Source organism: Chanos chanos, chromosome 8 (assembly GCF_902362185.1).
Source record: "Chanos chanos chromosome 8, fChaCha1.1, whole genome shotgun sequence".
Classification (NCBI taxonomy): Eukaryota; Metazoa; Chordata; class Actinopteri; order Gonorynchiformes; family Chanidae; genus Chanos; species Chanos chanos.
The window spans coordinates 18,377,694-18,521,872 of record NC_044502.1 but is presented as its reverse complement, the minus strand read 5'-3'; the positions used below and the strand labels follow the sequence as shown (position 1 = coordinate 18,521,872).

Genomic DNA, 144,179 nt, shown 5'->3' with positions numbered 1-144,179 from the left:
CCATGTCCATAAGAGCATAAAAAAACCCAAACAGCTGAGTGGAGAAGAGTGAGGTATGCTTAGTGACACAAGTACCAAATTGATCTGAAATTATGGAAAACCGTTTTCTTCTTTTTTTAATGTTGTTGATAACCTTCTCAGGTTAAGCCCTGTGCATCTCTTCAGACTTTTTTCATTTTTCTCTACCTCTGTAGTGTTCTTTGCTCTCTGTGATCAGTGAAACAGTGATTTCGGACTCCACACAGATGGTTCAGTGCATGAGTACTTGACCATGCAGTGTATTGTGGTGTATAGCAGGCCTTCCCTGGACAGAGCTGTGTGGGAGGGAAGGGGTTTGAAATGAAGAACTGTAACTTTCTTCGTTTTGAGAGAGAGAGAAGCAGAACCCGTCCCTAAAGTCAAGTGCATACAAGCCTGTTATGGAACTGTGTGTGGAGAGATAAGGTCTGTGTGTGTTTGTGTGTGTGTGTGTGTGTGTGTGTCTGCGTGAGAGGGAGAGAAACAGAGAGAAAGAGACAGAGAGAGAGCAAGGGAGGGAGAGAAAGAGAGAGAGAGAGAGGCAGCAGTTGACTGTTGTGATTAGTCAGCTTACGTTCTATATGTGTGCAGCACTAGGCATGTGTTTGTATCTTTCCAGTCTTGCACTTGAGTTGCCTTTGAGCTGTGTTCCTGTTTTTGGAGCACACCTTCACCCAAAGGCCCCAGAGCACAGCATTCCTCTGTCTCTCCCTCTCTCTCTGCACCGGCATGCACCAGCATGCTTTCCCCTGGAATTTTACCTCTTATTGTCAAACACAGTGCCACTGCATCACTTACACTACCAACCATTATACAGCAATCCAGACCGCTTCCCAAAACACACACACACGCACACACACACATGCACACGCACGCACACACACACGCACACACACACAGAGCACACGTAGATACACTTTCAGAAGCAGTGAAGAGGGTTGCACAACAGTCTAATATTTCCAGTGTTTATTTGGAAAATCCTCACGGGTGTTCCGGCGCCTGCTCCTCCCTGTATTTTGTCACATTTTATTCCTGCTGTTTCTTTTTTTTTTTGTTTTTGTTTTGTTTTTTTAAATCAGATAGTTTAACCTACAGAGCAGTCTATGTCCCTGTAACCACACACTGGAGGCCAAAAGAAATGACAGCTCCTACACAGCAAGTTTGTTTCTCAAGGCATCTGGTTCTTTTTCTTTTTTATTCAAAGGCATCATTTCATTCCAGGCTCTGTGTAGAGCACAGCCGGCATCTGCCGTCGCCTCTGATTGGCTGTCAGAGGCCGTATTAAATGTGTAGCTAGTGTTTATCTCATTGTAAATGTAATGTGTGTTTCAGAGCTGTGGGTAAAACCTGTCTCCTGATCAGCTACACCACAAATGCCTTCCCTGGAGAGTACATCCCCACCGTGTAAGTGTGGCATTCCACTTCAACTCCCATCACACTCTCAGCCAACACACCAGCCCTTTACCTTCACTTATCAAACCAACACAATATCCTGCTCAGACTCTCCTCCTCCTGATCAATATATACTGCCTCTCATCATACAGCTCGTTTGGTCATCCCTTTTGTCAGGACTGGGTTTGAGAATATGTGTGTGTGTGTGTGTGTGTGTGTGTGTTTCAGGTTTGATAATTACTCAGCCAACGTGATGGTGGACAGTAAACCAGTGAATCTGGGACTGTGGGATACAGCTGGGCAGGAAGACTACGACAGGCTCCGACCCCTGTCATACCCACAGACGGTAAACGATTCTCTCTCTCTCTCTCTCTCTCTCTCTCACGCACACACACACACACGTACACACACACGTACACGTGTACACAGGCACAGGCACAGGCATGCACACACTCACTTTGCTCAAACTCATTTTCGTAAACCCTTTACACCCAATGCAGTCCTTACCCAACACACTTTTCCCACAGTAACCAGGATAATGTACATTACCACGTAAACTATCCATAAAAAAACTGTAATGCGTATAATGTACAGTTAGAACACCCTGTTTTTGTTTGTTTCTGTGTTTGGCTTTAGGATGTTTTCCTCATCTGTTTCTCCCTCGTGAGTCCAGCATCGTTTGAGAACGTCAGAGCCAAGGTAAGTCTTACACACACACACACAGACACACACGTTTACATTGAGTATTAAGCTAAAGTTGCTGTCTGTGACTCCTAACAGAGTAGAGGAGATTAGTGCAGTGAATCCTTTGGACACTAGATGCCAGTAAGAGCAAAGCCTACTCCGTGTCAATCTCTTCTGCCTTACTTAAGTATGTATTCAGCGATTTCTGCTAATTAATACAGCCCAGGAACGCGATCATTTGGCCACTTTTTCATATTTAAATGCATAATTTTAAAACATTTTTCTGCGATATATGAAAAAAATTGGATACGTTTCTTTGTAATTTATTTCTTTGTAGTATTTCGTTATCGTTTTTTGCTCGGCGCATCCACAGTTTCAAACCTGTTTGAACCTGTTTATATTTCTGGCTCATACAAACTCTCTTTGATTGTTTACGACAAATATACTGTAACCTGGCTGTTTTGATAAAAGTCAAACTTAATCGGCCAGCTGTTACCCGTTAGCCACTTTACGTTTGTTGTATTTTATTTGAAATTTATGCTCTGTTGTTATCGTATCAGAATCAACTTTCTCAGCGGCTTGTTATTACCGACTGAGGCGCGAGGGGTAAAATCCTGGCGGGCGCTGATCACGCATCTGACTACTGCATGGCAGGTGATAATTGTTTACACCGAGAACAATGATAGACAATTAGAGCTATCATCACAATATGTAAAAAGAAACACAAGATGTTTAAGAGGGTGCATGATATGGTTTGCGAGAGAGCAGATATAGGCTTAAGCATGAATACAAATTTCACGCAAATGCATTCAGCTCCCGCCTCAGTTCCGTTCAGTGTGGAATCTAGAACAAGGGTCAAGTCTGCTCTAAACTGGCATCGAAAAGCACCGCGCTTTCGCTTTACTCTTTAACATAGGTGCTGATGTCTCATGTCCTCGTGTGTGTCTGTGCGACTTGACTGGGCAAACAGTAGTGTCGTATAGCCTACGTCCACTATTAACCTGTAAATGATCTGTTTCTTCTAATGAACTTGTTTCTACTGTCGGTTGTGTCACCCGTTTACCTACGTCACGGAAGCGAATACCAACATTCTCCGTGGACGAGAATCTAAACATATCCCGGAAAATTGTATTAAGAGAAAGCCGTAGATTCCTAGGCGAAGATCTTCACTCAGAAAAGTTAACAAAGGTTTGTTCTGGACGCCTGCAGAAGTACGTCTGTCGCCACCTTAGGCCGATGAGACAAATGAGATTGTTACAACACGTCGTAATGAAAAACTGGAAGTTTATCTCTCAATCAGTAGCATTTCAGTGAAATTTTAAAAAAAGAAAGAAAGAAAAAGCTTGCAGTATAGCCTTGATGCTTAATTCACGGGAATGATTTTCTTGAAGTATTGTTACAATTAAATTTACAATTTTTAGGTTTGGCCTGTTCAAGTATTATCTGCTGCTAGTTTTGTTGTGTTCACCTCATAATTAGAGGTGTGTTATTTATGTGTTTATTTATTTTGTAAACCTTGGAATGGGGCTTGTTCATTTTTCAGCCTGAGACTACAGTGTTAGCCAATGTCAGGACTCCAGATTTCTACCATCTGACAGTAATAAACCTCCCTTTAAACTAACAAACTATGTTGATGAATAACATGGCCACCCACTGTTTGTTTTGAGTGTATATTTGATCGTATATATCATGTTTTGGAGGCACTAATGGCATGGGTTAGTCTGGAGCCCTGTAGCATTCTCTGAGACAAAGACACCAAGACAACAGTGGTTTGGGTTAAACAGATACATATGTAGGAGATGAGGCCATAACAACAATTGTAAGAAACATGAATTACATCAATACTCTTTTAGCCAGCACAGTAGCAGAGAGTACATGGCTGATAGCATGCAGTCTGCCATTAGAGACATTAAAATAAAATGAGAGATTAAAATGCTTCAGTTTCCTTCAGCGGTGGCCTCACTCATATCCTCACGACCTTGGCTACATTCTTTCTGTTTAGCATTTCCATCTGATCATAGATTAGTGATTAAAAAACAAGACAAAACCAAACAGTGCATTCAGTTGCACGTCCTCCGCTAAATTCCGAGTCATCTCATTTGTCTTAGCTGACCAACATGATTTGTTTCAGCTGAGTTTCACCCCAAAACACCAAAAGCCAGAGGAGCTTTGATTTAGCGTGAGGCTAAATTATGCGTATTCACTACAGTTTCACTAGAGCAGCAAAATAAATAACTGACTAACAAAATAAGTTGACGATAATTAATTTAGATCAGTTTCCCTCTTCCTCAGGCCTCCCTGTAGCCCCTATTAGCAGTGGAAAGACATATTAAAAGGGTTAAAATGGTAGTAAGCAAACACAAGGACAAATCCTTATAAAATCTCTGAGGATTGTGACTGCTAGCTGGCCTCTGCAGTAGCCTGTGAGGAGAGAATGAGAGATGACGCGAGACAGCTAACGCTCCATTCTCCACCTCCTCAGAATAGTGGAGGTGTCCTTGAGCTGTCTCCTGCGCTAACTATTCACAGGAAAAACAGAAAACATAAACGTGAGAAGAAAGGGATATTGTCCCATTCAAACCTGTAATGCTTCAGCGCAAACCCTTTGCCAGGTCATGTGCAGACATAGCAAGTATATTAGGGAATAAACTTCACATGCCAAAAGCATGCCAAAAAGCTCTCAGTTTCACTCCTTTAAAAAAAACAAACAAAAAAAAAAAACATTTAACTTTCAGCTATATATATATATACACATACACACACACACACACACACACACACACACACACACACACACACACACATATATAATATATATATATATATATATATATATATATATATATATATATACACACACTTATAATTTACTATGAGTGATTATCCTTCTGTGGCAGTGACCTTTCGGTGGTAGAGATATTTTTGGAATCCTCAGAGAGGCAGTACCAGTGAGTAAAATCGTGATGGAGACCCGGGGAGAAGGCTCGCGTCCTGGTCGTTAGAGGAACCGGCAGGCGGCTGTTACTGTGTGCCGCTGGGCTAGCAGGCTCTTTCTGTGTTGTGTAATGAGGAAGAAACCTTCTGCTGCAGCAGCGCTGGTTTAAGGCTCCCCATAAACAAGTGCAACAGTGACAAAACGTGTATGTGTTGCCAGCTCTTTTTTTTTTTTTTTTTTCTAGTTTATAGTCTTACTGACAGCATGCACACTGATGCAGGGTTTCTGTAGAAGGGATGGTTTGATTATAAATTCTTATTCAGAGTTACAAAAATGTGAAAAGAAGGAAATGCAACTGACAACAAACAGGGTATCTGGCAAAAAAAGACAAATATTAGCTTCACCCATTCATAGCAGAGAGGTCATCTCACATGCATGGTAGCATAGCTACCGCTATCTGTAAATTGCTAAGACTAGCTAACTTCCACCCTGTATTTGATCAAGTCTACAAATGTATTCATGTGAAAAAAAAACAGAAGCTGCCAAGCACATTCTTTCACTTGATATTGGTATTTTCATCTGTTCTTTAGTTGCATGGCACTACCACTCTTTAAGGCTGCAAACTTTTCCTGTAGTGCTCAATGACTGAGATGGGTCTAACTGATACTCCGCCCCCACATCTAGACAGAATACACAGCAGCCAATACAGTTACAGTAAATAAGAAAGTCAACTGGGGAAAAAAACACAGAGCGACATTAGTATAATGAGTAGACTTGCGAACTGTGATATTAATTCATTACCTAAGAATCGATCACAATGTGAGAACTTTTATCCTGACATTCTGTGAGTGCTGGTGATACAGAGAAGTACATACGCAGGAAAAAAATTGGATTAAGTCAGTGGGCAGAAGATGAGTCACTGGATGTGTAAGGAACTAAAAGACAAAACCATACTGATAAAAAAAGCAGTAGTCAAAGGATGAAAGGTTTTCTGATGTACTTTTTTTCACCCTTGAAAGAAATAAGACAGTTGAAATTTATCTCTGTGAAACTGAGAAACTTATTCCTGCTTTTGGAACCTTATCAAGGGTCCAACACGTTTTCACTTGGCCAAGAGAGACAGAAAACAAAGAAAATTGCTCTTGATATGTGCGATTGCCAGGAGACTTCAGACTTAATCCATTCCAATTTATAACGTTTAAAATCTTGACGCCTTCACAAACAAGTCAGCAAACAAGGCCTTTGATTTTTGATTAAGTTTTAACAATGCAAGTCTCTTCTTCGCAGGGCCTTGATGTTCTCTTCTTTCACTTTACCAATCAAAACCTTTCAATAGCTCTTTTCCCTGTTCTCTTCTTCTTCCCTTTCTTCTCTTTTTTTTTCTTTCAAACTATAAGCAGTTGTCATGGTAATATCACTGGCCATATGCAAATGTAGTCTTGATAAATTGTGAAAGGTTGAGCAGAGAAATTAAAATCTATTTGAGGCTGTGGATGGGAAAGCACACAGAGGGTATGGGGGAGGAAAACCTTTTGTGGGCAGTCATATGCAATGCAGAAAGCACACACACACACACACACACACACCACCATGTCATTAACCACTCACTGAAAGAAAAGAGGAGTTAAGTTAGTAAGTGCAGGTTGTTTCCACTCATTAGCACCAGAGACTTCAAATAGAAATGCTTTGCTTTGATTGCAGCTTAAAAAGAGAGACAGAGAGAGTAATAGATAGATAGATAGATAGATAGATAGATTCATTGAGAGAGAGAGAAAGAGAGAGAGAGAGAGAGAGAGTGTGTCACACAACTTCAGCATTCAAGCAAAAGTTGAGATAACGAGAGGGCCAGATATTTTGGGCGTGAAGTGTCTCCTCTCCTTCCGGTTCATATGAGAAGAGAGAGTGTCGACTTGAGGGTGAAGTCAGCAGATGTCGCCATCCAAGCTGACTTCCACATTTCACAAGTTTCCTCTTCATGTCACTCAAACAGTACAGACACAGGCGAGAGGCATTCATGTCTCATACAGCTGGACGAAGTCATGCCTCCTGAAGTTTTTAACTGTTGCTGAAATGAGATGCGTGATTGATTTTAGCTTGGCTGTGGCTCTGGAGTCATCAAGCATGAGTGACTCATCCACAAATTAGCTCTTAACACCTCTGCACCCACACGGGAACACTGACTGTCTGTAATCAGATATCAGACGGGGACACTGTCTGTAATCACATCTCACACAGGGACACTGACTGTCTGTAATCACATCTCACATGGCAGAGCGGTGACTGTCTGTAATCACATCTGAAACAGGGACGCTGCTGGTCTGTAATCTCATTTCACACAGGGACGCTGTCTGTCTGTAATCCCATCTCATACAGCAGAGCGGTGACTGTCTGTAATCACATCTGAAACAGGGACGCTGCTAGTCTGTAATCTCATTTCACACAGGGACGCTGTCTGTCCGTAATCCCATCTCATACATCAGAGCGGTGACTGTCTGTAATCTCATTTCACACAGGGACGCTGTCTGTCTGTAATCTCATTTCACACAGGGACGCTGTCTGTCTGTAATCTCATTTCACACAGGGACGCTGTCTGTCTGTAATCTCATTTCACACAGGGACGCTGTCTGTCTGTAATCCCATCTCATACAGCAGAGCGGTGACAGGCACAGCCAACTCAAAGAGAAAGGAGTGACTGAACTGCTTGGGTGTATTTTACTGGATCCTCTTGTCCTGGCATATAACTAAAGCTGCTGAGATGTCATTTATAACAATATCATATCATTAAAGAATAAAAAATAGTCAGCAAAGGGTGACAGTGGACGGGGGTGAGTAATTAGTGATTATAACATTCTTCTATCGCCTTAAAATTCAAAATGAAAAAAAACAAAAAAAACAAACACCCAAAGACAAAAGAATAGCTATAATCCACACTTGGCAAAAACAAGTATACTCTACTGCTGTTTGATGCCAGCAATGTCTTTATGTGACTTCATACCTCAGTTTTGTAAGTCTCCAAACTGCTCTTAGGTCAGATGGCATTGACCTTTCATATCCAGGTCATGACTTCATAATGGTTTTTTTCGATAGTGATGATTCTTCATTGATTTGTAATTGGTTACCATGGACACCTGTACTCAGTGTAGTGATAACAGGCTTTAGCCTGTTCCTACTATGATTTGATTCCAGGCCTTTTGTCACCAAACAACGGTGCCCGTTCTCCTTTTAAATGGCTCAAGGTTAGTCATGGCAAAGCTAAAACAGTTTGGACCTGCTTTGTGTCCCAAAATAATGGTGTTCTTGCTGAACAAAACACATTCACTTTCTGCACAGAGGCCTTGAGCAACAGATACAGGCCTGTGGTCATGAGAAAAACAGCCTCAGCTCGAAGCACAGTCTCGAACTATCTTTTCTCAGAAAAAAAAAAAAAAAGAATTACTCAGAATTACCATACCTGTTTCAATTTGCCTGCATTGGCTCACTGCCCTGTGCACAGATCAAATAATTCAACCCTTTCTGCACAGAACAGTGAGGAAACTATCGATTTAAAATGCAGCCTAGGCGCTGTTTCGAAGACAGCTTGTCATTCACGTGAAACTGAGAGACACACACTCAGGAAGGAAAAAAAAAAGAGAAAAACTTCAGACGAAGATGAACTAAAGAGGAAACAGGAACTAGAGCTGGCTTTTTTTTTTTTTCATTTGACCTACTTTTACACTCTCCGCCCTGTTCCCTGATTGGTAGACTCAAATTTAGGCTGTAATTAACAGAGATATTTACCACCTTGAGGGACGTCCAGGGTTGTGCTTGGTACATCTGTAGTTTTCAGCAGCTCAAACTCAGTGGAGTGGAGCAGGACAAAGCACAGCATATTACAGTGTCAACACATCCTGGTCAGAGTCACATTAGAATGGCTCACTGGCCCAGAAATACAACCATCTCCAGTCACCTGATACACTGGTCATACAATACATCTACACCCTGTAGGCAGCGGCAAAGACCAGAAAGTTTCCCCAGACTCCACTGCAGAACAGAACCATGCCATTACAGGGTAAACAAGCATACACGTTTAAACATGCGTGTTTCACTCACAAGTTTACATATGTCCAAGAGACCATCACATTTGAACACATTTCATATCAAACCCCTCACATAAACCCCTCGTAAAACAACTACAGATTTTGATGTCAGTGTTTAGGAGTGATTTGAATTGTCATCTGTGTGTGTGCGTGTGTGTGTGTCTGGGTATATTTCTATACAAAAATGTAACATACAAACACACACAGGTCACACAATCCACCCTCTCACTTCTGTGAATTTGCCCTGATCGGCTCTTCTGCTCCCCCTAGTGGTACCCAGAGGTGCGACACCATTGCCCTTCCACACCAATCATCCTGGTTGGCACCAAGCTGGATCTGAGGGACGAGAAAGAGACCATTGAGAAGCTGAAGGAGAAAAAACTGGCTCCTATCACCTACCCACAAGGCTTAGCTCTGGCTAAGGAAATAGGTTGGGCTTTGCTTTATTTACTTTTTTTTTCAGTCTATGTTGTAGTCATATGTCATGCCCCTCATGTTTTATGCACAGAACAGAACTGCAAATGCCTATAAAATGTCAGTCAATCTAGCTGTCTATTTATAACTGAAATATAAAAGACTTTTGCGAAACATGCAAATTGCTTTGCACTCTATTACCGTATTTGGTAAAAAAGCCGTCCCTATTCTTTAAAGCACCCTCTGGGGATGGTTATTAATTATAATCCTTGAATATATAATAGAATTCATCCAGCATTCAAACAAGAGCATTACACAACAGTTTTTAAATATAGCATGTGTGGTCATCTCTGCGTTGCGGAGAAGCATTTGGGAGAACACATGGGCTAGCCCTCCTACGCTGCCACAGAACCGACAGAAGCAGTACAGGCAGAGAGCTGTCAGGAGAGAGGAGCATGATGTGAGAGAGACACACAGCAGTAGATCTGAGAATGATTTCGTCTCTTTAGAATGCAGAGCCTGAGACTTTCCCCTTGGTCCTGGTGGATAAAGGGAAAGTATCATTTGGAAACATACTGATCATCAGTTATTGATGGCATTGATTACCGCTGTTTGTGTGTGTGTGTGTGTGTGTGTGTGTGTACATGTGTTATACAGATGCTGTAAAATACCTGGAGTGCTCTGCTTTGACTCAGAGGGGTCTGAAGACGGTGTTTGATGAGGCCATTCGTGCTGTGCTCTGTCCTCAACCCACCAAAGTCAAAAAGAAGGGATGTCTGCTGCTTTAAGAGCCCTTCCCCTGCCGGTGAGAGAGAGAGAGAGAAAGAAAGAAAGAGAGAGAGAGAGAGAGAGAGAGAGAGAGAGAGAGAGAGAGAGAGAGAGAGAGAGAGAGAGAGACCCCGACTTCTGACTTTAAAAGGTCCTATATTATTGAGCAGTAACAAAAAATGTGTAGCAAAAAAAAAACCAAAACAAAAGCCCACTGCTGCCAGCTTACTGAAAGAGTTTGAAATAGGATGTCTATGCCATTAAGACAAGCTGAGGAGGGAAAAAGAAAGCAAGAAAGAAAGAGAAGATGAATCACAGCTATGTAAAAACTTAACATTTCTTTGAATCTCGGGAAAAATCTTCAGACCTTTTCTTTGTCAGTTGTTTTAAGATGATAGTAATTTCCCACTACTTTTCTCAGCAGAACAAACTTGAATATAATGTTCAGATTTTGCCTCCTTCCAAAAGGCCAAAGTTTTATTTTCTTTCTTCAGAGAGAGAGGGGGAGAGAAAAATGATACATGCTTTTTCTTTGTCTTTGGTTTCTCCAGGACTTTCAGTGCACAACAGGTCCAACTGCAGCCCAAAGATTGTCTGTCTCTCCCCATCCTGATGGAGGGAAACCAATTTCTGCTGGAACCCCATGTGTCTATATTCCTTTAAACCTTAAAAGATTATATCTGATAAAACAGTGCCACAAGTATGAACCATGGCCGCGGCAACATATTTAATGGAAATGAATAGTTTATTATGAGAGTGATATGTTTTGATGATTATTATGTTTTTATCAGTACAGTGGAGTGTGTCGTATCAAAGCTGTGCCACATTCCTGTTGCATATTCTCTTATCATTTATTTTTCATGAAAGAGTATAAAAGATGTGGGCTATGTTTTTTTTCACAAGAACTTATATATATATATATATCTTGATTTTTGATGTTGTTGTTGTTGTTGTTGTTGTTACAATGACAGGGTGGGGATTTTAAGCCTTGTCAGTGATTTCTTTGGGAACTATACTGCACGACTGATCAGCAGACCAGAGCCTTTACACACATGTCATCACTGACTTTCTTCATTTCACAAATAAACTCTAAAACTATTTTTCCACGCACATTCTTTCCACTTCTGGATATTAGACAGTGAAGACAATTTCCGTGCACGCACACACGCGCACAAATACACACACACCTTAAAGAGCAATGATATTGATTACGCTAATTTTTGGCATAGGTATTTTAGCATGTGGATGCATTGCTTATTGATTTGCATTGAGATACATCATTCTAAGCACCATATGTAAGCCATGAAAGTCCCTACTGTGTCTCTTAGGTTTTGGGTGTTTTTCAGGCCATCACTCAAATCATGAATACCATTACACACTTTTGATTATGCTCTCTGTTCTGCACTCATCTGTTCTGTGTATGTGAAGAGTGTGAAATACTCACAGTGGAGATCTCTCTCTGAAGTAACAAAATCGACAGCTTTCTTTCTTCACTTGTCCATCCTGTTTTTCTTTCTAATTGTCTTTAACCTGGTTAATTGTGGTATGAGAAATTCTGACCTACTGCAATGTCAACACACACACACACACACACTCACACACACAGACGTGCACGTGCACACACACACACACACAGAGGGTATGAGTGTAAAACTGTGATGACGCCATGAAGCAGATACTTCAGTAGCGTTCTCTGCCAGCCGACTTCAAAGCCCTGCCATTTACTGAGAGCTGCCAATGACAACAGGATCACTTGATCTCCTCCACACAGGCCTTCCACAGACTCCAGTCCAACACTGCTATAGCACACTCAAACACTACACAGTGACAACACTGCTATAGCACACTCAAACACTACACAACGACAACACTGCTACAGCACGCTCAAACACTACACAACGACAACACTGCTATAGCACGCTCAAACACTACACAACGACAACACTGCTATAGCACGCTCAAACACTACACAACGACAACACTGCTATAGCACACTCAAACACTACACAGTGACAACACTGCTATAGCACGCTCAAACACTACACAACGACAACACTGCTATAGCACACTCAAACACTACACAGTGACAACACTGCTATAGTACACTCAAACATTACACAGTGACAACACTGCTATAGCACGCTCAAACACTACACAGTGACAACACTGCTATAGCACGCTCAAACACTACACAACGACAACACTGCTATAGCACGCTCAAACACTACACAGTGACAACACTGCTATAGCACACTCAAACATTACACAGTGACAACACTGCTATAGCACGCTCAACACTCCACAACGACAACACTGCTATAGCACGCTCAAACACTACACAACGACAACACTGCTATAGCACGCTCAAACACTACACAACGACAACACTGCTATAGCACGCTCAAACACTACACAACGACAACACTGCTATAGCACACTCAAACACTACGCAGTGACAACACTGCTATAGCACACTCAAACACTACACAACGACAACACTGCTATAGCACACTCAAACACTACACAGTGACAACACTGCTATAGCACGCTCAAACACTACACAGTGACAACACTGCTATAGCACGCTCAACACTCCACAACGACAACACTGCTATAGCACACTCAAACACTACACAGTGACAACACTGCTATAGTACACTCAAACACTACACAGTGACAACACTGCTATAGTACACTCAAACACTACACAGTGACAACACTGCTATAGCACACTCAAACACTACACAACGACAACACTGCTATAGCACGCTCAAACACTACACAGTGACAACACTGCTATAGTACACTCAAACATTACACAGTGACAACACTGCTATAGCACACTCAAACACTACACAACGACAACACTGCTATAGCACACTCAAACACTACAAAGTGGATTTGTTTGGTTTGTTTAAAGGTTGTAGAGGATATCCTCACAAACTGCAGTGATAAGAGTACCTGATCCATTAGGCAGATTCATCTCTCACAGTTACATTCCCTCTAACACCAGTCAGAGACTGGAATGAAAAAAGTGACATTGAGCTAAAAACGGAAACATTTGCAATGCATTAAAATGCAGTAATAAATGATAAGTGATACAAGTCATAGAGGCAGACAAAGGTCAGAGTTCATTTGCTGTGAAGTGGCATCACACTAAACCAGAGCTCAGAAGGACGAAACTCAATCAGTTCCCACCTCGCAATGTCACTCAGTGGGATGCAACTCATGTGTGCAGGTGTGCGTTGGTACAAGTGCTTGTGGGTGTGTGTGTGTGCGTCTGTGGGTGTTTGTGTGTGTGTAAAAATGATTTGCAGATTGAGGTGAGTGGAGGTTTCACACGGAAGCGTGCTGTGTTTCAGGACCTTGTCAGTCACGCTAGATGAAAGAGAGAAACACAGCCGTCCAAGAGAAGATTCTATCAGAATATCAATGAGGAGAAACCAAACATTTTGAACAGAACACAAACAAATGCCTCATCAAGACAGAATCTGTGTATGCAAGGAGAAAGAAAGAGAGATGAAGAGCTGTATGAATTTACATCTGCACATTCCTTTCCCACAAACGTCAGAGTCTTCTCCTTTCATGAGAGGTGTGTTAGTGTATTAATGGTGTGTGGGAGTGATCATGACTCTAATGAGGATTTACAGATGTGCTCAGCACATTAGCACTGAAGGGTTTTTTGAGTGATATAGTGACTGTGACATGAACAGAAAATCACAGTCTCCTTAGTGTCATACCAGACTGATCGTGTCCTGACGGCCAGGTACACCTCTGCAGTGAAGAGGGCTTTCCACAAGGGTGCAGGGCTATCTATTTGGCAAGCCTGGTCCCTGATCCCAGTTCAGGGCTGTGTTCACTAACCCTGGACCAGGTCTGTCTTCACTAGCCCTGGATCAAGGCTGTGTTCACTGACCCTGGGTCAGCACTGTGTTCACTGACTCTGGGTCAGCGAAGAGTTCACGGACTCTGATTCCTTTCCACCTGTTGTGCGGGCTGAAAAGGAAGTAAGAATCAGGATGACCATGGAGGTGTCAGACAGTCCCTGATTGACTACTCTACACCCTCCTCAAAGGACTTCCAGGGTCCTGTCTGCATTTGGACAGACACAACAGTGGCTAGATCACAGCGACATCACTTTTCTGTGCGCCTACCTGTGCGTGCCACTCTCACAAGGAGAGAGAACTGTGCTTCTTGGTTTTCAAGCCCTGAAACCAACCCATTCTCCTTCGCACCCGTTCCACAATATTCCAGTCTTAATGTGTTTATACTGACAGAAGGAGATCTGGCCAGTGAACAGGCTCTCATAAGTTCAAGGGGCTGACCTCAGAGTAAACAGGCCTGTCTTTGTCCCATGGCCCAAATTAATGTGTGTAATAAATGCCAAAGCCGGGTGTTGGGCAGGTAGGGGAATTTTAACAAAGCCTAGTAACCTCTGTCTAGGTGATATGAGCTATATCACTCCATGCCTCACTCTATGGCCAGAAATATATTTCTCTTTACTGTATCTTTTATGTCTTTATAGTTTTTTTTTACTGTTACTTTTATTCTCTCTCTCTCTCTCTCGCTCGCTCTCTGTCTCTCTCTCTCTGCCCTCTCTGTCCCTGATCGCATAGAAAATGAGCCGATTAAAACACGGAAATCAGTTTGCCTTCCCGTCCCCAGCTTATCATAACGGCGCCCACACACACAGTGAGTCAGGCAGGAATAACTGATCTAGTGGAGGAATTGGCCTATCGAGAAAATTTTTCAGCCCATTGGCAGGTACCAGTCTGCGAGGTGAGGCCAACCAAAATAAGCAAAAACAATGACATTCAAATCAGAGACAGCTTAGCAAAATATGCCCCCCTTAAATTTTCATCTTTATATCTCCTGAAAAACAAGGCTTTTTCAAAACTCGTTTTTTGTTACCGATTAGCACTGGTTCCATCTACGTCAAAAATGACATCCCCCTGATAATTGCCCAAACTTGGATTGCTAACGGGTTTCGATTACATGTCGCCTAGATGGAAATAGGAATAGGAGGCACTGCATGAAGAACAGTGTTGTGTACACGACGCTCCGTCCAGACAAGCGCGCATGCCGCGCTGCCGCCAAGTTAAATTACTCCCCGTGATAGCGGAACATGCGCTGGCGTGATCTTTGCTCCCTCTGCCCATCACAGCTCACAGGGTCCCGTCCTTTGTTAGCTTAGAGTAAACGAACCAACCTGCGCACCAGCGCTCCCCCTCTGTGAGGTCTAATAGCGGGATTCGCTATACTTAAGCGAAGGACAAGTGCCTGCTCACAGTTTTAGAAAACGACAGCGTGCGCGCAACCGAACAGCGGCAATTAACAGAGCGGTACACATGGAGGTTAGTGACCGTGTCAGAAGAGGGTTTAGTGAATTAAACTCTGTGCTAGAGTCAGTTACTTTCAGTTTGATTCTTTCATCTGTGTAGGGTAACAGGAGACTAAAAGAGGGTGCTATCCGCCATCAATTTAAAATCCTCTATATCTCTGGGAACAGAGTGATGAGGGAGAAGAAAGAGAAAGCTGCTTGGAGTCTGATGAGTTTTTCCCCCCTCGCTCTTCTCTTACTTGCTCTGGAGTTATGAACTCTTATCTCAGCCAAAGCAAATCTCTGACATCTAAAGGACACATATTATAAAAGAGAGAGGGAGAGAGAGAGAGAGAGAGAGAGTATTTGTGTGCACATTTACATATGTGACTGCAGCATTCTACGACAATCACTCACAGGCTGCCTCTGCTCAAAACCACATCAAATTAAATTAGCGAAGCCTCTGTTTGTTCGTTTGTATGATTGGTTGGTTGGTTGTAACCAGAGGCAATGGTTCTTCACTTCAACCCCCTGAGATACTCTGACTGATCTCAGTGCAAACTGTATGACTGTCATTTGCACTGCAGCCCGGGCACGACGACGATCAGTGGACACATGGCACTTCACAGCACACTCTGCTCTGGGCTCCTCTCTACTGCGATTGCTGAGGGAGGAGAGGAGGTGGAAGCAGGAGAGACTGTTGTGCGTTTGAAGTGGTGCGCGACTCTTGAGGAGGGTATGAAGGCTCGAGCACCTGCCTCTCAGCGGTACATAGTCATTAGAGAATGAAAGACCGAGTACCCTTATGGTATTCCATTAAAACCAACACGACAAAAGGACAAATGAAGAAAAACAAACTACCCTCCTGTATTTCATCTGTTTGAGTGCACGGGCTGGATTGGGGGGGGGGGGGGGGGGGGGGGGGGGCACCTGTTTACATACAATAAAGAAGCTTTCATTTAAGTCTTTGGTTGTTTGGTTGTTTGTTTGTTTCCTTGCTTGCTTGTTCATACTTCACTCTTATGATGCTTGAATACAGTGTCTCTTTCATCTTATAGTTCAGTTGTACGGATTACTAATCCGTACAACTGAACTAGAGAGAACCTGTCCGATGTTAAAAGGGAAAATCTGAATTTGACAAAATAGCGGGTTATCCTTCAGACAAAGCGAACGGATTATAACAGTTATACAGTTACCCCAGTATATTCACTCTTAAAGTTGTGAAAGGAAGACCAGCAGTAGTGTGGACTAGACATTTTCAGTAGACTAACGATGGATGTTTCTAATGGCCCTTTCCACACGCGCGTGTTGGACAGACTTCAGAGCGCGGACTCCAGGGCAAGTGTCCAGCTCGAGCATAACGATGACGAACTGCAGGGCATGGCGCTGAGGACGCTAACAAGCCGTTAGCTTAACAGACTGGCTTCCAGACCACTGGATACGCCAATCAATTTCTGACAACGCTAAATGAAATATGACATCTGCCTTGCCCAAGAAGGCGAGATCCATATATATATATTTTAAGAGTCGGGATTATTTCCAGACAGAGGAAGGCACAAGGCAAAACAAAATTATGTCAGTGTGAAATGGTGACTGATGGTGAGAATGCTGACGGTGCTGATAGTGACGGTGCTAATGATTGTGGGACAAACAATAACTATGTGCGTCCTACCTCTCGGTTGAAGAGGAGAACAGCATTTCTGGCTGCTGACATTTACAAGCCCGCGCTGCTCCTAATGATGGAGGCACAGAAATACCGCTCCTCACAGTCGACCTTTAACACACTGTGGGAGTGGATCCAAAGCCCTGATCAGTCAGGCAACACACCTCAACTGCACTGCTGTCCGAAATATCGGCAAGGAGGGGAAAATGTTTTCATATGTGTGTGTGTGTGTGTGTGTGTGTGTGTGTATTCTAGTGTTCTGTATTCTATATATGTAGACAGATAGATAGACAGACAGACAGACAGATAGATAAATAGATAGATAGACAGACAGACAGACAGACAGACAGATAGATAGATAGATAGATAGATAGATAGATAGACAGACAGACAGACAGACAGACAGACAGATAGATAGATAGATATATAGATAGAGAGAGAGAGAGCGGGGGGGGGGGGTGGAGACACACACACACACACAAAGGTATGTGAATACCTGATTTATGCTGGTATTGTCTGCAGTTGTCTGTGTGGATGGCCATAATGACTTTAGTCTGGATGGCATTAGGAGGATTTGGCGCCTACGAGATCTCAGGGAGCCTACCGATCCCGCAGAGATGGCAAACAAACAAAAGATAGATCTCAGAATCCAGTAATGAGCTATTGATTTTGTGACATGGGATTAACCAAGAACATCTGTGAGGCGTACTTCTCTGAGAGAGAAGAGTGAGAAAGAGAGAGGTCTTAAGGAACACATATAAAGTCCTGAGGTATATTCATTCAAAAGGTTTAAACAGATGTGGACGTGGTTAGTGGCCGGCCATAGAAGCACTGGGATAATGCCCCAGTGTCATCTTCTAACCATCATGCAATGGAATACACAACGTCAAGACCTGACAGATCTCTAGAAACCTTCAAACCAGACAGTACACATCTATGAGACTCTAAAGGAAATTTTAAACCATGAGGTATCTGGTTGAGTTTGACACACACACACACGCACGCAGAGGGAGAGAGAGAGGGAGAGAGTGAGAGAGAGAGAGAGACTTGTCACTGCTTGTGTAATAACAGAGTGTATGTTAATCATGTACATGGTATTGTGATGCATGAAGGGCAATGGTGATTTTTTTGTTTGGCACTGATCACAAATTGTGCCAGTATGAAGACGGCTCTGGGGTTGTCTGTCCTGAAAAACCGTCCCCCTGTTTTTAAGTCTCAGATCTTTGCGTGACAAAATCCCTAGTTCACCTCTTCGATCAGTTAGTAACAGCACTCACTGGCCGTTAGACCTTTTCGTTCAAATGACCGATTCTTAATTCTTCTACTGGTTTTATCACCCTATTAATCTGTCATGATTTGTGTGTTCTGAACCTAAATGTGAACCCGGATCACAGGCAGATGGTTATTTAAGCCTTTATAATATTGTTCTGAACCTGAGGTCGACCCAACCCAAAAAAAAATGAATTATCAGCCATCTGATTTCTAGGGACTTTGAAATAAACATTTTTCCCATTATCTGAGGTGACAAGCATATGCTGTCATACAACTCTGAGGTCTCTGGTCTCACTACGAGGAGAAAAACTAGTCCTTGTTCTCTCTCTCTCTCTCTCTCTCTCTCTCTCATTCTTGGCTGTACTGCATGTCAAGGTTTCATTTGACAGTCTTTATGTTTAAATAAGAGTAAGACATGAGCATTTATTACGAACAGTTTACTGAGCTGAAAGCAACGTCTCCTTGAATCAACCACGCTGAGAGAAGTCAGACTGCACATTTTTGTCTCATTTTAGTGAAAGCTGTAATCCTCACAATAGATCTATTTTCAAACTAGCATACATGTGTGTGTGTGTGTGTGTGTGTGTGCGCGCGAGCCACCACAGTTTGATTAAAAGCATGTTTAAACAAAATAAAGTGTTTAAATAGGACAAGGACAAATAAAAGAAAGACACTGGTAGAGATAACAGTATTGAAAAGATGATATTGACATCACATTTTGACATTGATTTTGACATAACAGACGCACAGTCAACAGCCAGGTAACAGATGTTTATGTGTCGAGAACACATCACCAATTACATTTTCATATTCAGTTTGTCTGGTCATACTAAACAACAATGTGTTGTAATTCATGTACTGGCTATACTTGAGAAATGCTTTTATTAACATATGCTATAAAAATACATTACCGTGAATTTAATGTTCATTTTGGAAGTCATTGCATTCCACTCAGTCTGTGCTCTAAAAATGTCTTCACATGGTCTTTTCACCCAGACTACATCATAGTACGCCACAACTAACAGCAGAGCTGAGTCATCTTTGTGCTCCAATCTTGGAAATTCAAAAACTCCCTCTATCAGATTGTCTAAGGCCCAGGGAGTAACACTAAACATGAATTACACCAGTTCTTCACTCCCATCTTAGCTTGTAGCTTCGGTGCTTTGAATGACCGCTTTGAAATCTAAATATTAAAAAAGAGAGAGAGAGAGAGAGAGAGAGAGAGAGAGTGTCTGTGCACACAGGCTGAGACAAGGGTGGTTAGGGTTCTTGAATGCACGTTTCTTGAAACACTATTATATGAAACACTGTTATATGATGTATGACTTGAACAGTGAATCATTTTGTTCCAATTTTGGATGCGCACTGTTTGGATCTCCAGACTCTAAATCCATCTTCAGATTTCAAGAAAATATGTGATCTGAAACCAGTGATGATTCTCCTGGTCCGAGACCAGGGGTATCATTTGATTTTGCATCGGGCCCCTAGCAAGCCTAAACGAAAGAAAGCAGCGGGCAGTCAGTTTTCACACACACTTCCCGTTACTGGTTCCTTTGTGTGATACTGTGCTGACTGTTATGGATTCCCAACGTTAGAGACCAGTCTTTACCTGAGAAACAGGTGTGTGTACAGCTCAGCCAAACAAAGACCACAGTATTTGGTTGACATGAAAACCAACCAGACAGGGTTTGAGGAACTATGACTGAAAGATATGAATGAGATCTGATTCAGAGACTGAATACATGCTCTAATGGTGGATTATCACTGTGGTTAACACCAACACTCTACAAACAATAGATTGTCTCAAAATTGTACTTAACTTTACTTCTACCAGTTTTGACATTGTGTTCATTGGTGATTTCAATATTCATGAGGGCAGTTCTGCAGAGCCAATAAGTAAATGTGGGTGAAATTCTCAGCCTGGGCCAAATGGGACTGAGTCCCAACACCACACGATACCTGTTCTGAGACAAAACAATAGGAGTCTGACATTGCGTCAGATGCAGTGTAAGTTTATTGTATAGTTCAAAAGGCATACAACAAACTGAGTCAGGTCCCGGGGAGTGACTGACGCCTTCTCACAAAGCCCTGCTAAGTAGTGGAGTCAGATATATCATGAAACCTGGAACGTTTCACCCTTTCCATATATTATGGCTGACCACAGCACTCTGGCAGAGGCGCCATCCTTATCTCACATGCAGCCCCCTAAAGGGCCTCACAGGCCTCTTCTTTTTGAACAAAGAGAACTTGACATTTCTTACAATACAAAGGATTATATAGTTATAACTGTTAATATAAATGATTACATTGATTCACTCCTATAATAATGAATACATTATTGTTACATTTTTTTTATCATGGTTGCTACAATGGTTATCTTAAAGGAGAGTAATATTTCTCCAACATAAAGCTTTCTAATATTTTTTCCCTGTTGTTATCCATTTTGTTGATTCTGCATATTTTGGCCTAAATGTATCCTGGACACAACTCATACTCAAAACCACACACGTTGACCCTACTGTGTGCCTAGTTTGACTTGTAGGATTGCTGCTCTTAAATTAATAATGTAGTCCCATAACCTGCCAGACCACTGTCTTTTTTAACATTTGACATGCAAGTATAAACATCCTTACTTTCTAAATCCAAGTCCATATTCTGCCTCTGCTTCACATTCAGTGGGAGCTGAACCATTCGCTGACTCCCAGGCTCTTATGAGATATATTTCTAAAGATATATTTCACTTTTTCAAGCCATTAACTACAACAGTCTATTATTTTTCTGTTACTATTTCCTTATTTTAATTTTTTTTAAATTAATTAATTAAATGTATGATTATATCTATTTATTGTTTCTGTAGATTCAGACCAAATTGGATCAGAGGGAATTCATAACCCTATGTTTGACCTTGATTTGCCCTCTGTTATGGGCTTGTGGGCATTAACAGTTAGCTGAACACCTCTCTGCTTCTTTTGAGATCGCCATCAGATTAAATGAGCCTAAAAATGCAGCCGCCGTCGAACGAATGACTGATGACTTATTAGATTCATTTTTAAGGATAATCTTGAAACTGTTAAGGCTGTTAAAAAGAAAAAGAAAAAAGAAGATCTCTGTAAAAAGTGTAAACATGGTATTTGCAGACTCACCCACGCCATGAAACAGGAAAACTGAAGACAAAGTGGTGATCCACCAATCTGTATGTTTTCCAACCTGCATAGAAAGAAGGTCTATTAGGGTCTATATAAGCTCACTCTTAAAACTCTTTAACCTGGCAAGATCAACAGTTAACTACTACTTTCACAGTATATTGTATATGTGACCCAAAATTGACCCACGTTCAATTTAGTCATTGTATGACTTTCTTAAATGACAAAACAAACAGTCAGGCATACATTTCAGTTAGCACAACCACACATGACAAATTGTCCTGAAACTGAACCCCTGAAGGGCTCTGACTGTCCAGGCTTTATTGGGAATACTGTACTGTACTGTAAATTCACGCTTGTTTTCCCTGAAACACCCTTCAGTTTCATGACGTCTTCTATTCATTTCCAGCAAAGGAGCTTTTTCCAGACACTCACTGTCATAAACTCATCTCTAATCTCTGAGTCCATACTTCACTCCTTTATGACATCAGTGGAAGGGAAACACACAGGTCCATATCCATTTGACCATTTCTGTCAAAGCTTTGCCTGAGAAATCTGTTACTTAAGAGCAGCTTTCAGAGTTTTTCAGGTCTAATTTCTTCCAGTCTGGTTTATTATGTCATTAACATATATTAACCGATTCATATAAAAGTTAATTCATCTAGTGATTTTTGTCTTTTCTTTTTCTGCTCAGTAGAGTCATCTGCAGACATAGTTGTAAACTGTCATTGCTATGATTCACAGCTCCACGCATCTCCATGGCCTGGCAAGACCCCCCATGACTCTCCTCATGGCCATGAGAACTTAATAACTTTCTCTGACTCATACAGACATAACTGGAAAGATTTCCCTTGGTCCAAAACAGGCAAAATTCTCAAATCTGACCATTAAAATGAACTATCGAGTAGTCACACTCAAATAACTTGGAGTAATATTTGGTTCTTGTCTTACCCTTGATATTCATGTGAGAAACAACTCAGTGGAGCTTTCTTTCACTTACACAATAAACACAACCCAGAATTTTCTTTCTCAACAAAATGCTGAAAAACTGTTGGTATATCTTACCACACTGGCTCCTTTGATCCAACTGCGTTTGAAGGGGTTTCATTAGGTAGTATTTGTTTGAGCAAGTATGTCAGTGACTGCAGACAAATTCCATTGTCCAGGGGTACCACTGTGCTGTTAAAATATATATTTTATTTATCATAAACTGTCAAATATATTCATATGCTGCATATGTACTGGCCAAAGATTAAATATGCTAAATTCAATCTCTCCTTTGCATGAGACATTTTAATACCAGTATTAATTACCAGCGACAATGAGGACACATTATTTGATTTCATGAGAAATGTTGGTACGCTAGCAGTAGTCTCTTGGCAATTAGAATTTGTTTTCACCCGTGCCCCGCACACGCAATGTAAAGAAGCCATGCAAACATGTTCAGGGCCAGAAACAAACAATGCACAATAACAAACAGTGGAGAGATTAAAAGAGACCCCCATAAAACCAAATGGAACAACACAGCTCTGGGGAGAGCTAAACACCCCATTTAAACCTGCATGCGAACATGACTTACTCCCAGTGCGTGAAATGGGGTTTTGTAAATACTTTTAAAAAAATTGACTCTTGGGAATATGTATTCATTTAGAACCGTGAACAGTTGCAGCTTATAAAACAGATAATATGATTTCTAATAAATTATCCCTGGGAATGATGCACTGCCTACATTCCCCCCTTCACCCACTCTTGTTTTTACTCTCTTGGGTTTTCTTCTTCTGCTGTGTTTTCGGTTGGAGCTTTGCACGCAATCATTGTGCACATTACTGCAACCAGCTGGACTGGAGTGTGGAGCGGATACAGTGAAAATTTATACACCTGACCTGAATGAAATGCTATCATGTCATCATAGAAAGAGATGAAACAAAATACAAAACTTGTACAAAAATGTTACTGATCCAACTAATCCCGTGCTAGGGGGTGCTACTGAGTGTTGTTTGACACCTGTGATTAAACCCCAGTTAGGCCTTTGTAAATCAAGCTTGTTTAGTCTGTTTGATGTAGTTTCCATATGTGTTGTACTCTCTGTTCTTCATATGTTTTATATTTTAGGTACATCTCTCTGTTTCCAAATATTCACAATGATTACAAAGCCATCTCACATCTGTGTATCCCACTCAGATGTAGCCTAATGTGTGATGCAGTCTAGTGTGACCTGAGCAGAGATGTGTTAGTTTGACTTCCACATCTTTCCACATCCTACTTAAATGTCTCTCCAAACTTTGTGTCAATATTTCTTATTTACTTAGATGTATGGCCATGTCTATATCTTCATTTCCGACTCACTTAATAGGAACGTTGCATTTATGATAGTTATGAGAGTGCTTAGCCAGAGCATGTGCTGTTTAATTAATTAATAACCCCCCCCCCCCCCTGTTTTTCATGGGCTGGGCACATATTTATTTCTGATCGGGACCTCTAGAACAATACTTTGCTTACATTTTCACTTGTTTTGTCAAGTCAGATCTGCATATGAGTCTGAACATTTCACTGCCTATCCTGGTTCAGTGCACTCTGTTGGCTGCAGCACTGGTAGCAGAGCCTTCATTCTTCTAAAAAACCTTCATGCAGTGAAGGTCTGGAGTCCTGCGGCCCCGGTGTGTCCGGTCACAGGGTCATCCAACCACGATGGTGCACACATATAATATAGCATAACATTGATCTTTGATCTATCACTTTACCACCAGCTCTGCCTGGCATTGATTTATTGCTTGATGAGTTTACTGAGTGATTTTAAATGAACTCCAGACAAGGAGAAAGGCGCTTGGAAGAGTAACAGAGCCGCAGAGGGAGTACAGTCTAAATCCAATACTCTTGAACTCTGCACTTTCTCACTGCCAATCCATCCAAAACTATTAGGCTTTGGGCAGTGATGCTCCTAGTACTGCTCTGAGACCATCTCAGTGGAATGACTGTTGCTATGGCCACGCAGGTTAACCCAATAAGCCATTGTAACTTTTAAACCTGAGAAAATGCATTATCTTCATTGCTTGAGGAAAAAAGAGATGAAGCTGCTGACCCTTCAGCTGCGGGGCCATAATCCAAAACAGACCTCATCAAGGTGATGGAAATGAATTTAAATTATGTCATGCCCCCTCCCCCCAACCCCGCCACATCACATGCATTACATTCAACACCCTCTTACACTTCTCCATCATCTTACTGATACCAGGCTTTAGTATGCAGTCATGCCCCTACCAGGCTTGCCACACTTACACCCTTTCAATGGGAGGACACACATTTCCAGATCCAGTGTACTTTTGAGTAAAAAAAAAAAAGATGCCACTTGGATTCAAATTTCATGTATAGTCAGATTTATTTTTTTATTCTAAATTTGTACTTATATATAGCACTATACCATGGTAAATACACAGAGTTTAAAGTGTAATTAAATGAGACAGTCTGTTTGTTCCATGGTCACCAAATTTTTGTTTTTCCGACTGAAGGACAAATATAAGACAAGCTTCAATTCTACACACACACACAAATTTTATGTGTATGTATATATATATATATACACACACACACACACACACACACACACACACACATATATATATATATGTACATTTACAAACAGAAATATTCAACCCCTCACCTCAGAACACGTTATAGTGATGGAAATCAAGGTTAATCTAATGAAAATATATGACAAAAAGCTTCATTAAACAACTAAAAAAATTACTGATACATATTGGAGTTATTTTGAGATCATAAATTGACTTAAATGAAAAATCTCTTCAAAAAAATTGACTTGAAATGAAAAATGTAACTTCATTCATTCATTCATTCATTTTCTAAGCTGCTTATCCTAATTAGGGTCATGGGGGGTGCAGAAGCCTATTCCAGCACTCACTGGGCAAAAGGCGGGGAAGCACTCTGGACGGGTCGCCAGTCCATCGCAGGGGAGTTCGCCTGACCTGCATGTCTTACTGTGGAAGGAAACTGTATATATATATATATATATATATATGAGCATATGAGTTCCTTCAGTTTCAGGTGAGGATGTGCAATGGGATAAATGTCTGACAGGTGTTTGTAATTGTTCGGGTGTTTGGTGGTGTCTTTACCGTGCTCAGATAAAAGTATCATGAGTGTCTGGGCAGTTTGCCTTGCATTGTGTTAAGAGGCAGGAAACAAAATAAAAACTGGATAACTGTCCACGCTACAGGGAGGACGCAATTCTGACATCACAAAATTAAAGAAAATTCTCAACAGAACCGTTTCATGGTAATTGGGCATCACATAATCAACAATATGCAATGTCTTGGAAAAGGCATTTGTACTGCTCTCTAAAGCTCTTCTCTTAGAGAGCTCTCTTTCACCACCTCCCTGGGTGGTACCTCCACAGCTGTGTGTCTCTTGGATTAGAACACAGCTTATCATCACACAAGTCTCCAAATCTTCATCTCCAAACCTTTCCCAATCTGCCTTCCTAAAAATTCCATTTGGAAATATTCAGCCCTCCCCCCCCAGTGATCGTCCTCTTAACACACATCCCCTTCACTTACCTTTCATCTGTTAGGATTTACAGCATAAAACAATATGGATTGCTTCCATCACTGTGTTTCTCATATTGTCACTATAGCTGATTCCCGAGCCTCCTCTGTGTTAATAACTCAGTGTCCTGTCCTGTTTTCCACAGGCGTTGCAATGTTGTGCTTCCTGTTTTCCAAGCACTTCCTCCACCTACACATCCCTGTAGTCCCAAACTCAAATGGTCTCAACCAGCTGCATACTAATTAACATTCATTTCCAATCTCCCACATTTTACTTAAACTCCAGACCATGAAGTATCTGGTCTCTTGCATCTCACTATAGTATTAGAAATATCATTATCATGATCCTTCACACTGTATGGATATCTCTCTCACTGGGGAATTACTTTTTCCAAAATTAAAGTAAAATCCACAGTAATATGACAAATTACCTCTGCTGCTCTCACTATGATCTTAAATTGTTCAGTTCTCATACTGGTAATCTAGCAGTACAGTTTACCACATCAACTACAAAAACAGTGAATTTCATCTTGTTCACTATCAGTAACTCTCCCATTGAAGGACAAAATGCTTTACACATGACCTATAACCTAATCTCTCACCTTACCCTGAGGGCTTGGCCATGCACACTAAGATGCTCTCCTCAACTTGCCGCAGTGCCTCTTTGTAAGGGACACACAAGTCCTCTGAGACTGGTCAAACTTTTCCCCCTGTTTATTTTCATCTTCCCCTATGCCTCATAGTCACCTCACCTCTGTTATTTTTCACCCTTTCATTGTATCCATCACTTGGTCCATGGATATCTCCTGTGGAATTTTATACCCGGTCCATGGATATCTCCTGTGGAGTTTTATACCCGGTCCATGGATATCTCCTGTGGAATTCCAGTTATTTTTCCCTGCAACCTCCACTTGTCAACTTTTAAAACTTTTATACCATTCAGATATTAAAGATTAAGAGCTCTCTGCTGTTATCTGTCCTTACTTTAAATAATAAAAAAAAAATCTCTCAGTCATTTTGCTCACCTTGTGTGTTTTTCAGATTTGTTTTTGACGTAATGACATTGAAAGCATTAGCATTTGTTTCCTCACTGCCGTTCAAATACTCACTGCTGCGACCTCCGCTTTGTTTCTTTGCCTTTACGCCTCTCAACAACCTGTCACCTAGTTCAAACAGTTCTCTGTACCACATTCATGCCATACTTGCTCCAGTCAAAGACCACAGTGCTAAACACTGTGTTGTCCCATCCAGTGTTGCTGTAGTGGTGATGAGCCATCCAGAGGCAGCACAGTGTTTAAGCTTCACTCCAGCACAGGCCTGCCAACTGGGCCACCTGTTCGACCCTTTAGCTCACCTGTTGGTAACTGGGGCTCCGGTTTGACTTTTTAGCTCACCTCCTGATGCATCCGACCCACATCCATATTGTTGGCAGTATGAGCCCAAGGCAGGGCTGTATCTCTAACATGGCATTTTCCGTTTTGAAAGAATACAAGTCAATGCACCAATGAGCTCACGTTTGTTTTTCAACATTTTCTGCTTAGCAGTCATGTGACACCATGTTGGAAGAAATCTGCACGCCACAGCCTGTTACACCCACACACCAGGCACAACACATACCAGGACCCTTCAGCTGAGCCTAATAGCATAGTCACAGACCCTACACACTGGCCCGTGATCTGTGCTCTAACGATGCTGGACACCTGCCTGTCTGTGCCACCGTTAACATGCAAGCAAGCAGCATGACCTTCCTACTCTCATTCCGACCTTCCGGAACAGCCTGCTTATCTCTGTTAGGGAATAAGAAACAGACCCTGTGTTTAAGACCTCAAACTCACCAACACTGGCTTTCTACAGTTGCCCCCCCCACACACACACACACACACAGCAATATGTTTTAATATTATTTTTTTAAAAAGGTTGTCACTGGGTCCCCATTTGTCAGACATTTATAGCTTAACTTCATAAGGACATTTGGTCCATAATGCCACGAGGATCTAAACCACACACACATGCACGAGCACACACATACACCTTTGGTGCTTGTCTTGGCTTTGGTCGTTAAATTCGACTGTATTTTTTCCCTGCTGTTATCATCTCGTTTTGACTGTCATCACTTTCAATGTACTTAGTTTCACTCTTCCTAAAATTTGTTGACACCGTGTTGTCAAATTAAAATGATCTGTTAAACTTTTAAAACTATTAAACCCTGAATGAACTCGTGCACACGCTCGTGTAAACATACATACACACACACACACACGGGAGCAGAGTGATTTATATCAACACCTCCCACCTCTTCCCCTGGGGAGTCTGCTCGGAAAAGCCGTTACCTGGTTACAGGCGAGCGCTGGAGCGTCGAGTAATGTAATGTTAAGGACTCCCGTGTGATTGGCAGAGCAGAGTCAGATACGAGTGAGTTGGCTTTGCACTGAGAGCGAAGCCGCTCGCTTTCTGCTCTCTTTTGCAGGGAGTGCGGCACACTGATCGTTCGCTGGCCACTTCGCGTTTGTAAATCTTGAGAAAGAAAACGATTTTTTTATTTCACCCTGCATGTGCCACGGATAAAAAGTGAGAAGCGTGACCTTATGAGTTTTGGCATAAGGTAAGTTTATCACACAATTTCACACTCTTATGAACCAGGACGCATGGCAAATTTTCCGATGGTATGTTTGCAGCATTTTTATGGTAATTAACCTCTCCTCTTCAATCGCTCCAGAAAAGTCTACCACAATATGAAAATGCGAAACATTGTCTCCCCTCTAAAACACTTGTTATTAAAAATATCAGGTATCTAGCTTTCCAAAGGTAATATGCGAGGCGCGTTGCTACTATCCCCAAGGCGCACGAGGGCATGAAATAATTGCCTCATGCAAGCACAGTTGTTTCTCAGTGAAAGCGTGTTTTGCAGTTAGTAATTAATATTAACCGGGAAGTTCAACAGTGAATCTTACAAAGTGGCTCAGGTGCGACAGCTAAGCTAAATCCAATAGGTCAGATTGCGTCAAGATTTCCCTGAAGGTTGACTGCAATACAATGAGGGTGAATGCGATAGGTTACGACCGTTTACTGGCGAGATATTGTAAGCTGCGTAGCAACGCAAACTAAACGCACTTTGTAGAAATAGGCTTCTTGATAACCCAGGTGTCACGGAGTAAAAGGGGACTGATGTGACCGAGTTACTTTACGTTGTTATTGTAATGATGTTTCTATAAGTTTTTTTTCTATAATGATTTGTAAGGATAATTTCCGGTGTGATTATATGCTGTAGCTGAATATAAATATCACTGCGTCCAACTTGAAATTCGTCCGAGGCTGCCGTCACCTCTCAAATTATACGGAAAACTGCTGGAATTACCTCTGATAGAAAAAAATCGGGTCCTCAAACTCTAAGTGCGTTCCTAACTTGCCAGCGTGACATGAAATATCATCTGTTCTCTCTTTTCCACCTTTGTTTTTACTCATACGGACACATTCATCTGTTTGTTACTCCTTTGAATCCAAATGCCTTTCCAGTATCACTGGAACAGATATACCGGTGGACTTTGCCCACGCTCTGAATTAATGAGTGGCATTTGGTGCGCAGATTCTAATAATAGTGTCCATTGCTGTGTATCGCTGTGAATAAATGTATGATCTTAAGTTTATTTTCCGCGCACAGTGTAGCTACACTCCACGCTGTAGAAACAGCACTGTAATGCAAAAAGCAAATATTTAAGGACATGTACTGAGTGAGGAAAGCCTTTGACACATGTTCGGGAGTGATATTTGTGTCGGTGAAATGGACAGCGTTTGTGTTTCGTTTCGGCACTTCCAGGCTGCCCGTACTTCATCCCCTCGGTCGCACTTTTCAAGTCCACAGTTACCTTGAAAGGCGCGACTGTGTGACCTCTACCCGAGACAGTGTGTGAGGGTCGGAGAACGGCTTTTCATTGATGTGGTTTCCAAGTGGATGTGTCTTCACAGAACTGGTGTACAGTGAGGAGCTGGTTTGGAGTGATATCATCTGTGAAGAGAGGAGAGATTTGCGGATCTTTTTTTTTTTTTTTTTTAATAAAAGAAAACATCATTGCTGAGAGAGTCAGGGTGAATAGTTTAGACATCTTCTTACTTTCTGCTTAAACAGTGATTTATACAAACTGTAAGTGTGTAAACATACACACACACACACACACACACACACACACACAGTAGGGATCATTTGTCTACATCAGTGTGTGCATCTGTGCCCGACATGGTGGCATTCAGCCCTGTCACGAGTCAGCATGCAGAGATCACAGTCATGTCCCCCCTGTGACACCCAATTAGCAGCTCTTCTGTAGCCCTGATCATTCTTAGCTGACAGTCTGTCTTTCTCAGCTAAAACCCAAATGGCCACTCTAACCATTCTCCTGTTCCTAGCATTCAAGTCCCTGAAGACCCAGCATTTTCTCCTTCTTCTTTCCTGACCTTTGACTTCAACTCAGCCAAACAAATATATGACTATGTGTAAACTAATGAAGCTTTGTCAACAGAAATACCCCCCCCCCCCCCCACAAACACATATACGCCTGTTCTCATCTGAAAGACATTTCATCTTTGTCTGTGTGTGTGTGTGTGTGTCTTTCTTACAACGTATTAGAGAATATGTGGGTGTTTTTAACATCCTGCAGGTTCTTTTCTCACTGAGAATACCAGAGGAATGACATAAAACATCCCACACTTCTTCGCACCCTCTGCAGGGCATTGTAGGGCTTGGCATGTGGATGCTGTCGGACAGCATTGTTTCACTGTGTGTCCCTGCCATCACTAACCATCTCTCCATTGCTCAAGCTGTTCCACCCCCACACTCAACCAGCGCCAGGCACGTACACTCCAAGGCCATGCGCGTCAACACAAACCTCACACGCACTCTATACTGCGGCTCTGCAGAAAGGAGCGACTGGCATGTGCGTCTGTGAAATGTCTCTGCTCCTTTATTCAGTGATCCGAGGATCTGCTGTAATTGCAGAATTTTTCTTATTTATCTAATTTTGTCTAAAGTGACACAGGTCACTTCATACCAACAAATCTATTGTTGGACTGTGGACGCCGTTGGCTGTTTATAATGAGTGGGAAAGGGCAGGGATGTGGAAACATAAGGCCTCTTTAAAAAAAAAGAATTGATGAGATGTGATAACACCAAGGTCTCGTTAAGCTTGTGGCTTTTAAAGAGCGAGGCCACGGTCTTGCAGTTGCACACAAGGTCAGCCTCTCACGGGAGTGAGAGAGGGAAAGAGGGAAGAAGAGAAAAGAAAAGACAAAAAGAGGGCAGAGCATTTATCTGAGAATTCTCTTTCTGTTCTTACTTCAGCAGACAGACTTTGGAGTGAAGGGTAGATGGGGGGGGGGGGGTAAGCTCAGGTTTGAGGACTGATATTTTTGGAGAGGGGGTTTATTAGGACTTATCTATCCTTTTGGTTGTGGTTGTATACAAAGGATTACAAGGGTATTTGATTCAAGCTCTGGTAAACCTTTAAAACAATATTCTAGAGATAACAATCTGTTTCTCATGCCTTTTGAGTTATATGTACTGATATCTAGTTGTTTTGTTGAGTTGGAGACAGTTCTTTGATGGTATCTTGAGAGACTTGGATCGATTTTAGGGATATTTTAGCCAGTTCAGATGATCCTGGCTCTGATACGGAAAAGCGTGGAGCAGGTTTGATCTGCTGCAGTTCTCTGATGAGAGAATTTCAGTTATTTTCTACTACTGAGCCCTGAGATAATGTTGAATCATGTTGGCATGGCCAGAGAAAGATCAAAAGGCCGTAGAGCAGATAAATTGCCATGTAGAGTAGATAAAGAGCCCTGTGCATGGAGAGAGAGAGAGGGAGAGAGAGAGAGAGAGAGACGCATCCAATTTGCAAGCTTTTTGTTATACAGTGACGGACTGAATCCTGCAGGGCTGACATGCTCTCGTTTTCATCTAGATTTCATCCTCAACACAGCAACTTTGAGAGGCAGTGTTCCTCACATGGGTTGGGGGTTAGGAGTTTTAAAGGAAAGCATGAATAAATCATAAAATAACATTCATTTATAGACATGCTGGATCATCACTTGATAATTTATTCAAGACCTCCTAGAGAAATGTGAAGGAGGATAGGGTTGCTCCCAGATGGAAAGTCTCTCCTGCGTGTGTATTAATTTTGTGTGCAGAGAAATACTTTCTCTCACTCTCCCTCCCCCCCCCCCCCCCCCTCTCTCTCTCTCTCAAACACACACACACACACACGCACATACGCACATTGTCTACGCATTCGTTGTGTCACCTCCCACAGTCATCTACACAAAAGTGAGTGCAAACTTTCTCACGGACGTTGGCGGAGCAACAATGCAGCAAGTGTTTTTTATTTGACAACTTGAGTGCTTTTCAGTGAACCAACATACGACAATTATATGCCCTGTTCTTCTAGCACACATAGAAATACAGAGCAAAGACAAAGTGACATTGTACTGCTGAGACACAGTTATGGGTCTGAAACAGAGGGGACATACAAGTTTTCCAAAGTGGGCTATAGTCACACAAACAAAAATTACGCAAACTTTTCAGGCACACTCGAGTTGCTCAGCCGTCTCTCTGACCTTGATCCTTTTCAACTGAAACAAAATCTAATCTCAGCTCTGAAGAAACAGAGAGAAAGAGAGAGAGCAAGGTGGAGCAGAAGAAGTGCTGTTCAGGTTAATGGTACACGATTTGTTCTACGGTCAGTCAGTGACTGTAAACCTCAGATACAAACTGCTTTCAACGTGGCTCCCAGGGAGACGTTTGAACAAGTAAAACAGAGGTCTGTCTCTCTGTCTGAAATACTCTGAATGAGAGATTGGTAGGAATAGTAGAGAGTGAGGGTTATCTGAGCAAGGTAAGCAAACACAACAAATGCTCTTTGCTGAGACAAACCGAGAAACATGCCATGATTTCAAATGGAAAATGCTAACACTAGGGTGACCATATTTTGGTTTTCAAAAAAGAGGATGGGGGGCTGATGCATTCCCCTCCTAACTAACTCACGGGGAAATACAAACTCCATCTGTACTTAACCGCCGCAGTACCTAGCCGGCTAGTCTTTAATAAGATAAATAACTGCAAGCACAATAACAGTGGTGAGAAGACCTTATTTCTCTCCATTCAAGTTTTGGTTGCGTTACGGCTGTCTTAAGGCCTCTTGGCTGTTGCTGCAGTGTTAACGGTAATGAATGAGATGCAGTTTAACCAATTTTTATGGCATGATAGTGTACATGACCGTCCATTGGTGGCGTGCGAGAGGGCGGGACCTAAAGAAAAAGGTCAAAGCAATGCAAATGCACAGACAATGAATGGCGACTGTGGAAAGCAAAGGCCAAATTCCAGACATTTTTGGCGATTTAGAAATCCCAGCCGGATGCATTTTTTAGGTCCAAAAAAGAGGATATGTCCCGGAAAAAGAGGATGTGTGGTCATCCTAGCTAACGTGATACACATTTTTCAGTGAGAGAGGTGAGGAAAGGTTTTCACTTGTTTAAAAACAGAATAAAGTTGTGTCACAGAATTCAGAGAGCGAGACTTACATTTTCAAATGTCCGCCTCCGTAAAAACCTGCCAGATAGCAGTGTGTAAACAGTCACTAGCTCACTGAAAAATAAATAAATAAAATAAAGTCTGCAAGCAAGAGCGCAGAACAACACTTGAATGCCTTTGTGGCTGCATTGTCCAAGTTGACCTGATTGTCAGAAAGCTTGATTGGGCGTCAATCCAGTAGTCTATTATTGCTGGTGCTCAGCATTGATGTTTATCAGTGTGTGTGACTGCACACTCTCTAGATTGCACACTATTCTGTGTATTTGGATTACGTGCTGTAGATCCTCACAAGTCAAGGCTTTGTTTTAATCGACTCAGAGCTGTCTGAGAGATGATGTGCTTTTATCAGAGATCTCAGCTGGAGAGAAGAGATTTTTATTCTGCGGAATGTAGTCACTAACATTTGTAATTTTGTGTCAGAGTTTACATTTATCGTACATTTATGCTAACAACCTGAAGAGTGGGTTGTGATGTGATTTTGTATTTCGGAACAGTCATGCCACAGGAGGACAGACACGGCCAATTTGGACCTGAAAGCTTTCAGATTGGAAGAAATCATTGGCTGTTAAATGGAGATGGTTTCGTCTCCGCTCCCAGGAACAGCAGCATGCATCAGTGTGTGTGTCTGTGTCTGTGTGTGGGTCTGTGTGTGTGTGTGTATTTGCGTGTGTGAAAGAGAGATTCCATTTCAGAGGGAGCTGAGGCCAGTAGATGTCTCGTCATATACTCTACCTTGAGTCTGTCTTCTGTGGGAAGCCCTTTCAGAGTGGCAGCTTGTCCAAACACAGTTTGTGCAGCGAGTCATAAACACACTTTTGTTTTCTGAAAAGCTCAGGGAGTACTTGAACACCTGTGCAACTATACAGAACCATGAGTCACTCTGTGTGTGTGTGTGTGTGTGTGTGTATGATTGGATATAACATAGTATAGTTGATCTTAACAGATTTCCAACTCTTTGAATCCAACTGAAGAAAAAGAACATCTTATAAAGTAAAGTTAACTAAAAGGATAACTGAGGTTTAGATTGCTCTTCATTTGAGGAATGACACTTTTAAAATCACTGAAGCTGTTAATTCTAAATTCCTACAATTAAAACACTCTTTCAAAGCTTCCTCCTTGTTCCCTGCTAATGCTAAGGATCGACAGGTGTATACAGTCATTTGACTGACAGGCTAATGTGAGTTTTGAGGAGGGTAGGAGCAGGGAAGATAGTCATTTATAAAGAGGGTAATTACACCGTCCAGGTCCTGAGAATGGTATTTTAGTCATTCTTCAGTTCGACATGTGTATTTAAAGTAATACCCTGTACTTATCAGTGGCTCTTTTCGTCTGAATCTTTTTTTTGCAATAACATCGCTTTACAAGTATAAGATTTTCTTTCTCTCTTTCCATATTTCTGTCTGTCTTCCTCGCTCCTCGTCTGTTTGCGACTGCATTCTGAGTGGGCCTTTTAATGAGATGCTTTCATTGATTTTCTGGCATTTGAGGCAAATTTTCTTCAGTTTGTGCAATGATGCAGGGCACTGAGGAATGCTATGCTTAAAAAGCTCTGAGGTTACAGAGGTGTAAATGGTTGTGTCGTCTGAAGAGAGGCTGATTCATTTACATTTGTTTGTTTGTTTGTTTGTTTGGTGTAGTGTGGCTGAATCACAGAGCATGGGTCTTTCCCGGGAAATTATGTTCTCCTGTTGTGCTATGTTAGGGGGGAAAAACTCTGTAGTTCCAGATAAGATTAGTTTTCACCTTCACGTCTTCCAGTAACTCATTTATTTGGCACTGTGGTATTTGATAAAGATTTTTTTTAAAAATTGCCCTCTTTGGTGCTTCCACTAATTTGTTTGTTCACAGTGGAGAAAAGTAGGTGCCAGAAGATAAGTAGATTTGTATGAATTTTCCAGAATTTTCTCTGTTTGGCAGAGGTTTGTTAATGTCTGTAATGGTTATTGCCATCTTATTTAAAATTTTTATAGTTTAATCATTTACTGAGAGAATATTGCAGCTGGGACTGTCAGTGTGATTCATATAGTAAACCAGTGCTAGAATTTCTTCACTGAACACTAAACCAAGTTTATTTTGGTAACCCCTTCGTTCATGAAAAAGTTTGTTGTACGATGAAAAGGTTTATCATTTCTGGCACAGAGAAATGTGACATAATGGAGCATAGGGACAGAAAACCTGAACGTCTGTTATGGTGACAATGTTTTCCAGCGTCACTCCTGTGAAACTGATGAGTCATAGAAAGACAGAGAAACAGAGAGAGAGAGAGGAAGAGGAACAGACAGACAGAGAGATAGATAGATAGATAGATAGATAGATAGAGAGAGAGAGAGAGAGAGAGAGAGAGATAGAGAGAGAAACAGATAGAAAGAGAGATAGGGAGCAGATAGAGAGAAAAAGTCTTACCAGATGATCATATCCTCCATTCAGACTGCCTGAGGGAGGAATATGTCATCACAGACAGTGTATAATATAGGCCATGAGAGGAAGAGGTGAATGGAGGGCTACAGGCAAGTGAACGGAGAGATGGCAGTCACAAATGAGTGAATTATTTGGTTGATGTAGGGATCAGGTTTTGCCCAGGGGGTTTCTGACCTTGCAACTGCTCCAGATCAGAAGTTTTTCCCAGACATCTGTTATGAAGTCTGAGGCTCAGCTCACAAATAAACATGTTTAATCGTGCGACATGATCTACATGGGCTGAAATCAGCGTTCGGGATGTTTATCATGAGTAATTTCATTTTTCATATCATTTCAGAGAGGAGTGCTTTTAAACACACCAAAACAATGACTGTGGTCAAAACAGAGAAGCAGCTGCAGATTCAAAAACATCCTCTAGCAACACTGTGTTTATGAACTGTCTAAGGGGAAGGGAAAAAAAAAACATTCATAACTACCATTTATCTTGTGATAACATTTCATGTCTGTGGGCGAAACCATTTTTTTTTTACTTTCTTATTCTGTTAAAACAATGTTTTCTGGCTGCAGTAATATTTTACTTCACTGTATTTTGTTTGTTCTTCTTTCTCACAAGCAATATAGCCTCTAGGGGATCAAATTTCATTTCTCACCGATAATATTTCACAGGGCTGTTACCTTGTTACGCTTACAAACTCTTATTAATCAAAATCTTAAAACATGGTGCAAAATATAATCCCTAGAAATCTGAGAGTTTATGACTGTCCTCGTTTAAAGCCTTCTTACTGCTTTCCAAAGTTCACCAGAAGGTCATCAGAAGATGCTTCACTCCTGCTGAGATGACTTTGAAACATTCCTTATTCTGTTAGAATGTTCGAGAACAACTCCTTCAGAAAGCGCCTCTTTCAGGTGCCAGTGCTTTAACATCAAAACGAAATGGACAAGGCCTCAGACGTAAAAGTATATCTGTCCTCTTAGTAATCAGTCATAGAAAAAGAAAAAAAAAAAACAGGCTAGCAACAGAACTTTGGTCAGACTGGGTCTTTTTTTAGTTCACCCTTTTGCTTTTGAAGACACTGATCATTGTCCTGTTTTTGCTGTACCAGTCTCTCTGGGACCCACTTGCTGAATGGTGTAAATGGCTCCTGGGTGGCAGTAGAGATGAAAAGAAAGTTGATTAAAGTCAGTGGGTATTCAGGCACTTCAGGTCCTCCACTACTGAGATACCATTCAATCCCCCCTGGCCCCCATCTGCATATTCAATAGATTTGTTAAGACAGAGAGAGCGATAGAAGGAAGGACTGGCCATTAAACCAAGATTCACAGATTTACACAATACTCAGGAATTGACACAATACTCAGGAATTGTTTCATAGATTTCTTGTGTGAAACAGCTTATGGATCAGATGGTAGATGAACAGAACTCTGGGACAGGGCCACTAATAGTTTTATTTCCCCCCTAAATATGCAAGGAGGGGATGTTTTGGAAGGATCTGTGAAAGAAGAAGGTCTGCAAAAAAAAGAAAAAAAAGAAAAACCTTGTGATCTAGTTTTATTTTCAACTTGATGCATGTTTAATGAGCAGAGCTGTGGAGAACTGTAATTCTCCCTAAGGCATGAAATGTGAAACGCTTTAGTGAGTAGTGAATGTTAAAAGCCAAATAGCCTACATGTTAGAGCCATGATCAACAGTCCTGATGCTGCACGTTTGTGGTGCGTCTCTATGAAATAGTCAGTTGTCAAAGGTACTTGTCTATTAGTTTTGGTAATTGAATTGACATAGAGAAAACTCTTGGTGTTCCAGTTTGCAAGCTTGCTGTCTCTCTTCATAAATTCTTGAGATGCTGGTAGATCTACAAACAGCCCAGCAGTTCCCAGTGCTGGGATAGAAGAAAAACAGATTATATTAACATATTTACAATATTAATTTACCAGACAAATACAGCCGTTCGACATCAATATCACGGCACAGACTGTCAGAGAGAGAAATGATCTTTAAGACTTTGACATAAACATCATTCCCATTACTGGAGGTGACAGTCAGATACCGTCACGCATTTGTGAGCTGGGAATGAAGCCGGTGAATTTCGATCCTTAGGAGGTACACCCCCCACCCCCACCCCCCACATGTCCATTATGCAAGTTTTAAAAAATGAAACAAGCATGAAACAAACCACATACTGATCCCTGGTTGTGTCCCTTTCATGCCTTGAAATGTTCTCAGATATTGGATTTAGGGTCTAGTGCAGGGTTGTTCATGTAATAGCAATCCTATATCCAGTATACAACACAAAATACCCAATCCACCAGAAAACTAGCAGTAAGTAAGGAGTCATTTTAATGTGAGCAGACAGGAGACTGTAAAAAAGGGGTTACTGCATAGATGTACATATCACACTTTTAATGACAAAGATTTAAACGTGAAAATGACTTTCTAAAAATAATGCAAGAATTTCTTTTTCATAAACACTACAGGAAATAAAACTGCAGAAAGAATGTAAGGTGTGTGTGTGTGTGCGTGTGCGCGAGTGTTTAATCTTACGACTGTCACTAATGAAACGTCTGTGAGAAACTAGGTGGGAGAAGGCTTTTAGTAGGAAAAAGTGGCAAAAAAATTTTTTCTTCCTTTTCCATCTTTTAGATTTCATTCATGTTCTCACCCACTGCTGCTCTTTGTTTGAATTGTTTGGAAATATGATCTTTGCTGTTTTTATTATTTCTCATTTTCATTTTTAGCAGAGCAGTTGAATACCTGGGGACTATTTCTATAAGCTCTGCTCTGCTCACTGGAAGGTGAAAGGAGTGAAACAGAAGACGCATAAAACATTTAATGCGGCAGAAAAGTAACTTGAAGTCAGATGTATATTGAGGCTTCAGGCGGACTGTTTGTCATGATTTCCTGATATCACACTCTTACTCTGGGTTTGAGAAAATTGGAAGGAGCATCTGTGGAAAAGGTAAAAGAGGTGAAGTGTTAATGAGGAACTTTTATGTAATCACTGCCATAAGCCCAATGAAAGGTGTCCAATTTACCTCTCTGGGTGTTTGGAGTGCCTCTAAAAAGGGGTGTTAGGCACATCAAAAAAACTCAAAAAAAAAAAAAGCAAAATGTTAAACGTACCTGTGTGTGTGTGTGTGTGTGTGTGTGTGGGTGGGTGGGTGGGTGTATTGCACATGAAAACCATCAGGGTAGCTTAATCCAGCCACACATAATATTCATGGATTGCACTCAGCAAACTCGTTCATTTCTTGTGTCCTGATTGGCTGGCTGGCTGGGTGTTTGTGTTCATTATTCAAAACAGAAGCATCCCACCATTTACCAGTTAATGACAGCTGTGTGTACTGAGACCAGTAATCTAATGTCCTCACAAGCCATCATTGCTGCCTCTCACTCTGGGCATCTGGAGAATGGTGGCTCTCACTGTTTCCTTCCTACCCTGTAGCCTATGGCAACAGTTTGACATAGAGAGAGAGAGAGAGAGAGAGAGAGAGAGAGAGAATATGAATGAGAGAGAAGGGGGGAGAGAGTGAGTGAGTGGGTGAGTGAGTTAGTTGTGAACTCACACATAATGTTATCAAGGTGAATATGTGCAAATAAAATTCAATCTGAATTCAATCAGAATTATGTGTGTACAGACAAAATGCGGGGATGAGATCACATGGTGCCACTCTTTAGCACCTGTTCATGTGTGTGTTTGCACACTGTTCCATATCTCACAGTGCCTGGGCAGTACTAAAATGTCAGTAATTAGCTCTGGCTGTGTGATCCACTTGTGGGAACACGCACTGTTTAAACTGTCTGTGAGGTCAAAAGGTGCATACACAAACCAAACAGAGAAAACTCAGCACAGTCAATCTCAGCTCTCTTTTCACACTGGCTGCTCTCAGTCTCCCCTGATTGTTTTCCATCTGACTCACAGACACTTCCTTTCATCTTTTACCGCTATCACTTAATTGTGTTTTCTTTTTTTCACAATTTATTTTTAACCTCATTCTCCTCTCTTTCTCTCTTTCTTTCTTTCTTTCTTTCTTTCTTTCTTTCTTTCTTTCTTTCTTTTCTCACACACACACACACACACACACACACACTTCTTTCATTACAATTTGAGGTTTAGTTTGTTTGCTTATTTGTTTGTTTTCATCTCCTGCCATTGTTTGGCGTAATGATATTTCCCTGATCAACATCCTTCCACGTCCTCATCAAGCTTGATTGCTGAAAGTAGATCTTTCCTTTGAACTTAAGAAAAATGCTACCCAATCAGCATGTCAGTGCTGTTGGAAGAACACAATACAGCCATCCTCAGCCCTTCGTGAGTCACAGGTGCCTGCTCATTGAGTGATCCTTATACAAAAAAAAAGTTTTGAAGTGTTGCGCATATGACATATGCAGACAAAACCGCTGGATGAACTAAGAACAAGGCACCTTACCTCAGGGCTGTTTACCCACAGGCTGTGACATCTGCCCAGGTGGGTGGAGGGAGGGAAGCAGAAAAAGATACTGCTGTAAACAAAAATGAAAATTGCTTTTTGGGGCCGTTAACACCCCGCCGTTAACAAAATAGAAACTGAGGCCACTGGAGTCTTGGCTGGTGAGGGGGAGGAATATCGCTTTGAGAGGGTCGCTCTCGTTCTCCAGCCAGGAGAGCCTGTGAGAAAGTTCTCCTGTGTCTGCTGGCAGTGGGATTCTGGCCATGCTCACAGAGTCATCTTTGTCAGTAACTGCACCTGCTCTCTGACGTGCGCTCTGGTCTATTCCGGAGATGAGATCGATGACAAGAAAGGCTGGGACTCATTCCGCTACAGCGGCTCAACTTCCTCCATGGTTGAGGACGGTCATGTTGGCTTATCGTCTCTCTGCAGTGTTGGGCACAGGAGCAGGTTCCGCACATTCCTTCCTCACTCTGCTCAGGAGACATCCTGGTGCATTGTGTCTCCTGACTGATGACAGTCCTGACAGCCCAGCATGGTCCTCAGGAGAGATTATTGGGTTTAAACCTCAGGATTATTGGGTTTCGGCAGTGGTGACCACTGCCACACATGAGAGGTTGGCCACAACTTCAACTCTGCATTCACTGACCATAAACCAAGTATAATCGAGGTTTCACAGCACCCCTACACCCCCCTACACCCCCACCCCCTACATCTCCACCTGTTTGTCACAGCAACACTCTCTGGGGTGGTGACCTCCGGGAGGGAAAAAGGAGAAAGAGAGAGGAGGAAACCAGGAGGTGGGAGGAGATAGGGAGTGTCAGGGCAGTTGCTTGAGAAGATTCTGCAGTGGAAAGGTTGGCTACGCAGCGGGAGAGGATCTCTTTCCTCTCTTTCATCCTCCTGCAGTAGCCGCAGCAACTGCAGCAGCTCTCAGTGCTATGAAATGGAAAGCCCTCTGGCTGGTGGAGGAGCTGGAGAGCTCTGCTGCCCCAGAGCCCCGTCAGAAGGGCTGCAGCTGAAAACTGTGTCTACTGCAGACACCTACAGAAGGGAGTCACTGTGTGTATCCTCTTTGTGGATGGCATTCCAACAATTTCAATAAAGAAAAGTGATAGATAAATAAATAAATGAATAAAGAAAGAAAGAAATTAGAAAGACAAGCTAATTATGCACTTATGCCTTGGCGCTCTCTAATTGCCTCACCACGGCAAACAACACCTGGACAATGCGGCACAGTGTGAGATTCCCGGGGAAAAATGAAAGAAAGTCAAGCATATCTAAAAAAGCGTTCTCGCTCCAGCCCCCCATACACGCACAAACACAAACTATTCCCTTTCAATGTCCTGTGAGTGACTCCCTTTCAAAGGGAAAGGAAAGCAATGGATAATCAGCTGATGGTCATCTCTTGTGTATTTTAAACTACCCGTCTGAAATCATTAAGATGAAAAAGTAATTAGCTACTTAGCTAGAGATTTTAAAAAGCACAAGTTTAATATTAAAAAAAGCTAATGTGACACCATCCTCATGCTCCATCATTGTCTATGCCATCAAAATGATTGCAGACAGCCACAATAGACAGGAAAGGTTAGCTAAACGGAGTGCTTAATTTATCCTGCTTCTCTTGACAATATCCACAGTCAAACACCAACATTTGCGAAACAACAATGTTGGTTCTACTGTAACAAAATAGAGATTTATAAACTAAATCAGAGTTTGTTTGTAGTATTCTCGCCTCTGTGCCTTCTTTCTGGGCTAATCAGATGAATCAGATGGTGTCTGTTTTCATGTGGGTTGGTAGGTCAGTTTCTCTTACACTATAACCATCTGTAGTCAAAAAATGATGGCGACCTGATCCAAATTCTAATCAGTCTGTCCTCTGTACCACTAGCTTTCCTGATTCATCACTTGCATCTTGTTAATGATACCCTGACTGTATGAGGTGTTGTGTCTATACTATGTGTTGTCGTAGTACCTGTAGCTAGCTACAGTATACAGATACCTAGACTTCAGTACAAGTGGAAACTGAGAGATCAAACCAGCAGTAGAAGATGGCTGCACTCTAATGCCTGAAAGACCAACCTGTCAAACCACCCAACAATCTCCTTCAGCCTTGAAGGCTTAACGCAATGTCTTTATTCTTAAAAGCTGTGGAGTAAGTTGCCTCATACCACCACAAACTCCTTTTATACAATAAAAATCTTACTGTTTTAAATTGACCTTTTTTCACTTTCTTGTATTCAGTTCATCTTCTGGGTTGGATACAGGCTCACAGAATTGTCAGCATTAGCTGTGAATGACTTGTTTGTTACTCTCCCTGTATTCAGGACCATGGATCCCAGCTGAGACCCAGTGACCAAGGCCCTCATGGCATTCCCATCGGCGGAGCCCTCTGCTGCGGCAGATCTGTGGAGCAACGGCTCCTTCCCCGCATTCATCTTCAACGACACCTTCTTTAACGACACCTGCCTCTTCAACGTGACTAACTGCACCAACGGCACAGATGCCGAACCTCGGCATGGCACCAGCGTGGCTGGAGTCCTCATACCTCTTATCTACATCATCGTCTGCGTCATTGGCTTGGGCGGCAACACCCTTGTCATCCACATTGTGCTGCATTACTCCAAGACTGAGTCCGTCACCAACATCTACATCCTCAACCTGGCCATTGCCGATGAACTTTTCATGCTGGGCCTGCCGTTCTTGGCCGTGCAGAACGCCATGCACTCCTGGCCCTTTGGCTCCTTCATGTGTCGGATGGTGATGACCGTGGATGGGATCAACCAGTTCACCAGCATCTTCTGTCTGACTGTCATGAGCATCGACCGCTACCTGGCCGTGGTTCACCCCATCCGCTCCTCCAAGTGGAGAAGGCCACAAGTCGCCAAAGCGGTCAACGGGACTGTCTGGGCAGTCTCGTTCATGGTGGTCCTGCCCGTGGTGATCTTCGCTGACGTGCTAAAGGAAAGCAGGATCTGCAACATTATCTGGCCGCAGCCGACCAAAATCTGGAGGGCTGCATTCATCATCTATACATCGACCGTGGGCTTCTTCTTTCCCCTGCTGGTCATCTGCATGTGCTATCTCCTTATTGTGGTCAAGATCCGCAGTTCAGGCAAGAAGGTACACGCCACCTCCACCAAGCGGCGGAAGTCGGAGCGTAAGGTCACACGCATGGTGGTGATAGTGGTGGCAGTGTTTGTTTTCTGCTGGCTGCCTTTCTATGCCCTCAACATTATCAACCTGGTGGTCCCTCTGCCTGCCGAACCGCAAGGACTTTACTATTTCGTGGTGGTGCTGTCCTATGCCAATAGCTGTGCCAATCCCATCGTCTATGGTTTCTTGTCGGACAACTTCAAAAGGGGTTTCCGGAAAGCCCTGTGCCGTTCCTCGCGGAAGGTGGAGAACCACGAACAGGCGGAGCAGTTGCAGCAACAGCAAGAGGAGAGGAGGAGGGTGCTGATGCCCAGGGAGAGCCTGAGGAGGGCCGTGAGGGATGAGGAAGAGGAGGATGAAGAGGAAGAGAGGGAAGAGGTGACGGAAATGACGGAGATCTGCAGGATAGCTCAGAACGGTAACGGAAGTGGGCAGGTGGAAAGCGCTCACACTCTGTTCTCAGACAGACCCGTCACCTTGGGGCCAACAGAACCTGGTTCCCCAGACAGGAGAGGCCTGGGGGGGGATGCCCCGGGAAAAGGCTTTGGGCCTCAGGTACCTCTGCTGAATGGAGCTAAAAATGGAAGTGTGAAACCGCTCCCAGAGGAGCCAGTGGAGAAGAATGCCTCGCTGGAGATCAGCTACCTGTAAAATAAAAAGAACCGATGACGTCTGTGTTACTTGAAAAATAGTGAAGAGTATTACTTTATACCCTTTTGCGGATACCCCCAACAAGAGCCTTGTTCAAATGAGCTGTTGAGCTGAACTCCCATCAATATTTATCTAAGGCTCTTTCATGGACCTTATTGTACCATGGCTATTACAGGACATTTGTATCTAATTTGATCTAATCTGTATATCTGTATAGTTTAAACACAGAAACACATTATATATGTGTTTGTGTGACTTGTGATACAGGTATGTCATATAAATATATGACATGTCATATATATATGTATAATTTATGTTTATTTTATGTATTATATTATGTTTATTGTATTGATTATGATTGCCTCAGTCTTTTCATTCAGTCTGTAACTGCTATCTGAATTCATGTATACCAGCACACAGTACCAATGCAAAGGTTTGCACATATGTATGTGCCTTCTTCTATAAATTGCCAAGGTGCTTGGTTAAAAATCTCAAACTGAAATCCTATTAAAAAAAAAAAAAAGGTTTTCATAAATATATCTTTAAGATTCTCATAACCTAAACCTAAATGTTTATTACGTACATTTTGATATTTCACTGAAGTGTTCTTGAAAAACAAATCTAGATAGAAAAATTGGTGTAACAAAAGAACAAACAATTTGAACAGAAAGCAGTAAAGATTTTTAGTCCATGGCAAAAGACGCTAACCAGTCTCCAACCTTTTCACAGTGACAACAGCTGATGCTGGTCATAGCGAGTACTTGGACCAGTGCTTTACCACTGGTCCTTCTATTGGACTGGTCAAAAAGTCACAAGCGTTTGGGAAGGAATACAAAAGTCCCTTCCAGTGCCATTTTGGACAAACTGGTTCAAAACAAAACAAAACAAAACAAAACAGAAAAGTGCACTGGAGTTGTTGTCTTCACCTATTGCATCTGCATCAGAGAAGAGAAGCAGAGGTTAAGCAAGCTGGAGGAGTTTGTTTACATCTTGATGAAAACAGTGTCATTCATTTGCTTCCTCTGTTTCCACCATTGCTATGTTGTTGCTAACCAGAAGTCAATCAAACTCCCAAAAAAACCTCTATTCTCTTGACAAACAACAGTCACCAATTTGTTACAAGCTTTTTGTCCTGACAAGGATTAAGGGTTGCCCTGGAATAAATTGCATTTTGAATGAAGAATCTCCATTTCAAATGCAATTTTCTACACCGCTAGGCTTGATCCTTGTCTGAGAAACAAAAACTAATAAAGTTATACAGACACCATGTCCAGAGCTGCAACTGGTAATCTGGGCTTTGTACGGGACTGCTGAGCATCTATCCTCAGCATTGTATTGTATCCTACACACACACACACACACACACACACTTACACATTACACTAAATCTGACCTGATTAACTCAGCTCAAGAGCAACCCTGTTCGTTTGCTTTCTCTGATAGCACCAATGTGTTAAAGTGCCTCCCACTACGGTTATGAGCTGGTATTCTCTATTTTACTCCTCCTCAAACGCACACACACACACACACACACACACACACACACGCACACGCACAAACTCCTGTACAGTAAGCTACAGTACAGTACGGTGTAGTAAGGCCTCAGATGCTTTTCTAAGAATGCTGTAAATAAACGTGACTTTCACAAGCTGCCCCCCCAGGCCTCCACCCACACACTTACTCACTCACACCCAGGGCGCATACAAAGCAAGCAAACACAATTAGAGGCATATTAAAAAGAGAGAGATAAGTCTTTTTTGTGCTATCAGTTCACATTACTCGGCTCTTTAATAAGGATAGATAGGTTTTAAAAATAGACAAAAAAAATATATTGTAAAAACAGCTTCATGTGAAGTGTTGTGTAATTTGCTACCGTCCAGTAAAAAGCAACTTGTTTACTCTGATTTTTTTTTCCAATTATTACAGTTTTTGTGTTTTGTTGTTGTTGAGTGGATTCGTTTGTTATGGACTTTTTATACAATCAACCTGCTCGGGAAAAGCCGCCATCTCTGGTTGTGGGTGAGGACAGCTGTCAGATGACTATGTGATTGGACAGTCCTGCTGATCTTGACAAATCTCTGTGACTCACTGGTCTCCTGTTGCGCCCCCCCACCACCACCACGCCCCCCCCAACCCCTTTGTGGCCCACCCACATGTTTTAGGGTTGCACAAAGAGGCGAAAGATAACTGCAGGCTACTAGCAGCTACACACCATGATATTATTCACTCTTTGGCAGCAACTTGTATAGAGCTGTTGTGCAAACAAAAAGCATTTTGCTTTGGGGTAAAAATTCTGGCAGGGCCCACGCCATCCTCACTGACACACGGCATTTTTACACAGTGAGTATTTGTTTTAAGATGTAAGCTTCTGGGTTTCATTTTATCTCAGACAGGGAAGATTACGCTGGTTGGATGATTGATTGGCTTTAAAAAAAAAAAAAAAGTTGCTGAATCATCTATATTAGTTTAAAATAACTTTTGTGGTGACATGTAGCACTTTGCCGCTTGACTGTTGGATTCCAGTAGGCTACATATGGTACTTTTCTTTTTCTTTTTCATGTTGTGTTTGGTTCCCAGCTTCTGCTTTTGCCAGAATCTTCTGGGCTTTGCACTGTTCTCATAGAGGGACAGAGAGAGAGAGAGAGAGAGAGATAGCTGAAAGGGTTTCTCTCTCCTTCTTTTTACTTTCTGTTGGCCAGTGGCAATTCTTCTGCTAAAGTCCAACAAGCCTTCTCCTCTCTTGACATATTTGTGTCTGTGAATGTGCCTCAGCGGCTACCAAATCCCAGATTTATATCTTTCATAAAAAAGGAATAAATAAATAAACATTTTTTGTGGATGTGAGCAGACCTTTTGTCTCTTTATTGCTAACATATTTGTTCACTGAAGTCCATCCAAGGCCCAGTGAGATTAGTGACTGCTGGTCAAAGCTACTCAACATATTGTTTACAGATTACTGTTGGTGATAGGGGAATGAGTATCGAAAGACTAATAATTATGATGGATGAAGTAAGGAGGAAAGAAAAGGACTGAGACTAATGCTGTTTGTGAGATATTATGTTACTTAAAAGATATTTGATTTGTAAATCTATAAACAGCAGTGGAAGCAGTGGTAATTAAAGATTATCTGCTTTTTACATCGACTCTCTAAACACAGCAATCTGGAAAACACAGGGCCTCTTCAAAATAATTTGAACACACACACACACACACACACACACACACACACACACACACACACACACACACACAAACATAACCATTAGAGGAAGAACAGTTCTCAAGTTTCACATTATAGCCTCACTAAATATTGTATTGTTAAGCACTGATCTGAAATCAGAGATCATGATTGTAGTGATGACATGGTATTTCAGATCAGCCCAGTTGGACTATTGAATAATTCAGACATGCACATTCTCTCTCTCTCTCTCTCTCTCTCTCTCACACACACACACACACACACGCATACCATTTTGACTGTGGAAGTTGCTAAGGGGTCTTCTTGTGTTGTAGAACTCAATGCTGAGTCGCCATCTCTCAGAACATTTCATATCATTAGTCAAAAGACTCCACAAACTGCACATGAGGTAATTTTGTAATATTTGTACAAGTCCTTTAAGATAATGAGTTTACATAATGTTTTCTTGTAGAGTGAACTAATTGGATTTTGCAGGGTACATCTTCGTGTGTGTGTGTGTGTGTGTGTCTGTGTGGTGAAAATAAAATAAAAACATCACTAAAGCTAATTTATTTTACCGCAGATAGCTGACACTCATTGACATCAAGCTGAAATGAAGGTCACAGAAAAGGTAATTCATTTTTAGGATAAAAGAAACGAACAAGTGACTATTATAAACTAGAGAACATGAGCACACAATGCCAAAAGCAAACAGTGGGGCTTGTATTTGAGCATTGTTCCACACCGTTAATACGTCAAACCAGCACTGATACTGGGGCGCCGGAGAGTGGCTTTAAGTGTTTTTCATTTGCTAAGTTCTATTTGTTTATGCTGGCACTATGTTTGAAAAAGCCCATTTGACACAGTTCATTTCTGATATGAGCTTTTTATTACTTCTGTATATTTCCATCATCTCTCAGGGTTCACTGAGAGATTGGCTGAGCTGGACAAGGCGTGGCCAGGAAGCAAGAGAGAAAAGGCCAATGTTTGTTCTCAAAAGTAACCATTCAATGCTCTCTACATCCTTCCAAAAAAAAAAAAAAAAATCAAACTCTTTAAAAACACTCCCATCCGCTCCAGCTTTAAGCCTGTAGTCTTGTACTGATGATCATTACCGTCGGAGCAGAGACAGAGGGACTGCAGATGAAAGACTGAGGAAAGAGGGAGGAGATGAAAGAAGGAACAGAGACGTCACCCTGTGGTGTCAAAGCTGCGTGCATGAGTGAACACGCCTTTGTCCGTGATCTGAAGACGACACAAGACAACACAGGAGGAGGGGGGGAAACGACACGGACCAGGATCACAGATATCTACAGCTTCTTCTTTAAATTCTCTAAAGTGTAACTTGGTTAAATGTGTTTGAATGGCTGTCATTGCTTTAGTAGTAAAATCTATTTCCGTAATCAAAGTTTTTGATTCGAAGTATTTGAATGTTGTGTTATTTATGAAAGGAATGCATTCTATAACCATAAACTCAATTTACTTTGTGTACAAGTACCACTGAGGCAAAACATATTTGTGTGTGTACGCACATGTATGTGCATGTGTGTGTAGGTGGGAAGGTGCTTAGGTAGGTGTGTGTATGTGTATGTGTGTGTGTGTGTGTGTATACATTTTACAAACAAAAGTTTGAGGAGATCACATGTTAACTCTAATCTCAGATCAGATTTCCCAAACTAAGTCACAACAATCTCTTATTACAAATCTCCAAGCTGAACCGATCTACTAGGTGTATAATGAGAATTTTATCTTTAAACGAAATTTGTCCTTATTAAAATTCCTCTTTAAATATTCAAAGGATTTCAAACCACAAGATAAATTTTTACATGCAGAGCAAGCTTGCATATGATTCAATAACCACCTGTATCTTTATATGCCATCTGCAGAAATAGAATTGCTATGCCAACCACAGCCAAAAGCTATCTCCAACAGCGCCTTGCCACAAATAGCCGAGAAAGATGCCGCGCGACCTTTGAATGACCTGGAAATGAATGACAGTCAAAGATGTAAATCAGCAGCTGGTGTTTCATCTCTCCTAATTGCCTGCCTTTGTCTGCTTGGAGTGGAGCTTCACCAGGAGAGCCAAATGAAATGTCACTGACCTTAATTTGCCTGCTCTCCACATTTACAGCCCGCACACACACTCGAGGTGTCAGAGCAGGTGATGTCGGGAGAGTGATACCATTTCCTCAAGTACAGATACGAGACCAAGAGGTCACTTACACAAAAAAGGCACAGCTTTTCCTTTTTTTTCTTCTGAAACAGAGCAGAGTTATGTAAAAAATAAATAAATAAACAAATAAATAAATAAATACACCCAGTTCGGCGCTGTTTAAGAGTAAAAGGGGGAAAAAAAAAACCACTCTTGCAAATGAATGGGGAGCCAGGGGTAGTATTTTTGCGGCGTCTGAGGTCTCAGATCTGAAGATGAAAGTGAGCGCTCCTACATTCAGCCAGCTGCCCTCCTGCAGTTAGCTCCCACTCACTTCTCTCACGGCAAGCGTCAGCTTTCTCTGCTCTGCTCTCCAAACCGCCATGCTCACCCCTCCAAACTGACACTAATGTGCCACTCACTGGCATGCAGAGTCGCCTCACTGCCAGACGAGGAAATGCACCTGGCACCAGTACAGATGCACAGAAACAACACTTGCCTGAAGGATGGGGAGGGGAGAGAATAAAAGAATGGATGATGACATAAATGAAGTTTTCACTATGAGCTCTGAGGTGAGTAATTATGGGGTAAATATGATGTTTGGCAAGTGTGATTTTTTTTCCCTGTGTGTGAAAGACAAGAAAAATTGCGAGCAAAATCCACTTCCTTTGAGAAGTCAAAAAATATGTATAAACAAACCTGAACTACAGCAGGGAGAGCATTGTGCTTTTAAACATAATACACACTTTCACTCACATACAGCCACACACCCACTAAAAAGCAGTCACTTTGTTTGATGTACTGACCATATAATTTTGTGAAAGCAACACATCATCTTCATATTACTTCCGTGTGAAGATAAACAAGTGGCTAATTAGAATTATGTTCATACACGAACAAAGCAGCACAAAAGCATTGGACAAACACAATCTTATGTACAAGGATGGTGACAACAAACTGGACTGCACTACACAGACACTCACACACTCAAACACACACTCTACTCTCTCACATTCACTTACTCACACACACACACACACACACACACACACACACACTCTCTCTCTCTCTCTCTCTCTCCTTCCAGGCAGACGTCTTCATCTGCGATGTTTGTCTCAGAGGGAATGAGTCATGTTGCTAAGAGACGGAAAGCCTGGTGGAGGGAAAGAGTGAAAGGAGAGGAAAGTTTTGTGTGATGTTATTAGATGGAAAAAAGGCAGGTAAGTGGGCGGATGGAGCGACAATAAAGCAGAGAATGAAACAGAAGCAAAAAGATGGAAGGATCGAGGAGCAAAGGAATACAAAGATTAAACATTAGAGCTGGTATGAGGTGCAAATGGTTTCTTTGTCCTTTCTCTAAAAACTGGTGATCTTTTTGGCTAATTAAAATTCAGGGTTTTTTTTTTTTTACATTTTACGTGTAACTATTGTCTCGGAGAGAGGGAGAGAGTGAGAGAGAGAGAGAGAGAGAGAGAGAGAGAGAGAAATGGGACATGAAAGCACTATGTAAAAAGTTCTTTCCTCCTCAGCATTTCTATAGTGAACAAAAGCAGCACTTCAAACAGTGCCGCCTAATTAGCCTTGTTCATCATTATTAGCATTTAATTCATTTTAGACAAAAGATTCCACTCCATGTTTGTGCATTTTCAGCCTTAACAATGTCAGCACAGAATTGAAAAAAATGTGCAGATCTGACTTTAAACATGCACCCAAGCACCCGCACACACGCACACACACACACACACACACACACACACTCATTAATCACAAACCGACCGTGTTATGCGGTAGCTGGTAATTTGTGTGTGGTTATCAGTTGACCTTAAAAGCGGTGCGACTGTGGTCTGTTCCATAACTCTTAATCACCAGTTGCCTGCCATGCTGATTGGGTTTTCAGGGTCATTGTGACTGAGCCACCAGCTGCGTACTCTGATGACCTCATCAGTCATCGTCAAGACTTCATACCTGTCCAAACGTCACCTCAGTTTTATCACAATCACATATACACACGCTGACAGCTTGATGCCCTGGCCTTACCTCTCCGCAATTCAACAACAAAAAAAATCGACTCGGCGCAATTAGGCGCGCGGCTGATTTATCTGTCGCATTTCAATCTGCCGAGCCTCCTGCCCCAACGATTTTCTCTTGAGTGTTTCTGAATGAACGTTTGATTTGCAGTGTAGTGGGGGGTTTTTCTTCGGCCACGTTGTCAAATATTTGTCCAGTGTTTATTCGACTCATTTAAGAGTAAACCAGTTTTAGTGCATTTTTGCATTTTGGTATCATTACAGTGTTTGCCATGAGAAGAACATTCATTTGCTCAGCCCTCACGCACGGGGAATGCTCTGCTGTCTTTTGAAGGTCACAAGGCCTCGCCACCCTTTATTGACTAATTGAAAACAGAAAAGCAAGAGATGGATGGACATGCCAGTCTAGGTTATAGCAGCCTAATGAGGCTTTTGAAAGATATTCTCTCTCTCTCTCTCTCTCTGTTCCTCAAGTCACAAGGGTATTTAAAATTGAAGTGAATAACATTGTATAAATAACATCTGTAGATTTTCTGCATTTCATACAAATCCAGCATTTATACATACACAAACACAGAGAGAAAGTCAGTTCATTCTAAAAGACTGTTTTGTATCTGTAGATCCAAGAATCTACATCTATTTAGTTTGCCCTTGATCTTTACTGAATGAATAATGAATTGTTCCATTTTTCCGTTACTGTCATCAAAGACCAATTGAACACAAATTTGTCCTTAAAGAACACTGAAGAAGAATGTGTCTAGTTCTTGTCTTGATTATGCAGAGGATCTGTGGAGATGAACCAGTGATGTGTGTCTAGAGATTGCTTCTTTCGTATGGATGGCGGATTTCCAGGGCAGTGAGGTGAGCCTTATCTGCTGACGCCTGTGTTATTCCATTTTTTTATTCTATTTGTCTTTTTAAAATTTTATTTGACAATATCAAAAATAAATAGATTACATGTAGAGAACAGAAAGACTGAATAATTCCTCAATACTGCCAGTGGGATTATATCAAAGAAAGAAAGACAGACAAAAATAGGAAGTAGAGAGAAACTAAGTAAATAAAAAAAAATAGTAAAGGGCAAAAAAAACCAAAAAAAAACAAAATCACCAAATGCAGTAAGACGCAAACTAAAGCCCTGTCCTCACAGCTTTGTACCTGAAGGTATGACATTATAAACTATAGAGAAGTGGAAGAGGTATTTCCTGTTTTGTCGGGAATTCTTAAGGACTCCTAAAAAGGCCACCCGAATTAAGGAGTGGATGCACAGACAAAATGTCATTCTTCACCCAACTTTAAAAAAATGTCAATTTGTTATTATGTAAGATGTCCCTAATGCTCCAAATGACATATTTATGCAGAGAGATGTTGTGCTTGTAAATTAGACACCGGGCTAAAAGCACCTGTTGATGAAAGTTGTACAGTTTGATGGGGATTTTATTGTTATTATAATTACACATTAGCCTATGTCATTCTGTTATTTTAGAATTCTCTGTACACCGCATATCAGACATCATAAGTCCAGAAGTTCTGGGTGTCTCATGGAAATTTGGGTCACCCCCCTGACTCCAGTGAGTGAGCCACAATCTCCCCGAAATCCTCCTCACTCCTCATAACCCCCACTGAAATGTTCACATGGACTACCCCACATATTAGGAGGTTGTTCAGTTCTGCAATGTTCACCATTTTTCCCTAAGGTGAACTCCCCTCAACTGGGATGTCATTGATTTTCACAAGGGTAACAGAATGAAACAGTTTATTAGTACGCAGTGCATGTGAGTGTCATTCACTGAGATGAAGTGAGTGCTTATACACGGCAAGGCTTAAAGCTATTTTAAAACTGTTCTCACTGACTCACCTCAGTCCTGGAGGAGTCTTTGGACAGCCTTCCCAAAGCTCACAAACGGCTTTGAACTGCTGAGTTCTGGGGTATTGATGAACCTTAAGACAGACTAACATTTTCAGAATCAAAAGCAGCTACAGGTTTTCCTGAAATGCTGCGTCAGTCTAGACATCAAACGCCACAAAAATCCCACTAATTAAAGCGACCTAAAAATAGTTGGGTTTTATTTTTGTCAGGATGAGGGCGAAAAAAAGCCCTAGAGTGGCATCTGCGTCAGGGATACGCGGGAAAAGGAGTGGCTAGCATGATGACACAGACTCAGCGGGACTAACCTTAGCACTCTCTCATGTTCTGGGGGAGCCATGGAACAGACACGTCAGGGTGCCAGCACACACATGCACACACACACACACACGCAGTCATTCTGGATGACACAGGTTAATGAAGAGAGCCATTAAGCAAAGGGACAGAGGATGTCCTGTCCAGAGGACTAGCTAATGGAGCCTGACTTATCATATTAGCTCTCTTCGTTCCTGTTCTCTGGAAAACAGGATCCAGTCCATAGGAAGAGAAACTACTTTTCCCTCTCCCTCTGTGTGTGTGTGTGTGTGTGTTACGTTTTTATGTGGATGTTTTAGTGTGGTCAAGTCATTTGGTTGACATGACAGTAAAGCACATTAGGCAAGTGGTTTGGATTAGCATTACGAATATCATTCAGTAGTCTCTTTACAAACACTGTGATGCTCGTGGCTTTAGAGTGGAGTACCAGGCACACACACAAACACACACACACAAACACACACACACACACACACACCTGTGGAAGCTTGTCCTCCTGCCAGCTGCTGCCTACCAAGACCCTGTCCCAACAGCCTTGAGAGAAGTCCTCATTAAAGTGCAGTAGAACTCTCACTCTACTGACTCTACATCAATTACCCACTCTCTGTTCCTCTCCCTCTCTATACATCCAGACCCAGAAAACAATAACAGGTCACAGTGATTATCGTGACAACCATGAATGACTGCCCACTGCCCAGGGTTTTCCTGCTCTGAGGACCTAACAACATCCACACCAGTGTTTACTGGTCCTGGTCCTACCCCACACTGGAGCAGGACACGTTTTTAAGATGTTTTTATTAGCTGGAAAGTGGCTATAAATATCTATGTGTATGAAGATAATCCTGGCATCAAGTATTTGGAAGACAGATCTTGGTAAAAACAAAGAACAAAATACACACAAATAAAAAAGTGTCATTCATGGTGGCGTGATTAAATCAGTCAGCTAGTCAGGATTACGGCTGCTGACGGGTTGTTTGGCAGTGTTCTTTAGTGGTGTTTGTGTGGCGGTGTTGGTTAGCTTTTTGTCATTAACAGCCTGAAATATACTCTGGTAGTGTAACATACAGTAAGTAAATAAGTGTATTAACCTTGCCTCTCTCGCTTCTTGTCCCAAGAAACAAGCTCCTCCCCCAGTGATAAGCTCCTCCCGCAACCAATGTCCCTACCTCTAATGATCAGCTTCCATTCAATTTCAATCAAAACAATACCAATAAAATCAGTATGTCTCCCCATCCACCTATGAATTCACGTCACCCAGTCTGCTAATGGGAACAGTGTTCTTCCATAAGTCATACTCCCTCTGGTCCAGCTAACATGACACCGCTGGGGAATAACGTCTAACCCCCCCAATCCTACAGGCTTCACTCTGCCCCACTTCCTCAATCAAAACAGGTTTAACTGACATCTCCATTGCAAACTACCCTCCAGTCAGCCTGGGGACTCTCCCACAACCACTCAGATGTCTATTCTTAGATTTGAAAACCTAGATTAGAAAACCTAAATGCCTCCCCACTTCAAGGCCTCATGGCTGACCCATTTCCAATCTTTCATATCTTTCCAAAATCACAGGAAGAATTATAGCATCACAAGAAGAGTCGTAGTATCACAGGAAGAGTCATAGTATCACATGAAGAGTCATAGTATTACATACTACAAACCCGTCTGATGCTTCATAGAGTTTCTGATCCCTCTGGTCTCAGTTCCGGTCTCTGTTCACTACACGGCACAGCACTGTAACAGCATCACCAAGAGTCCGCAATGATCTCTTCCCTGCTGACTCAGGAGCTCTAAATATCTCCCATCTCTTTGACCTAAACCCAGTTGTGGTTTTTTTGGGGGGGGGGGGGGGGTTTTGTCGACTGTGATACACTGATCTCCAGTATCTTTTTCAATGCCTTTCCATCACACCACACCATGCAGCACACAGGAATTTATCTTCATAAGCTCAAACCTCCACTGACCCAGACAGGCCAGGTGTTCCTCAGAGTGCAAGTGTCGGCCCCTCTCTTTTTTCAAAGGATGTGTATTACATCCTGGACTCATGTCACCTCAGGGTGTCTGTTTTCAATGTTAAGCTGTGAAACTGTTACCCAGGGCTACATTAGTACTGAATCCATCATGGAGCTATATCAGTGCTGAATCCATCACAGCTATGCCAGCTTCACCCACAGCTCATTCTTCACATAAAGCAATTACTCAAACTAAATGCTGTCACAACTCATTTCACATTAATTTGCCCTCGTGTCCAAAAACACAGTTCTGAGTCTGGATGTAGATAGAATCAATTTCATATCTTTTAAAGATGCTGAGGCACTGATTTATGCCACCTCCATTACTCTGTACATCACCTCCACGGGAGTTTCTCCTCCTCTACTCTCCTATACAATCCCTCGTTTGTCTTGGCTCTGGACTCCTGGTGATTCGTCAGACCGGACTCCCCTCTATGAATGGAAAGAGTCGTGACCCCAAACTCTAGAAGCTTCCATCATAACTTCAGCACAGATGCATCATTCAGACCCAAGCTGAAAACTTCATCCAATGTTGTGTTACCCCCTTTTTGTTTTTGTTGGGTTTTTGTTATTGTTTTGTATTGTTTTATTTATATTACACTGTTGTCCTGCACTCTTCGTGTGTGTTTATCTGTCTTTTCTATGTGAAGTGACATAAGATTGAAAAAGTTGTGCATAAAGAAAATGTACTGGAAGTAGCTGAAGTATTACCAAACATTTTGTAGTTATGGAGAAATGGCAACTTTTGGTTATGTTCATCACAGACACTCTGACTCACATGACACTCTATGGAGCCTCCTATTAGTTTAAAATTTCATATGTGTGTGGGGAGTGCCATATATTCCCTCAATACTGAGGACTCCGGAGTAATCATTTAGATTCCATCAGAGCCAGGGCATGTATCAGTACATATGTAAGTATATTCTATTAATCTTCAGTGATCAAAGATACCAGTTAATTATGGGTTACTGAGTAACAGGGTCAAACAAACAAACAAAAAACCCCATTGTATTTTCAGAGAATACATACGCACATGCACACACACACACACACACACACACACACAAGTGAGCCCACACTATTGTGATGCCTGGAGCCTGGAGCCTGGATGTCACCCACACACCAGGATGAAAATGAAAGTGAGAACTATTTTTACTGTGGTCATTGATTTGTCTGTGATGCCTGCTGTGGTGCCTGCAGGAGTTATATTTGTTATGGAGGTTTATGAGACATGTTAGTTACAAAGGTTTATGAGTTATGTTTTCTCTGCAGGTTTATGAGACATGTTAGTTACGAAGGTTTATGAGTTATGTTAGTTATGAAGGTTTATACGAAATTTTTTGTTCTGAAGGTTTATAAGTTATGTTAGTTACAAAGGTTTATGTCATTTTTGGACACTGATAAGAACTCCACCCAGGTTGGAGTAGGAGGCTGGTGTGCGTACTGCTGTGAGAATGAAGACAGGGGCTTTCAGCAGGCGGAAACAGCCAACACAGAAAAGACAGCCTAAGAGGGGGACCAACTGCTATATGGGGAGATGCTGCTGTCCCTTACAAACACACACACACACACACACACACACACATACACACACACACACACACACACACAGGCATTCTTCACAGGTTTATTAAGTCACCTGTCTTCCATACTAATCATTTGGGTACAATAGATTTTTTTTAATATAGCCTTGAATGAAATATAAAAACTAGAGGAACCTAACCCTTAAAGACTGTCAAGGGAGAAGAAAGAATTCACTAAGCTCAATTCACTAAGCTCTGTGGTAACACAAATCTCCTTAAACCTAGCATATTTCTACACTCACCTCCTTAAAACCTGTTCATGTTTAGTGTCATCGTGTGAGAAAAGGCAGAACATGCTTCCGAGGATGTTTGAGAGAGGTGAGATGGGAAATCTCCGGTCATAAAAAAACCAAAACAAATCTATTCTTCTCCTTATCTTTCAGAGAAATGTCTTGACAAGAACCCAGTTTTTGGACTTTTTGATCCACACTTTGTTTGTTCTTTAGTCTCAGAGCTATTTAGTTCTATCTTCAGTGCATGCCACAATCAATGACTCAAAAGTATCCTACTCTGACAAGGTCTCTGATTGCAGAAAAAAAATCAACCTCTCTTAGCATTACAGCTAAGACAGCCATCCTCAAGGTACATACACAGGTAGACAGCAGAGAGAGAGAGAGAGAGAGAGAGAAATAGAAAACATCTTTCAAGAAAACAATCCAATCAGACATGTGTTAGTTCTCACGCTGAATTCACGTTGTCAACATTTAATGTGATGTTGGTTTAAAATGATGCTTCTTTTATTGTGAATAACTGAATTGCTGTCTCTTATGACAGGGTTTTCAACCCATGGGGCCCACCCGGGGGGCGTGAGCATCTGTCAAGGGGGGCACAAGATTAGGAGATTTTTAGGCACAAACTGGCAAGTACAGTGAAAAAGAAGGAGGCGGGGGGCGCGAGTTCAACCCTAGACAAAGGGGGGGGGGGGGGGGGGCATGTCGAAAAAGGTTGAAAACCACTGTCTTATGACACCGCAGGAGTGAACATTTACATACAAATGGTGTTTGTTTTGTTGATTTTCCTTTTGTAAACATGTCTGATTTGCCTGTGTCCTTGTTCTCGCCAGTCAAAGATTCACAGTAATGTGTCTGCAGCTCAGGCCCACTCCATCAGACTGATCCCAGACAGATGGATATAAAGCTAAGGTTCAGTCAGTACCAGGGTATTACAGCTTGTGGTAAATTACTTTTTGTTTTGTTGTCTTTTTTTTTTTTTTTTTTTACTTGTGTCACCTGTCAGGTGGTGTGTGTGTGTGTGTGTGTGTGTGTGTGTGTGTGTGATCTGGCTCAGGAGGAAAACAACTTGGCAACTATGCAACTTAGATCAGCTGCATCCTAAAATGTCTTAAAATCTAGTGCGGGTGTTTTACCATGTCCTTCTCAGTTGCATTGTATTTTTACAGACTAGTGGCAAAATGTTTAACAGTTTGCTCTTCCTAAGAACTCTAAATTATTATGATTATATAATAGTGACTAAATGTCTGAGTCATACATTGAGTGTAAAGTAATACTAAGATATTGTTTGACTGGCATTTCTTTGATTTAACGGAGGAGAGAGCCACAGCCGGCCAACCTGCAAAGGCGAAGTGCCTTGTTATGTACAGCTGAGTATTTGCTGACCCCTGTTGGTCATTTTGCGTACTGCACCCTCACGTTCCGTCGCGCTAATAGTCTCGTTTATCAGTTACTTCCAGTGTTGTGCAAGTTACTGAAAATTAGTGATTAGTTACAGTTACTAGTTACTTCTTTCAAAAGTAATTGAAATTACTTTACCAGTTACTGCATATAAAAGTAATTAGTTACTAGGGAAAGTAACTTTTGCGTTACTTCTAAATGTTTGCATCAGTTCTCCTTTTAATCCAAAGCAAATCCAGTCTTGGCTATTTGGATGGAGTGGCTGCTTTGTCAGCGGCGCTAGCACCGGGGTCTTGCGCGATTAGCTTTGTAGAGTGTGTTGTTTGGCAGGTGCTTCAGAAGATTAGAATGACTATTCTTTGATGTGGATAAAGTTCTCACACCTGCACATAGACTACACCTCACCATTTTGTCTTTGATCTCAAGGAGGGAAAAATAATGTTCATATTTCCAGGACAGCAAGCTCACATTGCCCAAACTGTTGGCTATTGTGTGGGCTAATGCTGACTGATTGATTCATACCTCACGACACCTAAGGTCGGATCACGAACAGGAAATTGGGGGAATAAGTTGCATTTGTCTGCTATAGTCTGCAGTTGTCCATTAATATTTTCACGCAAGACAAAAGCAACGAGTAACGAGCCCATTTAAATTTCAGTAATTGCAACTGCGTTATTTAATCTGAAAAGTTATTTTATATATATATATATATATATTACCGCCAAAAGTAGTGGAATTACAGTAACGCGTTACGTCCAATACTGGTTACCACACATCTACAACACACTGTGCTGCAGAACTTGGTTTCTTTGTTTACGGTGCAAAAATGTCAGAAATGGATGGTATACTGTCCTCCCTGCGTTTGTGTGTCTGTATGCAGTTTGACAGCCAGCCAAACTCCTTTCAGTGAACGACATGGGAGATGTAGCGCCCAAGTTCCATTGTTTAAATAGCAACATTTGCATGACGTCATCGAACAATACACTATTCAAATGTATTGGGATGGAGTAAAACTAAGAAAAGGAATAGAAACACAAAAGGTATTACTGACCGAGCTTCAGCAATAATGATGCGTTATATCACAATGTCTTTGCTTACTTTCTGTTACACAATACTGCTGTGACTACAGCACACCACAGTGTACATTAGACAGTTTACTGATAAGTTATTTAGCTAACAGCTTAACACAAACTGCCTAAAATAAAAAAGATATCTATATGCAATAAATAAGATACGCATGGCAAACCATGCTAACTTACACAGATTTTCAATGGCAGACGCGTTAGCATTATGCTTTCGGTTCGTTAAATGACAACCTGAGTACTGAGTAATATAAAAGGCCCATAGCTTACAGTAAAAAAGAAACCAGAGTAGGTAGGTACAAAACGTTTTTCTTCCACTCACAGAGGCAGCTTGATAATGAAACAACAAAAACTGAAACGAGGGCACTGGCAAGTGTCGGTATATCAAACATCAAACAAAGTGGCATATTAAAATGACCATAACAAAATATAGGATTAAATAACACACGGGCTAAGACAAGCCTTGGATTTTAATTTTTTTAAGTTAAGTTGAATCCCTACAGGTTATAAATACCAGTATGAAATAAAGATTATTCGTTAAACGATTCAGTTAACATTAACAAAAAATGAGCATTTTAATGCCTTGAAGTGCAGAACAACGTCAAGACAAAGAATAAAATGTACAGCAACATTTTGGATTAAACAGAATGGGATAAACCTAATAAATAACAAATAAATAACTGCAGGGAGCCAAATATGTGAACTTGCTGCCATGTCCAGGAGTTGGTTGTATGACTTCCACATTTGTCGTTTGTTGCCCTGGCTCACCCTTGTTAATATTCCTAAGATATTTTAATAAGTTATCAGGACTGCAGTTTCGGGTCCTTATTGTTCATTTCTGTTTATTTATTTATTTTTAATTAAATCAGAGGAGATTTCTTAGGCATATAATGGAATTCTGTGCTGTTCAGAGCCTGTATCTGACTTCCAATTTTATGTTCAAATAGTGCTTTTATGTTCAAATGTACCCTGCTCCCTTGCAAGTCAGAAGAAAAACAAATGTGAGAAAGAGAGGGAGCCAGAGACGACAACATCGGCGTTTCGTCCCGGAGCACATCACAGTCCAGAGTCACCTTTACATTCAGCACCCCCACACAGCCGGAATGGAATGATCCTTGTGTCATGACCACATTTTGCGACGATTTGACTATGAGATTAGCAGCCGAATCAGGCTCCTTAGATCGAATCGTCGAATAGTCGACTATTCAGGGTCACCCCTAGTTTTAACTATGGGGCAGAACAGATGGTATCAGAAATGATTTATGCGTCGTAGTGAACTGTGTGTAGCTATTCTCTAGCCCAGTAACAAAGTGGACCGTGAGTTGACCTACCAAAGAAAAGGCAAAGGTGGCTGTCTAATGCATTGTGTGGTGTGGAATCATTTGTGAATATGTAACAATGGAAACCGCTTATAGTGATTATAGTGTCTGTCCGGGTGAAATTGAACACTATAAGCGGATGATCATATAACTGAATCTTTTCTTATTCTTTATTTCTCATGCAGATTACCATCATGACATTTGTATTTGTAGTACAAGAATATAAAGTAATGAAACAGACAGTGTCGCGATTTACGGAATTTTATGGACTCTTTCAAAATACAGTAGGCCTGCAGCTGTTTCAAAAGCTTCTCAAATTACAGTACTGTACAAATTAAATTACTAAGCTGTGTACACAGCTATAATACAGTACAGTTTATAAGACCCAGCTTATTGTCGTTCAAATTATAATTAATTATTATTATAAAATCTAAAAGTATTGTGGGGTTTACAAAATACAGTAACGTCAGTAGTGCAAATACAGGCTAAGCCACAGCTTGGCCAGGGTTTCAGTGCATTTCTCAATTTTTAACAGAATTGAAAACTGTAGGCTATCGATGCCAAACTGGTAGCAGAGTTTGAAATCAAACTTATCCGTAAAATATTCTGAGGAATACCAAGTTTCGCTGCTGCATCTTGTTGGCTCGTTTTGGCAGCTTGCCACAAGCTTCAAGGAGTCTAAGTTTGTCACTGAGAAATTACTTTCTTTTTCCTGTCATGATTTCTGTGCATGCAGCATTAGCCTCAAGTGGCCAATCGAAAGCAGATGGGTAACTGCAAAACAAAGTAGGCCTCTCAAAGTAAAGTTTACAAAAAAGGATTACTTTTTACTAGTATTAATTTTTATCCATATGTTTTCATGTATAAAAAGACCCAAAATGAACACTGTAAGCAGACTACTTGATTACTTTAAGCAAATTATACAGTGCTGTACTTGTATAGGAATGATTCTGTCCCAAGCTTTTTGATCCATATAAGCGGTTGATAACTATAACCGTGATCACTATAAGCAGTTTCCACTGTATATATTTTCCTCTTGGAATTTTTGTGGAAAACAGAAGTGAAAGCAGTAGGTCCAGTGAGAAGTGGGGAGACACTGGAAAAACTCCAGTCTGACAGTCTCATTCTCTTTTCTTAATGCAATAATCCTTTAATGCAAAAGGATATTTTTGCCCTGTATTTTTTGTCTCTCAATTGTTAGCTAAATGAATATGAAATATTATTTGAAGATTAAATATTTCTCAGCCCTGCATATGAGTTACCATGGCGGTCTTGCCAGGCCGCATGTAGATGTAAAGGGAGAGAAAAGGCATCGCTCTGGAGGGATGGGGCAGGGGTTGCCCATGCCCCGCGCAGAGTGTTACCTCTTTTTCAAGGACATCTGTGATGCTGATCTCTTAAATAGAAATGAATGAAAGTTTAACCGTCTTTAGTGCTAATTAACCTGCCTTGAGTACAGATGCAGTACATGGCCCTTTTTAATGAAGTTGAGCTGTTTAGTTAGGTCACTGTGACCCACATCCTGGCTAAGAAATCACAAACACTCACTTTGATGATTAATCATTTATGTAAGAAACTGGTTATATGACTGGCACTATGAGTAAGTGTAATGAAAATGCATAAGAATAGAACCTCTGAAAATGATCTTCACAAAAAAAAAGGTGATTAATGATATTAATGGTATAAACACTTAAAAAAAACACTTAACTTTGACATTTGAAACATGACGAAAAGGTCAAACAAATTACTGTTACAGACAGATTTAAAAAAAAATACACCAAATTGTCCTTTTTTGGAAGCAGGTCCTATTAAGTGTATGAAAGTATCATTTGTTATCAACCTCAGCTTGTGAGTCATTTCAGCCTCCCATGCTAAAACATCATATTATTAGATCCTGAACTGTTTTTGATTAGAATGAATCCAAACTCTTGATGGTCTCTTTGTATCCCTGGCATTACATTAGTCAACCTTTCCAGTCCTGTGAACTCTGACATTTTTACCAGTATTTCCTGCCATACCACACAGTTTCCTTTATTGTAGTTCTTATCACAGAAACTGATCCACTAAACAGTTTAATTTACTGTTATTACAACACAGTGATTCAACTAGACCTCAACCCTCCATTTGAAAGTGACACAGAATGAAAGTTCTCTGCTCCAGTGATAATGAAACCAAAAGGCAAATTTAATTCATGACTGCCCCGCTTAGTTAAATCTGTCCTTACTGCTGGAGATGAAAATCAACACAGCTCGGAGACAAATAATTTCCTTATGCATTTTTGTCTTTTTTTCTTTCTCTTTTTAACTAACATCTCTTCTGTGCTTCCTTCTCCATCTCTCTCTTCCTCTCTCTCTCTGTGCTTACAGCTCCGCTGAGAGCATTTCTCTGAGTCCAGGCAAACTTTAGTCAGGGGTGTTGGTGATCACTGTTGAGCCATCCCATTCCCTGACCATGTGGAGCCATGTCATTAGTACTTGATTATTACATGGCAACAGCATATGTGGAAACTACACTCTGACTATGTGTACACTTCACATATGTGTGATAGAAAGGATGGACCAGAGCCCCAGACAAACACCACTTCAATCTTCCCCCGTCACACATAATACCACCACTAGAGATGCCACCACTGCTGAACCACAGGCATGTAGAAAGGAGAGGAAAGGCATCACTCTGGAGGGATGGGGCAGGGGTCACCCATGCCCCTGGGCGGAGCGTGACCTCTTTTTCAAAGACATCTGTGATGCTGATCTCTTAAATAAAAATGAAAGAAAGTTTAACCGTCTTTAGTGCTAATTAACCTGCCATGAGTACAGATGCAGTTCATGGCCCTTTTTAATGAAGGTGAGCTGTTTAATTAGGTCACTGTGACCCACATCCTGGCTAAGAAATCACAAACACTCGCTTTGATGATTAATCATTTATGTAAGAAACTGGTTATATGACTAGCACTATGAGTAAGCGTAATGAAAAGGCATAAGAATAGAACCTCTGAAAATTTATCTCTACATTAAAAAAGGTGATTAATGGTATTAGTGGCATAAACACTTAAAAAACATACATAAAAATGTATAATTCACTCATGCTCTGTATTTTAATCCATGTCATGACCTAGATATGTCTTTCAACAACAGGACGTGTTTTACTGTCCATTCATCTATCTGTCAATTACAACATTTCTGTTTTAGTCCAGCGCTGGTATACCATTTTAATCTTAGACCAGTAATGGCATACCAGATTAAGTTTAGACCAGAAGTGGCATGCCAGATTAAGTTTACCTCAGCACTGGTATATCAGATTGCGTTTAGTCCAGTAATGGTATACCAGATTGAGTTTCACCCACTATTTGTATACCAGAAGTTTACCAAGGGTTTGACTAGTTGATTAACTAGATCTGGTATATGAATGCTCCGCTAAAACACATGGTTTAAGGCAGAAAGCACTGTAGACTTGAAAACACCTAGACTGAGGTATGCAATTTGACCAGTGCCAAAGAGGTCAAAGAAATTATTCTTATAGTCAGATGAAATGCCTAAAAAACATGCCAGGGTGTAGAACACGCCAGATTATAAACTGTACTGAACACATGGTCTTACAGACACTTGATAAACAACATTCATCTCTGTCTCTGGACAAAAAACTTTTATTTTGTAATTGATAAAACATTTACCTTATATTCTATGGCCATTACATATAAGTGATCGTGTGATCTGGCCACATCTATCAATACATGCTTTAAACAGAATGTGTACCAGTGTTAATTTTGTCAGGTGATTTTGATTTAGTCTTAGATTTAGTCTTTTGAATAAAACCAATATTTGTTTTTGTCATCTTTTAGTCATTTGATCATTATTAGTTTTAGTCAATGAAAACTATACGGGTTTTTATCAAATTTTAGTCAAATGAGGTTTGTGGTATTTTTCCCACCGATTTGGCACCCATATTGTTTGTAGAGCATTTTATTTTCAGTGGTATTATAGCTAAAATGTGTCCATAAATCCGTTCTTTTTCTTCCTCTGAGAGTAGCAATGATCTGAGTTACCAAATTAATATTAGTTAAAATGTTTAACGTTTGATTTCCAGAGGAGGGGGAATATTGACGGGGCAGCACTACCAGTATGTGTCAACCCATCATAAGCATTTGAGTGCATGCACGTAACTGGACAAGGAAATATAGGCCTATGGAAACTACATTGCTTGTCCATTTGTCTGTCTCTAACATTATGGTCTTGTCATTAATCATCAACGAAAATGGTAATATATTTCGTCGCAATTTTTATTTTCAAAGGTGCATTTTTATTTAGTTGTCATCTCGTTTTCTTCGTGGAAAAAGTCTGTTGACGAACAGTTTTCATTAACGGAATTAACACTGGTATGTACAATTCAGATTCTTCATCGGATACCCCTTAAAAGTGACCATGTAAAAATGGTCCCCCAACGCAGGCCGTCATTAACCTCAACGCAACTGACGTGAAGTGTCAGAGGCTTTTTAGTTTTCAGCACTGCCATAAAAAAACCTGCTTTAACAAAAGTTATTACATATCGAGGCAACGCTGGGTCAGAGGCAATAAACAAAGCAAGCGGGCGCCGTAGAAACATGGCATGACTCTAATGTATCAGTGAGCGGTAAACTGACCTTTCCTCATGAACTGGGGTTTCTGCAGCAGATCCTCAGGGATAAATTCATAATTAGCTTTGGGATCCTGCTTCATGTTCTTAAATGTGGCTTTCTCCACCACACGAGCAATCTGCTCATCGCTCAGATCTCGCTCCAGAAATCGGCAGATTTTCTCCACAGCTGTCTTCAGATCCTGAGAGATCCATAGCATCAAACCACCAATCAGGTGACCATATAACAAATCCATAACAGCAAACCACCAATCAGGTGACCATATAACAAATCCATAACAGCAAACCACCAATCAGGTGAACATATAACAAATCCATGAACATCATACCACCAATCAGGACCAGACATAACAAGTATCTTTGCAAAGTATCCAGAGATAGTCAATTTTGCTGTGTCAACGGCAGGCTTTAAAATAAATAAATAACTACACATACACACACACACACACACATATATATATATGAATGTATGTATATATATACACACAAATTATTCTACACTTTGATTCACAAACCATGTTCAATAAAAGTAAATATGGAGAGAAATATGGAGAGACAAAGACTGATAAAATATAAACCTCACATATCTTACATAAATATACACCTCCTGGGTCAATACTGCATAAAATGCCTTTGGAAGGAGTTATATCCCCAGATTATAAATATGTCTATATCAGCAGTTATATTGGAAATGACATATAACGAAAAATCAAGCCTGTGCTTTCATTACAGTGATGTCAGCAATATAATGGAGACAAATGTAAAAGGGATGAACAAGGGACAGTACAGAAAACTCCAAAGTTACTCTCAACTTTAATAAAAAATGAACCACTGAAGCTGTGCAAAATAATCATTATTAGCCCTGAGGCAGTCAGTGTCCAACATTCATTCATTCATTCATTCATTCATTTTTTAAGCCACTTATCCTAATTAGGGTTTCGGGGGGTGCTGGAGCCTGTCCCAGTGCTCATTGGGCAAAAGGCGAGGAAGCACCCTGGACAGGTCGCTAGTCCATCACAGGGTAGACACACAGACAAACACATTTACACCTAGGGGCAATTTTAAATTCGCCTGACTTACATGTCTTTGGACTGTGGGAGGACACAGGAGCTCCCGGTGAAAACCTACACAGACACGGGGTTTGTTCATTTATGTTTAATCTAATTTGTGAACAGATGAACAAGCATAAGGCAAATTGAATGCATCCCCAACAAAAGACATTGGAAACACACTCGCTTAAATTATGCTTGCAAAATGATTTACTTTACAAAAACCAAATTCCATTTAATATTAGCTGTCAATGCTAAGGCGTAATGTTAAAATTAGCCTACTTTATTCTCTGATGAAACTTCGATAGGCAGAATAGGCTGCAGTAAAGCATCTTCAACATATTTAAACAGCACAGCCAAAAGCAGTGCTACACAAACATTGCCTTGTCTTGACTAAACTTGAGATTTTCATGAGTTAAGATAACAATTAATAATTAATCCCCAGTGTTTATTCGAGGTAGGCGTTCATTTTACTTAAAGGGTTGCGCATACCGGCGATTATAAGAAGCCTCTGTTTACTGGAGACTCGGCTATTATTGGAAGTTTTACGGTACATCAGTAAAATAGCCCTGGAGGAGAAAATGCATTAATCCATATTGGAGTCAAGTAGTGTTTACAGTTAAGTCCAGAACAGTGGACACTTTTCACACATATGAACAAAAAGGTTTTATGAAATGAATAACACAGATAACGAGCTCTGTTTTAATGTCGTATTTGTGTGCCAGGTAACACTGGCACTGTTATTAGAGGCAGATGTTTGTAAAGTTGGCTTTGGATACTGTCATGTTTTGCTGTGCAAACGGCCAGTACATCTGCCATTAAGAGATGGATGCATGCAAACAGAAGAAGCTCATAACTGCTAGGAAATATGGTGGAGGATCTTCAATGTTACTGGGCAGTTTTATTACCCAATTCTTTGTGATCTTTGTTCAACGGAATTATGAACTCCTAAGACATTTTCACCCCCCAAAAAACTGTCCCTGTGTCCCCTTTGTCAAAATCAACAAAGAAATGTTGACAGAAAGTCAAATCAGTCAGTGTTTAGCAATGGCCACGTCAGTCATGTAAACCCAGTTTTAAACCTGCTCTGTAATTTGTGGAGGGCATGGACTCCAAGTCACAGACTTAAGAACAGCTAAAACCTGGAAGAGTTTTGGATGTACGAATGATCCAAGATCTCTCTGTCGGGTTCTCTGGCCCTTTACTCCAAACCTCTGGGGAAAAGACCATGTGTCATTATCTTTGACTGATGAGGCAGCACCAAATACTAACAACAGGTGTGCCAATAATTGTGAATGTTTTTGAAAGGGGGGGGGGGGGGGCAATTTGTAAAATGCAGACCAGATCATTTTTGGTAAAATTTATTGAATCATTTACGAAAGTAATTATATTCTGCATGTTGGACACTGGATAGCGCAGTGGGTAGCGCCTGCACCTCATGGCAAGAAGGTCCTGGGTTTGATTCCTGGCCAGGTTTGTGTGTGTCTGCCTTGTCATGGACTGGTGACCTGTCCAGGATGTCTCCCCACCTTTCCAGTGCACGACCTGTCTAGGGTGTTTTTGCCGTGCCTAATGAGCGCTGGGATAGGCACCAGCATCCCCCATTACCCTAATTAGGATAAGCGGCTTGGAAAATAAATTAATAAAACAAGTGGATCATGGTCGTCTAAATTCACAGTAATACTGTTATTCTTACAGACTGTGCTCTCCCATCATAGGCTACAGTGACAATGTTTAACTTACTTTATTAGTAATTCCTATTTGAACTGCTACCAAAGAGCGCTGTATAATGTTAAGTTGGCTACTTGGGGAAAAACACATGGTGAATTTTCCTGGTCAGTTCAGCTAATAACTTGCAGAAATCTGAGGGCCTTAGGTGAAATAAACGCAGATCTCTTATTATCACCAAGTCTCCAATCAACGCAGGTATAGTTAAGTAATTAAAGCAAATAAACGCCTCGGCATGTTTTACGGTAAATAGACAAGCATGCACCATTCCTCATGGATTCTGTGGCCTGGCCTCTCTAGCAGGTGAAATCAGACATATTCATTCATGTGATGCACAGACTATCGTGCTTTTCATTCACATTTGGTACTTTACCAGAACCATGTCTTCATAGGCCAGAAACAGGATATTGTACTGATCTGTCTTTGCGTACCACTCTCGGATCTGATCGAAGCACGATGCAGCTCCAACTAACAAACACACACACACACACACACACACACACATACATGTGAGTGTCCGTGTGCCTCAAAGGGAAATGCAATGGAGCCATTAGCACTGTTATGCTGACTGGGTAAATAATTGCTGGAAGCATTATACATCAATCTGTTTTCATTTACTCTGAACAATCCTAATAAGGTCGGTCTCAGAGCCAGGTAATTTCAATGTTCAAGGTCTATTTTAGCTACTCAGAAAACAAGAGAAACATTAACGTAATTAAATTGACAGGAATCCAAATTATGAGTAAGCCTTTAGACATTCTAGGAAAACAAAACAAAACAAAACATTACACATCATTAGCTATAGCATGTGGTTCACTTGTCTCTGTGTAACTTTATGGCATGTTTTCTTTGAATTTGTGTGAAACTAATGTCCAGGTATGTACTGCTGCAGAAGAGCCTCGAAGCTCTTGGGGGTCTCTTGTTTGGACCAGATGTGACAGAAGTGAAAATAAGATACCACATTATCCTTTGGGTTCCTCATCACATACACTATCTGATAAGAGAGAGAGAGAGAGAGCTGAGTCATATCTACATCAACAGCATTACAATGTTTACTGTGTGATAAAGGTGAGATGAAATAGGCATAGCACCTCAGGGTACTTAATGTTAAAGTAAATTAGACTATATTCCAGCAGGGAAACACATGAAGTCGTAGTACCTCGTGTTACTTGTACATCGTACAATTTACCTCACACGTCATAACTGCTAAAGGACGTGCACTTTTAAATACTCTAAATGTATCTTACTGTTGTCGATTTGCACACATTTACATTTTGGGTAAAAGTAAGTAATGTCTAACAATGCAAAAATGTCACAAAATAGAGTACGTTCTCTTATAACGTCTCATCTCATTAATTTTCATGAAAACATCTGAGCGTCTGTCGTATACCGGCCTACTTTAGCTTTCTTGTCCTTAAGTCCAGGGGGCATAAGCGCAGGAGTGAGGTGAGAGGCGAAGAGGCGAGGGCAAGGTCGCAGTGAGTAATCTGTTTGACCTTCGGTGTATTCCAGCCAGGGCATCCTCTCCAGGTTGTTAGGATACATTCCTTTTTCACAGTCTGATTCACAGATTAATGTTATGATTTGTCGCTTCTATATTGTACCTGTATTGACAAAACGAAACAGGATGTGGGTAGAAGAAATTTTATGAAGAGTTAGCAGTGCGGCGCGAAACGGAATTCTGATAAATAAATGACTAATTTATTAGCTGAACCGAGGCAAATGTCTTGCCTGATTTTGGGTATGTAACTAAAAAATGTCCGTGTCAAGAATTTCAAAGTTTTGAAGAGAGTCTATATATTCTGAAGTAGTTACTCCATTTTCGAAAACGTATCCCATGCAAGTACATAAGTAGTCCGTAAGTTTCTGCATGATATGTTTTTTTTGTTTAAAAACGCGTGAGAGATCGGAATGAGCGTGGTCGGCTACAGAGTAGTAGGCTACCTTGAGATCTGTGGACTTTGGACCTTCAGAAAAGAAAGCAGGCCTATATCTAAGAGGAAACGACATAAGCTATGAGCTAGGGCTACTGATATGAGAGCGGTAAAGTTTCGAGGAAATTGTGTGACAGCCAAGAATCTGTCTGCGGCTCTTGTGTGCGAGTGTGAGTGTGTGTGTGGGGGCCACATTCGTCTGGGTTTTCATTTAATTCGTGTTTGCTTTAAATAAGCAGTATACTTGACTGAATATTGATGTCATATAGTGTTGTATCGGTATAGTTTTATTTAAATTGACATCGAGTTTTGCTAAATTAATTTATTTAAATTGTTTTAACCAGACGTTTAGTTATTGATGTATCCTGGTCTCATACTGTTATGGTTTTTAGTGATTGACGTGCTTACTTTGTTTAGCATCAGCCTTACACAGCAGGGGATACCTGTTGCTGAACACTTTATCAAATTGTACAGTATTGACTTCCACCATTCCTAAAAAAATTTATTTGGGCTTGTTATTTTTGTTTATTTATTTCCTCCTTTTACTCCAATATTTATCTTCCCTTACTATTTCAAACACAATAAACAAACAACCAATTATATTCATAAATTACTTCTTTTAATATGTCTAGATAAGGGAATCTTTAGTGCTGGTTTAGTGAATAACACACACATTCTGTAAGCCTTAGTGTAATTTATTTAATTCAGTTAATCACTAAACTTACTGACGATAAGAATTAGGAGAGGTCCACCGTTAGAAAAGAACTCAGGCCTTTGCCTTAACTTAGATCTGGGGTAAAGGGAGCTACATGTGTTTAGCATGGGAGGCTGAGGTTAATAACAAATGATACTTTTATACACTTAATAGGACCTGCTTCCAAAAAAGACAATTTGGTGTTTTTTGGGTTTTTTGGGGGGGGGGGTTGTCTTTAACAGTAATTTGTTTGACCTCTTTGTCATGTTTCAAATGTCAAAGTTAAGTGTTAATAGTCTTTTAAGTGTTTATACCATTAATACCATTAATCACCTTTTTTTGTGAAGATCATTTTCAGAGGTTCTATTCTTATGCCTCTTCATTATGCTTACTCATAGTGCCAGTCATATAACCAGTTTCTTACATAAATGATTAACCATCAGAGCGAGTGTTTGTGATTTCTTAGCCAGGATGTGGGTCACAGTGACCTAACTAAACCGCTCCCCTTCATTAAAAAGGGCCATGAACTGCATGTGTATTCAAGGCAGGTTAATTAGCACTAAAGACGGTTAAACTTTCATTCATTTCTATTTAAGAGATCAGCATCACAGATGTCATTGAAAAAGAGCTCTGCGCAGGGGTGACCCCTGCCCCATCCCTCCAGAGTGATGCCATTTCTCTCCCTTTACATCTACACGCCCTTCGTTCAGGATGTCGCCCTCTACTGACGGCATTGTGTATGAGAAATGCAGGGCTGAGAAATATTTCATCTTCATATAATATTTAATCTTCCTTTAGCTAACAATTGAGAGACAAAAAATACAGGGCAAAAGGATCCCTTTGCATTAATATATATATATACACACACACACACACACATATATATATATATATATATATATATATATATATATATATATATACAGTCCTCCACACAGTACCTCTGGAGCTGTACCAAAATGAAGGGTGGAATCCGTGGAATCCTAGAGGGATTTCATGGTGAGACAGAAAGACACCTGATTTGATCCTAGATGGTGAGACAGAAAGACACCTGATTTGATCCTAGATGGTGAGACAGAAAGACACCTGATTTGGTCCTAGATGGTGGGACAGGAAGACACCTGATTTGGTCCTAGATGGTGAGACAGAAAGACACCTGATTTGAGGCATTTTAGACACTTTGCCTCTTGTCCACTCACTGTCAAACTTCAGTGAGACTTAGTGGGTGTTCCTGGGAAGGTGTGGGTTAGTGGTTATGACCCATGTGACTGATGAGTACGCCTCAAATTAGTGAGATTTAAAATATAATATCTAGAATCTTTTCAGTTTTTAAAGAGTGATGTCAAAAAAGGCAATACACAGTGAAAATGAATCTTATATATATATATATATATATATATATATATATATATCAAAACAACATCTGAAGCGCGACCCTACTCCCAGAACCCGACCCTGATCCTCCTCTTAAGATTACACACACTGTTGTCTTCTTTCCTTTCATAGAAATAAAAGAATAGTCATTACAGAATTTCAAGGCAATCAAATGATATTCAGCTCTTTGTTATTATGCTGTAGCTAAAGGACTGTGTATAAAATGACCAGTGTTGTGCAAGTTACTGAAAATTAGTAATTAGTTACAGTGACTAGTTACCTCTTTCAAAGGTAATTAAATTATTTTACCAATTACTGCATATAAAAGTAACTAGTTACTAGGAAAAGTAACTTTTGCATTACTTCTAAATGTTTGCTTCAATTCTCTTATAAGCGCATACCAAGCAAATCAAGCATTGGCTGTTTGGATCGAGTGGCTCCTTGGCAGTGGCGTCGTTAGGTCCAATCATTCGGGGCTACAGCCCCAAATATTTTAAGCCTAGCCCCCAATATTTTCGCCCTGAAAAAGGAGGTGTTTATAGCAAAACAGCAAACGGACCGTGTAACAGAGCAGGTCTTGACTTGCAGTGTCCGAAGGAGGGGAAAGTAATCAAGTGCTGCACAGTTGGAAGTTGGGAGACGCGTGCACCCAGATGAAAAGCTCCGGTTTTCTTAGCCTCTGATGATCATTTCAATAGCTAGTAACGCCCCTGCTCCTTGGTCAGCGGCACTAGCACTGGGGTCTTTTGCTATTAGCTTTGGCCAGGTTCTCCAGAAGATTAGAATGACTATTCTTTGATGTGGATAAAGTTCTCACACCTGCACATAGACTACAACTCACCAGTATATTTTTGTCCTTGCTCTTGAGGAGGGAAAAATAATGTCCATATTTCCAGGACAGCGAGCTCACATTGCCCAAACCGTTGGCTATTGTGTGGGCTAATGCTGATTGATTGATTCAGTCATTCATTACGCCACCTAAGGTCGGGTGACAGTAGATCATAAACAGGAATTTGGGGGAATAAGCTGCATTTGTCTGCTATAGTCTACAGTAGTCCATTAATATTTTCACACCAGACAAAACTGATGGGAAACAAGCGCATTTAAGTCTCAGTAATTGTAACTGCGTTATTTAATCTGAAAAGGTAGTTAGTTACATTACTCATTACAGCCAAAAGTAGTGGAATTACAGTAACGTGTTACTTTGTAATGCGTTACTTCCAACACTGATAATGACACTTCTGCTGACAAATAATAACAAAGAAATGACATGGTTTATCTCTACATATTTCTCTCCACTGCCTTTGTCACTCAAAGACGGCATATGTGTAGTGAGACTGTGTAACTAAATAGTATCGCAATAATAGCCATAAATAATCTTTCAAGTTTTAGCTTATTTGGCTTATTCAGTCAACATTTTCTCACTTCTGAAACAAATAAGCAATATTGTATTCTTTCCCACCATCAAATGCAGCAGCCTGTGTCAGCTCTTTCAAAACTGCCAGGCCATTTGTATGCTTGTGTCAACTGATGGAAGAAATGACTGAACACTGAATTCACTGAACCACTTGGTAACATAAATACTCAATTCATCCTCTTATTTGACTCCTAAAGACATTGACTGGGAAAGTCACATTGAGATCAGCCTTTCAGCAATAGAAGTAAACATGAGTTTCTTCTGCATTGCTGGAAGTGTAGAGCAGGAAAAAAAGAGCAAAAAATGTGTTTTTTATAAAGTGTTATCAGTATATAAATCTTAAATGTAAATAAGACTGTTAAACATTCAGTGACTGAAGGTTGAATCTAGTGGGGTGGGGGGATATAGATGGTTTTTAGAAATGGGTCTTAGGATCAAGGCAGGGGTGAAATAAAAATGACAGTGGAAGTGAGTAAAAATCTTTAGAATGGAGAGCAACACTGGATCAAGATTTGGACTTTCCAAATTATCAACAAACAAACAATTCTTCATAATTGTGGTGTGGGAATTCTGATGGGAATTCTGAGGTAGAAAGAAAGGGGGGGGTTTTCTTAGATTCTGGTCAGCATCCTTTGTCTGGGGCCTACACTTATGGACAATAAGATGGCTTACTTTATCTCCATATCCCTAAAAGAGACCACAGATTCAAAGCATTACATGTTCTGTTTGGTTTGTGGATAAAAGATAGAATTTGGCCTGAAAATTAGCTTATTGTTTATATACTTCAGAAGTGTCTGTCAGAGTGTTGTCTGTCTTAATCAAAATGGACTGTGATAAAACTTGCATTTCATTCTTACACTCTCTCTTGATGTGTCATGTATATGACATTTGACCTCTTAGATAAGTTTCAAGGTTTGCCAAAAGAAGACGATATAATATAGACTCAGTTTTATTAGTCTCAAGACAAAGGTCTATTAAAGCAGAAACAAAACTGCAGAATAACTCAGTAGAGAGAAAGAGTGGAGGTGTGGCTTCCACTGAGGTTGTGCTCTAGTATTTAATGGAGAGAAGAGGTCTAATATCAAATATGCACAACTATAGCTGGATATTCAGTTAATGTGTTCAGTTTTGAACAAAGGAGCTATCTATGAAAAAAATCCAGTTGGGAAAAGAAAAGATGCATGTTGGAAGAGGAGACAATTGTTCAGATGATGGATTTAAAAATCTCCAAAAGTAACCAAGTAACCATTCTGTTACATGGACAGTGTCAAGGCCTTTGACATTCCAAAACCTGCTCTCTTAACACTTGACCTATCCAACACTTGATGTTTTGGGGAAAACTGGATACTATCCTAGTTAGGAGCATAAAGATTCTTGTTGGTGAAAGCATTCACCAACAAAATAAATGTTAAATCTGAGGGTCGCTCCTATCTGAACTTATTTTTCTTCCACTTTTATATCTTGGCATAAGAATAAGAAAAGTCATGGAGGAGAAAAGGGCAAAGCTACATCCCAAAAACTACAAATTCATTTTGGCAGTGTTAGAAGTGTTGGTTAGCAGCATGACAGTCCAACTTGACTAAAAAATGTAGTCTCCCTTTCCAGAGGATCCAAAGTAACACTGACCATCATAATAATAGCACAGATGATTAGAATGCTGGGGAATCGGTTGAGCTAAGAGAGGGAAGAGGAGAAAGTGCAGGCTGCAGCCATCTCAAACCAGAATGGCATTTCACATGTATAATAACACTATGTTAAAATAGGTCTGTACTGAGTCGTATTATCGAAGATCACTGAATTTCGCATGATACCAGTAATCTCCTCCAAATAATTTACATCGTGCGACAACACGTGTGAAAAAAATGTGTAGACTAATCTATTTGAGTAAATTCAAACGGAATGGCTACCTGAACAGTTTATTTATAGCACACACGTTACTGTGTTTATTGAAGGAGAACAGAGGAGCGTGAGTGTTAGGTGTGTGACGCCAGCATCACCACTTCTTATTAACAGCAGAAAGAAATTATGGGAGGGGCTGAGAAGCAAGTTGGTTTCAAACAGGTCCGTGCACAGAATACATAGCTCAGCACTCACAGCGATAGTCTGTTCATTTTTTCCTATTCTTACGGAATTCAAGAAAACACAATGTCTGGAAGAGGTAAAGGCGGTAAAGGTCTGGGAAAAGGAGGGGCCAAGCGTCATCGCAAGGTGCTGCGGGACAATATCCAGGGCATCACTAAACCTGCTATTCGCCGTTTGGCTCGCCGTGGAGGTGTCAAGCGTATTTCTGGTCTTATCTATGAGGAGACCCGTGGTGTGTTGAAGGTATTTCTGGAGAACGTCATCCGTGATGCTGTCACCTACACCGAGCACGCCAAGAGAAAGACCGTGACTGCTATGGATGTTGTGTACGCTCTGAAACGTCAGGGTCGAACTCTGTACGGCTTCGGCGGTTAAACGTTCTACACAAGTCAAAACCAACTATAACCAACGGCTCTTTTCGGAGCCACCCACATGTCTTGTAAAGGCAGTATTCACCTGAGATTTGTTTAAGTCATGTAAAATTAAGTTTAGAGTTATATTAAATGGGATCATTACCAAGACGAACTACTTATTACGAGATCATACTCGGCCCAACCATGTGTGCTGTCATAAGATGTACACGAAAATGAGTGTGTCACAGAGCATTACACATGCATGTGGGGAAATGGTCCCACCATGACTCTAAAGCACTGTGTTTCGCGCAGAGAAACACAATAGTAACGAATCAAAACTTCCACAGCCAAAAAGGAAGTTGGGCATATTTGAATTTTGATGTCTACAATGGGAATAAAATTATTCTGCTGATATTTGTGCGCGTGCCCTGAAGTGAGTCCTGCGGGAAGGATGGGATTGTGTTGTGCAAGTCTTCAGGTCCGATTGAGTTTATGATTGGAGCGTTGAAAAACTCTTTCGTCACCGCCCACAGCCAATAAATGAACAGCTGAATACTAAACGACGAATCGAACACAAAAACCGCAAGCATCGGGGGCGAAGTGATACCATTCTTATTTGCATGAAATTGGGCAACTAAATTGTCTTTTTGCCGCGGAACGTTTCATTACTATTCCAACTGCAGCTATAATGCCCGAACCAGCCAAGTCAGCGCCTAAGAAAGGTTCCAAGAAAGCCGTGACCAAGACGGCGGGTAAAGGAGGTAAGAAGCGCAAGAGGACCAGGAAGGAGAGTTACGCTATCTATGTATATAAGGTACTGAAGCAGGTCCACCCCGACACCGGTATTTCTTCTAAGGCCATGGGAATCATGAATTCCTTTGTCAATGATATCTTCGAGCGTATCGCCGGAGAGGCATCTCGCCTGGCGCACTACAACAAGCGTTCCACTATCACCTCCAGGGAGATCCAGACCGCCGTGCGCCTGCTGCTTCCCGGTGAGTTGGCCAAGCACGCCGTGTCCGAGGGCACCAAGGCTGTCACCAAGTACACTAGTTCCAAGTAAAACTCGACCAAGAAGAAATAACAACCCAAAGGCTCTTTTAAGAGCCACTCACGAAGTTTGAAAGAGAACTGACCATATTGCTAGGGATGGGTGAGCGAAGTCTTGTGAAGTTTTTGAGGCTTTCTGATTGTGCCGAAAAAAGATTCGAAGTTTCGAAACAGCCCCAGACAGCACAGTGACATCAGAAATTATGGCAGCCATGAACTCGAGACTACGGAGAGAGTGCATACAATGCCTCGTTGATTTCTGTTTTGAGACGGGGAGTGGGGGGGGTCTTGGTTTCAAAATAAAGAATAAAAACCAATAAAGTCAATAACTACTGTTATTTGTTTCGAAAGTCCTAATACCAAAAAATACAACTTGTTGGTGGCCAGCAGGTCGAAATGTTCACACACGCGCGATCGCCGCTTTCTACTTGTAATCGCCGCTTTCTACTTGTAATCTTCACATTCATAGGATAAAAAATACCCCCCAGGATGTCAAACATGTTCCTTTTTCCTAACTGGTGGTTTATGGGCTTTTGCCGTTGTCAAATATGTTATGACCCAGCTGGTAGTCTTGTCAAGTTTCAGGTTCGGTATAACATGCGCATGGTGGCTCAATGGCTAGGACTATTGCTTCACAGCAAGAAGGTCCTGGGCTCGCCTGGAGCTGGCCCCTGGGCGCTGCACTGCAGTTGCCCACTGCTCCTAGTGTGTGTACCTGCTTGAGGATTTCAGACAAGGGGAATGATACAAAGATCAAACAACGTATTAATGATACTGATCAATGTGACTAAATCACCCTAGGGCCTCTGGGGTAAGGCCAAAAAAAAAAAAAAAATCAAACCTTAAACAAGGTCGGTAGGGAAACCAACTTAAAACATAGAACAGTTGCTTGAATTAAAAATCTTTTAAACCTTTTTTAAGTGAGTTTGCATCTCAGGTAGACAGCTTTCAAAGGGGCAGTATGGGCATTTAAAAATCGATTATATGACAGGTCATCCGAGTAGAGAAATGTGAAAACTGTGTGCATGACTGATGAGGTGGACGGTTGTATTCCTCCATACAATAGAAAGCCAAGTGTAACAGAGTGAAAATGGAGTACATTGTTAGTTGTCAATTTTGCCACACGTACGCTGTGTCAGAAACCGCTCACTACTCACTATAAAGGGCAATATATAGTGAGTCAGCCATTTTGGAGGGGTGTCCGAATGTGTAGTGAGAATTGTAATACCCTTTATAGTTCACTCAAAGTATCCCACAATGCATCGTGAAAAGTAGAGTACAACCAATGTACCCTACATCGATCGACTAAGACCACCATGCATTGCTGCCTTTCTTGTGAAATCGGGTAAGTTTTTACAGACCAATCAGATGCAGATCCTCTGGCGTTTGTTTATGCGACAGAGATAAAACAATACGAATATCCGGCACATAATTATGTAGCAGCGTAACATCCAAATACTTTCCGAAATGTATCAACAGCTGTCTGCCCGTATCCCCTGGTGAGTGTTCTATGTACAAACACTGTATAGTGAGTAGGGGGTGGTGAGTAGGAAGTGATTTCGGACACAGTGTTAAACTTCCCTGGTCAGTAACGGATGTTCTGGAGCGCCCTGTGATGCACTCGACAGTTATAGATCTGCTCTTTCCTTTCCTTTCCAGCCACGATGGGGTGATCTGCTGAGAGGTTGATTACACTGAAATTTTGTTCTCACATTTCATTCTTTTGATGAGGAAAAAGGTGCAATTCAAAGTACAACAGAATGTAACCTTTCAGCTGGCAGTTTTAGCACAGAATAAGATGATATGTGAACATTTGTGATGGCTGTAAATATTTTCACGGATGATTTTCACGTCAAAGCGATGTGTGAGATAACCTTGAAAGTCAATTATATTTATTACGCAAACATGCCATTAACTATACTCTAGTCACGTGATATCACTGATGTCATTCAGAAAATGTGTGTGTTATATGCCATTAGTTAAAAAGTCATGCAAAACATGACCAGGGCAGATCCCATTCACTGATCTCCAGTCATCTCACTCACTGTTCCTTTAGTAAAATTCATAAAAACTAAAATTAAGTTTATCTTATGTGTTTGTGTGTGTGTGTGTGTGTGTGTGTGTGTGTGTGTGTGCATGTTCTTGCCTGACAGCACTTCAGTGTGAGAAAGTCGTGGAGAAAATGTACCGTTTTTGTTCTTATGAAAATGAAGTTAGACATGACGGATCAAACATTGCCAGTCGGCACATTAAGACAATTTTGTGTGTGTGCGTGTGGGCACGCGTGCTATATGTCATCAGCTTGTGTCATTAAAGGGTAAGTCTTGTGTTACTCTTTGTGTCTGACAGACTTTTTACACAAAACACAGTATGAGGATTGATCAAATACGTGCATGTTTTAAATACACTGTTGTTGAGATAAAACAGAAAAGTGTTGTGTTTGAAATGAAGTGGGTACAACCCATGAGACTGTTTTTGCATGGACTGATATGTATTTTCAACTTTTATATGATGTTAAACTAACTCTTTTAAGATTCTTTCAAAAACAACAACAACAAATGTACCACTACCACTACTACTGCTACTACAACTACTAATAGCTGCATTGTGAAAAAGTGAGTTCCCTGTGTTGTAGTAACGCCTTCAAGGTAGGCCAAGGCAGTGTGCTTCAAGCATACACATTCAAAGCCTTTTTCAAACATCTCGAATCACTCGTGCCCGTTTGCAGTCATTTTATTGCATTGACAAAGCTTTCTTTAAAAGCATAAAGGACTCTGCATGGAGCAGAAGACAAGTGATTCTCCGTTTATACTTCAGGTATCTCATCAAATACACCTTAGCCCATTCGTTTCTACTGCCCAACGGCGCGGTTACGAAGGAGAAGCGCTTAAATAGCCGAGGGCTCGTCCGAGCGCTCCAGTTTTTTATAAAGATGAATGTGTTTGGTAGGGGTTTCGGTGGTTTTCGCTGTTCCACGTCGTCCCTTGAGCCATTTATTACGGAATTTGTGCAGAGAGAAAACACAAGTGAGAGAGATTCGCTGAAGCTCCGGGATGCGGAGATCACTTGGTTGAGTCTAAACGGTTCTCATGTGAGGCTTAAGGCCAGTCTTCCGCTCCCTGCGCCCCTTCAACAGCGCAAAACTTACTCTGATTAGTAGAGGCAGAAACGTTTGAGAAGCAACGTCGATAAAATGGCAGAAGAGGCTCCAGCCGCCTATGCAGCACCAGCTAAAGTGCCCAAAAAGAGGGCAGCATCCAAGCCCAGAAAAGCGGGACCTAGCGTTGGTGAACTCATTGTTAAAGCTGTATCCGCCTCTAAGGAGCGGAGCGGGGTGTCCCTCGCCGCTCTCAAGAAAACACTGGCTGCTGGCGGCTACGACGTGGAGAAGAACAATTCTCGCGTCAAACTCGCTGTCAAGAGCTTGGTAACGAAAGGCACTCTGGTCCAGACCAAAGGAACAGGCGTCTCCGGGTCTTTCAAGCTGAACAAGAAGGCGGAGGCTACTAAGAAGAAACCTACCAAAAAAGCTGCGCCAAAAGCCAAGAAACCAGCAGCAAAGAAGCCTGCCGCCGCTAAGAAGCCCAAGAAGGCAGCGGCAAAAAAGCCAGCTGCGGCCAAGAAGTCCCCCAAAAAGGCAAAGACGCCAGCTGCCGCTCCTAAGAAAGCCGCCAAGAGCCCCAAAAAGACCAAGAAGCCCGCCACGCCCAAGAAGGCGACCAAGAGCCCCAAGAAAACCAAGGCAGCCAAGCCTAAAGCAGCTAAGCCTAAGACAACCAAGGCAAAGAAGGCAGCTCCTAAAAAGAAGTGAAGAAACGAACCATAACGTGACACTTGTCCAGTCCAACGGCTCTTCTAAGAGCCACCCACTGATCTTTTAGGAGGGAGGATATTCCATGCCTGTGTGCTTGTTTATGCTGCAGTATCACCACAGCATAGTAAAAAGGCCTCTAGATCATTACAGGTCATTGCAGTAGATCCAGGGACGACACTAGTCTTCTTACGTGCTTTCCTCTGAATAAGATGTAAATATAAATGCATAGTGGGGTTATGATTTAGGTGCTTGGATGTACCCCATGCATGACTCGTCTGTTAAGACAGACAGATTGACAATGAATACAAGTTAGTCCAGAGGGTTTGCTATTCTTTGAGTTCAAATCAAGTTCAAAGTAACTGGAATGAAAGAGGCTGCATTTCCCCTCTTTAAACGGTCCGTTTTAAGAGCTCACTTATTTTTTCTGTATTTATGTTATTTGTAAAGGGCCATGTACAATATTAAACATAAATGTTACCATTTGATACATTGTACTAGAGTTAGCCTAAGGCTAATTTTCATCTGCAGTCCCCTGGCAGGTCACAATTAAAACTTCAACTCAATAACAGAACAACATTGAGCAAACTAGACGAACAAAACACACACCCCTTGTCAGGACCATGAGTATATTAAACAATTTTAAAACAAGGGTAGTTGAGTACCAGGCAAATTGAAAATAATACAATGTCAAGCAAAATGTATAAAAAGTAGAGTCAGTGATTGCAAGGTTGAGAAGATTTGAACAGATTTTTCAATTTGACTTGAAAGCTATTGATAGAACTACAACACTTAATGTCATCTGGTAGGGCGTTCTGCTGAGCAGTGGCTTTCACAGAGAAAGCTGACCGCCCAAAGGTAGTGTGAAAAAAGAGCATAGTATAATCTGTTGTGGAAACTAATCTCGTGGATTTTATGGAGGTTTCCGAACAAAAGTATGTAGAGAGGCAGGGGCCAAACCATTTAAAATTTTATACACTAGAGACAAATTTGAGAAGAGTCTGAAATTCTCAAAGCTCAGAAGATGATGTTTCTCTAATGTCCTACAGTGATGATACTGAAATGGCTTTTTATCCAGAATTTTTAAGGTTTGTTTATACAGGGTTAGGGTTAGAATAGTGGTTTAATAACTGTTTTCTCCAGCCTGCCCCCAACCTGTAATACAATAAGACATGTGGGAAAGAATCATGGCATGCATAAGTATCTTGGCTGCATCCACAGAGAGAGAGAGAGAGTTTCAAAATTGTCTAAGATCTTCCAAGTTGCAGTTACTAGTCTTTATCAATTTCTTGACATGTAAACAGGATTGATCAAGCCATTCAGTGATCCTTTCCATAGCAGTGCTTAGCTTCTCAGCTGCTAGTTCATCTGTTTTTGAATTATATGTATACAACAGTGTCAACGGCATACATTTGCAGTTCTTTTCTATTCTATTCTATTCTATAGAATCTTTATGTTTCTTAATAAATGTGGTATCAAGTTGAAAAGCACCTCTGCATTTAGAACTTTTTAAAGAGCTGATCATTTTTTTCACTTGCATCTCATCAGGCGTAACCAGATCAAAACCCTGACCTGCAGCATCTATAAATAAAATATCCAGTTCACTTTTTTTTTTTTTTTACTTAACTCATGAACAGAAACAAGAAAGAAACTGTTGAGAATAGCAGCACTAGAAATATTATCTTTAATTAACTTTCCTAAGCTTTGAGCTGAAAATATCCTAAAAAATATTGTTCCCACCTTGTGAGATAATTTTCCTAATTAATGTACTATTAGCTTGTGCCCCGTTCATTACATGAAGATAAAAACATGATTTGGCTAATCTCAGGATCTGGATCTGTCTTTTGTCAATTACTTTGCAAACAGAGTTAAAGTATGATTGGATAAGCCAGTAATCAAGCTGTAATTTTTAGTTGTGCTTTCATTACCTTTCATTAGCTGATCTAAATGATGCTTGTAATTGTCTCTTTTCTTTTCTAACTTGTTGAAATGACCCATTAGAATTGATTTTTTGTTGTGATTGCGCTCTTTCAGGAGTTGACTGTAACCATCAATGAGTTGATCGCGAGATGCTGAGGGAGGTTTGTAGACCTATGATAAATGACATTCGCTGGGATAGGATTATTTGTAACGCAGTATAACAGATTCCAGTTACTTTTATCGTTACAGTAACTCATGTTTGCAAAGACAATCACAATTTTACATATTAAAACGTTGTCGCAAGATGAATGAGGAGAAATGGCACATCAGCCAAAGCTCAGAATCTCAGAAGTTCCACAAAACATTTCGGCCAGTGTGTCGTCTACCCACCATTGTTCTCACTGCGCAATAACTCCAACCCCTGATGAAGGCTCTGACAAGCGTCGTCATTCAGTTATACCAATAACCATTACGGGGCTTGTAAATACACTATTTTAGGAATACTTGATCTTTGGTGAAATGACGATGGTGGCTCTTAAAAGAGCCGTTGTCGATTTGGGTAGGTAAGCGGACCTGAGTGGTTAACTTAGGCACGCTCGCCACGGATACGGCGGGCCAACTGGATGTCCTTTGGCATGATGGTGACTCTCTTGGCGTGGATTGCACACAGGTTGGTGTCCTCGAACAGACCGACTAAGTAAGCCTCGCTGGCCTCCTGCAAAGCCATGACGGCAGAGCTCTGGAAGCGCAGGTCGGTCTTGAAATCCTGAGCGATTTCTCTTACCAGACGCTGGAAGGGCAGCTTGCGGATAAGCAGCTCAGTGGATTTCTGATACCGACGGATCTCTCGGAGAGCCACGGTGCCAGGCCTGTAACGATGAGGCTTCTTGACGCCACCCGTGGCTGGGGCGCTTTTGCGAGCAGCTTTGGTGGCGAGCTGCTTCCTGGGTGCCTTACCACCGGTCGATTTGCGGGCAGTCTGTTTAGTTCTTGCCATCTTCTTACTCTATCAGCAAAGTGTGCAAGTCTTTAGGCCAACGAACCTATATAAAGCTTTGAGACTGCGTCCTCTCATTGGACAGCGCAGTGGCGTCTGCTCTGATTGGACGAGGACGAGGATCAATGCGAGGGCAGTGCAAGATTGGCTCGTGCTCTCTGCTTTTCTTTGCCGCCTAATTCAAACTGCAGACCCGCCCCTATTTTGTGCGGCGCGTCACAAGTGTACTTTCTAATTTCTGCATGTGTGTAGAACTGCAGACCTAATGTACTGATACAGACGTACGGCACAGCATTTGACAGAAGCGGAAACTTAACGTGTTGTATCATACTTTACTGACTAGAGACTTTTTATTCAGAAATTAATAATGATAATAATGATAATAAATACATATATTTATTGGGCTCCAAAGTTTATTTGGAGCCCAATATCACTATCTATAGTCTCAGAGAGCTTTACATGTCCATAACAAAGTCAAATTAAAATTATATTATCCATAAGTTCGAGAAAATAGATAAGCCTTTAGGCTTTAAAGGTATGGAGAGGGTTTGCCTCCCTAACTTCTGTAGGCAAACCATTAAGGACACAGTTGCCCTTACTCAAGAGCAGCATACAATTGTGACAGAATATAACGCCATAAGAATGGCACTGTACTGGACAGCCGTGAGAATGTCGAAATTTGGGTCCCGGAGTATATCGGGGGTGAATACAGCAATCAGTCAGTTGAGGAAAGAAATTTAGGCGAGTTTGTCCAAATCAGCTCTGTGTATAGCACAGCACAGCACACTGTAATCCGCAGATTACGGCAGACAAATCAAAGTTGATATGCACATACACTGGCATCTCCGTTATAGGAATTTTCGGTGTAGGTTTTAGGGAAGTTGTGTGGTCACCAGTTTGATTCAGGTAAGCAACGGTGAAGACAAAGACAGCTATTTTGTTCTTTTTTACGGAGTAGTTGGGTGGCTCTTAAAAGAGCCTTTGGGTAAGTGAACAGCAGGACACCGTGCTGAAAACTTTACTTGGCCTTGGCTGGCTTGTCGGTCTTCTTGGGCAACAGCACTGCCTGAATATTGGGCAGCACGCCCCCTTGAGCGATGGTGACTCCACCGAGCAGCTTGTTCAACTCCTCGTCGTTGCGGACGGCCAGCTGCAGGTGACGGGGGATAATACGAGTCTTCTTGTTATCGCGTGCAGCGTTGCCAGCCAACTCCAGAATCTCAGCGGTCAGATACTCGAGCACGGCGGCAAGATACACAGGCGCACCAGCGCCAACCCTCTCGGCGTAGTTGCCTTTCCGCAGGAGCCTGTGCACACGACCGACAGGAAACTGGAGCCCAGCCCTAGACGACCTCGTCTTAGCTTTAGCCCTGGCTTTGCCACCGGTCTTTCCTCTTCCACTCATGTTTGTGCTGTAGTAGAGTTAGTCAGTAGTACGTCGAAACACTACACTTGCTCGGAAGCACGTCTTTATTGGATTTGCTGCCGTCCCTGGATTGGCTGGTGTCTTGCTGTGATGTAAACCAATCATCACACTGCCGTTACAAGCAAACCCAACCCACACCACTCTTCGCTCCGCTCTCGAAAACGCTCCATGCAGAGTCCTTTATGCTTTTAAAGAAAGCTTTGTCAATGCAATAAAATGACTGCAAACGGGCACGAGTGATTCGAGATGTTTGAAAAAGGCTTTGAATGTGTATGCTTGAAGCACACTGCCTTGGCCTACCTTGAAGGCGTTACTACAACACAGGGAACTCACTTTTTCACAACGCAGCTATTAGTAGTTGTAGTAGCAGTAGTAGTGGTAGTGGTACATTTGTTGTTGTTGTTTTTGAAAGAATCTTAAAAGAGTTAGTTTAACATCATATAAAAGTTGAAAATACATATCAGTCCATGCAAAAACAGTCTCATGGGTTGTACCCACTTCATTTCAAACACAACACTTTTCTGTTTTATCTCAACAACAGTGTATTTAAAACATGCACGTATTTGATCAACCCTCATACTGTGTCTTGTGTAAAAAGTCTGTCAGACACAAAGAGTAACACAAGACTTGCTTTTTACCCTTTAATGACACAAGCTGATGACATATAGCACGCATGCGCACACGCACACACACAAAATTGTCTTAATGTGCCGACTGGCAATGTTTGATCCGTCATGTCTAACTTCATTTTCATAAGAACAAAAACGGTACATTTTCTCCACGACTTTCTCACACTGAAGTGCTGTCAGGCAAGAACATGCACACACACACACACACACACACACACACACACACAAACACATAAGATAAACTTAATTTTAGTTTTTATGAATTGTACTAAAGGAACAGTGAGTGAAATGATTGGAGATCAGTGAATGGGATCTGCCCTGGTCATGTTTTGCATGACTTTTTAACTAATGGCATATAACACACACATTTTCTGAATGACATCAGTGATATCACGTGACTAGAGTATAGTTAATGGCATGTTTGCGTAATAAATATAATTGACTTTCAAGGTTATCTCACACATCGCTTTGACGTGAAAATCATCCGTGAAAATATTTACAGCCATCACAAATGTTCACATATCATCTTATTCTGTGCTAAAACTGCCAGCTGAAAGGTTACATTCTGTTGTACTTTGAATTGCACCTTTTTCTTCATCAAAAGAATGAAATGTGAGAACAAAATTTCAGTGTAATCAACCTCTCAGCAGATCAACCCATCGTGGCTGGAGAGGAAAGGGAGTAGATCTAACAGTCCAGTAAATCACAAGACATCACATTTTTTGCCTTATCCCTGATGCCCTTGGGTGATTTAGTCATGCTGATCAGTATCATTTATCAGATTTTTGATCAATAAATCGTTCTCCTTGTTTCAAATTCTCAAGTAGGTAGAGTGCTCATAAAACAACATGAGACTAGAATGAAGAACTCGGCCATTACAGAGATGGAGCTGGGCAAAGTTTACTACAAGTGCACATGAGCGATCAAACGAACAGGACAGGGAGCAAGACAGACTGGTTTTATGACAACTCAGAAATTCAGCTGAACGACAAATATAGAAAATAGTCCTTAGTGATTATCCCAAGACATGTCTTATCTCCAATATTTTTGATACTTGAATAATAAAGCCTGTACCAGAGAAAGGATGTGTGTAGTTCTGGGCAAGGCATTTCCAAGCATCACATTTAACATCACCATACCATCAGTGTAAGTACAATACATTTAAATTATCATCATTTATTCTTTGAAACATCTTAAAATGCCCACACACTAGGATGAGTGCACTGTTGCTTATTTTTGAACATACAATAGCTCCTGTACCCAAGGAGCATTCTATGCACGCTATACACAGCATGAACCTTGACACAAACACCAGTTTGATTAGGTTAGATTCAACTTTATTGTCATTGTGCGTCGTACAGGTACAAAGCCAATGAAATGCAGTAGCATTTGAAGTGCAAAAGCATAGTATTATTTACAGGTAAGTGCAGATACAAGTAAATACTACAGCATAAGTGATGCTATATCTTACGGTATGTACAGCATTATAGACAGTGGTGAGCAATATATACAGATAATTAATATATTACACATATCTTATGTTATACATTGACATGAAGCTGACAGAGTAGGAAAGGGGAGTGTATATGTATGGATTGTATGTACATATAGGCAAAATATTTACAGTAGGTTGTATGTACAGTATAAATAGGGTAATCTGTACAACATGAGAGGTTCAGCCAATGCAAAAAAAAAAAAAAAAAAAAGCAGTGCAAATATAAACGTAGTAATGATGAAGCTTAGCGCTGTGGTGTGAGGTCACGGCCTCATGAAAGCTCTTCCTGAGCAGACTGGTGCGAGAGCGGAGACTCTTGTAACGCCTGCCAGATGGGAGGGGGGTAATAAAAACGTAGTTAAAAGGTAAGGACTCGTCCGGGATTTCAACCCGGGACCTCTCGCACCCAAAGCGAGAATCATACCCCTAGACCAACGAGCCACCGACTAGACAAACATGAATAAAATGTTTGCCTATCTAAGAGCAAGATGATCTGTTCTTTTGCAGAGTGAGTGGGCGGCTCTTAAAAGAGCCTTTGGGTTATTTCTTCTTTGTCGAGCTTTACTTGGAACTGGTGTACTTGGTGACAGCCTTGGTCCCCTCAGACACGGCGTGCTTGGCCAACTCACCGGGAAGCAGCAGGCGCACAGCGGTCTGGATCTCCCTGGAAGTGATAGTGGAACGCTTGTTGTAGTGCGCCAGGCGAGATGCCTCTCCGGCAATACGCTCGAAGATGTCGTTGACAAAAGAATTCATGATTCCCATAGCCTTGGAGGAAATGCCGGTGTCGGGGTGGACCTGTTTCAGCACTTTGTACACATAAATAGCATAACTCTCCTTCCTGGTCCTCTTGCGCTTCTTACCTCCTTTACCCGCCGTCTTGGTCACGGCTTTCTTGGAGCCTTTCTTAGGCGCGGACTTCGCTGGTTCTGGCATGGCTGAGATCGTTCGTAAATTCGGCAATGAATTGAGCTACTACGCCCGAGTACCCTGTATAAGTGAAGTGTCTTATGCAAATATATTCAACATCTGTCCTCCCCTGATTTCACATCACGGCAACAAAATCTACTGGTACGTTATGACACGCAGGTCTTCTATTGGTCGCAGAATGTTCGACGAAACGCCAATAGGAGACCTCCAATATGAGTAAAAGGGGCTGAGCAAATATCTAGTTTTGCGCGGCCTCCGTGCTCTCCAACCCACTTTCAAATTCCTTTGTTCTTCATCCATTGCTTTATTGATCTCACTGTAGAAAACGTTTTATTGCTCTCAGAGTATCTAACATACAAGTTTACAGTTTTGAGTGATTTACCTGTGCCGCTCGGACGTCGTGAACTTTATCGTCTCTTACGTGACCGTTCATTCTGTATCCAAATCATTTGTATGTACGCATACACATACACGCACCATTTTACCGCAAGAACATAAACCCGCGCTTCAGTTCCGTTTGCCAATATATTACCCATTTCATATCGATTAGTTCATTTAAACTGGCCGTGCTGAATTCATGGGTTCGCGCCGCAATAATACGACAAACTGCAAATGCAGTAACACAAGCATCATATTTAAGCACATTACCTAATATTAAATTCCTGTTGTCGATTGCGTTTTACTCGAGCTTGCAGTTCTATCAACCACTACCCAACAACTTCAGCATACCTCTGAGGGAACAGTCTGAAGAAGCGGACTCAAAAGTAAAGTTCATCGCTATTCGAGATAATAAAGTAACGTCGCAAATACTTAAGATATTATTTATCAGGCCTTTTGTCCGAAACCACTTAAAAAGGTTAAAGTAAGTAGCCTTCAAATCAATACATCTCAGCAATTGTGGAAAGAGCTAATCAGGTAGGAATATGGCGCTTTTGTAAACTGTCAGTGGCTCTTAAAAGAGCCTTTGAGTTTATTATGCTGAATGCGCTGGAAAAAGTTTAGCCGCCGAAGCCGTACAGAGTACGTCCCTGGCGTTTCAAGGCGTACACAACATCCATAGCAGTCACGGTCTTTCTCTTGGCGTGCTCGGTATAGGTGACGGCATCACGGATGACGTTCTCCAAAAACACTTTCAATACACCGCGTGTCTCTTCGTAGATCAGACCGGAGATACGCTTTACACCACCACGGCGAGCTAGACGGCGAATGGCAGGTTTCGTAATGCCCTGGATGTTGTCGCGGAGCACCTTGCGGTGACGCTTGGCGCCTCCCTTACCGAGACCTTTTCCACCCTTTCCTCTACCAGACATATTTACTGTTCTTTGCTAGATTCAGACTAAGGAGATACGCCGGTGCAAACACCCTTTTATATACTTGACAAAAGGACCTATTTGAAACCACGTTGCGTGCTTGCCCTTCCCCCATGATGCATTGTCTACGCGCGCGAAATGCTCAAACAAACGAATTTTAAATTCCAGCTGGTGTGTAGGCTTTTACAATAAATGGCTTTTTTCCATTTATTGAACTGAATTACAGCACAAAAAAGGAAAACCTTTTTTTGGTAAATCGACAACTGTATGGATTGTGTAGTTTATTTACAGTAAATACGAAGAAAGAGAGGATTATAGATTATTCAAGATACTTAGATACCTCGCGTATCTAAGTAAATAAATACATAACAAAGTACTTTTCGAATAGCGCAGTCACTTTATATTGGTCGTTCTTCTACTTCGGATTAGCCAATCGGAGCTGCATGAGCCTCCGTAAAACAGCCGCCGTCGGCGAGAAATTCAAAGGCTCAAGACTTGTGGGGAAACTACGATTGTTTGTATACTTTCGGAGATACTGCTGCTGTTTGTATTCATCGCGGAGTGCTACTTTGTTTTGCTTTCATCTGAAACTTTGTGTGCGTTCGGATACCAAATCACACACACACCCGCAAACAAACTGAACACACAGCTCTGTATACACATTGGTTGTACGTACATACCTACACATTTACACACTCTGAAGAGACAATTCAAAGAAACATCTTGTCTCGCATTCTAAATGGATGCGCCATTGCGGCGACACATACAGTCCACATACACATACAACATCATAACGCATCATAAGCGCATGATATCTTGGAATTTCTGTTGAGACATTGGCTGTGTCCGAAATGGCATACTACATACTACTCGCATACTAATTATGACGTAAAAGTAGTAAGTAGTATGCAGTACGTGAAAAATAAAAATTTTGCAGTACACGACAGTTACCCGGATGATGTACTACTCTAGCGAAAATTTCCAATATACATCCCGAGCTCACTTCGCTGACTACTGCATCCCATGAAGCAACGCGGTGATTTCCAACTGTCAAAAAAATTTAAAAATATGGCGGACAGCGACAGAACCAGCTTCAACTTCAACTGCAGCTGCAGTTCCGAATATAAATGTATCAGTTGCACATTTTGGTGTAATAAGTCTTCATACGCTTTCTTATATGGCTACTTTTGATACATATTTGTGGTTGTCGTGTGTTGTTCGATTTTAACAGAACAGATAGCCCAACCGATAGCAAACGTGTAGTACACTGCACAAAAGTTCTCATAATTGCGTACCATACTGTATACTAGCGTGTGCAATACGCAGTGTATACTAGGCTAGTATGCAGTACGCTAGTATGCCATTTCGGACACAGCCATTGTCTCTTTGAAAATAGGATTTACAAATTCAGCAGACCGGTAGTCACACAGTTTCTTTTACCGCCCGTAATACCTCTCAAATAAATGAGACCCACGAATGCTTTTAGCCCGTCAGCTATCAGTTTGAACTTATTAGCATTATTTCGAGCAGCTTCCGCCTCAGTGTATTTTTGAATCTTTCCCCACATTTCTGTGTCAATCAAACGCAGTAAACTTGTAACTTGTAATATTGACCTTTGAATAACACGTGGGCCCTGGGGTCTCTCTCATTATATTGTGCTCTCACGCTCTACCCCGAGGGTTGCCAGCAGTTTGTTCAACCCACACCATGCCGTCTCTTGATCCTTGAAATGAATCCCAAGCACACTCAATTTCAGAGTCTGATTCTGAACCTGAATGGGATTCAAGGTTCAGATACAATTCACTTCTGCCCTCGCTCTCATCGTCTCTATCCAAGGCCTCACAGTGTTCGCCCTCCGATTCCATCTCATCAAGATGGAGCATATAGAACTCTCCGAGTCATTGTAAATAATGCACCGCGCAACCGCCTAAACTGTGTAGCCGCCCCACTATACAGTGATCTGTGGACATACCAGTCGAGCTGTTTATAGCTCTGGATGTCTCAGAAATGCTATATTGTGAATACAATAATCCTAACAGCCCCATCCATGCCACCATCTCCTTTTATTACCTGCCAATTGCCCTCCATGGATGTTATTATATTGAATGGGTTACCATTAACAAAATTCCTGCAAACTAAGTCGGATAATGATTAGTTATGCCCATGTACACAAAAATGTGTTTATTATAAGTTTAACCGCTTTGCAAAACATTTGCATTTTAACATTATAAATTACTGTTGCAGCTCTAAGATAAAGTAAGTCATGACATGAGAATTGAGCTTACCATAGTCTACACACAAACTCAGTCATATGATGATTCGCTACGCACATCGAGGTGAAACAAAAATGCGTAGCCTCTATTAGCCTAATTATCCACTTTTCAAAACATGTTTGCATTTTACCATTGTAAATCGCTGTTGCTGTTGTAAAATACTGGCATGTCATAACATGAGAATTCAGCTTGGCATAGTCACTGTCAAAGTCGTATGTTTAGTTACGCACGGTCCAAGTAGTGCGAAAATTAGAGACAGACACTGAGTCTACACAGAAACTATCGAAGACGTATAATAATTATTTACGCCTATGTAGGCCTACACGAAACAAAAATGCGTTTCACTGTTATCAAGTAAAAAGTTATCGTCGGCATTTTGCGCGCGCGCGCACACACACACACACACACACACACACACACACACATACACATGTTGTAGCCATTTTGTGAATTAATAACTTTTGTTATGTAAATATATCTGAATGCTAATATTATTTATGCACCTATGCATCTGTGTGTGCTAAAGTGGAAACATGACATTCTGGATGATAGTTTCTACTTGTGTTTGCGGTAGAGCCAAGGCACATTTACGTCACCGAGGGAAAAACCCGGAAGAGTTGGAATTGGAACTTGGTTTGGTAAATGCGGATTGAGTGACGGTGGTTGGATACGATTTTTTGACCACTTTTGATTCACTTCGTTTCACTTCATATTACAAATCTAAGTTCATTTTCGTTTTCCTTCATGTGTTATTGGAATTGTCAAGTCTTTGTGGTTGACATTTTTTGTGCCAATAAATGGAATTTCATTGATTTAAAGAAGGACTCGGAAGTGCGTTGAAAACAACTACCTGCTCATTCATTCCACGGTCTTAACTTGGAAATTTGAAAACACTGAAAGGCCGATACAACACTCATATACATACACTTGTGTATATCAGAAAACCAGTACGGGCGAACCCTTGCGACATCTGCTGAGAAAAGAGAATCGCAGCCTTGAAAGACATTTAATAACAAGGCCGAACGCGGCTGTCAGCAATCTCACACCGGTAGGAGCAAAATCGCTTTAAACTAGCTTGTACCGGTGTGATCTTTCAAAATTTATGGATGCTGGGTGATAAAAAGCACAAATCTAGGAAAAGCATGAAAGGATGGTCCTGGGATTGAATCCAGTGCAAGGATTTTTTTTTCCTTTTCATAACTGCGATCAGATGACCCTTGCTCTGTGCTTTTAAGAGAGACAGTGTTCATTTTCACACATTTTTTTTAAATTTAGTCATAGTCTTAGTCGTGCAGTCAGATATTAGTCATGCCATATTGATCCAATGTAGTCAATGACTCACTGACTAAAATGGCACATCATTTTAGTCAACGGAAATTATATAATTTTAGTTGATGAAATTACATTCGTCCAACTGTAACAATTCTTTAACTGTAGATTAGACCTAGAGACGCATTTCCGTCAGAAAATGCAAAGCGATTGATTCATACTGTTGAGTTTGCTATTGGCTTTGAGGAGCAAAACACCATTGAATCCAACTATGACTGCCGCTGGGTGCAATCCCTCGTCCTACCACTCGAAACCTAAAACTTTCCCCATTCATTTTCAAAGGGAAAATAAACGAATGAAAAAGGCAATAAAAAAATTGACCGATCAGTTAGCTATGAGCGCACTACTCAGCATTGGGGTGGACCTGTTACAGCTGCAATGGAATTGATATCGTGAAAACTGCGTGAGTACGGTTGGAAAAACGACCAGAATAATGACTTCAAAATATTTGACCTTTTTCTTCCCGGTTTTGGTGGATTGTCTGCAATACCATACAGCTTTTTGACGACAATGATGAAATGGAAGAAATTAATCCAGATGTTTCCTTACTGACAGCTGCCTGTCTGTTGATAGTGAGCATTCGTTTTCTAGTGCTCCTTTGCAATAGTAAATGCGTGTCTGTGATCGGACTATTAAATCATCCATGTCGTTTATACAATGTTTTAGGATATAACAAACGTCTTGTAATGTTTTCGTTTCCTCATATTTTCGCCAATGATACAGTAAAATCAAATTTACTTATTATATCGTCATGTTGCAGTGTTTCTTCTAATCGTCGTATTCGTTAACTGAATTGAAAATCCCTTTGTCAACGAATATTTTCGTCATTAATTTCGTTGACGAGATTAACACTGGACAGGAAGGGGAGACGCCGTCTGTACCCGGTGCTTTCCTGGTTTTCTGTCTCTGGAAGACTCTGGAAGAGCCGGCTCTCATCCTCTTCACGTATCTTGAGTGCAGCCTGAGTAGGCTATCGGGGGGCTGCCAACAGGGTTATCATCGTATACCTAAAGCTAAGACGAAAAAACTAAAGCTAAGACGAAAACTAATGATTTTGAGACACATGTGGTAAACGGAAATAAAATAATTTACCGGAAGAAAATTTAATACTAAAACTAAACAAAACTAATAATGATTGCTAAAAAACTAACAAAAATAAAATAAGAAAAGACAAAAATTAATTGTCGTTATCATTTCAAGACGGCGTACGTTGAATCAATTTAAGGCTACGAGTGTCACACTTCCAATATTCTGTGTAGCTATAGCCAACAACCATAAGACGGGGAAAAATCAGAATTGCGACATTTGTGTGATTGGTTTTCTATGATTCTCTGGTTAGTCTGCGTCGCCCGCATGTACCCCAGAGAGCCGATGTTCCTCCAACTAAGATGTCCAAAAAACTTTACGTTGTTGTGAAAATTGGTGAAAAACTATCAAGAGTAAACTGCCTTATGTTAAGCAGTTGTTCTCTGGTGAAAGTAATCGGATTTGAATAACCGGACACACAGAGAAGAAACAAAGAAAGTAGACCTCTGCACCGGGCTATAAATACAATGTAAAAATTAAGCCCTACACCAGACAGGAGGAGCTGCTGGGTAACCTTCATTAGTTACATGATCAGTCTTAACACATTACGTGTCAAATATTGTCATGTGCAATGTCATGATGTGACAGCCTAAATTTTCTTCGCAGCATGTACTACAGTTCATTCCCAGGGTTTACCAAGTCTTCTGGAGATAAGGAACCTGACTATTTGTAAGTAAAAGTCATTAGGGTCATGATGTTTTACACTATGTACTGTAGCCTTGTGCTTTTCACCTTATTTTCAGGATTGAGCTTCACATTTTTAAACTGTGAACAGTAGGATCAGTACAGGATGACTACCTTGCCCTGAGTCAGCCCAGTGAGCAAGAGCCAAGTCAGGTTGAGCAAGAGACAGGTCAGAATGAGGGAAGCATTTGACAAAGTTTTATACTTCACATAATAACTAAACATAATTTGAAAACACTCAGTTGCTGTTTACTTGCAGTAGGACAGAGCACCTTCTTGTCTGCATTGTTCCCAGTTGATCCTGATGAAGAGGTGTTACGTCCCCGCAAAATAAATCCAGGGGACTGGGGAGGTAATTAGTATTGAGTGGAAACGGAATTATGAGTAAATCCAGAGTTTATTTACAACACAAATAAAGGGTTAAAACAGACCGCAAAACAACAACCAAAAACTACTTTCTGGACAAAGAAGAAAACCGAACTGAGTAAACGTATGATGTTACCGATCCCGGTAACATTATTTACAAAGTTACAGTCCATATATAGGCCTACAGCCTAATTGCTGTCATAGAGGTTACAATTCATACACACGGCCTAATCGCTGTTATAGAAGTTACAATTCACACACACAGCTTAATGCTGTTGTAGAAGTTACAGTTCATACACACAGCTTAATTGCTGTTATAGAAGTTACAATTCACACACACATCTTAATCGCAGTTGCAAAAGTCACAATTCCACATACAGCCTGAACACTGCTGTCTGGCACACTGGCCCTGTCTGTACGTTTCTCTAGGTCTTTAATCTCCAGCTTCTGGTAAGCAATTTAGCATCGGTGCACCTAATCACTCACTGCAACAGTAAGCATGGGGGAGGGCGGTACCTGGGAGAGACACAAAAATAAACACACCCCACACCTTCTCATAAAGTCCTCCCTCTATCAATGCCTGAGTGTCAGTAAACTGACATGACTTTAAATACCAGGTAAAGTCTGTTCCTGCATGTGCGTTTGTGTCTTTGTGGCGTGACTGGACCCACTTTGGGTAACTTCTCTGTTACTCGAAGGTAAAGTTCTTAAAATCTTTGTTGAACAAGTTGATGTTTTCAGTTTTAACTTTGACTTCTAACTGAGCTAACATTTAAACAGGATTTCAAGGCTGACTCCATGGTCCTGTTGCTCCGATTCGTTGGATGCAAGATTCCCTGAGAAAGGAAATCATGAGAATTAGAGGGTTTAAAACATTTATTTGTAATTTACTGATGCTTTGTTTTAACTGAGTACTTTCCAAAAGGTCTTTGATGGTCGCAGGAAGACAATAAAGGTCTGTGATTCACTGGGAATGTACCAAAACATCCAGCCAGAAGATCTTGACTTGCTTAGGTATGTTCTGTGTGCCCTATACACTTCACAAATGCCATAATCCAAAAGTGACTGTACTTTTTGTGAGATATGGATAATCATTCCATTAACAATTATAACAACTACATTACTGCACTTCCTTTTTGTTTAAATAAAATGATCTTTGTAGAAATGCCTTCAGGAGTGTTTGGGACTTCAGACAGACGGCCAGAACTGCGGGGAGATGCATGTCTTACCCACTGGAAAAATAGTATTTTCAACTTTTTTTGAGAAAATGTATTATTAATCTCACTTTCACTTTTATTCTTTCATGAGATGGCTGAACTGGTGGTCAGAGAAATGGTTGTGAAAATAAAACATTGAAAGAGGCAGAAGTGTGGCATTTACAATGTCCCCATGCCATATCGTTGGCATCATGTGCTCTTAAGTACGTGTCAGGTAAGTACAAAAGAATAACGTATGTATGTATGAGTGGTTAAGGCGATGGACTAGAAATCTATTGGGGTCTCCCCTCGAATCCTGCCGACTATGTGAAATATTTACAACTCCCAAGTGTGCTGCCCATTACTGTGCCTGGTGGTTGTGTGTGCTCACTACTGGTGTGTAAGGGTGAGTTAAATGCAGAGGCAGAGGCACTGCTCACAATGTGTGTGCAATCACAGAGATCAGTTTTTTTTATTCTCTTTTGTTAATGCAATAATCCCCTAATGGAAAGGGGTCCTTTTGCCCTGTATTTTTTGTCTCTCAATTGTTAACTAAATGAAGATGAGCTTCCAAATGAAAAGTAATATTTCCCATGCCTGTATATGAGTTACCATGGTGATCTTGTCTGGCCTTGGCAGCTCATTTGCCTTCCTGATGGTGGGCGAGCAAAAAAACACGTCCACAATCCCACAAATAAGTGTGACACTACCCCAATCTTCCACTGTCATACACAATGATGTCACTAGAGGGCGACATCCTGAACCACAGGCATGTAGATGTGCTGGAAGAGAAAAAGCATCGCTCTGGAGGGATGGGGCAGGGGTCACCTTTTCTTCAAGGACATCTTTGATGCTGACCTCTTAAACAAAAATGAAAGAAAGTTTAACTATCTTTAGTGCTAATTAACCTGCCTTGAATACAGATGCAGTTCATGGCCCTTTTTAATGAAGTTGAGCTGTTTAGTTAGGTCACTGTGACCCACATCCTGGCTAAAAAGTCACAAACACTCGCTTTGATGATTAATCATTTATGTAAGAAACTGGTTATATGACTAGCACTACGAGTAAGTGTAATGAAAAGGCATAAGAATAGAACCTCTGAAAATGAACTTTACAAAAAAAAAGGTAATTGGCATAAACACTTAAACAGTTAACTGTGAAATTTGAAACTTGACAGAGAGGTCAAACAAATTACTGTTATAGACAGACAAAAAAAATTACACCAAATTGTCTTTTTTGGAAGCAGGTCCTTTATGTAAGAAACTGTTCATATGACCAGGACTATGTGCAAGCCTAATGAAAAGATGTAAGAATAGATTAAAAAATTTTTGAAAAGAGATCTCCACATAAAAATGTATAGTTCACTAATGTTCTGTATCACGACCTAGACATGTCTTTCAGCAACAGGACGTGTTTTTCTGTCCATTCATCTATCCGTCAATTACATTTTTGTTTTAGTCCAGCGCTGGTATACCATTTTAATCTTAGACCAGTAATGGCATACCAGATTAAGTTTAGACCAGAAGTGCCATGCCAGATTAAGTTTACCTCAGCGCTGGTGTATCAGATTGCATTTAGTCCAGTAATGGTATACCAGATTGAGTTTCACCCGGTGTCTGCATACCAGAAGTTTACTAAGGGTTTGACTAGTTGATGAACCAGATCTGGTATATGAATGCTCCACTAAAACACATGGTTTAAAGCAGAAAGCGCTGTAAACTTGAAAACAACTAGACTGAGGTATGAAATTTGACCCATGCCAAAGAGGTCAAAGAAATTATTCTTATAGTCAGATGAAATGCCAGACTAAAAAACATGCCAAAGTGTAGAACACACCAGATTATGAACTGTACTCAACACATAGTCTTACAGTACATTCATCTCTGTCTCTGGACAAATGACTTTTATTCTGTAATTGATAAAACATTTGCCTTATATTCTATGGCCATTACATATAAGAGATCATGTGATTCAGCCACATCTATCAATACTTGGTTTAAACAGAGTGTGTACAATTCAAATTTCTCACTAGATACTTAAAAGCGACAATGTAAACATGTACATCTCTTTACAGCTTGAAATCAGGCCTCGGTTTAGCAGGGCTTAGTTTTTATATATTTCAACGGGAGAGTGACAGCTGACCCTCTCTTTACAGGGTGGTACGGTCCATGTCCCAGATAAACTGCAGTGGTATGTCCTTCATCTTCTCCTGGAAGATTCGATCAAACATCTCACTCTGTGCCACAGTGAAGGTGTTTTTCCAGTCTCCGATTTCACCTGTCACAGTAAATAACACATTACACACCACCGGGCAGGGCACTCCATACACACCTCACAACAACTCCACCCAGGACAGAGCGAACGGTTTCCCTTCCCCCAACGCAGGCCGTCATTAACCTCAACGCAACTGACGTGAAGTGTCAGAGGCTTTTTAGTTTTCAGCACTGCCATAAAAAAACCTGCTTTAACAAAAGTTATTACATATCGAGGCAACGCTGGGTCAGAGGCAATAAACAAAGCAAGTGGGCGCCATAGAAACATGGCATGACTCTAATGTATCAGTGAGCGGTAAACTGACCTTTCCTCATGAACTGGGGTTTCTGCAGCAGATCCTCAGGGATAAATTCATAATTAGCTTTGGGATCCTGCTTCATGTTCTTAAATGTGGCTTTCTCCACCACACGAGCAATCTGCTCATCGCTCAGATCTCGCTCCAGGAATCGGCAGATTTTCTCCACAGCTGTCTTCAGATCCTGAGAGATCCGTAGCATCAAACCACCAATCAGGTGACCATATAACAAATCCATAACAGCAAACCACCAATCAGGTGACCATATAACAAATCCAGTGACAATGTTTAACTAACGTGATTTCTGTTTGAGCTGCTACTAAATAGCGCTGTATAATGTTTGTTAATTAGGCTACTTGGGGGAAAACACATTGTTAATTTTCCTGGTCATTTCAACTACTAATAACTTGCAGAAACCTGAGGGCTTTAGGTGAAATAAACGCAGATCTCTTATTATCGCCAGTTAACGCAGGTATAGTTAAGTAATTAAAGCAAATAAACGCCTCGGAATGTTTTACGGTAAACAGACAAGCATGCACCATTCCTCATGGATTCTGTGGCCTGGCCTCTCTAGCAGGTGAAATCAGACATATTCATTCATGTGATGCACAGACTATCGTGCTTTTCATTCACATTTGGTACTTTACCAGAACCATGTCTTCATAGGCCAGAAACAGGATATTGTACTGATCTCTCTTTGTGTACCACTCTCGGATGTGATCGAACCACGATGCAGCTCCAACTAACAAACACAAACACATACACACATACATGTGAGTGTCCGTGTGCCACAAAGGGAAATGCAATGAAGCCATTAGCACTGTTATGCTGACTGGGTAAATAATTGCTGGAAGCATTATACATCAATCTGTTTTCATTTCCACTGAACAGTCCAGATAAGGTTGGTCTGAGAACCGGGTAATTTCAATGTTCAAGGTCTATTTTTAAGAGAAACATTAACGTAATTAAATTGACAGGAATCCAAATTATGAGTAAGGCTTTAGACATTCTACGAAAACAAAACGAAACAAAACATTGGACATCATTAGCTATAGCATGTGGTTCACTTGTCTCTGTGTAACTTAATGGCATGTTTTCTTTGAATTTGTGTGAAACAAAGCCTCGTACTGTATAACCTTACCATGTCCAGCTATGTACTGCTGCAGGAAAGCCTCGAAGCTCTTGGGTGTCTCCAGTTTGGACCAGATGTGACAGAAGTGAAAATAAGATACCACATTATCCTTTGGGTTCCTCATCACATACACTATCTGATAAGAGGGAGAGAGGGGGAGAGAGAGAGAGAGAGAGAGAGAGAGAGAGAGAGAGAGCTAAGTCATATCTATGTCAACAGCATTACAGCGTTGACAGTGTGATAAAGGTGAGATGAATTAGGCATAACACCTCTGGGTACTTAACGTTAAAATAAATTAGACTATATTTCAGCAGCGAAACGCATGTCCATTAGCAATTATGACGTGTGAGGTAAATATCTCGTGTTACCTGTACGTCGTACAATTTACCTCACACGTCATAATTGCTTACGTAATATCTCGTGTTACCTGTACATCGTACAATTTACCTCACACGTCATAATTGCTAATGGACATGTGCTTTTAAAAACCGATAGTTTCGAACGTAATCACTACACATCATCCGCACACCTCTCCAATCTTAGTGTTATCGATTTGCACACATTTAGGCTACATTTTGGGTAGAAGTCAGTTATGTCTTACAATGCAAAAATGTCACAACATTGAATACGTTCTATCATATCCTCTCATCTCGTTCATTTCAAGAAAAGTTCTACTGAGTGTCTGTCTTATACCAGCCTACTTTAGCTTTCTTGTCCTTAAGTCCAGGGGGCATAAGCGCAGGAGTGAGGTGAGAGGCGAAGAGGCGAGGGGAAGGCCGGAGTGAGTAATCTGGTCGACCTTCGGTGTATTCCAGCCAGGGCATTCTCTCCAGGTTGTTAGGATACGTTCCTTTTTCACAGTCTGATTCACAGATTAGTGTTATGATTTGTTGCGTCCATATTGTACCTATTGATAAAACGAAACAGGATGTGGGAAGAGGAGATTACATGGAGAGTTAAGTCATAAACAGAGCAGCGCGAAACGGAATTCTAATAAATAAAATACTAATTTTTGAGCTGAACCGAGGCAAATGTCTTGCCTGATTTGGGGTATGTCACTAAAAAAACGTCCGCGTCCCGAATTTCAAAGTTTTGAAGAGAGTCTATGTATTCTGAAGTAGTTACTCCATTTGCGAAAACGTATCCCTTGTAAGTACATAAGTATTCATTAAGTTTCTGCATGATATGTTTTTTTTTTTGTTTAAAAACGCGTGAGAGATCGGAATGAACGTGGTCGACTACAGAGTAGTAGGCTACCTTGAGATCTGTGGACTTTAGACCTTCAGAAAAGAAAGCAGGGCTATATCTAAGAGGAAACGACATAAACTATGAACTAGGGCTACTGATCTGAGCCTAGTAAAGTTTCAAGGAAAATGTATGATAGCCAAGAATCTGTCTGTGGCTTTCTTACACAGCATAAATCTATTATATGTATAAAATGTATGTACATAAAAATGGACATACAGTAACTGAAAACGTAGGTTTACATAACAGTTTCAGGCCTGTATGAACTAAAGCATGCTGGCTAAACCATTAATGTTTCGGCTTTGTGCGGTTCTCAGCAATCCCATCCCTGATACTGTGTAGGCTTACTTTGACTCGGTAAGATAATAAATAAATGGGTTGTAAAGACAGTGTCGTACTGCTTTTCACTTGATGACTCGCGGAGTCGGCGGCTTATGACAAGACACAGAGACGGTGGCATTGAACAAATTCAGCTCATATACCAACAAAAAGACTAAGCCGTTTAATTCGATTACAATGATAGGCGGCGTGTCTTATGCCGGGTTTAGACTACACGATTTCAGCCCGATTTTGAAACGATTTTGTCAGACAAACTTCCACCACAGTGTTTACCCCTTGTATTGTGACGTAATCTAAAGGCGCCTACAGACTGTGAGTTTTCAACAATTGTATAAGTTTATTGCAAGCCACACTGTGCGACATGGATCTTGTAAACTTGGGTATGACATCAAGTTTGATGAATGATGACTGTACAATGATAACACCTACTGAACCGTATGCGGCGCAAGTCAATATACAAGAATAACACATCATCAGCGTTAAACCCAATTTATACTTCTGCGTCGCGTAGCCGCGTACCTTACGCCGTAAGCTTACGCGTTGTGAGCATTTATACTTCTGCGTTGGTGTGTCTGCGCTCTGTAATGAAACCTTCAAAACGTTAGTTTGAGGTGGGATTTCTATGTTGATTTCCTCGTGCATTACAAACGATGGGGTAATGTTAAATTAAAAGGTGGGATTCAGTCCTTGCACAGCAATATCTGTAAAACAAGTTTTGCGTTTCAAAGAAGTACTACCCCAGTGGAAATTCCAGTTGAAAATCCAGTAGCTAGTCTCTTGGGATGAACTGGTCTCAAATGGTCTGTACTGGTTTCAGTTGATTCCAATTGGGTTTTCAGATTCTAATGGTTTGCCTAGTTAAGAATACCAGTTGAAACCATTTAAAACCATGTAAAAATAATTGTTGTTCAACATTTATTGGCTCCAACTCCAACATGATTCACTCAGGTTCAGTCGCGACTGAAAATTTTCGGCAAAATGGCTTGTGAGTGCTTGTTATTTTGAGAGCTCCGTTTGTTTGTCCCCCAAAGTTTAGAAACTAGTCCTTCTTTTGAACGCTAAACTTGTTTTACAGATATTGCTGTGCAAGGACTGAATTCTGACTTTTTATTTAACATTACTCCATCGTTTGTAATGCACGAGGAAATCAACACAGTGGCATAGAAATCCCACCTCAAACTAACGTTTTGAACGTTTCATTACAGAGCGAAGCAGACACACCAACGCAGAAGTAAATGCTCACAATGGCGTAGAGCCTACGCAGAAGTATAAATCAGCCTTTAGATGTAGCGTTAGTTAGTTGGTTAGTAGGCTAGACGTAGCTCATAGCGGCAGTCACATTGTGAGATGGTCATCCTAAAGTTGGACACTGTCAGAATTTTGTACCAGGCTATCTTTGGTCGCAAGACCGTGACGATGGCCATCTTTCAACCTCTCTCACAGTGCGATTTAGGACCACCGTTCTGGAGCCATGACCAAAGATGTCTCCACGTTTTGTCATATTTCGTCTGGGACAGCCCAAAATCGCACAGTGTATACCCGCCTTAAGAACAGCGATGCGGTGTCTTGGATATCCCACGAAAAAGCATGACACACAACATGAAAAGACTAGCATGTCAGAATTTTTTTGTATTTTCCTGCCTAGTCTTACATGTCCTACGACATGTTCCTTGACGTTGATCAACAGGATGAATGACAGTCGTCCTCCCCGACAACCTATGAACTTGCGCATGGTCTTGAAAGGCAGCATATGAAAATTGGTCGGGGTCATACTTGTAGTGTTTCCAGTCTCCTGGCCAAGCCACGGCAAGAGTTTATGGCACTATGATTGCCTAATCTGATGGCCATCGTTAAAGACAAAAATATCGTGTAGTCTGATCCTGGCATATATGCCTGAAAACTCGGACATCATGTGAAGATAGGGAGGACCCCAGAGCCGTCTCCGAGCCTCGAGGTCGGTGTGATGACCAACTGATAAATGTTTAACAACAACAGTGACAAAAACAGATTTTATTATTTAATTTTTTGCTTATTTATTAGATCAGTTTCTTTCTGAGCATAATATTTAATATGAAATACATGTCAGTATATATTTATTATACATTTATTTAGGAATACATGGGGGGTTGATGGAGGTACTTAGGAAGACAGATAAGACATAAGGGTACACTGGACAAGAGGAAGAGAGAGGGAGATACTGGACTGCAGGAATAATACTGTGCCTGAACTTAACTGAATTTTGTCACTCACTTTCAAAGCCACTTATCCTACTTAGGGTCGCGGGGGGTGCTAGAGCCTATCCCCAGCGTCCATTGGGCAAAAGGCAGGGAACACCCTGGACAGGTCACCAGTTCATCGCAGGGCAGGGCATTTATACCTCTTCATGTCTTTGGACTGTGGGAGGAAACCCATGTAGACACAGGGATCCCACCCAGAGAGGACCCCATCCAGCCGGGAATCGAACGGGATGGGATGGCTCAACAGTGATCACCAAAAGTCCTAACTAAAGTTTGTCTGGACTGAGAGAAAAGCTCTCAGTTGAGCTGTAAGCACAGACAGTTGAGTGGATCAGGTTCTGTGATAAGAACTACAATAAAGGAAACTGTGTGGCATGGCAGGAAATACTGGTAAAAATGTCACAGCTCACAGGCCTGGAAAGGTTGACTAATGTAATGCCAGGGATACAAAGGGGCCATCAAAAGTTTGAATCCATTCAACATTCTACAGTTCAAGATACAATGATAGTGCATGTGATCTTAGTTATGTTTTAGCATGGGAGGCTGAAATGACTCACAAGCTGAGGTTAACAACAAATAATACTTTTATACACTTAAAAGGACCTGCTTCCAAAAAAAGACAATTTGGTGTATTTATTTTTTTATCTGTCTTTTTTTTACCACTCTGTCCTGTTTCAAATTTCAAATTTAAGTGTAAATTGTTTTTTAAGTGTTTATGAACTGCATCTGTACTCAAGGCAGGTTAATCAGCAACAAAGATGGTTAAACTTTCTTTCATTTTTATTTGAGAGGTCAGCATCACAGATGTCTTTGAAAAAGAGGTCACACTCTGCCCAGGGGCATGGGCGACAGACGGATGCCCTCTAGTGACGGCACTGTGTATGACAGTGGAAGATTGAGGTAGTGTGTGCCTGGGGCTCTGGCCCATCCCTTCCGTCACACATATGTGTGGGATTTTGGACGTGGCTTTTTGCTCGTCCACTTTACTATCAGGAAGGCAAATGAGCTGCCAAGGCCAGACAAGATCACCACGGTGTCTCATATGCAGGGCTGACAAATATTTCATCTTCCTATAATATTTCATCTTCCTTTCGCTAACAACAAAAAATACAGGGCAAAAGGATCCCTTTGCGTTAAGAAGAGGAAATAAAAAGAGAAAGAAAAGAGAAAAGAAAATGAGACGCTTAGACTGGAGTTTCTCAGTGTCTCCCCAGTTCTCACTGGGCCTGCTGTTTTCACAGTTTTACACAAAAACTCCAAGCAGAAAACATATATACAGGAGATGATGCAGTGGGTGTACTGTCCCTTTAGAATCCGGAGGAGAGGATGCAGTGGGTGTACTGTCCCTTTAGAATCTGGAGGAGAGGATGCAGTGGGTGTACTGTCCCTTTAGAATCAGGAGGAGAGGATGCAGTGGGTGTACTGTCTCTTTAGAATCAGGAGGAGAGGATGCAGTGGGTGTACTGTCCCTTTCATGTTGTGTTCCTTTCCTGCTCTCATCAGTGTACCACCCTCTTTCAACACCAACAAACCTTCACAGGTGGGGAAAGAGGGAGGACCCACTGTGCAAGTTATGCAGAGGGAGGGGCACGTTAGCGCACATACTGGCAGAGTGCAAGGCTGTTCTTAGCCAGGGGAGATGCAGATGGCGTCATGACAAGGTCCTCAGAGCACTCGCTGACATCTTGTAGCAGGAGAGATGGAAAAAGCGCCAGACCCACGTGAGACCAGCCCCAGCCATCCAGTTCATCAGGGAGAGGGAGAAGCCACCCTCCTCTAAGAAGACCAAGAAGAGCCTCCTGCAGCTGGCACATTCGTGGGAGATGAGGGTGAACCTCGGGAGGAGTTGAGCTGGAAGCCAGTAGAAGATGGGCAGTGACTGGCCATCACTGCCAACCCGCCAGCAGGAGGACGTTGTGGTTCAGGGTTGAAACGTCCGAGGAAAGTTGAACACCACCTGACGACATCTTGTCCTGGCTGAAAGATTCAGTCATAAGAAAGTGATCAAAGGTGTTAGCATCTAGATGTATTTAATAGTAGGATCTTTTTTGTGGTCCATGATTCCTGTGAGCTATGGAGCCAGGTATAGTCAGGAGAATTTTTAGTAAAAAGTGTAGGGGGATTAGTGTTGCTAAGATGCTGATAGCTACTCGCTATAGTCAGTTTCAAAGTGATCACTTTTGTCATTATTATTTGTTATTGTCACAGTTTTTTTTTTTGTACGTATAATTATTTATAGTCTTAACTGAAATTATTTTCATCAGCCTGAATCTGAGTTTGCCTGAGTTTTTATTTGGGTTCAAATGAGAGAGGAGTCAAGGGAAAACACACACTTTTAAAAACAAGAATGAGCTGGGGGAAAAAAGAATGATCAGTGGTGACTCGATCGTAGCGGAAGCCAGAGGACCCCGGGCTTCCTCAGAACTGAAATGACTTGAGACGTGAAAATCTCTATAACAATAACAAGACGTGAGATAAATTGTAATGAAACTTTTCACGTGATTATATTGCAATTTTGATTAGGTAGCCTACTTTATATTTTTACAGTGACTGTGGTAACAGGAAAGCTTTTAAATGTCATATCTTTGTGGCTTCCATGAAAACATACAATAAATTGTCAGTGGGCAGGCGAGGGAATCCGACCTGCCGCTGTCTTTACACCAATCAGATCAGAAATGCAAATCATGACCGTCTGACATGAGCAGCTAATAAACTGAATTTCAACCAGAGTGAGTAGGCTAGTTGGTAGCGATGAGAATTCCGGGACGTTTTAGTGAGCTGGATCATTTGGCTCAGCTCAGCAATTAGAGCCGGATCTTTCGGCTCCCAAATGGCTCTTTATTTAGTACCGCCTCTGGCTTTTATAATTCATCCGAATTTAGCAATGTTTTGACTTATGATTGGTATGTATGCACATATATCAGTTAAATTATTCACTGTAATTATACTAAACTGTCACTCTGTGTTGCTGTCGCGCACTCTTCTCATCCCTGTGCTCTGAAGACCGTAAGGAGCCGGCTCCCATTGTTCATGTAAAGGAGCCGGCTCACAGAGCCGACTCGTTCACGATCAACACATCACTAGTAATTGATCAGAGATCATTGTAGTAGTAAGACATGAATGATGACTTGCATTTTTTGTTGCAAAACGATTTTAAGTTGCCATTTGAGAAACAACTTCATATTAAAGAGGAAGGGAGGCCGACGCCAACTTTTGCCATAGTGCAAAAAAACAGCAATAAAGTGAGAACGTCTACCCAACACTATGATAAGACTGTTCGAGGAAGGGAGGCCAACACTTACTGTAAAATGTATCATCGTAGCCTAATATTTACACAGCACTACTGATCGGCGCATGGCATGTATGGTTGGGCTTCCTCTATCAAAATCCCCATGCGCCTCTATTGAGAATTATATCTATAAAGATTCTTTAAAATGAGTAACACTGTTTAGTACGTAAGTAAAAGGTTTACAATAGAGAATTCAATTTAATCAGGACTGGACCGAAAAATCACTTGAGACTGATGTAGGCTACTACGTGACATTAGCAATACCAATGTTCACTCAAACTCCAGTGCAGCAGGAGGCGCCTATGGTTCGGTTGTTTTGATCCCCCCTTAGAAACACCAGTTGAAGAAAAAGTAAGGCATAAAGTTCATAGACGTTAAAAAGCTAGATGGTGCACTGACTCGTGCAACCATTACTTTGCGTGCTGCGCATACACTGTACCTTGTCCGTTGAATGTGAAGAACACGCTACACGTTAGGGACACAGTCTTCCAAATGTTGTAAACTAGGCTGAGCCTTATCAAAACCACGCAATCAGTCACTTGAACGGTACCTCAGCCATCTCCATACCATTATTGGACTAACTATGGGCGCTCCCTCTAGCTTTATAATATATCTATGGCGGAATCTGACGTCCTCTGGTTGAAAGTTTTGACTCCGTCTGAAAGTTTGCTGAGCTTGAAAGACATCTCTATATTCAGCGACCGCTCCAAACTGAAGAGATCACCAACGGCGGTGGACAAAGTAGCGAGGATTTGTTGTATCAAAAATTACCGGTCGCTTAACAGAAGTTTGGTTGACGATGAATCCAGAGACTGTATCAGGCTTGTAAAGTTTAAACTTTTAATTTGGATCCTACTTGTTGATTTCCCGTTTTAGTGTCTATAAGTGCGGTATTATTTTGTTTTAGTCCGCATTTTCGTTGAGAGAGCATGTTTACGAAGGAAACGAGAGACCTAACTGTTTCTTCCTTCACCTGAAATGTGGATGATACAAACAAGACAGCTGGTACAGTCGGTTTTCAAATGAACTAACTGATGTCAGTTCCGTAACTGTCAAAAAAACGAGCCATTATACTTTTAGATATTCTGCAGAAATTTTCCACTGTCGAAAAACTGAACAAGTACTCACAATCTCCAGTTTAAAAGCAGAGAATACATCGAAGAGAACGTCAAGAAACTCAATGAAGTTACTCTTGTGGACAGTATAACTGGTCGTTTTGAATGCAAGAGACATAACCGAACAGCTTTTGTTAAATGAATGTCAAGTTTTTGACTGTGAAATAAATTTGACCAAGTTTTCACCAAATTTAACATGACGGTCATTCAAAAGAATGAGCCCGATGTGCAGAGTGGTCACCCGGCATCGCTACATGGTGAAGCCGTACCAGTCACTCGCTTATACAAGCGAAGATGGCTCATTGTATTTTTGTTTAGCTCCTACTCGCTGTGTAACTCTTTTCAGTGGATTCAGTACGGAATTATAAATAATATTTTTATGAGGTTTTACAACGTGGATACGTTCACCATTGACTGGATGTCTATGATCTATATGTTGACATACATTCCTCTGATATTCCCCGTCACCTGGTTACTGGATAAAAGAGGATTGCGGGTCATTGCTCTCGTAGCTACTGCGATGAACTGTGCCGGGACGTGGATCAAAGTCACTAGCGCGAGACCAGATTTGTTTGGCGTGACAATGCTGGGGCAGCTTACGGTCTCCGTAGCGCAGGTCTTCATTCTTGGTATGCCGTCGCGGATCGCATCAGTCTGGTTTGGATCAGGGGAGGTCTCCACAGCATGCTCCATTGGAGTTTTTGGGAACCAGGTATGTTCCAGACACCGAAGAGTATATGATCAAGTAGCCTGTTTGTGGCGATGCAGTCAGTAGGCTGCCCCATACTACGGTATAGCAAAGCACGTGCACAGTCATAACTGTGACGTTTAACAGTCTCTTCTCCTTTGGCCACTGAGTCGCGCTGCACATCTTTAATCCACACCGAATCATTCGCGGGTCCAAAAGACATCCTTTTAGTTTCCTAGTGAAATACTTCTTAATCCGTCCGTTTTTATTCCATAAGATCTTATTTTGTGAGTGACTGTTCGCACAGAGACTTCTGTCAGAGAATGAAGCAAAACGACTGAAAGACAAAGATAAAAATAAATCCAAAATGGATTTCGAAATATGCGTTATTTAGCTCAAATAATTTTTTATCTTGTTTAGACTAAACAATTTAATAGCGAATTTAAGTCTGAGGAATTATTTCATCAAATATAAATCTATAAATCTACACCCATAAACCAATTAGGAGAAGTCAAGACATGGGCTGTAAAAGTCACACACAAACATTACGGTGAAGTTAAAGCAGATTTATGGCCACGGTTTATGGCTCATTAGATAGTATTCTCTAACAATATTTATGTAAGGATTCAGGTGCCTGTTACCTTTATTACTACACGTAATCTGTACTTTGCTCAGAATCCCAGGTCTCATGTAGTTAAACGGAGTAAATCAGTTATTCTTTTAAAGACGGCATTGGTTCATTCATTTGTGAGAGTCTCTGGTCTGAGTCTATGTCTAAAAATTCAACCAGCAGTTAGAAAGCAAAATGCCAGACCAGAATAACTGCTATCCTTTGAGGGAAACCAGTTGGGCTGTTTGCAAACACAAGTCCCTTTGTTTCTGCCATTAAAGCCGCATACACACACACAACTGGAATCTGGAAAATTCTTTGGATCAGCTGAGATTTTTTTCTTTCTCATCCCAGTTATGTTTTCAGAGCACACAGTTAATTAATTTTTTGGAGATAATGTTTTATTTTATGTGTGAATCAAATGATTCCTGTTTACAGTAAAGTCTGGTTAGTGTCCTCCTAACGCTTGGACATCGGTCTTAAACAACACGCCTTAAACAGGAATTCCTTTATACAGCACAGTCCTCCACTATTTCACTGACGGCTGGATTTGGCTGGCTTCTCTTCTTTCCAAAAGTGAAGTCTAAAATAGCCATATTAAAGGCTTTTTTGCAGCTCCTTCACAATTAGAAAAAAAGCGTAAATCCAGGATAATTCTCCCATCGCACTTGCGATGTAAAACCGTTGTATCGGCAACCACTTAATTGGCCAGTTCGATACAGTCGCTTGTCAAATTAGCCTATAATTCTCAAGATTCATGTACTGTATACATCTTTCTTTATCAATACAGAGTTGTTGATGTATGTTCTGCTGTTACATTTACGAGATCTTGTACAAAATATTGAACTTATGGATTTTGTCTTTTTTGCTGTCTTCTCGCTCACCCCTTATTAAAATGCTACTAATACTAAGACCAATACTAATAATTTAACAGCTTTAATTATATCATTTTGTAAGTATGTTGCACAAAGAGCAGAACACAGAGAGTATGACAAATTGAAAGTAAAACAGAATATACACACACAGCTGGATTCAAAGACAGTAAAAGAGCATGTAAAGTCCACTATATAAAGATAATAAAGTCCACTTAATAAAGGCAATAAAAGTCATGCATACAGAGCAAACAGTATCTGTTTCATACATCAGTACTTGCCTAAGAAGACAGGAGGAGCTCAAATACAATTAGAAGAGTTAGACCAGCTTTGAAGAGCTAAACGTCGGTCTATGAAAGACAGAAATGAACTGATATTTAAGAAGCCTTTTTGATGCATGTTGCAGCGGCAGTTGAAGAGTTTCAGCCTAGGCCAAGTACACCACCAGCATTCATTGTAGCGGGGTTTGCTAATCCATCAATTAAATGACATCATCACTCACATTGAGAAATTATTTGAAAAACATCCATCCGTACTGATTTCCTTCAGTAAAGCAGTAGGCATAACATCTGTGTAGCAGGTGGAAAGGATTATGTGTGCCATTGTTTGCGAGAAGTCCTCAGCGGAAAACAACAAAAGCCAGCAGTGTCCCCATTGGTTATACGTCACAGTGTGACCTAGAGACACGTTCTGAGTTCTGACGTCGGCAACTCTTCATAATGGTTCGTCTTAGCGAAATCACAGTTGGTCCAGTCTGGGTGGAAGAACTGATAGTCTCAAGACTCTTTCAGTCCCTTGAAAATGGTCAGGTAGTGGAAGTTGTAATGGATTTTGAACATTCCTTGGCCCACTGGTCAAGGCTCCGCCTTGCGGTGCTGCATCAAATCCTTCATCTTATGTTTTATCAGATCAAAGGTGTCTTGGTTGGGCATTTCAGGGCTTGTAGACAGCAGCTTTCCTTTGGTTGTGAGAGGTTGGCAGGGTACCTCACCCATTCCTTTTTAGATCCTCAGACAGACAGCCCGTCAGTCAGTTTAGTCAGTCAGTCCGACACCCACAGGGCTACGTGGCACAGACCAACACACTGTCCTCAGAAACTGAGTTATTGATGTGAAAAGATCTAATGATGAGGAGGGGAGACTCACAAATACAGCTCATCAGAGTTGGCTTAAGGAGACAGCTCTATGTCTGCAGGATTGTGGGTTTGATTCCTGAGCATGACACACTGTACCCATTTGTCCTTGGACAGGGTACTTGTTCACAACAAGGTTACTCCAAAGATTTGTGACCAGATTTTTGAGATTTGCTTTGGCTCCTGAGTGAGTAAAAATGATCATTTATGTCTGTAGTGTAGAATATTTTCATGGGTATCTCAGTTGGCCCCAACATTTGTGTCTTTGTACCAGTCCTGGATAATTTTTGTGAAGACAGCAATGTCTGGAAACTACTTCACAAGTAACTCTCTCATCCTCACTCATTATCTAAGCCGCTTATCCTGATTAGGGTTGCAGGGGGTGCTGGCTCATAAGGCGAAAGGCAGAAACACCCTGGACAGGTCGCCAGTCCATCGCAGGGCAGACACACACACATTCATACCTAGGGGCAATTTAGTGTCTCCAATTTACCTAAACCTGCATGTCTTTGGACTGTGGGAGGAAACCCACGCAGACACGAGGAGAACATGCAAACTCCACACAGAAAGGACCCTGGCCACCCGGCCAGGAAGCGGACCCGAGACCTTGCTGTGAAGCGACAGCGCTACCCACTGTGCCGCCCCACAAGTAACTCTGCTTGTGTTTAATGTTTTATGTATTTTACTACATAGGTCTGCTCACAAAGCTAGGAGTCAGCCCCTCAATGTTCAGACACATCACTGTGAGAGAGGGTTGGTGTTGACGTCCCACACACACTGGTTTAACCATCCCATGAGTTAGCTGAACGTTACTCATTACATCCCAGTGTTTGTTACATCCAGATGTTTTTCATCCCACAGTCAAGATTGTGAAGTAGGACAGATTAAGAAAAACTTTTCTATACAAGCACTCAGGGGTATTTTAGCTCAAGTTATGACTTTGTGGAAAACCCCTTCAGGTATGCAGGCTTAATCTGTTCTGTGGCAACAGCACACTTTCTTCATAATCCTCACACGGCACTGTGCAAGTTTAACTAGATGCACTAGAAGCTTCTACATATCATCTCTGGGTTATCAGCATAATGTGATCTGTTTTTGATTTCACGGCTGTAGTGCGCTCTCTATGTCCCATGAGTCATTTTTGATATCTGCCACAGAGAGGCTCATCGCTCTTTCAGCGCACAATCTCCCTAAATGGTTTGGTCTTGTTCAGGTGTCTTTAATGGAAGGGTCCAGATAATGTTGTCTGTCTTGGAGTAGCATAGCGACTGATGATGTTCTGAGCCCTTCTAATAACGCCCAAACAATAATGGTTGCGTTCGCGCCAACCTGTGAAACAACTCGGTGTGCCGAGCAGTCAGTTATTGCATTTTGTGGACCACTGTGCTATGAGCTTCAGCAAAGGTCAGTGCAACTGATACCTGGGAATAGAAGAAGCATTTCTTTTGAAATCAGACGCTGAGGTTAAAGATTTTCCTAAAGTAACAAGCCAAAATGGAAATTGGAATGTAATGCATAAGCTACATTGCTTAGCTGTATTGCTCAGTTACTAGCGCACAGTTGAGGGTAGTGCTTGTGTACATTATTGAGGAGGAGTCTGAGCAGAGGAGGAAAATTCCCATGAAGGGGGTAAGTCACATGGGTGTGTTTGAGGTGATAAATAGCAAAGCTTGCCAGCAAACCCCAGGGACCCGCGATCAGGCTCCGACCTCAGGACACTTCAAAACATCCCTCTGATTGGTGTAGGAGTGTATTTCTTAGCTCCTCTCTTTGCTGGTCATCTCTTGTCCTCTGATTTGACTGGCCATACCCAGGTGCCGTTAGCGAGTAGGACACACCGCTGCGCCATTTGTGGGAAAGAGGAGAAATGTAAAAAGGCACACCTGTTTGGTTCCCGGCTTTCCTTAACCAACTCCTGTGTGGCTGCCTTGCATCAGAACATTGATATGGTCAGCACGGGGTCAAGGCTGGAGACGTCTCTGTCCCAGAGCCCTGACTGGAGCTCCAGAGCTGGACAGCCGCCCGTCTGTGGGCCCAACGCCATGCAGAACCAGGGTCCCCGTCCCAGCGTCCAGTCTCTGGGCTCTTTGGAGGGAGACACGGCCGAGCTGGTGCCAAAGCCGATGACCCGGCTGTACCCGCACCGCTGGGTCATACTGTTTATCTTCAGCGCCTGCTCAGCCAGCAACGCCTTCATGTGGCTTCAGTATGGCATCGTCAGCAACATATTCATGCGTTTCTATAACGTTGAGACACTGGCCATTGATTGGCTATCGATGATCTACCTGCTTACCTACATCCCTCTCATCCTGCCCATCATGTGGCTCCTTGACAACCGTGGCCTGAGGGATGTGGTGCTGACCGGCGCAGCGTTTAACTGTATTGGGGCATGTGTGAAGATAGGCAGCGTAGCGCCCGATTTGTTTTCCATCACGTTCCTTGGCCAGTTTGTGTGTTCAGTGGGGACTGTGTTTATACTGGGAATCCCATCCCGCCTTGCGTCCATCTGGTTTGGCCAGAGCGAGGTGTCCACTGCCTGTTCCATTGGCGTGCTGGGAAACCAGGTGTGTACTAATAACACAAAGTCCTCACAGAGTCCGTCAGGTGTTTGTTTAAAGGCTGTATATGGGTGTTGTCGTGTGTATGTTCAGTGTCACATTACTGTATATGCTGCCTGAGTGAGGAAAGATTCATGGTGAATGGAAATTGAGTCAAACACACCTCTTTGATCAGTATATCAGTTATCTTTTTTAATACATCGTTCATATGCTAAAACCCAGAGAGGGTGGAGGTGGATTTTTCTTTCTTTTACAGTTTCAGGTTCCAGTGTGGAGACAACAGAAAAATGAGAGAAGTCCAGGGTCATTCTGTTTATGTTTCCCTGGATTTGACAAAGTTTAAGACAAACTTAATGGAGTAAGCCTATTTGACTGCCTACATGAAATGTTAAGTTTACCATAGGACCAGTTTGATTCCAGTTGCTTCTTTCCTCATAAGCTGGTGAGAGTCTTTCTCGATATTCACTGGTTGGTTGGTTTGTGTTTTGCTCCTTCTTCACTGGTCAGTTGGTTTGTCTTTCTCTCTCTCTCTCTCCTTATTGGTCAGTGTGAATACTGAGACTTTCTTACTGACTCCACTCTGTTGATGTCATTTCCTCCACAGCTGGGCATTGCCATCGGTTTCCTGGTCCCGCCCATCCTGGTGCCCAATGTAGAGGACATGGATGAACTGGCCCATCATATCAGAGTCATGTTTTACATCACGGCGGGCGTGGCCACTCTGCTGTTCATCCTGGTGGTCATGGGTAAGTGCGTGTGGATGTCTCTGGTGGGAGGAGTTTATGGGGTAAAATAAGGCGGCATGACAGAGTCATGGACTCAGGGAGTTTAAATGGGTGTGTGGTGGGGGTGTAAAAGTCAAAGTTAGATGACTGAGAAATGAACGTTGAGCACCACTGTGGTGTTTATCGACAGGTTGTCCTGCTTTTCAGTAAACACACAGGTACATGCAAATACAGGTATTCTCTACCACAGCTCCCCACACCTACGCCGGCCTCCGCAGTTAGCTGATATTGTGGAGTTTCCTACATTGTCATGTCCTGATTAACTGAATAATCCCAATCAGTGTGACCATAAGAAACACACAATAGCAATGATTTCATGATCATTAAAATTCTGCGAGTCTTTCTACGCTAAATATACATGAGGCGATACACAGTGTGTTTGGCTGATGTTCTGCATTTGTGCTCTGTGGTTCATGCATGCTGGATAGAATGAACAAAGATTTATCAAGGTCCTCAAACACACAGCTAATTCTGCAGCTACACAGAACACCAGACATAGTTTCTGCTTGATGGGGTAACAAATAAGATGTTTCATACATGAAGTGGAATATTGAAGTGTGCCTCATTAGGTGTGCACTTCTGTCAATCATATTCTCTCTTTAGGCAGCAGTGCCTGCCAACTGTGTTCTGCTCAATCTTTAAGAATCCCAAGTGCAAAGCTCCAGTAAACATTTTACAGCTAATGTGTGTCAAATGTCAGACAATTTGTGTTCATATTTTCCTGTGGAACTAGCTGAATGTAAAATTTGACTGTATGACTAACGGAGTTTAAAGTTTTAATGTGTGACTTCCTCTATGTAAAGTTTAACCGTATGACAACCTTAGTGTAAAGTTTTACCATATGATCGTCTGCACTTCAGCGGTAGTTTGATATGGCTAGGCTAGAGGAGGGAGTAAATTCTGAGTGTACATCGATAGACTGAGGGGTGAAAGTCACCCGATCTCTCTCTTTCTTTCCCTAATGGTCGCAATAGGGAAAGAAAGTGCATAAGTACACACTTAAAATACTCTTGTTTGTGTTTAAACCTTTATTTAAGGAGCATCTCTGATGCAAGATGAGTGACTCCAAGCACTCTAGATGCTCAAAAATCACATTCAAAACACGTTATCAAATAAGCAGATAAAACTCTCATCTGGAAAAAGTATAAAGCCAGTACAAAGAGTGAGTAGTAAAACGTGAAACAAATAACAAAATATGCAGCTACGATAAAGAAGACAAAAAAAATGGTACAGTGGCATGATAAAATGGATGGGATAGCAAAGTATGTTGCATGCTGAGATAAAAAAAAAAAAAAAAAAAAAGTCGCTGACTGTGCCTCTGAAATATGCTGAGATACTTCATTCCAGATTTTAAGTCCATAAATACTAAAAACTTCTAAACATCTCCATTTCTTTTGTGCTTCACGTGTGACACTTCCACAAGCCTTTGGCCATAAGACTCTAAGTATCTGCCGATACTTACACTGAGAAAATGGGGCTGGCCTGCCATTAATGACTTAAGACACAGTGAAAACAAAAGTTTTAAATTTTATTTTAGTCAAATAGGAGCCAGGACAGTTAAAATGAGGTGTTTCTATCAAGCCTGCTTCCTATACATCTTTGTAAATCTTGGCTGGTGGAACATGAGGGTCCGTTAGTCATACCTACTCCCACCTGTCACAAATTTTGGTTTGGAAAAAAAACTTAATTTTCCTTAGTTCATTTGCAGTGTTGCCGTAGTAATCATTTAAGTAGGGAGGAGAGGGGCCATATCCCACCCAAAGCTCAAATTAAGTACAGCATTTTAGACAAGAGCTGTGGTAAGGTTTATTAATAATGGGTTTGTGGTTAATGCAGCCATGGCCAGTGTTTTACACACCTGTACAGTGAAGGCTGTAGACACTGTGGAGACAGTTCATAACACCAGAGGAGAAAATATTTCTGATCAGCTCTCACACACAAACATCTACTGAACCCTGTGTACATCTGCCTGCTCCTCCACTGTCAACCTGCTGGAGAGTAAAGTTACTTTTTTTTTTTGTAGATAGTACTTGTTAGTCACGTTTAGACCAATGTTTTTCTGGATATTTCACATCCAAAGGTGGAAATTTGAACTGAAACATGGTTATGACACCACATGAGGCATAACAACACATTCTTTTCAGAACTGTGTCTCCTTAAAATAAGTTTGTAATGTGTGCGTTAAATAAGTATGTGTGTGTGTGTGTGTTTTATCAGTGTTCCAGGAAAGGCCAGAGATCCCGCCCACTCAGGCTCAGGCGGCCGCACGTCTCATTCCACCTGAAAGCTACTCCTACACTGCCTCCATCATGCGTCTCCTTCGCAACCGCCCCTTTATCCTCCTCATCATCACCTACGGTGAGGTCTCCTCTGTGCCACACACACACACACACACACACAAAGATTCTCTTCATCACCCTTCTCACACATACATATTTATACACACACACACACACACACACACATATACTCACACACAGACGGTGCGTTCCCCACAGCAGCTCACAAACACATGGATAATTATGCACGCACAAACACACACACACACATCCCCTAGACTTCCCAGAACGCCAGTCATGCACACACTGATTCCAAGAGCTGTGTGGGGACAAACAAAACACAAAGGCATAGGGGGAAATATCCATTTACATTTAGTCACTTCACAGACAGTTTTGTCAAAAGTGACTCACAAAAGAGTATAATAAGCACACCAGTAAAGCTTAGGCTCTCAGGGCCTTTCTGAGATGGATCACTTGTGATCCCTGTCATTTATGATTTTATTCTGTTCTTTGTTTCTTTGCGTGTTTGCTCTTGCTTTCCTTCATTTTCTTCCCCGTGATTGCTTCTCATAAGGAACTGAATGTGCAACAGCTGAATATGCAGCAAAAGATATTCTGAATTTCCAAGCTCAGCTGTATGTGTGTGTGTGTGTGTGTGTGTGCGTGGGGTGGGGGTTTGTTTGGGGGTTTTTTTCACATTAAACCTGTTGCCCGTTGAGGATAATCAATACACTCACTAGTGGTTTTGACTCAGACCAGTTTTAGATATTTGTGTTGAATATTAACAGAAACAGTTTGTAGATGTGAATAACTCACGTGCAGCATTGGTGAACTGTCTGCCAAGTGTTGTGTAATCTGTCCTTCAGTGGCTTTACCCTTCACCGTCTTCATTAAAGCTTAGCTATCCGTGAGCTATTTCTCATCACCTTATTTTTATAACTGGAGGTGCCGTGGGGCAGTGTGCGCACTCTAAATCACAATGAGTCATGAGAGTTCCTGTTTCAGATCTGGTCGTCTGACACCTGTCACATGTCTCTCTGTGCGGAGCAGAAGACAATGACCGTGAAGCAGATCGGCAACTGTAGTCGTGTACGGTGCACTTTGCACCGCGTGTGATTGTGGGTTCAGAAAGAGTCTGGTGATGTGGCAGGGTCAAGCAATACCCTCAACTTAATCACAGCGCTGATAACATTGATCGAGAAGTCTGTATAAAATAAATAATGGAGTTGCTATGGCAACATGTTGAACAGCATGTGGAGAAAATGTGATTCTAGTAACACTTCTATATAGTAGAATAATCAGAACCATCAGTGATGTAAATGTTTAATGAGGTGAGAACTGCTAAAATGCTAAACCATTTGTCTAAGTTGATGAGAAAAAATATCAAATATCTCTTCTCCTAGGCAGTTTTACTCGTAGTTACCTAACAGTGTAAAGTGAGTGAGTAAAGTGAATCATATTTGGAGTGATTTACAAACCCATGGAGCAATTTGTACATACCCATGGAGTGATTTTTACAAACCCATGGTGCTGGATGAGTCAGACACCTTCTTATGAGAGCAATTTTCTCTTCCTCATGTCAATGAATGAATTTTGGGGGTTTTTTCCATGTCAGCACTTTTCTAACTGGCTGAAAAGGTCACGGAGGAATTCCGGAAGACTGAGTTGAACGTAAAGAGGAAATGGATCCTCTCTGGCATCTGGGCCTGTACCAACACTGATCTCCTTCCAATAAAATCACTGACGTCGAATTTCTGACATGTTATGTAACCAGTCTGCTATGAGAATCAACAAGACCACTATAAACAAGATTTGTTGTTTATTTTTTACCCATTTCATCATTTGAAAGTCTTTATTCTGACAGATCACTGTTAAAATTGTGAATCAGTGTAGTTAAGTCTGAGTGTGTTTTGTCTCAGAAAATGAGTATTTTTTGTGGAAAACTAAAATATCCAAATGTTTGATTGAAAAACTGTCTGAGACAAACACTGATGGAAGCATCATAACGAGACCATCCGTAATAACTAGTAAATGTCCCCACTAAGAATACAAGACACGACTGATGTTTTTGGGAGAAGGCGGCTTATTATCAAAATCTCTTTTCTTTGAGCTATGGTTTTGATAAAGTCATTTTGTCTAGTTTTTGATCCTGAAGTCTAACTCTTTAATATCGATTTTATGCCATGAGAAAAACAGGCATACTGAGCATAATGTGTGTGTGTTTGCCTCTCCACTGTATTGTCCTCCTAGGCCCTTTCACACTGTGTTTCACAAGTTCAGTGTTTGTTTGTTTGTTTGTTTTCCAGGACTGAATGTGGGCTGTTTCTATGCTGTCAGTACACTGCTGAACAGAATGATTATTGAACATTATCCTGTAAGTACCAAACACTCACTCATATTAATCAGTGTTTGTAAGTGAAAATCAGATGAATGAGATGTTCTGTCTCTGATTGGTTAAGGTGAAGAGGTGAATGAAATGTTTTATTCGTGTACTGTTAGGGTGAAGAGGTCAATGCCGGGAGAATAGGCCTCACGATTGTCATCGCAGGGATGGTGGGGTCACTCATCTGTGGGATCTGGTTGGATAAATCCAAAACATACAAGTAAGACCGCCTCTTACCTCTGTGCGTTCAGTGCCACACACCAGGTCAGACCAGGGAACCAGCTCAAAATCACATATTAAACAACTTCAGTTCACAGCAAAATTAAATTTAAATGTCTTAAATTTCATGATTCTTCGTTGGTCTCCTTTTGGGTTTAGTTCTAGGAATGTGATCCTCTTATTGTCTTGAGGATGTCGCACTACAGACTAAGACGACACAAGCTGCCAGGAGAGTGAACGCCTGGGTCCGAAACTCATAAACTCCAAACTTACATTTTCATCCAACCACTGACAAATAGACCCGAACAGGGCCTTTCAGCTACACATTCAAATGGGCCAGATTTGGAAAACCAGGCCTTGTTCAGGGACCATTTTTGGTTTTTGTCATCAGTTTTTCTTTTCAGGGTTGACAAAGACCTAGTTTCAAAACCCCTAACTGAAGGGCAGCTACCGATGTTGTACGGTTAGTAAGATGTCTACAGTGCTGTAAAGCAGAGTGAGATGTGGTAAAATATTGTGGTGCTGTTACACTGTACATATCAGCACTTATGAAATGTCTCTTGACCAATCAAATTACTGGACCTGAACTAACTGCTGTACTATTTGAATTTGACTGCGATCACCCCTGGGCCACTGTAGGTCTCTCATGGGCTGGATGTGGCCTACAGGCCACCAAGTGAATTAGCCTAGTACGGTCAGTCACTCCTGTCTTTGTTGTACTAGAACTTTACACAGAGTGTTATGCACAATCTGCCAGTCATTCATTCATTCATTGCATTCCAAAATTCATTCAATAAATTAGCAAAGGCAGCAGGTAATATAGTAGAGCAGTATGGCTCTGATATGCAATATATTATGTACAGAGCAGAAGAACACAGAGAACAGGACTGAAAATATCATCCCAGGTGACCGACCCACTGAACTGCGAATATCGTGTTTCACCTCACTAAGCTCCAGATTTAGTGTGTCTTATCTCTGCTGGTAGAGCACAGAAATTGGTTCTGTACCCATGAGTACTTGTTGCATCAACCAAGTATAACGATATAAACTGTCTTCCTCCTGCTGGAATGTTGAGGGTTTTGTGACCACTGAAATGTCATGTACTTTCCCTTGTGTGTTTGTACATGGCATCAGTTGTATGTCTCGCTTTATTCCCTATGCTTTTCATATTCACAATTGCAAATGCAGAGCTTAACAAACTGGTGACAAAGTCCAGCTTCCAAAACTGATATAGAGTGTAGGAAATCTTAGAGATTAATTAACAATGATTGTGTTGCACTCATTCTTCAAGTTCTTTAAAATCATCCGTTGTTTCTGCTGCACTTTCGACTGTCTTCCTTGCTCTTGTTCTCTGTCTCTCTCTATCAGTCTGTCTGTCCTCTGTTCCATAACGCTGACTTTGTTATTCAACTCAGCTTTGTTTGTCCAGATGCAGCTCATTAAGGTCAATGTAACCCTTGACATTTTGCAAAAAAGAAAAAACTCCAGGCCTGTGAGAGCAGATAGTCTTGTTTGACCCTGTGCCCTGTGTCACTTCTGCAGACAGACCACGCTGGCTGTGTATCTGATGTCTTTCCTTGGAATGCTGGTGTACGCCTTCACTCTGAGCCTGGGCCATCTGTGGGTCGTCTTCATCACAGCAGGAGCCCTGGGGTAAGAGAGGTCGTCACATGCCCCAACACTGCCCCCTCTGTCGCTGTCCTAACAGTCAGAAGAAAAATAAACTTTAGTTTAAACGAAAATACAAAACAAATAGAGAGCAAATAGAATGGGGAGAGAAGGAGGGGCATTCAATAAAACCAACTAAAAGTCCAAACTAACCAATAGGAGAAGAGCCGTGGAATGTTCCCATTGGACAGCCTTTCCTTTTGGCTCAAGTTGTCTGGCTAGCTAAGAAACTTTGCTTTGTGGGGTGCACAGCAGTTCATCAAAGTTCATGCTGGATCTGTGCCTACAGGACACACTATAGCTCTCTGGATCTAAAGCCACCAGTAGATTTCAGATAAATTCAAATTCTGCTCACACTGTTGGCTATGCACCTACAAGCACAGATTCTACCTAAAATCTACCCAGACTGCAGGCTGTGTCCTTCTGAGCCAATCTGCAGTCTCTGGTTCCTACCATTACCACAGACAGACTCCAGAGAGATTCCAAATCATTACCCCACAGCCTATTATTATTATTATTATTATTATTATTATTATTATTATTTTTATTATTATTATTGTTTGGAGATAGCAACTTTGATTTATATTTTTTACTCAACAGCTTAGGAGGTCTCTTTCTTGACTGTTAAGGTCCCTGTGAATAAGGGACTGGGTTTAGTATCGGGCTCAGTGTGGTTTGAATCATTCTGTTTATGATTTGTATGTTTTACTCATGTAGATTCTTTATGACGGGCTACCTGCCACTGGGCTTTGAGTTTGCTGTGGAGCTGACATACCCTGAGTCAGAGGGAACATCATCAGGACTACTAAACTGCTCGGCACAGGTGTGTTTGTGTGTGTGTGTGTGTGTGTGTGTGTGTGTGTGTGTGTGTGAGGGAGGGAGGGAGGGATGGTGTGCGCATGCGTGTGAGAGTGAGTATTTCAGTGTGTGTGAGGGTGAGTTTGCATGCGTGTGACAGTGAGTGTTTGAGAGTGTGTGTGTGTGTGTGTGTGTGTGTGTATGAGAGAGAGAGAGAGAAAACTGTGTTGCCTGTAAAACGCCTGATCTCTCTGCAGGTGTTTGGGATTATATTTACAATCTGTCAGGGGAAGATTATGGACGCACTGGGAACTCTGGCTGGGAACATCTTCCTCTGTGTCTTCCTTCTCATAGGCACTATTATGACAGGTAACAAGTCTATGCAGTTTGTAAACACACACAGAGACACAGCCCTAGATTATAAACACCCATTTAATCTTTTAAAACTCTTCAAATAAGCAGCCTAATCTGGAATCTAGAACTCTCCACTGTGGGTTGTGTGAGAATGCATTTACTGGTCAGCTGACACATTTGAATGATAATAGTCTCTCTGATTCTCTTTATTTTCATAGAAAAGGCACACTTTTATGTTATAGTGTAACCATGGTTTACAAGCCACATAAAACATTTGAAGACAATGATTTTGAAGGAGCTAGAGCACATTTTGTTCTAAAACCTTCTGGAAATGTTTTCAAATTCGTATAACAACAGTATTGTAGCTGGTAGCCTACTAGCTGCGACATTCTAGCCTTTTCCGACAGTAAAAGGAGAATCAGCTGATAATTATATTTACCTCAAAATTGATTAATGAATTATAGAGTGGCGCTTTGGGACAAATATTTAACTTGCAGTTTCTCAGTTTTGCCAACTCTCACTGTACACCTATCATTAAGGCCTAGTGCATTTTGTGGGCAAGTGTACTTGGTTGCTATGGCAACGTGGTCATGCACAGCTCTTTGGTGACATCTCGCGAACAAGTTGGATAGAATCAGAGACTTGGTGGCTGTGGCAACAGCAGCACCGATCCACTTGCTAAACTCTATTTTTTATAAATCCTAATCATGACATAGCGCTGCCCATGAGATATTTAGGCGTACCTCTCACATATTAAGTCATAATTCTCAGTTAGTGAGTCATAATTGTGAAATGCGAAGTTTGAAATCTGAACTGCTGAGGAAGTTCTATGTAGTTGCGTCACCATTACGACAAATGAAATCGTAGTTGCGAGATACTACGTAACAATATCTAAAGATTTCATTGAGATATTAAATTGCAGAAAGGTTTTACGTTGAAATTGGGAAATACTGAATGGCGCAAACGGGATTCCATACACGTGTATGAGTGCACAAGGGTAGAGACTGCTGCAGGAATGGACGCCAGTAATAAATACTGGCTCGAGTGAGAGCAGGAGGTTGTAGTGTCGTTGTTGCTTTAAATCCAGTGCATATCGGCTGCGCTTCCAAGACTAAGTTATCTCGCCCCTGTAGACTAATTCTTTTTTCTACGCCGCACTTCTGTGGAGGCCGGTTAGTTTTGGTAACCACGTTAAGCATCATGTTTCGTATTGTTTAGATAGAATAATCATGTGTCGGATCGGGAGCGTCCTTGTCTAAAATAAGATAGGCCTATATTTTTCTTGTCTCGAAGAAAACCGACACAGACTGCTGGATAATAAGACTATCTACAGATAGTATCTCTTCAGATACCGTAAGCTCAGACTCAACCAATGAAAGAGCAACGTTCTTTATACGGTTTATGAAGTTCTGGTCATAAAGGGATGAAGGGGAAAATCCATATTTTTTCCCTAGTTAAATTAGTCGCATTAATTGTTTCTGTTGCCCCTCGCAGAATTAGTGTCAATCATACACACCCAGCTAAAACCATAGTCCGGACCACTAATCCGCCAACGAGGACTCGCGAGGACAGCAGTCGGCCTTGCCCTCTCATTCAGTCGTCCATGTTTCTCAGTAAAAGTTTCTTCTTTTCTTTACGCAGTTTTGCAACAAGTTTTAACCAAGGTCAAAAACTGCACCCTTCTTTTTGTCATTTTCCATGCGTACAACAGTCAGCTATATCTGAGGAGCTGAAATGGAAACTTTTAATTTTTGAATATAATATTGTCAGTGTCCTGGTGATAGAGCTAATCTGTTTAAATAACAGAGAGAGACAAAGATCATGGAGGGATGAGATCCATCTTCGGATAATCGTTTTGTAAATACAATTGCAGGGTTATGATATGTCAACGGATAAGTCAGTCAAAGAAGAATGACGTTTCGTCTCAAGAGGGAGGAACTTGGCAGGCAGGGTGAAAGCGGTTGTTTACAGCACTGTAAATATGTGGATTTTGTTTCGATGTAACACGCTTTAGTGATGAAAAGCACATTGTGTCATTTTGAATGACAGACTGCAATACCTTTTGGAAATGAGTGTGAAATGTTTTCCATTTCATTTCATTAGTCATCTCAGTTGCATGTGTTTGTTTAATTTTGGAGCTCCACGGTATTTGATGAGACATTTCACCTGTTTCACACTTCCAATAGTTATGTTAATGTTTGAAATGAAGCAAGAATAACAAATATTTGAAAGCTAAACTCTACTTCTAGCAACTTGAAGCCTAACTGAGTGCCAAGTAGTGAAGAGTGGACTACCAGACAATTATGTTACTCGTAATGTTTATTGTTTATTACACCGCTCTTCCCCCTAGCATATGTAGCTTTCCTATTTGTGCTTTTCATGACTTGGATCTGTAATTAGAATTTTTTTTTAAAAAAAAAATATCAGTGTGTAACCCCAAGGAAGCATTTAGACTGTTCAGTTTCACATTAATTAGTTAATGTGTTATCCCAGTTCTGTTCTATTATTCCAGTGTATTCTGCCCTGTTTTCCTTCTCCAGGCTTTATAAAATCAGACCTCCGCCGACAGAGAGCGAACCAGCTGGAGAGGACGGCTGTAAGTATGTTTGGAAAGAAGGAGGACGATGGAGGACGATGGCACCTGATTTTGGGCTTGTCTTCCTGACTCACACATGAAGTCCTCTTAAGTGTTGTAACATCACATAAACAAACTGTGTAGACTGGTGTTTCTAAGCCCTGCTCCTGGATGCCCACAGCTCTGCCTGTTTTAGATCTTTCCAGCCATTCAAGGGTCTGATCATGACCTGAGGAGTGGAGTCAGGCGTGTTAGAGCAGGGAGAGACAATACGTATGCCAAGCTGTGGGCCTCCAGGTGCAGGGCCAGGAAACACTGAACTGGACTAAGTCAGTTATTGCAGGAGTGTTATTGTGTGTGTGTGTGTGTGTGTGTGTGTGTGTATGTGTGTGTGTGTGTGTGTGACAGAGAGAGAGAATATTGTAAGTATGTGTGCGTGAGAGAGACAATAGAGGAAATGTGTGTGTGTGTGTGTGTGTGACAGAGAGAGAGAATATTGTAAGTATGTGTGCGTGAGAGAGAGAATAGAGGAAATGTGTGTGTGTGTGTGTGTGTGTGTGTGTGTGTGTGTGTGTGCGTGTGAGTTCCAGAGTTCCACGAGTGTATTGTCCTCCTCTCATTCCTCTCACTGTCCTGAAATACTGCCCAGTCGTGCATGCCATGCGTGTGTGTGTCATGTGTTTAACCGCACTGTGTTTGTATGTGTGTCACACACTGGCCTCTGTGCGTGACAGCCTGAGGGTTACATTTACAGAGTTCAGACAGGATGTTTAACTCCTTTTTGATACATGGGCTCAATAGAACCCTTAGTTTGTACCGCAGATCATTTTTCAGTCTTTTGTAGCAAGTGTTTTAGGTTAAAAAAAACAACAACAAAGAAACAATTTGATCTGAAACACGTGGAAACTATCTTCGTTTGCCATGGTTGTTCTGTTGCCTTTCCAGCTGTGATTTTATATAGTTTTAAAAGATCGAAAAAAGACCACTCCTGTGGGGTGTGTATGCTATATTCATGCGTTCTCAGATGAGGCAGAACAAATATATAACGGCATCCGATCTGTCCTTAAAAGGGCCTTTCAACCTCCAGGGGTTTGTGGCTGTACTGTAGTGGGTTCGTGAGATTGTGACAGTCAACGTCAAATTAAATTCACTTAGTTAAAATCTCATGGGGTAGTCAAGGGAAATTATTTTGGGTTGAAGGGATTCAGCTGAGCAAAAAAAGGTTGAGAACCCCTTGTGTATGAGACGGGAAGTTAGGATATTTTCACTCAGTAAGCCTTAGGCAGTCGTGCAAGGAAATGCCTTCTGCATCTCAAAATATGAACAACAAAAGAAAACCTGTGTAAATATTGATCAGCTTGAAATAACACATGAGGAAAAAACACATTTTGATGATTGAATTACAGGAATGCCATTGTTTAAGATGGATCCGTAAAAAGGTGCATTTCATCTTTAAAACATATTATTGTCTCTCTGGATGTTGTCCACATTCTGGTAATATCATATTGAACAGACTTATGAAGACACAGGTTGTGACTGGAAAGACCCGGATTATGGTGGGAAAAAAGGCATGATGGGAAGGAAATGGGGTGTGGCCGTTCTGTCCCTGAGATGGACAGACCTGCACTGCCCTCATCATCAGACCTCCCTGTAGTGCAGAAACACTACTGGTCACATGGTCCATTTCTGGATACATCTGCATTCAGCAGGAGTTTGATTCGTTTAACGCCCAGTTTGTTTTGTTTGACACACAAACTCATTCGCACTGCACTGTATGGACTGTCTTCTCACACTAGTCCAGGCTTTCAAAGCAAATGACACATGGCTCTCTTCCCCACCAGATTAAATCAGTTTCGTCACCCTTCATGTAAGAGCCCAGGACAGTGGGTTCCCTCAGAGCTTAGAACAGAGAGGGTTCTGCTCTGATAATAATAATGACACACAGGACTGAAGAACAGGAACAGGATCTTTACAGTGTAACATTTCTTTTCCTGATTTAGCCACTGGTTACAGGTCTCTGTCACTGCTGTGGAAGATTACACTGTACTAACTTGCTGCTGTACTAACACGTTTCAGGAGTTTTGATCTCTCTGTCCGAACTGTTTGGTTTCTCTCTGTATCTCTGTGTTCTATCTATGTCTCTGTATTCTCTCTGTATCTCTAAGTTCTCTCTGTGTCTCTGTATTCTCTCTGTATCTCTGTGTTCTCTCTATGTCTCTGTATTCTCTCTGTATCTCTGTGTTCTGTCTGTGTCTCTGTGTTCTCTCTGTGTCTCTTGTTCTATCTGTGTCTCTGTGTTCTGTCTGTGTCTCTGTGTTCTCTCTGTGTCTCTTGTTCTATCTGTGTCTCTGTGTTCTATCTGTGTCTCTGTGTTCTCTCTATGTCTCTGTATCTCTGTGTTCTGTCTGTGTCTCTGTTTTCTATCTGTGTTCCTGTGTTCTATCTGTGTCTCTGTGTTCTCTCTGTGTCTCTGTGTTCTCTCTGTGTCTCTGTATTTTTGTGTTCCCTCTGTGTCCCTGTTCCCATTGTATTTTGTGGAGTGACCTGTGGCTATTTTGTGGTCTCCAGGCTGCAGCCAAGAGAAGTGATGTCCTGGACTATGGCACCACAACCCCCTTTATCCAGCAGCACTCTGATCTCTAATCACACTCACCTGCTTTTACACATGCACATGTACCAAGGTAGGGTAACACAGATCAGCACCACTAACACTCCCCTCATTCAAACTTCACCTGATTTTCACATATGAGCAATCACAAAATGATATGAAATGATTCTCTAAAAATCACTCACATCAAAGTGTCCATTTCCTTCGATCCTGTGTTTGTTGATTTTATCATAATCCCATATGTTCGTGTTGTAATACTTAACCTTATGTTTCACTAATCTTTATTTGTCAGCAATTTGTCAGATCCGCTGAAGGCTTTTTTTTTTTTAAATCTGTGCGAATGATCTCTCGCTCCAGTTAATCAGTGTGTTGTCCAGCAACCAGACACAGTCTGGATATGCTAACTGATTAAGGCTGTAATCTGTTACCCAGCCTTGTGTAGAGAGAGTGTCTTCTTTCGCTTGATGTGTCGTGTCAGCATAAGAGGTCGCGTGTCAGAAGGTGCCTTCATATTCACACACATACACAGTAATCAGTGTATATGACTGAAAACATGTGTATGTATGATGGGAGACAGTATTATGCATATTTAAAAATGTGAATATTACAGATTTTACACGTACACACTAATTAAGGTTTAAGTGAACAGAAGAGTGTGAAATTAACACACAGGACTTTTTTTTCTGTTTAAGTAATATTGAGGAGAGAGAGAGCTCATGCATTTAGACTAATGTTGTGGATTTTTGGGGGGGGGTTTATCCTGTAATAAGTACTGTCTTGCTCATCAACTCTGACTTTTCATTCCAGACCAGAGTGCAAAAGTCACACGGTAAGAGAGAGTGTAGATGAGCTCTCTGTTCTGTAAATGACAGCTTTTTTCTGGAGGAATCTCTCTGTCATACTGATGTAAAATATGTAAGATTACTCCCAGGCCCTTGACTCTCATAGCACCACAGTTCATGAACGTTTATTAAATCTGTAAAAGGCTATTCAGTCAGCACACTCACTACACGTCACAGAAACACACATCTTCTCACAGGACGAAGCACACGTCACAGAAACACACAGCCTCTCACAGGACAGAGCACACGTCACAGAAACACACAGCCTCTCACAGGACGAAGCACACGTCACAGAAACACACAGCCTCTCACAGGACGAAGCACACGTCACAGAAACACACAGCCACTCACAGGACGGAGCACACGTCACAGAAACACACAGCCACTCACAGGACGGAGCACACGTCACAGAAACACACAGCCTCTCACAGGACGAAGCACACGTCACAGAAACACACAGCCACTCACAGGACGAAGCACACGTCACAGAAACACACAGCCTCTCACAGGACGAAGCACACGTCACAGAAACACACAGCCTCTCACAGGACGAAGCACACGTCACAGAAACACACAGCCTCTCACAGGACGAAGCACACGTCACAGAAACACACAGCCACTCACAGGACGGAGCACACGTCACAGAAACACACAGCCACTCACAGGACGGAGCACACGTCACAGAAACACACAGCCTCTCACAGGACGAAGCACACGTCACAGAAACACACAGCCACTCACAGGACGAAGCACACGTCACAGAAACACACAGCCACTCACAGGACAGCCCAAAAACAGAAAAAGACCACACAAGTTGTAAAGTTCATCAGATGAACTTCTTTTGTGTTTTGATGTCTGTTACTGTTTATTTGTTGGTGCTTGTACAGCTAAGTTTCAACGTTTTGGATTGAAGACTCTAAATGTAATTCATCACTGTGTATCTTTTGCCTCCCTATGATGACTTCCAGAAAATTTTGCATCAAGGATTGATTTTGCATTGATATAAATAAGAAGACCATGTTCCCCTGTCATTTGCCTGTGTGCATATGGCTGACTTTGTACAGCTGTCCAGAATGTTAGGGAATTACATTCATTCATATGTGTTTCATGAACTATAATAACTGATATTTTGCACTAGCGTTGCTGGGGAAAGTAACACTATATTCATCTTTACAATCTGTGATAGAGCTCCTCTTTGTCTTAATTAACAGGAGCACTTGGATGGAGCCATTGTGGCACCTGCTACTGTGAACGAGGCCAAACTGTGATATCCCTGTCTTTCACGCATGCTCTCTCTGTCTCTGTCTGTCAACGTCTCTGTCTCTCTCTCTCTCTCTCTCTCTCTCTCTATCTCTCTCAAATGAGGAAAACTGAAAATCATCCTCATTTTTTTGTGGACTTTTTGTTAAAAAAAAAAAACGTGTTTAGATTTGCAAAGTAACTTCTTACATTACTGACTGAATGGTAGCACTGATAGCATACACTGCTAATCGTAGAGTTGTTAATATAGTAGGCTGTACTCTGCATTACTGTGGCAGAGGTATGTCTGGTCAACCTCAGAAGTTGTTCTTGTAAGTATGTGATGGTGTCTGGTATTTTTACACGAGGTTTACAGGTGCCGTCATGTATATAGCCATACAAAGTGGAAATGTGGAAGGTCGAGTCGAATGTGTGGTAGTCTAATGCACTGCTGTGTCCCCACCCCATTTCACTGACCTTTCCCTCCTGATTTCTCTTTTTAGTTTTGTTGACTGGTTCATTCTTCTCGTCTAGAAATATCTGCTGTCGTGTCCCTCCCCCCTCATTTGTAAACAGATCAATCATAAACCACTGCACAGTCTTGTATTCTGTTTAATGTTTCAACATGGTTTTTTGTTGTTTTTCTTCAGACTTCATCTGTCCTTTTTACCATACCAGAATCATATTTGTCTCTTAAAACAGTTGTGTTTCATTGATTTGACTAGATGTATCATTGTTACAGATTTATGTGAAATTTGTGATAATAAAGATCATGCAATTTGAAATCTGTGTTAGCTTAGACTGACTTACATCCTGCCTTGTATGCTGACTTACACAATGACTTACACACTGAAACAGGGACTTGTACAGTGGCTTTCTTTGTTAATTTATACAGTGACTCGCATGCTGAGTTATACAGTGACTAACACACTGATATATGCCATGGGATGGTAGGTGTTACTGTATATGTGTGTAGCATTGTATGGAAAGATTACTCCCAATATAGAATAATTAACAAGTGAACTAGAATTAAAAGAATTTAGGATAAAACAGCAACTTTTGTTCTACTGTCACCAGCTGAGATTGTTTCTGAATGAGAGTGTGGAGCAGAGCTGTGCTTTCTTGTCACCTGACTGCATACTGAAGAGTCTGCAATCAAGCGTCCCAGAGGACTGCCCTCTAGAGGTCAACATAGCTTAATGCGAGCGCAACACAAGCTAAATACATTCTCGCAGAAGACATGCTGTCATGTGTGTGCGCCTGGTCATACTATTGAAAGAAAATTCATTATCTGGATTTCTGTTGAACTAAAACAGTTTTTATTTAAACTTTCTAAGCCTATCCTTGAAAATATGTCAATATGCAACGTTTGCTCTGAATTCCATTATTTATTTTTGAACCAGTTGCAGAATGTGGACAAATATTTGAACAAGCCAGGGCAAGTAAAAAGTCCATTTCTGCAGCATCAGACAGGAGACCTCTGTGCACTCTTAGCCATAACAGGAAGACAGGAGGAAAGGAAGAAGAGAGCTCCTGAAACATGGGCAATAATCCTTGCACTCCTTCTTTAGAGACGATAAACAGCATTTTTTCAGCTGCTCAGACTAACAGCATTGTTCCTGACATCACCCTCGATGAGACGCTGTCTAACTACCTCTCCCTGAACTCCAGCACAGCGCTAAACCTGCAGTTCTCTGCCCTCCCGCAGCGCCTGTCTCCTGCTCAGCTAAACACGCTAGATAGGAACCTCACCCGCATTTTCGGAGGAAAGGCACAGGTGTCGTACGGCGGGGTAGGGGTGGTGGCTCTGGCCCTGTCTCTGCTTTTGGAAGTTTTAGTCAACCAGCTCAAAGGTCATACGGACAGAAACACCGCAGATCCTTTTCAGAGGATATTTGGATCACACGGCTCCTCCTCGTCGATCGCTAGCACCGTAGCTGAGTACCTGAACGAGCTGCCTAACACAGCCAATGATTTAAATGCCATGGCAGACCTGACAGAGTTGTTTGATCAGAGGTTAAAACTAGAGCTGATTGAGCTTTACCACAGGATGACGATCGACCGGAAGATCAACACGGCCGATTTAAAGCAGTGGCTGAATGGCGCGGCGGTCCACCTGCACATGCGCATTCACAGCGTCCGGTTAGCGTCCGTCCCGCGAGGATCCATAGAGTCCCTCCGTCTCTCATACAGCACCGGTTTGTCGCGTCTCTTCGACTTTTACGCGGCCTATTTGCGTCGCAACGTCAAGGAGACGCCTCCGTCCACTGCTGCCGGGAAGAAACCCGGTGTGCTCACTGTGGAGCCGATGAAGAAAACCCGCCACTGGGTGGCACACAGTGCGTGCCAGTCCCCTGACATTGCCAGTGCTGTTATCAGCCGGATTTTAAAAGCGCAGGACCTTCAGGGAATAGAAGATTTCTTTAGAGAGACAGGAGAAAACACAGAAAGTCTTATCCAACAGCACAACAGCTTTCAGTTACTGAGAAAAAGCAATGTAAACCCTGGGACAGTCTAACTTGAGATACTGACATTCAACCAGACTCATGTAGCAATGTCTTTGAGATGTCTTATTGAATGCTTTGCTGTAAAAATATCTAATCTTAAAAGAAAAAAAAAAACACATTCATTTCCCTCAAGAGTGCAGTGTTCCTCAGTCCTGTGTAGAGCCATAGTAATCCTCATGTGTTCCGTTAGGTCGTCTCATGGGGAGAGAGTTTCATTGTAATGGACAAACAGGCCTGTAGGGGGTGCTCACACTCTAAGTGTTGGCTCCATACGTGCTGAATCTTGGTCAACCTTTTCAGTAACAGCACACTGAAAAAATATCAGCTTTTTCATTTAGATTTTGACTTCAGCAGTTCATATTCACATGTTTTAGTGAATCAGATGCTGATACAAATTTATGTAGGATATGAGACCTGCAAAGTGTTAAGTCTAAATATTTTTATGTTCATTTTGCACTATAAAAAAAATGTGTCTCCCATGGAAGGCAAGCCTAAAACATGCGGTCTCCAGGCATCAGAGACATCACAGCAGACACTGATTGGGGCATCTCCACTCACATTGTGACAGCAGTTACTCATATATGCTGATCTACATCTGAAACACCACTATTTTTTCTGTTCATTTCTTGCCGATTAAATAAATGAAAAAGTGAATGGGAAATGTTTGCACTTCTTTGTATAATTTGTTGAGTTATATTATTATGTCTCAAAAGGGGGATTTGTAAGGCCCAGAGATGTTGATGCACTCTGAAGTTTAATTAGTCAATTAATAATTAATTAGTGACTCTAAGCTCATGATGATTATTCTGATCTGTCAGATCACGATTGTTGTTCCGTCTGGGCTAAGAAGCCACAGGACCATCTGAACAGTGGAAATGATAGAAGCCAGCACATATCCTCCAATTATTTTCCAAACACCTTTAAGGCTGAACCAACAGAACAGAACAGACCATGTTTTGATCCTATTAGATCTTATGATGAATTGAGGGTAATGTATAATTGGATACTGACTCTTTTGTGATTATCAGATGAAGAGCCTGAAAGGAAAGGTGATTGACATTTATGACACACAGGAGGAGGGTTTAACCAACTCCAAGCTTTTTCAATCTCAACTGTCAGAATCATGGTAAAGAAATAAAGTTTATTGGAACTGTTAATGGTCTGGAAAAATCTACTGTAAAGATATGTGCAATGTTCAGTTCTGTAGGACAGCAGCAACAGATCACCACAAAAACAGCCTGCAGGAATGTTTAGTGAGTACTGGAGTCATGGTTGACCGCAACAAACTACGGTTTTCCTTAACAAAGAGCTTCCGTTTAGTCAGAAATTCACATAAACAGAACGTCACGGTGAGTATGAAAATTACGGCTGTAGCCTTTGTTTACAGTTTCCGTGTAAGCATCTCTCGATTTGGATAAACGTTTGTGTGAATCTACAGAATGAATTACATGTCAAATCCACTCTAAAAACCAAATCAATTCAGCAGGCGTTCTCCCTGTGTTTATTTAATTACAACACGGAAAGACAACTGTCTTTCATTCATTTCATTTCATTCAGCATCAACTGATACCAGACACTGGAATCAATTTTTTTTTTCATTTTAATAGAAAAGATGATGTTCCTATTTGATACAATAGAAATGCAGGAGAGAAAAGGAAAAAAACACTGGTCACACGTGTGCATCATTTTGCACTATAAAAAATGTGGCCCCCATAGAGAGTCTGCCTGGAACTAACCATCTCCAGACATCAGAGACGCGTCTTCACAGCAGACCAGCCATCAGAGACGCGTCTTCATGGCATACCAGCCATCTCCAGACATCAGAGACGCATCTTCATGGCAGACCAGCCATCTCCAGACATCAGAGACGCGTCTTCATGGCATACCAGCCATCTCCAGACATCAGAGACGCGTCTTCACAGCAGACCAGCCATCTCCAGACATCAGAGACGCGTCTTCACGGCAGACACCGATTGGGGCATCTCCAGTCACATTATAATCACATTTACTCACATATGCTGAGTATATGTCCATCTGAAACTGTCCTCTGAAACACCGACGTCACAAGTCCAGTCGTCCCCACAATCACACGTACACGTCACCAAAACAGTCAGAGAATCACGGACCTTTTGGGATTTTGGATGTATTTAGACATTTGCGAGTGCAATTTAAATACAGTTCAATCAAAATGTTGTATAGAGAGAAACAAAGAAACAAAACCCAGCTGTTTTCTCCTATACAGTTTTAATTCTGGTTTTTTTTCCAGGAAAAACAGAAGATAAATTTTAATCCTCTCTCTTAGTTATAATTCAGCAAAAAGTAAATAATTTTTCAATGGAAACTTACAAGTAACACTGGGCAAAAGATTCTGTCTGCACTGAGGTGCCAAACGTCCACCAGACGCAGTGAGCAAACATACAGTTAAAATAGCACAAACATGGTTCAAGATTGCCTTTCCTGTCTGTGTATTTCACATACACATCAGATACTAATACAAACAGTACAGAACTTCCCCTAACAAGTCTTGAGTGCTATCATATTAAAAAAAAATTACGAATCCAAATGAAACTCAAAATAAATAACAACAACAATATCAACAGCAAGAACACCAGTAAGGGAAAAAAAAAAACATTTCCAGTGCAGGTCAGCTGAAAACAGTCTTTTGATTTCAGTTTGGGGTCAGGAGAGTGTAACCATAAACATTTTAAAGGCATCAGGTGGAAAATTATAAAAGCAAGTCACAGGGTCCAAGCATCCTCTCTAACTTTGATTTCATATTCATGTGTGGCTATGTTTGTCTAAGAGAGCACTAAAGTTGGATTTGAAAATGCTTAGTTCTCCTCCAGCAATGGCACCTTCGTATTCATGGGTGTGAAAAACCACATTTCATACCCACAATTCATTTTCTTTCTGAAATCCACCAAAATATATTTTCAGTATATTTATAACTCTTCCTGATCTTAAATTGACGTTTTTGTTTCTTTCTGCTCAGATCCCTGAGAAATGAACTACCCCGCTGTTAATGCCCTTTGTGAAAGCATGCGTGAAGCCGTGAGGTAAAGCCTTCAGGCCTGCGTGATTGTACCGAGCGAGTGAAGCTACTCTCTTTAAGACTGTGCCTGATTGTCTTTGTCTGTTAGCCTCAGCCCTTCAGGGGCCACGCCCAAGCATACTGCACAGCTTCAGCACGACAGCAACGAGTACATGCCAAAACCATATCCACAAAGAGAACCACTCACCGAGACACATCACGCTCCTTCATTTTTTAAACTTCATCTCCCCTTGGGTAAAACAGAACTACGTTAGGAGAAGATGGTGCAAGTCAGGACAATTGGCTAGGTTCTTAAGACAATGTAAGACAATGTGGCGTTTAAGACTCAGACCAACCAACACGGTTCTGCAAACACGATTTTCAGCGCGGTCGTCATTGTCAAGTGTCTCCGACCTAGCATCACCGAATCATAAATGTCAACTTGTTTACGTCACAAATATGGTCAAATGAAGGAAACAAACTATCAGACAAATAAAAACAAAAACAAAATCCTGTGCTTGTTTCCATAAAAATCGTTTGGAATGTGATGAAATATCCATAAAAGAATGTCTGAACAGTGACTGTGATAACATTTAGAAGCCAATAGTAATAATAATATATTTTGATATATATAACATTATACTTTCTTAATGGCACTTAAACAGAGAAAGAAACATTTTTTCTTTCCCTTTCCATTGTTTTTTTTTCTTTTGAGAGAGAGAGAGAGAGAGAGAGAGAGAGACCATTTACTATGGTGAGTAGGTAACAAAACATAGGCACCTGCTTTGATTGACAAACGGGCCTTTTGAACAAGGCCTCTCAGGGTTCAGGACTATCCAATGGCTCCCTGTGCAGTTAGTATGTGTCTGTGAAAAACGTCACCAATAAAAACCACTCCTCAACTCAGTGCACTCCTCCTTAACATACATAATTATGGAAAATAAATTATCACTCAAAATACAGAATAAGGTCCTTTTTTGATATCCATTGATCACCATTTATCATTGATATCCATTTATCATATGAGGAAGATCAGCTTCACCTCATGCAGCGCGGTAAACCAGCCCCCTCAGTGAGTGCTGATCAAAGCCTAGGCTATTCCCTGATGAAAAATTAAAAAAAAAAAAATTCAAATAATTCAAATCTAATAAAAAATAAATTCCTCCATAAATTAAATTCCTCAGAAGCCATAAAGTAAATGGTGGAATGTAGTTTTCCATCACCGTCAGCCCAAGTTGTTTTTCAGTAGAAAAGTACAGTTGATTGTTTAAAACATATACACACATTAGCACACAAATATGTGTGTGCGTGTGTGTGTGTGTGTGTGTGTGTGTGTGTGTGTGTGCGTGCGTGCGTGTGTGTGCGCGCGTGTGTGTGTGTGTGTGTTCAGAGAAAAACACTTGCGAATCACTGCGCATCAATAAAACATTTCTAGCTGATTCCACTCTCTGGGTGTCTCGTGGGCTGCTGTATTGCTGCTTCTCCTAACTCATTAACATAAGTGCAGTAAGAGCTAGTGGTGTGGTACTAACAACAACCACCTACTAAGAGCAAGTCCTCATTGCTCTTCTCTCCGGGTTTGTGTGTTTAAGAAAACACTCAAAACACACAGGCAGTTCTTTTACACTGTTACACAGTCAAAAGGCCAATTCTGTTACCTTGTTACACTGTCACAAGGACCCTCTGTAACAGTGTAACACTGTCAAAAGGACTATTCTGTAACAAGGTTACACTGTGAAAAGTTCAGTTCTGTTACACTGTCAAAAGGACTATTCTGTAACAAGGTTACACTGTGAAAAGTTTAGTTCTGTTACACTGTCAAAAGGACTATTCTGTAACAGTGTTACACTGTCAAAAGGACTATTCTGTAACAAGGTTGCACTGTGAAAAGTTCAGTTCTGTTACACTGTCAAAAGGTCAGTTCTAATTTACAACAGGACAAATGGCCTATCTATTCCCAATGAAATTTAAAGTGTGAATATGGGCACCTATGTATTATTACACTGTTATTTCTCCTTCTTTGATTAAAATTATGCCTTTTTTTGACCTTTTCTTTCTGTTGTTTCTTCTATAGTTTCTACATAAAAAGGTGCACTATAAGTACAGGTAAAAGGCTCAGTAAAGAGGGTCTCTTCTCCAGTCTATCTGTATATATTCTTCCGACAAGTTCACCAAGCTCAGATTAAAGATCAGGGATACCCTGCGTGTCATATTCCTACTTTAAAACAACCTCATCGATGCTAACATCAGCATCCTTATAACTGGAAACAACCAAAACATAAGAGGCCAATAAGAACCTCATACTGACCTCATAGAGTGTCACTGTTTCAGGCTATAAGGTTCTTAACGCACCTCATCTTGAACCTCAGATATAAGTCAGTATCACCTCCCCCCATCCCCCCATTTACAGAGTCTGTGAAAAGATGAAAACGGATGAAACTCTCATTTAAGGCGAGAGAACCGTCCCTACATCAGTTACTGTCCTGAATCAGGCGTAAATGCCTCAGGTGAACACATCTGAGCTGTCTAAAAAGGTTAAAAAATGACATGAAATTTCAGGGATTTCTCCTGTGAGGAGAGCAGGCAGCAGCACACATCCCTGCGGCCCAGGAGGTCTCAACTTCTGTAAGGCATTCGCTAGACTGAGCTCATGTCCCCCAGAACAACAACCAAAATATTTTTAAAAAATGATAAAAAACCACCTAAGGCAAAAAAAAAAAAAATGTTAAAAAACAACACACTGGAGAATCAATTACATCACTGTCCTTCCTCTAGAAACACTCTGGGTTAAAAATGGCTTTGTCAAAAGAGAGAGGGAGAAGTGTGCTGGCCTGCAGACACCTCCCCTGACACCCCCTCCTCCTCATTTCTGTCCAACGCGTGTTTTGTTTCGTCTCCTCTCATACAGCAACCTGCCTTCTTCAGTCATTGTGTGGTTGTGTGGAACAGTCCAGTGGAGTCTGTCTGGCAGAGTCGGGAGTTCTGTTCATCTCTGATCCCGGAGCGGGGCTGCTCCCCGCGGAAACAGGAAGTCAAAAACGACATTCATCAAATGCCACCAACCTGGCAGCGGCAGCCTTTGGTGCTGGATGATCTGAGACGGAGAGAGGAAAAGAGAGAGGGGGGGGGGGGGGGAGAAACAGGGACATCAGTATCTTCTACAAATCTAGGGGCAAATCTAGTGAACAGTATTGTGCTGACAGAGAATCTTCAGTCCCAGCATCACTTCACTGAAAAGCTACTGTAAACTGAAGAATCTATCTTCACTGAAAAGCTACTGTAAACTAAAGAATCTATCTTCACTGAAAAGCTACTGTAAACTAAAGAATCTATCTTCACTGAAAAGCTACTGCAAACTGAAGAATCTATCCTCACTGAAAAGCTACTGTAAACTGAAGGAATCTAATGAAAAGACCTCAGTTGTCTCATGGGGTCCTCAATTTATAACAAACTACACACAGACACATGCACATGCATACACACACACAGTTCAGACCACAACTGAAACAGTACAGAAATGATGGGTTGCCCAAACCCAGAATTTTACGTAAAAGGGTTTGGGTCACAACATTTTAAGGAGAAACCTCAGTCTGAATTACAGCTACATCAGCCGAAAAAATACGGAAACAGAAAACCCTGATATAAAGAGTCTTAACCTGAATGAAAAAGCATGTTATAACATGTATAATGCAAACATTCTGATTTACCCAAACACAACATACACGCACTCTAACTCTCTCTGTCTCCCTCCCTCCCTCTCTCTCTCTCTCTCTCTCTCACACGCTGTCTTAGAGGTAATCATGTGATGAACAGCATAAGGAAGCTGAGAGCCCCTCCCACGGTGAGAGTAAATCTGCCCCTCCCCCTGCTCCTCCCATTGGCTGAGACAGAGCAGCAGTATTTCAGAGTGTTGCATCAGCCAATCCTCTCCCTGAGATCAGAGGTCTCTCAGCACCAGATCTCTGCTGATTATTGAAAGATTCTCAGCTAAATAAAAATGAATTTGTCTAAAACATAAGCAGAACAGGTCACAGTACACTGGGACAACACATTAATTGTGTTAAAAATCAAAACAATGTGCCCTGTTTGTATTCATAATTGTTAAAACAACTGAAAAAGTGTCAGAAGACTACAGAACAACTGACTATAGTCCATTTGTAAGACTGGACTTTCTCACTTCCAACTCAGCCAGTTTTCTGCTCGAACTTGAAAACCTTTGAATTCCTGTTAAGTCAGCGTGTGGAGACTTGGACATAGCTGGAAACTTCTTCCCAGTCCCAGTTAGACCAGTAAATACGTTTACTTGCTGCTCACCTGCTGCAGATGCTCTCGCTCGAACTCATCTCCAATTTCACGCAGTTTTCGTCCAATTAGAATCTCCACGCTGACCTCTGGGCCTGCCTCTTCCTGTCTCTCAACTGGTGCCGCCTCCTCCTCTTCCTCTCTCTTGTTCTGTCCATCTGCTCTTTCTCCGTCACTCTGCCTCTCCTCTCCTCCCCGCAGAGTCTCAAACAATGCAGGGAGGTTGGAGTGAAACCCACTGTTACCTACACAACATACACACATACATTTACTGTACTTACTGCAAATTTAACAACAAAACCAGCAACACACACACACACACACAAACACTTAACCAACAATACTTACAAAATATATACATCACTCACATAAACTTGAATCTCCATTGTAAAACAAACACATGCGCACACACACACACACACCACACCACACCCACCACACACACCACACACACAGCACACACACAAACACTATAGCTATGGCAGCAATGAACCAGCATTATCCAGAGAGCAGAATAAAACTCAGACAGCACAGAGTGTCCCTTCCCATGCAGTCTCGCAGCTCTGTGCTGGGCTTTCATTCAAAAACTCTCTTTGTCTGTCTTGCTCTGTTACGCTTTACTAGAATAACGTTTCTGACAGTAAAAACCTGTCTGCTCCTCCAGTCTGTCTCTGTGAGAGTTCACAGCTGTGATAATTCACAGTTCACACCTCTTGTGTGTCTGAGCAGAGTTAGATCAGATTGGATCAGTAGGGTTAGCAACAGCTGGAGGGGAGAGGACGTGAAAGTACATGAGGCGAAAAAAAAAAAATCTGTTTCTTCCCACCTTGGAAGAGTGCAGGATGGTGGTTCTGGGGGGCCATGCAGGTAGACGGTAGATTTTCTAGCCCCGGCACTGTGGAGGGACCTGGAGCATGTGTCACCCTGGGATCAAACCTCATGTCCCCAAACGGTATGGACCAGCAGCTGGGCATCGGCCAAACCACACCATCATCATCATCATCCATCGGAAACCTCCCCCACAACGGCCCTGCACACAGACAACTGCCCATTAGCGCTGTGTGTGTGTGTGTGAGAGAGAGAGAGAGAGAGGAGAGAGAGAGAGAGAGAGAGAGAGAGAGAGAGAGAGAGAGTGTGCGTGCGTGTGTGAGAGTGTGTGTGTGTGTGTGTGCGTGTGCGTGAGTGTGAGAGACAGGGAGAGAGTGTGTGTGTGTGTTTGAGTGTGTGTGTGAGAGAGAGAGAGAGAGAGAGAGAGAGAGAGTGAGAGTGTGTGTGTGTGTGTGTGTGTGTGTGTGTGAGGTTAGACACACAAGTCTCGCACTTTCTGCCGTTTCTCACGCAAATGAGGCAAAGTTTGACCGTGATCCTATTCTGTTCAAACACTGAGTCGCCCTCGTGGTTTCCAAACACACAAAAACCTGTCCCATTTAAATGTTTGCCCATCTTACGTAGCTTTACAAGCATTCTGTGTGTCCTAAAAACCCCGTGTATTAATGGCTTGTGTCACTGATCAAATAAGGCACACCCAATTGGCTTAACTAAACATGCATGTATTAGACTTTTATGTATGGATATCTAACTGTATTGATACTTTATGAACAAAAAAATGTAGACACAACAGACTTTCAGAAGGTGAATTTAAACTTCTAACATGTTGAATCTGATTCATGAACATATCCATAATACCTGCATTGGTAACAAATATGTTTGAGCAAAATTCATTCTTATCTCCATCACTGATTCCAGATTTTTTTATGACTATTTTTAAGACTTTTCTTATGGCCAGCTTTTATGATGGATCTCTCTCATTTAACACTTGACCCCCCCACCCTTTGTATGTCCAGTTTTGTTGGAATCCCAGACTGGTTCAAGGCCTTTTAATGTGGACCATCACAACTTCCAGTGTAACCACATCAGCTGCACTAAACCTGTTCCGTATACTCATTTTCCCTGATGAAGAAGATGAAGATGAAGATGAGGATGAGGATGGGCATGACAGTGAAGGGATACTCATAGTTTTGATGTTTTGTTCAGCACATGTCTCTGACTGTGAGATTATTTCATTCAGTTAGATGGTGCCCTCACAGGCCCTGGAGTCTAACTGCCTCAGACAGAGACATGGAGTCTGGATCTTACAGCAGAAATCTCTGGTACACCACATAAGGCTGTACAAATACACACTTTATACACAGTCATCCACAGAAACCCAGAGGAACGCACGCGCACACACATACACACACACCCTGTGAAGAGGACTCTGATTGATTTCTAGGGACAGGAAGTGCTGTGCAGACCACTGTAAACATCCCCGCACTAACAACAAAAAAAATCAGAGGGGTTCAAGTCTCCAAGGCCGGAGGGTGGGGCACCAAATAAAGATCTGACTGAAGATATGACTGAGTGATACTCAACACAGAGAGAGAGAGAGAGAGTGAGAGAGAAAGAAGCATGTTGAGTTAATAAAATGTTTAGTGACCCACAGTTTAACAGTTGTGTCAATGTCTGTTGGTCTGAGGCCATCTCTGCGGGGAACATTTTTAATGGGGTTTTATAATACAAAGTCACTAAGACTAGGCATGTTTACTGGTGTTTATTGATGGAGCTTTGAACATTTTACAGGAACCTGCACTCTCTTGCAGTTTGCTAGAGAACCCCATCAGAAAGCCGTTGGTCCTAGTCTAGCAAAGACAACAGTAAATATCTCAGTCTGGCCAAGACCAGCAATAATAATCATCAGCTGCCCTGGTCTTCCAGTCAGGTTTTCATCTTCAACTGGAAACTTTAATTCAAACCATCATCACAATTAAAATTTCAGGCAGATGTTTGAATCTCTTTCAGAGTCGAGAGCTGGGCCAAAAAAGGGCAAAGGAAAACCGTCTGTGATGAAACTTTAGCCTATGAGTTGGTTAAGGTAAACGTTCATAACTGTCAAAATGATAGCACTCCTTCAAACTGAGCACCAATGGGATGAGCAGTGGTCACCATTCTAGTTTAGATTAAAAGCCTTATGGATGTGTGTGTGTGTGTGTGTGTGAGTGTGTGAGAGAGAGAGAGAGAGAGAGAGAGAGAGATTTTTTGTGTTTGTGTACTCTGCAGCGTGTAGGGCACGTATTGTGCATTCTGAGTGTGTGTATGGTGTATGCGGTGTGCAAAAAGCGACACTGTGTTGACTTACTTAAGAGCATGCGTTAGTGCAGCCATTTAAGACTGAGAGATGATGAGCAACGTTACATCATCGCATGCCGGTGATGGAACCCCGAGGGTGTTTGACTGTTTGACTACTTAGACATTATATTAAAGCAAGCCGTTTGTTTACTACCAGACGCTGCGCTAGGCGAAAACGGTTTGGAGCGCAGTTCAGAAAAGTAACAGCAATTAATGTGTTCTGGTGTTTCTGGTAATTAAGAGGAA

General features: G+C 41.4%; 10 protein-coding genes, 1 non-coding gene and 1 pseudogene across 11 annotated transcripts in view; 6 read left to right on the top strand and 6 right to left on the bottom strand.

Moving 5' to 3' along the window:
• Positions 1-11,163, top strand: part of rac2 (Rac family small GTPase 2) — a 14,376-nt gene extending 3,213 nt beyond the window's left edge. The window contains exons 2-7 of the mRNA XM_030781037.1: positions 1,351-1,422; positions 1,639-1,756; positions 2,047-2,109; positions 9,376-9,535; positions 10,177-10,324; positions 10,839-11,163. Coding sequence (XP_030636897.1) covers positions 1,351-1,422; positions 1,639-1,756; positions 2,047-2,109; positions 9,376-9,535; positions 10,177-10,307 — 544 coding nt within the window. The 3' untranslated portion in view covers positions 10,308-10,324; positions 10,839-11,163. The remainder of the gene's footprint in view (positions 1-1,350; positions 1,423-1,638; positions 1,757-2,046; positions 2,110-9,375; positions 9,536-10,176; positions 10,325-10,838) is intronic.
• Positions 11,164-43,027: 31,864 nt separating this feature from the next.
• LOC115818572 (somatostatin receptor 3) lies at positions 43,028-44,467 on the top strand. Its single transcript, XM_030781979.1, has one exon. It carries the CDS (start codon positions 43,028-43,030, stop codon positions 44,465-44,467), a length of 1,440 nt encoding a protein of 479 aa, XP_030637839.1.
• A 13,910-nt stretch (positions 44,468-58,377) lies between these two features.
• LOC115819397 (amine sulfotransferase-like) lies at positions 58,378-72,398 on the bottom strand (annotated as a pseudogene).
• Positions 72,399-76,600: 4,202 nt separating this feature from the next.
• LOC115819828 (histone H4) lies at positions 76,601-76,912 on the top strand. Its single transcript, XM_030783337.1, has one exon. The coding sequence runs from the start codon at positions 76,601-76,603 to the stop codon at positions 76,910-76,912; it is 312 nt and encodes a 103-aa protein (XP_030639197.1).
• A 666-nt stretch (positions 76,913-77,578) lies between these two features.
• On the top strand, positions 77,579-77,953 carry LOC115818706 (histone H2B 1/2-like). The gene has a single exon (XM_030782159.1). It carries the CDS (start codon positions 77,579-77,581, stop codon positions 77,951-77,953), a length of 375 nt encoding a protein of 124 aa, XP_030638019.1.
• Positions 77,954-81,109: 3,156 nt separating this feature from the next.
• On the top strand, positions 81,110-81,751 carry LOC115818551 (histone H1-like). The gene has a single exon (XM_030781947.1). The coding sequence runs from the start codon at positions 81,134-81,136 to the stop codon at positions 81,749-81,751; it is 618 nt and encodes a 205-aa protein (XP_030637807.1). The 5' UTR covers positions 81,110-81,133.
• A 2,506-nt stretch (positions 81,752-84,257) lies between these two features.
• LOC115819396 (uncharacterized) lies at positions 84,258-90,458 on the bottom strand. Its single transcript, XM_030782952.1, has 4 exons — positions 90,152-90,458; positions 88,784-89,156; positions 85,691-85,975; positions 84,258-84,675 (listed from the first exon to the last, which is right to left on the bottom strand). The coding sequence occupies exons 1-4, from the start codon at positions 90,456-90,458 to the stop codon at positions 84,258-84,260; spliced, it is 1,383 nt and encodes a 460-aa protein (XP_030638812.1).
• LOC115818768 (histone H2A-like) lies at positions 85,687-86,073 on the bottom strand. The gene has a single exon (XM_030782244.1). It carries the CDS (start codon positions 86,071-86,073, stop codon positions 85,687-85,689), a length of 387 nt encoding a protein of 128 aa, XP_030638104.1.
• On the bottom strand, positions 88,588-88,659 carry trnap-ugg (transfer RNA proline (anticodon UGG)). The gene has a single exon. It is a non-coding gene; the product is annotated as a tRNA-Pro (tRNA).
• On the bottom strand, positions 88,780-89,154 carry LOC115818769 (histone H2B 1/2-like). The gene has a single exon (XM_030782245.1). It carries the CDS (start codon positions 89,152-89,154, stop codon positions 88,780-88,782), a length of 375 nt encoding a protein of 124 aa, XP_030638105.1.
• An 8,816-nt stretch (positions 90,459-99,274) lies between the features above and the next one.
• sult3st1 (sulfotransferase family 3, cytosolic sulfotransferase 1) lies at positions 99,275-102,331 on the bottom strand. The gene is made up of 6 exons (XM_030781407.1): positions 102,134-102,331; positions 101,795-102,000; positions 101,103-101,229; positions 100,609-100,703; positions 99,971-100,145; positions 99,275-99,669 (listed from the first exon to the last, which is right to left on the bottom strand). The coding sequence occupies exons 1-6, from the start codon at positions 102,273-102,275 to the stop codon at positions 99,542-99,544; spliced, it is 873 nt and encodes a 290-aa protein (XP_030637267.1). The 5' UTR covers positions 102,276-102,331; the 3' UTR covers positions 99,275-99,541.
• A 6,586-nt stretch (positions 102,332-108,917) lies between these two features.
• flvcr2b (FLVCR choline and putative heme transporter 2b) lies at positions 108,918-131,689 on the top strand. The gene is made up of 11 exons (XM_030781736.1): positions 108,918-110,030; positions 115,783-115,924; positions 118,181-118,321; positions 120,549-120,616; positions 120,742-120,845; positions 122,387-122,497; positions 123,230-123,335; positions 123,568-123,679; positions 126,205-126,260; positions 128,808-128,920; positions 130,901-131,689. The coding sequence occupies exons 1-10, from the start codon at positions 109,515-109,517 to the stop codon at positions 128,880-128,882; spliced, it is 1,431 nt and encodes a 476-aa protein (XP_030637596.1). The 5' UTR covers positions 108,918-109,514; the 3' UTR covers positions 128,883-128,920; positions 130,901-131,689.
• The last annotated feature ends 12,490 nt before the right edge of the window (positions 131,690-144,179 follow it).

What these genes read in the sequence shown, in the direction of transcription:
- LOC115818572 (XM_030781979.1), top strand. Translation starts at nt 43,028, where the DNA reads ATGGCATTCCCATCGGCGGAGCCCTCTGCTGCGGCAGATCTGTGGAGC.
- LOC115819828 (XM_030783337.1), top strand. Translation starts at nt 76,601, where the DNA reads ATGTCTGGAAGAGGTAAAGGCGGTAAAGGTCTGGGAAAAGGAGGGGCC.
- LOC115818706 (XM_030782159.1), top strand. Translation starts at nt 77,579, where the DNA reads ATGCCCGAACCAGCCAAGTCAGCGCCTAAGAAAGGTTCCAAGAAAGCC.
- LOC115818551 (XM_030781947.1), top strand. Translation starts at nt 81,134, where the DNA reads ATGGCAGAAGAGGCTCCAGCCGCCTATGCAGCACCAGCTAAAGTGCCC.
- LOC115818768 (XM_030782244.1), bottom strand. Translation starts at nt 86,073, where the DNA reads ATGAGTGGAAGAGGAAAGACCGGTGGCAAAGCCAGGGCTAAAGCTAAG.
- LOC115818769 (XM_030782245.1), bottom strand. Translation starts at nt 89,154, where the DNA reads ATGCCAGAACCAGCGAAGTCCGCGCCTAAGAAAGGCTCCAAGAAAGCC.
- LOC115819396 (XM_030782952.1), bottom strand. Translation starts at nt 90,458, where the DNA reads ATGTCTGGTAGAGGAAAGGGTGGAAAAGGTCTCGGTAAGGGAGGCGCC. An exon ending in TACTCTGTACGGCTTCGGCG is followed by an intron (nt 89,157 to 90,151) that starts GCTAAACTTTTT and finishes GAACGATCTCAG; the next exon opens with CCATGCCAGAACCAGCGAAG. An exon ending in GACAAGCCAGCCAAGGCCAA is followed by an intron (nt 84,676 to 85,690) that starts GTAAAGTTTTCA and finishes TTGCTGATAGAG; the next exon opens with TAAGAAGATGGCAAGAACTA.
- sult3st1 (XM_030781407.1), bottom strand. Translation starts at nt 102,275, where the DNA reads ATGCAGAAACTTAATGAATACTTATGTACTTACAAGGGATACGTTTTC. An exon ending in AGTGACATACCCCAAATCAG is followed by an intron (nt 102,001 to 102,133) that starts GCAAGACATTTG and finishes TTTTATCAATAG; the next exon opens with GTACAATATGGACGCAACAA. An exon ending in ACCCCAGTTCATGAGGAAAG is followed by an intron (nt 99,670 to 99,970) that starts GTCAGTTTACCG and finishes TTACTGTGACAG; the next exon opens with GTGAAATCGGAGACTGGAAA.
- flvcr2b (XM_030781736.1), top strand. Translation starts at nt 109,515, where the DNA reads ATGACGGTCATTCAAAAGAATGAGCCCGATGTGCAGAGTGGTCACCCG. An exon ending in TGATTATTGAACATTATCCT is followed by an intron (nt 120,617 to 120,741) that starts GTAAGTACCAAA and finishes GTGTACTGTTAG; the next exon opens with GGTGAAGAGGTCAATGCCGG. An exon ending in CATAGGCACTATTATGACAG is followed by an intron (nt 123,680 to 126,204) that starts GTAACAAGTCTA and finishes TTCCTTCTCCAG; the next exon opens with GCTTTATAAAATCAGACCTC.